The sequence below is a fragment of the Nicotiana tomentosiformis genome, chromosome 7 (genome assembly GCF_000390325.3).
Source record: "Nicotiana tomentosiformis chromosome 7, ASM39032v3, whole genome shotgun sequence".
Classification (NCBI taxonomy): Eukaryota; Viridiplantae; Streptophyta; class Magnoliopsida; order Solanales; family Solanaceae; genus Nicotiana; species Nicotiana tomentosiformis.
Genome location: NC_090818.1, coordinates 1,532,673 through 1,676,851, shown reverse-complemented (window position 1 = coordinate 1,676,851; position 144,179 = coordinate 1,532,673). Strand labels below are relative to the sequence as shown.

General features: G+C 37.5%; 7 protein-coding genes across 8 annotated transcripts; 6 read left to right on the top strand and 1 right to left on the bottom strand.

Moving 5' to 3' along the window:
• Nucleotides 1-14,851: 14,851 nt before the first annotated feature.
• LOC104121161 (phospholipid:diacylglycerol acyltransferase 1-like) lies at nucleotides 14,852-22,383 on the bottom strand. 2 transcript variants are annotated; one of them, XM_009633078.4, is made up of 7 exons: nucleotides 21,296-22,382; nucleotides 20,182-20,404; nucleotides 19,725-20,008; nucleotides 18,260-18,584; nucleotides 16,522-16,781; nucleotides 15,585-16,079; nucleotides 14,852-15,270 (listed from the first exon to the last, which is right to left on the bottom strand). In XM_009633078.4, exons 1-6 carry the CDS (start codon nucleotides 21,730-21,732, stop codon nucleotides 15,596-15,598), a joined length of 2,013 nt encoding a protein of 670 aa, XP_009631373.1. In that variant the 5' UTR covers nucleotides 21,733-22,382; the 3' UTR covers nucleotides 14,852-15,270; nucleotides 15,585-15,595. The 2 variants fall into 2 exon arrangements, with proteins under 2 accessions (XP_009631373.1, XP_009631381.1); XM_009633086.4 differs by lacking the exon at nucleotides 14,852-15,270 and adding an exon at nucleotides 15,281-15,438 and having other exon boundaries at nucleotides 21,296-22,383.
• A 50,291-nt stretch (nucleotides 22,384-72,674) lies between these two features.
• Nucleotides 72,675-73,919, top strand: LOC138895077 (uncharacterized). The gene has a single exon (XM_070179808.1). The coding sequence runs from the start codon at nucleotides 72,675-72,677 to the stop codon at nucleotides 73,917-73,919; it is 1,245 nt and encodes a 414-aa protein (XP_070035909.1).
• Nucleotides 73,920-76,818: 2,899 nt separating this feature from the next.
• Nucleotides 76,819-78,774, top strand: LOC138895076 (uncharacterized). Its single transcript, XM_070179807.1, has 2 exons — nucleotides 76,819-77,636; nucleotides 77,781-78,774. Exons 1-2 carry the CDS (start codon nucleotides 76,819-76,821, stop codon nucleotides 78,772-78,774), a joined length of 1,812 nt encoding a protein of 603 aa, XP_070035908.1.
• A 29,291-nt stretch (nucleotides 78,775-108,065) lies between these two features.
• Nucleotides 108,066-113,743, top strand: LOC104101006 (protein Brevis radix-like 4). The gene is made up of 5 exons (XM_009608410.4): nucleotides 108,066-108,199; nucleotides 108,471-108,859; nucleotides 112,105-112,240; nucleotides 112,347-112,732; nucleotides 113,480-113,743. Exons 1-5 carry the CDS (start codon nucleotides 108,077-108,079, stop codon nucleotides 113,559-113,561), a joined length of 1,116 nt encoding a protein of 371 aa, XP_009606705.1. The 5' UTR covers nucleotides 108,066-108,076; the 3' UTR covers nucleotides 113,562-113,743.
• Nucleotides 113,744-114,869: 1,126 nt separating this feature from the next.
• Nucleotides 114,870-121,564, top strand: LOC104101022 (omega-amidase, chloroplastic-like). Its single transcript, XM_009608427.4, has 10 exons — nucleotides 114,870-115,724; nucleotides 116,123-116,239; nucleotides 116,817-117,041; nucleotides 117,240-117,333; nucleotides 117,749-117,823; nucleotides 118,298-118,376; nucleotides 119,482-119,497; nucleotides 120,099-120,179; nucleotides 120,867-120,949; nucleotides 121,226-121,564. The coding sequence occupies exons 1-10, from the start codon at nucleotides 115,482-115,484 to the stop codon at nucleotides 121,311-121,313; spliced, it is 1,101 nt and encodes a 366-aa protein (XP_009606722.1). The 5' UTR covers nucleotides 114,870-115,481; the 3' UTR covers nucleotides 121,314-121,564.
• An 845-nt stretch (nucleotides 121,565-122,409) lies between these two features.
• Nucleotides 122,410-123,522, top strand: LOC104101031 (protein BIG GRAIN 1-like A). Its single transcript, XM_009608436.4, has one exon. The coding sequence runs from the start codon at nucleotides 122,410-122,412 to the stop codon at nucleotides 123,520-123,522; it is 1,113 nt and encodes a 370-aa protein (XP_009606731.1).
• Nucleotides 123,523-128,122: 4,600 nt separating this feature from the next.
• LOC108943280 (zinc finger BED domain-containing protein RICESLEEPER 2-like) lies at nucleotides 128,123-129,250 on the top strand. Its single transcript, XM_018767162.1, has 2 exons — nucleotides 128,123-128,609; nucleotides 128,772-129,250. The coding sequence occupies exons 1-2, from the start codon at nucleotides 128,123-128,125 to the stop codon at nucleotides 129,248-129,250; spliced, it is 966 nt and encodes a 321-aa protein (XP_018622678.1).
• Nucleotides 129,251-144,179: the final 14,929 nt, after the last annotated feature.

Sequence of the window (144,179 nt, the reverse complement as noted above, 5' to 3'; positions counted from 1 at the left end):
CAGTTGTGTGAGGGGTGAGATATTTTGTGGCTAGTCCAAGTACCCATGCGAATGGTCTAGAACTTGCCCCGAATGTGTTTCAAGGCGAAATCTTAAGTTGTGCTTGGCTTGAGAAGTGATTGTAGACTTTCCTTGACCCGCTTGAATTTTTTCATTGCCTACTAATGTTGTTATACCTAGTCAACCCATTTGAGCCTCAAGCCTGTCTCATTTGATAACCATGTTACAAGCCTTTACCTATTTTGTCATGACCCTTTCTTGGCACCCGAGCTTTCCTTAACACTCTTGTGAGATAATTAGCTAAAAATGTAAGTTTGGGGGAGAGACGAGGAGCTTGAAAGAGGTATCAAAGCACCAAAAAAAATGATGAGAAGGAAAGGCAAGAATAGGAAAGAAAAAAAAATTCAAAAGAAAGTGAATAAGTGGAGGAGTTAAAGGGATTCAAAGAAAAGTAATGATACAAAGCATGGAGAAATCAAAGAGGGAGAAAATGAATGTCATGATATAGAAAGAGTAATGTTAAGTCTCTCTAGTTCCCCAAGGAAAAGAAAGTGCCTCAAAGAATTGGCAAAACATGAGCCGGGAGTTAAAAAAAATGGAGTGCTTAAGAAAAGGTGAACCCACTCAACCATAGTGTATCCAACCTTGAAACAAAAACCTTCATTACATCCCGAAAAAGCCCTACGTGATTTCAAGTCGAGTGATCTTACATTAGTGGCGATCTACATGAGGGGCAAGCCTATGGTACTTGAAGCCGTACTTGCGACATTCTCTTGGGAGAGATGAGAGAACATTTCACAAATCTTTGGATTGTGTGCTAAAATTCTTAAGTGAGCTAGGCAAATGGAGAGTAGAAGAGGAGGAATTTGGGATCCAAAATGACCTACATGAAAGAGCGAGCTTCCTTGATGAATAAAGCCAGCTCTTGATGCTCAAGTGTCACATTAGAACTATATGTGCATAAAAATTTTAACTTGTCGCCTTGTTGATAATACATAAGTACTGTGGGTAATTGTTGGTCCCAATTGATGTGTGAATGGCTCACTTGTGATTGGTTAGAATGGCCCTTAACTTGTGGAGGTGGGAACTATTTTATTTACTTGAGGACAAGCAAAAACTTAAGTTTGGGAGAGTTGTTAAGTGGGGATTTTGACTGCTTATTAGCGCATTTTAGCTTTTGTTTTAGTCTAAAAGCATTTAATTGTGTTCCCAAAACCGATGAAATGTGCAAAAATTGCAGGAATGTTGGAAGTTAGACTCCCGAGATGAAATCCGACTCAACAATGAGTAATCAAAACACAAGGCAGCAAAAGGCACAAGAGCTTGCAAAGTGCGGACCGCAGAATTCCATCTGCGACCGCAAACAATGAAGAAAATCCCAACAGAATTCCTAGTAAACTGTGGACCGATCCCGACTATTTGTTGGGTTACTATTATTGCAATAGACTTTTTCATTTCCTTGTTTTGAGGTGTGATTTGGACGAGATCAGTGGTCAATCGTGAACCGACGAGATTCGGTCTTGTTCACAAAGTAGCAGAGGAGGGTGACAACCCTCCACAACGATGAGTGGATTTTCCCGAGGCACACCTCGTACCTCTTGTAAAAGTCTAGGACGGTCGGGTCTATTGGGCCCAATGTGAAGGGATAAGTGTAAACACTTAAGTACCCCTCCACATGGGTAGTGACGGCGTCCTCGAGCCCGGGGACTACTACGTTCTTGTCTTACCAATGGGGGAACGCCGACAAGAGAGGCTCGCGAGCCAATTCATTAGCAGCCACAATGGAGGAAGCTCTTTCGAGGGAAACCACCTCAGGGGCGACCGATTCAATACGAGCGGCCGGTTGAGAAGATGAAGAGGCAACTTGTTGAGGAACGATTTTCGATATTTTGGCCATTGTCATCTGGGGGAGTGTTTGAAAATTTGAGAAAAAAATGCAAAGTTTTGGAAAAAATGGATTTTGAAGATGAAGAACAAAGTGTGAAGATTTGAAGAAAATTAGGAAAAAGATCTGGAGATTGCTATGGAGATTGGAGAACAATGATGAAAATATGAAGGTTTGAAGAAGGTTTTGATAATGGCTGGAAAGCTCGAAGACAGCAGTTTAGTCAGAAAGTAAAAAAAAAGGACAAAGGAAAGAGGCTTTTATAGGGAAACAGCTGACGCTTCGCATTCGGAGGCAATCTGCCGGTGAGCGACACGTGTTCGAAGTTAGAACAATGCAATTGATGGGAAGTTTCGTCTCCCTCTTCGTAACGTACGAAGGAAGGAACTGGAGACATCTGTTGTTTCCCATAGTTTCGACAAGCCTAATCTTTGAGAAATGAGGGAACTATCTTTATACGGGTAAAACTGAGCCCACTGAATGACTCAATTTTTTGGTGAGTCAAACGGAGCTGGAATGTGACCATAATGAATCAGAGTCAGAGCGAGGAGCCCCTCGTATCGGGGCTCGGGCAAAACATCTGCCCTAGAAGATATCGGGGCCATATCCTCTAGGTCCGGTTTGAGGATTGAGACTTCGGAGAGCATTATCAAACAGCTGCACACGACAATAAAGGGCCACGATGTCCGTGCCCAACCAGATATGACGGTGTGAATCTCGGCCCGTATCAGTAGAAAATCAGTGATTAGTGAAACATAAGATTTTTACCTTTTTTAGAATTGTACTTAGGATAAAACTCCTCCACTATATAAAGGGGAAAGCTTATTATTCATTGGACACATTGTAACACGCATATCAAGGCGATTTATTTAAATTCTCTTTGTTGTTCAAAGTTCTTATTTCTATTATTAAGTTCTTCACAAGTACAAGCTTGGGATCGAGGGCAGGTTCCTCATCAAGCTACCACCCGATCTTGGAATCACCCCTATCATTGATTTGGCCATTTATTACGTCTTTCATTTGCTTAATTTAACATCATTAATCACTTGTATTGAATTTATCCATATATCCTTAAATCCACAAATAAATTCAATTGTTATCCATTTTTTTAAGGTAAGCAATACACCATATGATTTCCGGTATGAAATGCCCTATAAGTTATGAAAACTCTAACAGCATAAACCAAATATCGTATTAGTTATATTGAGATTAATTAGTAATGCAAGATTTTATGCTTGAACGCCCCACAAGATTTTATGCTTGAACGCCTCACCCTCAGACAGACGGACAGTCCGAGTGCACTATTTAGATATTGGAGGATATGCTTTGTGCGTGTGTGATAGATTTTGGGGGTGCTTGGGATCAGTTCTTGCCACTTGTGGAGTTTGCTTAGAATAACAGCTATCAATCGAGCATTCAGATGGCTCCATACGAGGCTTTATATGGGAGGTGGCACGGGTCTGCAATAGGTTGGTTTGAGCCGAGTGAGGCTAGGCTATTGGGTACAGACTTAGTTTAGGATGCGTTGGAAAAGGTTACATTGATTCAGGATCGACTTCGTACAGCCCAATCTAGATAGAAGCGTTATGCGGATCGGATTGCATTCATGGTTGGTGAGCGATCTTGCTCCGAGTTTTGCCTATAAAGTGTATTATGAGGTTCGGGAAGAAGGGCAAGTTGAGCCCTAGGTATATTGGGCCTTTTGAGATTCTTGAGAGAGTTGGAGAGGTGGCTTACAAACTAGCACTACCACCTAGTCTCTCTGCAGTTCATCCAGTGTTTAATGTTTCCATGCTCCGGAAGTATCACGGCGATCCGTCTCATGTGTTAGACTTCAGATCAGTCCAGTTGGACAAGGATCTATCTTATGTTGAGGAACCAGTGGCCATTTTGGACAGACAGGTTAGAAAGTTGAGATCGAAGAGCATTGCTTTCGTAAAAGTACAGTGGAGGTATCATCAAGTCGAGGAGGTGACTTGAGAGACCGAGCATGATATGTGCAGCTATTATCCTCATCTTTTCACCACTCCAGGTATGTCTCTATACCCGTTTGAGGACGAACGTTTGTTTAAGAGAGGGAGGATGTAATGACCCGGTCGGTTATTTTGAGAGTTGTAGCCCCATTCCCCCATTTACTGCTCATTCTGTACTTTATAATTGTATTATGACTTGCCGGGATAGTCAGTTCGAGTCCGGAGAGATTTCGGAATGAATTGAGACACTTAGTCTCAAGGTTGAAAACTTAAGTTGAAAAGGTTGGCCGGATATTGACTTATATGTAAACAACCCTAGAATAGAATTTCGATGATTTCAATAGCTTCGTATGGTGATTTTGGACTTAGGAGCATGGCTGGAAAATTATTTGGAAGTCCGTAGTTAAATTAGGCTTGAAATGGCAAAAATAGATATTTAAGTTTGGAAGTTTGACCGGGGAGTTGACTTTTTGATATCGGGGTCAGAATCTGATTCTGGAATTTGAATAGGTCTGTTATGTCATTTATGACTTGTGTGCAAAATTTGAGGTCAATCGGACGTGATTTGATAGGTTTCGACATTGAATATAGAAGTTGGAATTTCTTAGTTTCATTAGGCTTGAATTGAGGTATGATTCATGTTTTTAGCGTGGGTTGATGTGATTTGAGGCTTCGACTAACTTCGTATAATGTATTAGGACTTGTTGGTGTATTTGGTTGAGGTCCTAGGGGCCTTGGGCGAGTTTCGGATAGTTAACGGATCGATATTTGGACTTAGAACAAAGCTAGAAACTTTCTGCCATCTGATGAAATCGCACCTGCGGAATTTGGCTCCCAAGTGTGAGCTCGCAGAAGCGAGCGTGGGAGAGCAGAAGCGGAAAAGGGAGAATGGAGCAGTGGCCGCAGGTGCGGAGGAAAATTCCGTATCTGCGCGACTGCAAATACGGACTAAGGATCGTAGGTGCGCTTGGGACCGCAGAAGCGGATGCTTCATCACAGAAGCGATTCTGCAGAAGTGGACTCCTTGTCTGCAGAAGCGAAGGTTGTCACAGAAGCGAGAGATTTACCTCAAAAGCGGAACCGCGGATGTGGAACCTCTGTGCAGTGTACAAAAACAGAGGGTTCCGAGTTTTTGTCAATTTTGGTCATTTCCAACACGGTTGTGGAGCGATTTTCAGAGAGAATTTATGGAAAAACTTGAAGTAAGTCACTTGTGATCATTGGTAGTCAATAATATTGGATTATCATTGAGTATTTCAATTAGATTACATGTTTTTGAGGTGAAATTAGAGGATTTGGGCCTACGTATTTCAAAATAAGAATTTGAGATTTGGAGGTCGAGTTGATGTTGGAATTTAGTAAAATTGGTACAGTTGGACTCGTGGTTGAATGCGCGTTCATATTTTGTAACTTTTGTTGGGTTCTGAAACGTGGGACCCACAAGCGATTTTTGAGATAAATTGATTTTTATTGAAAAATCTATATTTTCATATGGAATTAATTCCTATAATTTGTATTGACTGAATCGAATTAATTGTGACTAGATTCGAGTCGATCGGAGTCGAAAAATTGAGGGAAATGCATTCTTATTGACTGATTGAGCTTGGCTGAAAGTAAGTGGCTTGTCTAACCCTGTGTGGGGGAAATCCCCTTAGGATTTGATACTGTTGTAACATTTTGTGATATGTGAGCGCCGTGTACGCGAGGTGACGAGTGCGTACACGGGCTAAATTTGGAAATATCGGTTCTTGCTGAGTAGTCTTCTTTTAAATTCTTTAACCGAGTTGCTTTAGTATATGTAGTGATCATGTTTAGTCTAGTATCACATGTATATGTGCCCTAACACTTACTTGCAATATGTGCAACATGCTTAGCTGAATTACTTGCTTATTTGATTTGATTTAAATCTTTAACTGTGATATTCTTGCTGTAAATTTGTTGTTTCCTTCAGATATCTGTTGCATATTAATTTTGGGACTACGAGGCGGTTCCTCGGGAGATCCCCATGTACTGCATATTTACTTTTGGGACTACGAGGCGGTTCTTCGGGAGATACCCCTGTATTGCATATTTACTTTTGGGACTACGAGGCAGTTCCTCGGGAGATCACCCTGTATTGCATATTTACTTTTGGGACTACGAGGCGGTTCCTCGGGAGATCCCCCTGTACTGCATATTTACTTTTGGGACTACGAGGCGGTTCCTCGGGAGACCCCCCTGCACTCCATTTTTACTTTTAGGAGTACGAGGCGGTACCTCGGGAGTGCCCCTATTGTTTACCTCTATTTGCTATGTTTTTCACTTCTCAGTCATTTCGTTATATTATTATATCTTTTGTCTTACTTTTCTATTATTTCCAGTAGGGCCTGACCTGACCTCGTCACTACTCTACCGAGGTTAGGCTTGGCACTTACTGGGTATCGCTGTGGTGTACTCATACTACGCTTCTACACATCTTTTTGTGCAGATCTAGGTACTTCTTACCAGCCTAGATATCAGTGAGCTACCTCTGTGCAGAGACTTCAAGGTACATCAGTGAGCTACCAATGGCCATTTTGGACAGACAGGTTAAAAAGTTGAGATCGAAGAGCATTGCTTTAGTAAAAGAACAGTAGAGGCATCATCAGGTCGATGAGGCGACTTGGGAGACCGAGCATGATATGCACAGCTGTTATCCTCATCTTTTCACCACTCCAGGTATGTCTCTATACCCGTTCGAGGACGAACGTTTGTTTAAGAGGTGGAGGATGTAACGATCCGGTCGGTTGTTTTGAGAGTTATAGCCCCATTCCTCCATTTACCGCTCATTATGTACTTTATAGTTGTATTTTGACTTGTCGGGGTAGTCAGTTCAAGTCTGGAGAGATTTCGGAATAAATTGAGACACTTAGTCTCAAGGTTGAAAACTTAAGTTGAAAACGTTGATCGGATATTGACTTATGTATAAATGACCCTGGAATAGAATTTTAATGATTTCAATAGCTTCGTATGGTGATTTTGGACTTAGGAGCGTGGCCGGAAAATTATTTGGAAGTCCGTAGTTAAATTATGCTTGAAAATGGGAAAAATAGAAATTTAAGTTTGGAAGTTTGACATGGCAAGTTGACTTTTTGATATCGGGGTTGGAATTCGATTCTAGAAATTTAAATAGGGACATTATGTCATTTATGACTTGTGTGCAAAATTTGAGGTCAATCAAACTTGATTTGATAGGTTTCGACATCGAATATAGAAGTTGGAATTTCTTTGTTTCATTAGGCTTGAATTGAGGTATAATTCATGTTTTTAGCATTGGTTGATATGATTTGAGGCTTCAACTAACTTCGTATGATGTTTTAGGACTTGTTGGTGTATTTGGTTGAGGTTCCAAGGGCCTCGGGTGAGTTTCGGATGGTTAACGGATCGAAATTTAGACTTAGAAAAAAGCTGGAAACTTTCTGCCATCTGATGCAATCGCACCTGCGGAATTTGGCTCGCAAGTGTGAGCTCGCAGAAGTGAGCGTGGGAGCGCAGAAGCAGAAAAGGGAGAATGGAGCAATGGCCGCAGGTGCGGAGGAAAATTCCGCATCTGCGCGACCGCAGATGCGGACGAAGGATCGCATGTGCACTTGGGACCGCAGAAGCGGATGCTTCATCGCAGAAGCGAGTCCGCAGAAGTGGACTCCTTGTCCGCAGAAGTGAAGGCTATCACAGAAGTGGGAGAATTATTGCAAAAGCGGAACCGCAGCTGCGGTTAAAAATTCCGCAGAAGCGGAACCTCTAGGCAGTGTACAAAATCAGAGGTTTCGAGTTTTTGTCATTTTTGGTCATTTCCAACACGGTTTTGGGGCGATTTTTAGAGAGAACTCATGGGTAAACTTGAGGTAAGTCACTTGTGATCATTGTTAGTCAATAATATTGGATTATCATTGAGTATTTCGATTAGATTACATGTTTTTGAGGTGAAACTAGAGGATTTGGGCCTAGGGATTTCAAAATAAGAATTTGAGATTTGGAGGTCGAGTTAATGTCGGAATTTAATAAAATTGGTATGGTTGGACTCGTGGTTGAATGGGCGTTCATATTTCATAACTTTTGTCGGGTTCTGAGATGTGGGCCCCACGACCGATTTTTGAGTTAAATTTCAGATTTTTATTGAAAAATCTATATTTTTATATGGAATTAATTCTTATAATGTGTATTGACTGAATCGAATTAATTGTGACTAGATTCGAGTCGATCGGAGTCAAAAAATTGAGGGAAAGGCATTCTTATTGACTGATTGAGCTTGGCTTGAGGTAAGTGGCTTGTCTAACCCTGTGTGGGGGAAATCCCCTTAGGATTTGATACTGTTGTAATATTTTGTGATATGTGAGCGCTATGTACGCGTGGTGATGAGTGCGTACATGGGCTAAATTTAGAAATATTGGTTCTTGCTGAGTAGTCTTTTTTAAATTCTTTAACTGAGTTGCTTTAGTATATGTAGTGATCATGTTTAGTCTAGTATCACATGTCTACGTGCCCTAACTCTTACTTGCAATATGTGCAACATGCTTAGCTCAATTACCTGCTTATTTGATTTGATTTAAATCTTTAACTTTGAGATTCTTGTTGTAAATTCGTTGTTTCCTTCGGATATCTGTTGCATATTTACTTTTGGGACTACGAGGCGGTTCCTTAGAAGATCCCCTTGTACTGCATATTTATTTTTGGGACTACGAGGCAGTTCCTCGGGAGATCCCCATGTACTGCATATTTACTTTTGGAACTACGAGGCGGTTCCTCGGGAGATCCCCCTGTACTGCATATTTACTTTTGGGACTACGAGGCGATTCCTCGGGAGATCCCCCTGCACTCCATTTTTACTTTTGGGAGTACGAGGCAGTACCTCGGGAGCGCCCCTGTTGTTTACCTCTATTTGCTGTGTTGTTCACTTCTCAGTCATTTCGTTATATTATTATATCCTCTGTCTTACTTTTCTATTATTTTCAGTAGGGCCTGACCTGATCTCGTCACTACTCTACCGAGGTTAGGCTTGGCACTTACTGGGTACCGATGTGGTGTACTCATACTACACTTCGACACCTCTTTTTGTGCAGATCCAGGTACTTCTTACTAGCCTAGATATCAGTGAGCTACTTGTGTGTGGAGACTTCAAGGTACATCTGCCAACGTCTGCAGACCTCGGAGTCCCCCTCTATACTTATCATGTTGTTTTCCTTATTTTAGTAGACTCTAATGTATAGAGACATTAGTATTTCTCTTAGAAGCCTGTGACTTGTTTGTATTGGATTTTGGGAGATTGTAGTTCTTTGACTTGCAGTTTTCATTTATTACAACTATTGAGGTTTGAGTTTCAGACTCTTATTATGTTATTCCGCAATTTGTTAGGCTTACCTAGTCTTAGAGACTAGGTGCCATCACGACATCCTACGGAGGGTGAATTGGGGTCGTGACAAAAGAGCTCCTTGCCATTGTGTTTGCAATTGAGAAGTTTCGCCCGTACTTGATGGGTGCAAAGGTTATTGTTCATACGGATCATGCGGCACTTCGCTATCTTATGAGCAAGAAAGATTTAAAAGCTCGGTTGATGCGATGGGTGCTATTGTTGTAAGAGTTTGATATTGACATCCAAGATCGAAAAGGGAGTGAAAATCAAGTGGCGGACCACTTGTCTCGATTGGATTAGGAGGGGAGGCCGCATGATGGCCTTAAAATCAATGACTCTTTCCCCGATGAGCAACTCTTGGTTATCTCTATGAAGGAGGTGTCATGGTTCGCGGATCTAGAAAACTTCCTTGTGTGTGGAATCATCCCAGATGAGTTCTCTTTAGATCAAAGGAAGAAGCTCAAACGGGACTGTCAAGATTATTATTGAGACGAGCCATACCTTTTTCTGAATTTACACGGATGGGATAATTAGAAGATGTGTACCGGGAGAAGAGCAAAGTGTTATTTTTGGGGCCTTCCATTCTTCGCCTTATGGTGGTCACCATGGCGGAGCAAGAACAGCGGCCAAAGTGCTAAGTTGTGGTTTCTATTGGCCCACTCTTTACAAAGATGCAAGTGATGTGGTGAAAAGATGTGATGAATGTTAACAGGGCGGTGGAATCTCGAAGAAGAATGAAATGCCTCTCAATACTATTTTGGAGATTGATATATTTGATGTGTGGGGTATTGACTTCATGGGTCCTTTTGTGAGTTCTTCTGGAAACACCTACATCTTGGTTGCGGTTTATTATGTGTCTAAATGGGTTGAGGCCATTGCTCTACACAACAATGAAGCGAGAAGTGTGGTGCCGTTCTTGAAGAAGAATATTTTCACAAGGTTTGGTACCCCGCGGGCTATCATAAGCGATAAGGGTCGCATTTTTGCAACAAGGCTTTTGATACTTTTCTTAGCAAGTATGGTGTCACTCATAAAGTTACGACTCCCTATCATCCACAAGCTAGCGGTCAAGTGGAAGTCTCTAACCGGGAGATAAAGAGTATCTTATCCAAAACAGTAAATGCTAACCGGACGGATTGGTCAAAGAAGCTTGACGATGCATTATGGGCTTATCGGACTGCTTTTAAGACACCTATCAGGATGTCCCCATACCGGTTGGGGACATCCAGCCGTTTTGTGTTATCAACCATTTTGTGCAATACCCAACTTAAGCTGTTATTAACCGTTTTGTGCAATACTCATTTGGTCTTGAAAAAGCTAAATTGGGCAAAATCACTCTCTGACCGAGAGGTATTGAGTGGGTAATTGAGAGTTGATAGCTATAATACACTCCGATCAACAAAACAGGTATTAAGATTTATATCCCATTAGGCTAACACCTAGGTGATGGTCATAGCCCTAGGCTTTTTACAAACTTGAAAAACAACAAAAATAATTATCTTAGTTTTATTTCTTAACTTTGCAATCTTAGTTTTAAAAATAAAAAAAGAAATAAAATCAATTTGTGGAAGTGTAAATTAAGATAGTTCAAACTCACGTACTAGAATATATACTCCAAACTCCCATATAAACTCCATGTGGATTCGATCCCGACTATTTGTTGGGTTACTATTATTGCAATCGACCGTTTTATATCCTTGTTTTGAGGTGTGATTTGGACGAGATCAGTGGTCAATCGTGAACCGACGAGATTCGGTCTTATTTACGAAGTAGTAGAGGAGGGTCATAACCGTCCACAACGATGGGTGGATTTGCCCGAGGCACACCTCGTACCTCTTGTAAAAGTTTAGGATGATCGGGTCTATTGGGCCCAGTGTGAAGGGATAAGTGTAAATACTTAAGTACCCCTCCACATGGGTAGTGACGACGTCCTCGATCCCGGGGACTACTACGTTCTTGCCTTCCCAATGGGGTAATGAACGCCGACAAGGGAGGCTCGGAGGCTGGTTCATTAGCAGCCATAATGGAGGAAGCCGTTTCGAGGGCAACCACCTCATGGGCGACCGATTCAGTACCAGCGGCCGGTTGAGAAGATGAAGAGGCAACTTGTTGAAGAACAGTTTTCGATGGTTTGGCCATTGTCATCTGGGGGAGTGTTTGAAAATTTGAGGAAAAAATGGAAAGTTTTGGAAAAAATGGATTTTGAAAATGAAGAACAAAGTGTGAAGATTTGAAGAAAATTAGGGCAGAGATCTAGAGATTGCTATGGAGATTGGAGAACAATGATAAAGATATGAAGGTTTGAAGAAGGTTTTGATAATGGCTGGAAAGCTCGAAAATAGCGGTTTGGTCGGAAAGTAAAAAAAGGACAAAGGAAGGAGGCTTTTATAGGAAAACAGCCGACGCTTCGCATTTGGAGGCAACCTGCCGGTGAGCGACACGTGTTCGAAGTCAGAACGACGCGATTGATGGGACGTTTCGGCTCCCTCGTCGTAACGTACGAAGGAAGGAACCGGAGTCATCTGTCGATTCCCATAGTTTCGGCAAGCCTAATCTTTGAGAAATGAGGGAACTATCTTTATATGGGTAAAACCGAGCCCACTGAATGACTCGATTTTTCGGTGAGTCAAACGGAGCTGGAATGTGATCATAATGAATTAGAGTCAGAGCGAGGAGCCCCTCGTATCGGGGCTCGGCAAAAACATTTGCCCTCGGAGATATCGGGGCCATATCCTCCAGGTCCGGTTTGAGGATTGAGACTTCGGAGAGCATTACCAAACAGTTGCACACGACTAACAAAGGGTCGCGATGTCTGCGCCCAACCGGATATAACGACGTGAATCTCGACCTGTATCGGTATAAAATCAGTGATTAGCGAAACAGAAGATTTTTACCTTTCTTAGAATTGTACTTGGGGTAAAACTCTTTCACTATATAAAGGGAAAAATTTATTATTCATTGGACACATTGTAACACACATATCAAGGCGATTTATTTTAATTCTCTTTGTTGTTCAAAGTTCTAATTTCTATTCTTAAGTTCTTCACAAGTACAAGCTTGGGATCGAGGGCAGGTTCCTCATCAAGCTACCACTCGAGCTTGGAATCACCCCTATTATTGATTTGGCCATTTATTACGTCTTTCATTTGCTTAATCTAACGTCATTAATCACTTGTATTGAATTAATTCATATATCCTTAAAACCACAAATAAATTCAATTGTTATCCTTTTTTTAAGGTAAACAATACACCATATGATTTCCGGTATTAAACGTCCCACAAGTTATGCAAACTTTAATAGCATAAACCAAATATCGTATTAGTTATATTGAGATTAATTAATTATGCAAGATTTTATGCTTGAACGCCTCACAATCCCGTATTTGATTGTTGATAAATGATGAGAAATGTTTAGGTTCAAACTTATCAAATCAAGCTTTAATTTAGAAACTTGAACTTTTTAAATTTATTTTGTTTAATAACTTTATAAAGTGTGCCTGCACTTACGTGACTCTTTCTTATCCATTTCGATAGACACAAGGAGAAATTGTTACCCTTAACAAGTTAACGTAAGATAGATTCATATAGATTATAATATTTCGAGTGAAAGGGAACCTTTTTTATATTTATATTACAGTAATTATAGTTTCCTATATAACTCATACTTAGGTTCGTAATGTTTATGTTTATTTGGTCGCAACAACGTGAATAAAAGAAGATAACTTGAAGTAGAATTCATTTTTAAATAGTTACTAGTTCTCTCTAAATAAACATAGGAATTAGGAACCTAAGTATGAGCATATAGGAAATTTGTTTAACCTATCGAACATTAAAAAGGAATTTTCATCATAAGATCTTGTGATAAAAGCCAAAAACTCAATTCCCTATTTAGAGATTACCCATCTAGAGACGAGTCCTAACATTTATCTTAATTGTATCCTTTAAAACACTGCACGTCAATGTAAATATATCAAAAATTGAAAAAATCCCCCCTCAATATATTAAACTTAGTTTTCTAAAGACTGGGAGAAACATCTGCCTCGCATTCGCACTAGTACTAGTTAATTAATATTCTCTCAGTTTTAAAAAGATGAACATATTTGATCGTGCATGGAGTTTAAAAAGGAACAAAAGACCTGTGGTCTAAAATAACTCATAGATATTTATATGATCATAAATTATCTCATTACGGATAAAACGAATAGTTTAATGCTATATTATTTTTAAATTTAAAAAGGAGTCACTATTTCTGAAACAGACTAAAAAGTAAACAGATACACTTTTTTTAAACGAAGGAGTAATAGTTAACTAAGTCATAGTAGAGAGAGAAGTAGTTAAGACTTGGGATTAATGCTCGACAAAAAACTTAAAACAATATAACAATTATTCACTCCGTTTCAATTGATGTGATGTAATTTGATTCGGCATAGAGTTTAAGAAATTTCTTTTTTTTTTAAACTTGTGATATTAAATATCGCTTAATATTTGTGTAGTCATAAAAGTTTATCATTAGAAATAAAATAAATAAAATTAAAATTTTAAACTTAAATTATATAAAAGTATGTCATTAATTCTCAAATAAGAAAGTTGACAAAGAAGGGCAGTTGGTAGGGGGTTGTCTGTATATCCACGCAATAGTAGGAGTAGTTGTGAAAAGAATCAAAATTCTGGGCAGAATTTTTAACGTAAGAACAGCAACATAGGCATCGGAAATCCGGTGATCTTTTTATGGCGGTTTTGAGGTGACTAAACGACAGCCAAATAAGGACAAATGTTATCCAAATCCCACTGTTTGTCGTTTTTGGCAAAAGTGATGAAGTAAACCTCACTATTTAAACCAATTAAAATGGAAGTGGAGTTACTTGTTAGGCATTTAAACAGTTGGGCATAGTAAATATGGGGTACTGCCACCTTTTGTTGGCGATTCTTTTTTCTTTAGTTCTATCAAGAGGTTCATTACCCACGTAAAAGTCAGACTAAATTCAGATTCGCGTAAGAAATCTTATATTAAAAGTAATGTTTCCTAACAAAGACAACTTCATATTAAGCGCTTGAATCGAAAACTTCTAATTAAACATACAGAGTAGTTACCACTCCATCACAACACTTGTTGGTAAGGCATAACGATTCAAACAAAATAAAAAGATCTATTTGCAAATTAATGAAATCCATTACATGTGCCTTTCTTAATAACGAGCTAAGCCAACATGAAATGAATTACTCGTTAAAAGGTTAATATTTGATTAAATTTGTTGAAGTCGAGTTCTTACAGTTACTTGGGGTTCGATTCAGAGTTGAAGAGATTTGCGGCAACAGAAAGCAACTTTCCGATTCGGCATAGAGAAATTAACACATAATTTAGCATTTTTAATGATACAAGAAACAATTTTGTGACTATACTTAGCATTTTTAATGATACAGGAAATAATTTTGTGACTTTACTAATATAACGGGTAAAATTAGATTATATGTATGAAATTAACCCCTTTTCCGTAAGTACTTCAAACGCATTTTTCAAAGACAGATGTCACTGACTAGGGAACTAGTGACTGGGAAGGGATCAAAGTTGATTGCATAAAAGTAAATAGAGGTATTTTCGGCTATCATCAGTTTTGTCTACCCAACTTGAATAGAAAAAAGATAAATTGACTGATTACATTCTTGATACATAAACCATATAATAGGACGGATAAATACTTCCTTATCTAAAAGCAAATCAACCAGTTCTTGGCTGCTTTCGAATGTGTGCACTAAGCTATGAAGGACATAATTAGGAATAATTACAGAAAAAATCAATGAATGTCCAAAATTCTAGGAACATGAAGTTCTGCAACCTAATGATAGTCAAATTCAAACATAGTGAACATGGCTGCAAACATGCATGCTCCGCGCAATATCTACAGTTCGAGGACACTGAAGTAAAGCAGCTTCAGGTTTCCCGGTTCTTCAAATACAACAGATTTTTCAGCAGGGAGACGAGAAGCCAGTTGTATTGCAGAGCAGCAGCAGCTCGCGAAAGCAATTGATTACGCACACATGAAATTCTGCGTACAAAAGCACCATCCTAAGTTGTATGGAGCTACCACCAATATAGTAGTAAATAACTATCTTAGCTGACATCGATTCATTCAGTTAAGAAAATGAAGCCTTCATGCGCCAAATATAGTATACTTCCAAGCTATAAAAATTGAAGTGCACGATTTTCATGCAACCTATAACCAGTGAAAGTCAAAAAGTGGGTCCTTTCATCAGCCCATTGTTCTATTCTTTTACGTTTTCTAATCATAACAACAAAAGAAGGAACTTGAAACCAAATAGCACCAGTCATATTGTAAGAAAGAGATGGCATAAATCTCACCATATGAAATGTTAAAGCTTCAGTTTAATCCTTTCAGACCACTTGAAGATATCCGAGTACACTTGATCTCCTCCCAAGTCTTCTCCAGTAGCCCCAGCAGCTATTCTGATGATATCTTCAATCAGTGCAAAATTTCCCATTATATCAACGTGAGCACCACTTTGCGTTCCCCTGCCCTCTAAAAGATTAGCTGGAGGGGCGTGATTGTACTCTCTTATAAATGTATGGATGCCTGATGGATTGAATCGGGTCTTTCCTCTCCACCCTTTCGCACACATGTAACCTGCACTTAAAATAGGTACCGTTTCATCCCCGTCAGTATGAAAGACACCACCTTTCAAGCAAGGACTTTCATTTCCACCCTCGGCCGAAGAATCTATCTGGAAAGGAATATAGCAATCTCCAGCAGGACTAAGTTTGTATACATATGCTCTTTCAGTTGGAATTCCAACTCCATACATTGAGAAGATTTCCATCCCTGGTGCATTGGGCAATCTGTAAATGGAACATAAGACTGAGAACTAGCTATAAATATGCCAAATAGATTGCTGTAACATACAATGAACTAACTCAAGAGAGATGGAAGAGCATCTTTTGCAACATGTTCTATGAACTACTACTTGCAAACACAGAAGCAAGCATTAATTGCCAAACTGGAACTTTGAGACGGAAACTGATAGTGAAAGTTGACAAGATGGAATCATATTTGCAAAAGAATGTTTGCAGCCCCTAGAACCCTGAAAATATTTCACCTTTATATCTACGTTATACAACAAAAATTGGTGAACCAAAGAGGTCTGAATCTCAGTTGTGTCCTTAATATATTTGCATACTCTATAGATGGGCTTCAAGTCAAGAAGATAAAGATCGGAGCTGGCCTAAGAGCACGGACATATCAGATCAAAGAATAAGTCTATAGAACAATTTAGAACCTTACTTTGTTTCCAGGGGATTTGACCAATATTTGTAGTGTTCATATTTTTTGTCATCCAGATCATCAGCAATTCCATATGAAAAATGAGCACTACCACGCTTCATCAACTTTGGTGCAACAAAATGAAGAAGATCCAAAACAGATCCAGCTGTATAAGCTTTGTAATCTGCCACAGCTTTGACACCTCCAATACCCATATCATGGTACTCAGTCCACACATCACGACAAGTTGAATTAGCATGACTTTTACCTTTGATAGCATCCTGAAGAGAACCGAACAATGGACAGGGCCAGTTAAAACTTATTTTCTTATTATCTTTGATCGCTTTTTGGTGCACCCATATAGCCCCTACTTGTGTAGAAGATTGGGCGTCTTTTGTAGAGAATCATGTTCTGATTTAAATTCTCTACTTTTTGTATACTTCTTGTATACGGGAGTTTTTCCTCCCTTTTGATTAATACAATTTACCTTATCAAAAAAAAAACTTATTTTCTTATTTCTAAGGAAACTTAAAACTGGAAAAGCAGAAATGACAGTCAGAATAGTTTGCTGATAACTACTGCATATGGAAGTTTAAACAAACTAGCCTAGAGCACATCTGTCTATTGGAAACAGCCTCTCTACCTTCACTAGGTAGGGGTAAGGTCTGCGTACACACTAACTTCCCCAAATCCCACATGTGGGGATATACTGGGTATGTTGTTGTTGTAATGTAGAGCACATCTGAAACATGATAAAATCAATTCATGGATAGTTGAATACATCAAATTTGGGATGAAATAACTGTTACTTCATGGCAATCTGCAATACCACGTATAACTCTAGACTCTTTAGAATGTGTTATACATGCCAAAACTACTTCACCCAGCAACAGGATTAGCCAAAGAAATATCACAAGTTTCCTGATATGCACAGTGACAGTAGATAGTCTTAACGAATGAAGAATTTGCAGTGTACAACTGTGCTTAACAGCACAGTTAATCTAACTAATGACTGCATAAGTGCTTATGTTTTTTAAAAAGCTGATCAAACGACCAATTTTGCATTATGACCTGTCTTTAAAGACAGTTACAGAAAAAGAAAACATCAAATGAAAGATCCACCTATGAGAGTACTTGCACGTTTTCAACATAATAAAAATTACAAGCTATCTTTCGACTCCAAAAGCTTGATAGAATCACCAACATAATTGAAACTACTACATAAATATGAAACTAGAATCACCAATAGACATTCCAACTAGAGGCTTATATGAAAGGAAGATTTTCTGTTATCACTCAATTTGTGTCTCGTATCACCATGCCTTTCCCATCCTCTACATTAGAAGATAGAGCGAAGGCTACATATGCACTGCATATGGAAAACTGACATATGAAAAAGATAAATATATATTCCAACTAGAGGCTTATATGAAAGAGAAGATTTTCTGTTCTTGCTCAATTTGTGTCTCATATCACCACGCCTTCCCATCCTCTACATTAGAAGATAGAGTAAAGGCTACATATGCACTGCATATGGAAAACTGACACACGAAAAAGATAAAGGTATATTTCACTCGTTTGTGACAGCCTGACAGGTACTTTTTAGTCGGCATATGAAAGTTTATGTCTTAGCATCTGATCCTACTGGTAGCTAATGGGTTATCATGTTATTTTGGAGCATGATAGTTTAAATAGTATTGTATTGGCAATATAAATCCTTGACAGTAGTTAGTGAAAATTTAAAATTCAAGAACATTACTCTGAAGTCAATCCTCTCGATCTCTGATGAGTGTAAATCAGCTACATGCTTCCCAAATGATATTATTCTTCCATACTTCACACGAGTAGCATTAACCGACTTTCTTCCCCTGTCACTCTCTGCTGTCTGGGTGCTGTTGTTCTTCGGCTTCTTTTCGTTACACTCATAGCCTTCTTCTGGGGACCAATCCAGCCCGCCCCAGATAGTGTCTCCGCCTTTTGGTATCATTGACATTGTTGAATCCCATGTACGAGTCATTCTCATTACATGCTGTAAAGTTTGAAAATTGAACATTTCACTTTCCAAAAAACTTGGGGCCATAGACCTGCAGAAGGGGCAAATTCTACTTCAGCCCAGGAATGCCTCTTGCAGATAAACAAAAGACCAGAAACTCCAAGTTAGGTGGCACATGAAATAAACTACTTCTGCATGCATGCATGTGAACAGTACATTCCCTTCACAAGAGTATGCAAATACACACATTACAGGAGATGAACTGATCGAGAAAAAGGCATCAGAATAGTTTCATAGAGGAAATTAACTAGTTGTTTTTAAAGGGTACAAAAAGATTAACTCTTATTTTTCTCTGTACTTTTAACACTAGGAGCATTATTGTGGTACATCTAACTCTAATCGGGCGAAGTCATGATATACAACCTCAGTTATTCAGAGGCGACTATCAATAAGAAGCAGTAGGAACAGAAGGCTAAAAACAGTGTCTAAAATTGATTTAGTATCTTCGTACTTAATGGAGCACAGATTCAATTTCCATCTCTCTCCATTTAAAACTGTAGAATGCAAAAGAAAAGGCAAAGAATTTCTTCATTCAAATCTAACAGATGCAATAGCACATTGTGAAAGACCAATAACATTCTCTTTTATGAAGCTATGACAGAAGACAACCACAAAATTGCTTAATCAGATGAAGGAAGAATTGAGAGAGAAACTAGTAGCACGAGGAAAAACCTAAAAAGAGAAACAGAGAGGTTGAAGTGATCTTTTGGCACGGTATCGTTTGTAGACCATTTTAGACATCTGAAGATATTGCCATATATTACTGTATAACAAAGCAAAGAGGCCTGCACAGAAATTCTCCCTTGAACTACATCATATGACTTTTATTCGTAGGTAAAAGTTTTACCTGATTGCAGGTACAACATTATCACCAACAGGGAAAGACAAAGATCCTTTCTGAACCAAAAATATAAAGATAAGCCACTTTTCTAGAAAGGGAGGAAAGGAGCCAAAACTACTAGGATCTTTGGCATTGGGAACTTGTTCATTATACGAGAATGCAAGTTATAAACAATTTATCTTACAAAGAACATCATCAAATTACATACAACTATCAGACATCTCACAAGAAGAAAGACAAAGGAGCGGTACATAACATATTTTAATAAAAACAAGACTTCATTTTTTTTTAATCAGCAAAAGTCAGACGATTCATTGAAGAGAAAGAAACCTGGCCGCAGCAATATCCTTGGCTTCAGCTGAGAATAATCCTGAGACTGCTTTTGGGACACCCAAAAAGGGGCCCCCAATGTTCATTACGGCTTTTATATGTTTAGCACACCAATCAGATCCACCTCCTCCACCCATTGGAGACGGTGCCTCCACCCATTTCATGAAATGCAAGAAGTATAAAACACCCATTGAGTGCGGAATTACAACCACCTTCTTTCCACCACTCGAAGCCACCATGAGTTCTATGTTACTTTTAATCCTGCTTAGAGTTTGATCTCGCACCTGTAGATTTTGAATAAAAAGATGTGTTATTAGATTGCAAGGGTAGCTGCTAGTTGGGATGATGGACATATCTCGTAATTCAGAACAGATGTTGGAAGGAAACATCCTCCAGCAAATTTTACATCAGAACAACAACAAAAAACGCACATATGCTGCAGTCGGAGTCACAGTACCTCAGTGTTCTGGAATGAGATTCTCCAATCATAGGCAGCCATATACATGTTCTTCTCCTCATATCCGATGCGAGCCAAATTGGCAATTAAAACGGCCCAAACGAAATAACCTGGAGCAAAGTAATCAGCTGCGACAAGTCCAGAGACAGGTCTAATCCTTATACCAGAAGGATCTAATCCAGTTTCATTATCAAGTGACATATGCTCCACCCAGCAAAGAGGTCTGTATTTTATTGGACAAAAGGAGAGCTTTTGTTATGTATTGTAAGCAAAAATTCAGAAGCAGAAGATTCAGTAATATCTCAATTGATCTTCATCGACTATTATGGTTCCAACACTGGAGAAATTTAAAGCCTGACCAATAATTAGTCAGTTGGCGTTAGATAACCCTGATTGGTTCACTCTAAAGCAAATTTCACTTCCAATCGACCAAACTAAGCAGTGAAATCACACTTTTTCATTAGCAAGACAAACAAAAGAAAAGATTTAAAGACAATAAGGATGCTTTATTTCCAAACTATGAATTACAAACTTGAGAACCTAACCACATACCTACTTTATTTGCCTCATTAGCCTACTCCACCTAAAGGCATTTGTTTGAAAATTGCCAAAAACAGAGTTTGCAAAAACTTTTCAGAAAGCTTAAAAAACTAAGTTTGCAGAGTCTGTTTTTGATAATTTTCTAACAAATGCCATATCTCCCACCAATCCAATATCCATTTTTTTTTTTTTTTGGTTGTTTTTTTAGTGAAAACTGAACAAAGAAAAAGGTAAAGGAGATACTGAATACTAATAGCCAACAATAGTTGTTAACTTCACAAGAAACTGTCAAGAAAATACTATTACTAGTAAAGAATGAATCTTTTAGGCTGGTAATTAGCCAATTTCATGATAAATCCTCACATTAAAGTAAAGAATGATTCTTTTCAGCTTTCAGAACCTTTCAATTAACGACTAAGAACACCTTTCTTACGTAATTTCCCTGAATAACATCAAAAGATCCTTTTCACTTACCCAATTTTGATGCACAAATAAACTCCACAACATCAAAAATAGCTAAAGCACACAAATTGGAATGACTAAAAAAAAACAAAAAAAGAGAAAAAGCTAGTACCTTTTGTACAATTCACCAAAAGTACCACCCCAAAGCCTCTTCCTAAACAAACCTTCAGCACACTGATGTCCTTCCCACAACTCAAGTCCACCAGTCACAATTCCCGGCACAAATACAACCGGATGTTTAGCTCTTAACCCTTCTTTAGCCAATTTAACTCCCGGCGGGTCCGGCAACGGCCCCGTTATCGCCTCCGTTACATACTGTGGGAACGACGCCGGCATTGCGTTGAAAAGGAACAATAACAACCACCATATCGAACATATACAACCTATAAACCAACAACATCCGTCCACACATCCACATCTCCTCCTTCTCCTTAACCTCCTTGAACCTAAATTATTCTCCTTATTCTTATCCTTAAATTCTTCGAACTCAGGCTCTGAATCCGAGGTTTTTTTGGGCTCTGTGCCCTTCCTACGCCTTAGAATCGACATGTATGTATTTTTTGCTATAAATACACGTAACAGGTACAGCTGAATTAATGAATACGAATATTCACTGTTTCAGATTTCTAATTATTTAATTCATGAACTGAATTTATATAATTGGTGTTTTTAATGACTGAAAGTGAAAGCTGCAGTTAACAGCAGCTTGAGATGAGAATCAGCTCATTTATTCACCTCTCAGCTAATCAAATCTGAAAACTCAAACCCTAGGGCCTAGCTCTGCAAAACATATATGGTCATATACATACAAATACACATGTATGTATATTGTCAGAGCAAATAATATTATTAAGAAAAAAAAACAGTTTCTATAAATACAAAAAGAAGAAGAAAAATACAGATTTGTATTCCCTCAAAATAGTTTTGTATGTATTGTGTATATATAGGTGGCGGAGGAGGTGGGGGTAGGGGTGGAGGTGGGGTGGGGGGAGTGATCGGAGCAGGAATCCCGGGGAGGGGATGGAAGCGGAGAAAACTATAGAAGGTGGAAGAGAGATGAGAGGTGGGGTCCGTGAGTGACACGTGGAGATTCTTAGGAGCTTCGTGATGTACTTTGTGATTGATTCTCAGCCGTTGATTGAATCGGTGGGGTCAATTTAAGGTTATTTGACGGTGGGGGATATGGTTTTTAATTATGGGAGAATGGCAAGAGGAGGGAGCACGTTAATTAATGAAATTGGGATATATATATATATATATATATTTACCACACCACATGATGCGTTTCTCCACGCTATTTTTATCTTTCCAAACTCCATAAATCAGCGGCACAATAGACAGCCCAAAAGCAACACAAAACAGTCCAATACAAGTCAAATAACGCTTCTGAGGACCAACCTCCCCACTCATTCCCGCTTCTGCACCAATTGCACCGCATCTGTGGAAGCGCAGGTGCAGAAAGGACCTCGCACCTGCGATATCTGCTTGCTTCCTACTTGACCTCTTCTACGGTCTCCTTCTCGCTTATTCGGGATCGTACCCAATTTGGCACCTATTTTTATAACGTAATGTTGTTCGGACTAAAGAATGCCGGTGCCATTTCTGTTCTGTGTAAAAATGTAAAGGACTTGTTACGAAAACTGAATGAATTGGTTAACAAAATAAGGAAAAGAAAGAACTTTCTTCTTAATTATCTATATTATATTAAAAGCACGAAAGCCCTTATCGAAATATCATTCGTCATAAATCAACTATAAGGCATAAATTGAGTAGTAAATAGGAGAACGGGGCTTTAATACTCAAAACGACCGGCCGAGTCGGGTCAAGGGATCCGGGACCAATCGGAAGGCGTGGGCTATAGCACACGAAAATATGGGAATCGGGCGGAATTCCAGTTTTTTTGCCGTAAAACGCAAAACAACTAGGAACGGTCAAGGCGGGGCGGTAACTATGGTTCCTTAGGTCGTATTTCATGGCCCGATGTTCGGGTCTTGGCCAACCAGTTCATGAGATTAGATGTTTCAGAGCCCAGTCAGGTTCTAACTTGTGTAGTTTCTCAATCTTCCTTATATGATCGCATTGTTATGAAAATAATTATAACGTAGATGTTTATTTATTACTCCGCTATAGATAATCTTCCTAAATAAGATTATCCGTTTGCTGCTCTATTGAAGTTTATCTACAAGCAGCTGATGCAAGCAGGTTGCAAGCAATTCAATAAAATAATTTGCAGTAACTTCTTATTAAACAGACAGGTTGCAAGTAACTCATGCAGACAGGTTACAAGCAGCTCAAGAAAAGCCTCGCAGCTGCTTCCTTTTTTCTATAAATAGCGGAGTTTTTAGTTTATTATGTACATAAGTTTGAAGTTGAATAAAAATATCAATCTCCCTCTGTACTTGTCTTCGATTTATTTACTTTACAGCCTTTATTTTATAACACGTTATCAGCACGAGACTCTGTCATTTTGAGCACTTATGTCGAATTTAATCTCTATTTCATCTTCCCATGTTGCGATATTGCGGATTTTGGCATTTCAAGCAATATATAATGAATTACCCATTGGGCTATGTCGGTTACTCTCGGTGCTTTGAATCCAGACATGTTAGAGCTGACGACACTGTTTCAGTTTGCGGAACCGATTGGGGTTAGAGCTGACGAGATTGTTAGATCAAGGATGGTATCTTTCATTTATGTGTTATCGCTAGATTTCCCTTTGTTAACAGTTGATGCTACCAGTATCTATTGATATTATGAGTTCTCATAACACACATGCTTCAGCTTTGGCTAATTTACGAGATCCAAGTTATCGTCCGCCGAATTTCTGACCTAGATCTTGGATCCATTAAGTGTTCATCTCCGATGTAAGGCGATACTCTTATGTCCGTGGTCAAAACTTATTTATTCCGAGCATCATAAGGGAGATTATATTCTTGAGGTGGTGAGTTTTTTTTCTTGGCAGTAGTGATGTAGATATCACTTACATATGGAACGGTCAAATTTGCGTAATTTAATTTGAGCCTTTTGCTTATATTTTAATATCTTTATCATCGCTTGCTTGGTTATATGTTACGTATACAGTGCCTATTTTGGTATTTGTTTTTATCCTTATTATCTTAATAAAGGATTACAAAGTGGATAACATTGTTAGATCCACTTAAACTCCAGCAGAGTTTGCAAGAAATATACAACCACCAGAAGTGGTTATATTTCGTATATCTCATTGTAACTAAATTTTATTAACCACCAGAAGTGGTATATGCCTATGACCACCAGAAATGATAATTTAGCCTTTATATGGTTATAATTAAAGATAAGTTATAGAAATATTCTCTATATTACATGCACGCCTCGATTTGCTCCTGAAGTAGTAAATATTTTAAAAGAGGTTGAAGCATCACAATTTGATGTGATTAATGCACGTTCAGATAATTATGTTCGATTTCCGAAAAGATGAGAATTTTTGATAAATATTAATCCATTCCCTGAAGTGAATGTGATAATATTAATAAAGTCGTAAATATGAACGCACTCTTGATGTAAATATATTACAATTCACCTCCAGAAGAATTAATATGATTGGGGAAATATATACTCAATATTTCGTATTTTAAATTTGCTCCTGAAGAAGTAACACAATTGAAATTTTCTCTTGAAGTAGGAAAATATTTCTTGTGCTTAAACAATTGTCTTTATATATTTTTTTATTTGATTATGATTTTCTCTCATGATACCAGAAGTGTCTGAGCAATATTTGATAGTACAAAATGTATCAAAAACTCCTGAAGAACTAAATGTTTGTCTAGAAGACACGTGACACCAGTAGTATCCAAATAATATTAGTTTGTGGATAATAAATTAAGGCTCTAGAAGAGCTTATATACAAATATGCCATTCATATTATATGATTATGGTCAAAACATATGTTGTAGTAAACCTGAAGTTTACTAATACAAATGGCTATCATATTGACACTACAAATGATTGGAAGATTGAAAATCTTCATGTTTCCACAATCATAGGGGTAAAATAATATATATGTGAGAAGTGACCCGCCTTATTCTTCAATTTGTACTATATCACGCATCACAGTAAACCAGAAGTTTACTAATGCAAAAACAGTCACAGTAAATCAGAAGTTTTACTGAGGCAAAAATAGCTACTGTAAACCAGAAATTTACTGATACAAAAGTAGCCACAGTAAATCAGAAGTTTACTGATGTAAAAGTTTATGCCATAGTAAACCAGAAGTTTACTTAGGGATAGCACATGCCATGATAAACTTGAAGTTTTCATTTGCCATTTTTAATGAACTATTTGAGAATTCAGATAAGCATATACTGAAGAACTAGAAGATTCTTCAAGAATTCTCTTGTGTTGCTTGTTCTCATAATAAATTGATTATACCAGCTAAAGTTGGGACTAAAATCCCTGAATTCTGGAATATATAAAAGGTAAATATCGGCCCATTCACCTATCATGTGAACCACTTATAGATGCATATATGAGATGGTTACATGTGTTTTTATTGTCAACCTGCAGCTTGGCATTTGAAATTGCATTTCTCAATTAAGAGCACAATTTTCAGATTATAAAATCAAGATAGTTCATTTTGATGATGCTGGTTTATATCCAAGCTAGTTTAACATTGAATACCTCCTATTAATGGCTAAACTATTGCTTATGAGAACAAAGCCCCATGTGTTGGTCTAAGATTTTCTAAATTGCATACAACAACACTTGTATGCATCAGACCAATAAAATATGATAAGTCTTCCCCCCACAATTGGTTTAGGATCAGAAACCAAATATTTTTACTATCTAATAACTTTTGATGTGTGGTATATGATTAATTTCTCTACCACAATGCACAAAGATTGATTTTCCAAAGAAGATTGGGGATATGTATTAGTTTTTCTAACATTTGGGGGATGGAATAAACAGCTGGAAAATATGCTATATGAATCGAATTATCATTAATATGATCCTCACTTAGAAGATAATTCTAGTCAAATGCCAGAAGCATTTGCTGATCCAAAATTAAATATCATATTTCAGCTACAAATGCTCCTATAAAAATTAAAGTCTCTAGAGGATAAAGTTTACTGCACGCATGAAGCGTAGTAAACCAGTCGGTTCCAAAGGTAACAAACCTTGAAAAGGATAGAAGCAAATAATCAAAATGATCACAATGAGGAGGAAATGAGCTCTAAAAGAGCCCACGACATAATATTTCATGAAACTCCAGAAGAAGTTCAGGTACCTAAAAATAAAGAAAGTGATAAGATCTCAACAAGTTATGTCACTTGCGAACCGATACAAAATGATCGTCGACGATATATTTGATATAATATGGTTCGCAATATTATAAAAGATTGTAAGAATCGGACCTGTAGTCCAGACACCTGAAGATGTCATGCCATCTAAATGCAATTCATAACCTATATGACTTATTTGATTAAGTCTATATGAAGATCCCTGAAGGATTTAAAATGCCTGAAGCATATAGTTCAAAGCATCGTGAAATGCATTCAATCAGAGTACAAAGATCTTTGTATGGTTTAAATCAATCTAGACACATGTGATATAATCGCCTCACTGAATTTATGAATGAAGGTTATGTAAATGATGGCATTTGTCCATGCATTTTTATAAAGAAAACAACATCATAGTTTCTTATACTTGTTGTTTATGTTAATGACATAAATCTTGTTGGAACTCCAGAAGAGCTCCAAAAGGTAATTGAATATCTTAAGAAAGAATTTGAGATGAAAGATCTTGGAAAGGAAAAACTTTGTCTTAGTCTGCAAATTGAATATTTAGCATACGAGATCTTTATTCATCAATCTGTCTATACAGAAAATATCTTAAAATGCTTTTACAATGGACAAAACGCACCCATTAAGTACACCAAATGGGTGTTCGATCACTTGAAGTGAATATGGACTCGTTCCGACCTCCAGAAGAGGATGAGGAACTCTTTGATCCTGAAACACTCTATCTCAGTGCAATTGGTGCACTTATGTATCTTGTTAATGCTACAAGGCCTGACATATCATTTTTTGTTAATTTACTAGCAAGATATAGCTCTTTTCCTACACGAAGACATTTGAATAGGATTAAGCATATTTTGTGATATTTAAAGGGAACTCTTGATATGGGTTTGTTTTATGCAAACAAAGGTAGTGCAGATCTTGTTGGTTATGCAGATGCAGATTATTTATTTGATCTCCATAAAGTTCGATCTCAAATATTGTACGTGTTTACATGTGGAGGTACTATCATATCATGACGCTCCACAAAGCAATCAATTGTTGCTACTTCTTCAAATCATGCTGAGATAATATCTATTCATGAAGCAAGTAGGTGTCACGACCCGAAATTTCTACCTTCAGACCGTGATGGCGCCTAATATTTCACTTGCTAGGCAAGCCAACGTTAGAATAACATTATCCATTTTTAAAACAATTTTAAGTTTATTAATAACAAGGAAGCAAATGCGGAAATAATTTTAAAATAATTCATAATAATAACGATGTCTAAATACCATCCCAGAATTGGTATCACAAGTGCACGAGCTTCTAGAATAAATACAAATAAAGGTTTGAATAATATAAAGCTGTCTAAAAATATACACACAGCTAAAGTACAATAGACGGGGACTTCAAAACTGCGGACGCCATGCAGTTATACCTCAAGTCTCCTCCGAGTAGCTGAAATCCGAGAAAAACTATGGTACGCCGCTGGGACCAACTTCAAAATCTGCACAAGAAGTGCAGAGTGTAGTATCAGTACAACCGACCCCATGTACTGGTAAGTGATGAGCCTAACCTCGATGAAGTAGTGACGAGGCTAAGGCGGTTCACTTACATTAACCTGTACGCAATATTAATAATAACAGCAAATAATAGAAATAAATCAGGTAACTCATTTATAATAATTGAAGCCAACTCATCAGTACTAATCCATTATTATTTCACCCAAATCTGTTGCAGCGTGCAACCCGCTCTCACAATATATTCACATTCAATTCTGTTGCACCGTACAACCCGCTCTCCCAATTTATTCCTTTTAATCAAGTCTGTCATATATTTATTTCAATCAAGTATATATATCGACTTTTAAATAAGTCTATTGCGGCGTGCAATCCGATCCCCCAATATTGACTTTTAAATAAGTCTGTTGCGGCGTGCAATCTGATCCCCCAATATGGACTTTTTAATAAGTCTGTTGCGGCATGCAACCCGATCCTCCAATATTGACTTTTAATAAATCTGTTGCGGCGTGCAACCCGATCCTCCAATATATTCATTATACTCAATCCTGTTGCGGCGTACAACCCGCTCCTCCAACATATTCATTTACCAATCAATTCTTATAGAAGAAATTCCCCAATAAATGCAACAATTAACATAAAATCATAAGACAACAAGTATACAATAATTATGATTTAATTATGAAGTAAACAATGACAAATAGCAATTTATTATGGAAATCAGGGAGCAAATAGGCAGCTTAATACTTAATATGCTAAATGTCAAATAACAATTAAGGCACATAATTCAAATAATATGTAACAATTAATGCAGGAATTCAAGAATTAATATTTGACAAAGAATAAGAGAGAAATAATTATTATAATATTTAATTTATGATTAAAAATAATTTATGATTTTTCAAGTAAGCAGGCAAATAATTAATTTGACGACGTATAGACACTCGTCACCTCGCCTATACGTCGTTCACATGCAATTCACATAACAAATAATTTAAGGGTTCTATTTCCTTAAGTCAAGGTTAACCCCGACACTTACCTCGCTTTGCAAATTCCAATCAATTATTCAACCACAGCTTTTCCTTTTAAATTTCCCTCTGAAAACTTCAAATCTATTCACAAACAATTCAATATATTCAATACTAATCATATGAATTAATTCCATATGAATTTACAATTTTTTCGGATAAAAATCCGAAATTCATTAAAATATTCGGCAGTGGGACCCACATCTCAAATCCCGGAAAAACTCACAAAATCCAAACACCCATTCCGATATGAGTTCAACCATACCAAATCTGTCCAATTCCGATATCAAATGGACCTTCAAATCTTAATTTTTTATTTTTGGAAAGTTTTACAAAAATTCTAATTTTTTCCATCTAAATCCAAAATAAATGATGAATATAGACATGGATTTGTGAAATACAATCACTATATGATAAAGAACACTTACCTAGTTCAAAGTCGTGAAAATCCCCCTTGAAATCGTCCAAATCCGAGACTCAACACTTAAAAATGAGTAAAAATGGCTAAGACCCGATTTTATGTATTCTGCCCAGCATTTTCGCATCTGCGGTGCCTGGGCTCGCACATGCGAGCTCGCATCTGCGAGAAAAATCTCTCATCTGCGAAAAGGGGCTGCTAGGCGAGGTTCCGCATCTGCGGACAAAATGTCGCACCTGCGACGTCTGCTTCTGCGCACAAAGGCCGCACCTGCGAAGGCCGCATCTGCGATGGATGTCTCGCTTCTGCGAGCTCGCACCTGCGGTCAAAATTCCGCAGGTGCGATTATACCAGAATCCAAATTTCAGATTTTTGCTTAAGTCCAATTCTTGTTCCGATTTCAATCCGTTTCACTCTCGGGGTACTCGGGACCCAGCTCGAATATACCAACAAGTCCCGTAACATAATACGGACTGACTCGGGGTCTAAAATCACATCAAACAATATTGAAATTACAATTCACACCCCGATTCGAACTTTAAGTTTTAAACTTTTAATTTGCAAATCTCGTGCCAAAATATATTAAATGAATCCGGAATGACTTCAAATTTGGCACACAAGTCATAAATGGCATAACAGAGCTGTTCAAATTTCCAGAATTGGATTCCGGCTCCGATATCAAAAAGTCAACCCCGTGGTCAAACTTGGAATATTTAGCCTTTAAATTGCTAGTTCCATTAAATGGTCATAACTTGAGCTAGGGACCTCCAAATTAAATTCCGGGCATACGCCCAATTCCCAAATCACGATATGGAGCTACCGAAATTTTCAAAATACTGATCCGGAGCTACTAGAATTTTCAAAACACTGATTCGGATCCGTTTGCTCAAAATATTGACCAAAGTCAACTTAGTTGAGTTTTAAAGCTCTATTTCCCATTTTAATCTATTTTTCACATGAAAACTTTTCGAAAAAATTTACGGACTGCGCACGCAAGTCGAGGAATGATAAATGGTGCTTTTCGAGGTCTTAGAACAGAGAATTACTTATTAAATTTAAAGATGACATTTTGGGTCATCACATTCTCCACCTCTAAAACAAACGTTCGTCCTCGAACGGAGTTAGAAAAAGTACCTGAGCTGGAGAAAAGGTGTGGATATTTACTCCGCAAGTCCGACTCAGACTCCCGGGTAGATGCCTCTACCGGCTGACCTCTCCATTGCAACCGAACTGAAGGATAACTCTTTGACCTAAACTGTCGGACCTGCCGGGCTAGAATAGCCATCGGCTCCTTCTCTTAAGTCAAATCTTTGTCCAATTGGACTGAGCTGAAATCTAACACATGGGACGGATCACCATGATATTTTCGGAGCATAGACACATGGAACACCGGATGAACAGCTGATAAACTAGGTGGTAATGCAAGCCTGTAGGCTACTTCACCCACCCCTTCAAGAATTTTAAAGGGTCTGATATACCTAGGGCTCAACTTGTCCTTCTTTCCGAACCTCATTACACCTTTCATAGGTGAAACCCGGAGCAATATTCGTTCTCCAACCATGAATGCAATATCACGAACTTTACGGTCGGCATAACTCTTTTGCCTAGACTGAGTTGTGCGAAGTCGATCCTGAATAATCTTGACCTTATCCAAGGCATCCTCTACCAAATCGGTACCCAACAACCGAGCCTCTCCCGGTTCAAACCAACCAACTGGTGATCGGTATTGCCTTCCATATAATGCCTCATATGGAACCATCTGAATACTCGACTAGTAGCTATTATTATAAGCAAACTGCGCAAGTGGAAAGAATTGATCCCAAGAACCTCTAAAGTCTATAACACAAGCGCGGAGCATATCTTCCAATATCTGAATAGTGCGCTCTGACTGTCCATCTATCTGTGGATGAAATGATGTACTCAATTCTACATGCGTGCCTAACTCACGATGTACAACCCTCCAGAAATGTGAGGTAAACTGCATACCTCGATCTGAAATAATAGACACGGGCACACCGTAAAGGCGGACAATCTCATGAATATAAATTTCAGGTAACCTTTCTGAAGAATAGGTAACTGCCACTGGAATGAAATGGGCTGACTTGGTCAACCTGTCCACAATGACCCAAACTGCGTCAAATTTTCTCTGAGTCCATGGGAGCCCAAAAACAAAATCCATAGTGATACGCTCCCACTTCCACTCAGGAATTTCTAACTTCTGAAGCAAACCACCAGGTCTCTGATGCTCGTACTTAACTTGCTGACAATTCATACACCGAGCTACATGTGCAACTATATCCTTTTTCATTCTCCTCCACCAATAATGTTGCCTCAAATCTTGATACATTTTAGCGGTACCTGGATGAATAGAATACCTGGAACTGTGTGCTTCTTTGAGAATTAATTCACGAAGCCTATCCACATTAGGCACACAAATACGGCCCTGCATTCGTAGAACTCCATCTTCCCCCACAGCAACCTGTTTAGCATCATCGTGCCGCACCGTGTCCTTAAGGACAAGTAAATGAGGATCATCATACTGCCTCTCTCTGATGCGCTCATATAAAGAAGACCGAGCGACTGTACAAGCTAGAACCCGACTGGGTTCTGAAACATCTAACCTCACGAACTGATTAGCCAAAGTCTGAACATCTACAGCTAATGGCCTCTCACCAACCGGAATATACGCAAGACTGCCCATACTCACAGCCTTTCTACTCAAAGCATCGGCCACCACATTGGCCTTTCCGGGGTGATACAAAATGGTGATATCATAGTCTTTCAACAACTCCAACCATCTTCTCTGCCTCAAATTAAGATCTTTTTGTTTGAACAGATACTGAAGGCTACGATGATCAGTTAATACCTCACACGAGACACCGTAGAGGTAATGCCTCCAAATCTTCAGCGCATGAACAATGGATGCCAATTCTAAGTCATGAAAAGGATAATTCTTCTCGTGAACTTTCAACTGCCGCGACGCATATGCAATTACCTTGACATTTTGCATTAATACTGCACCAAGCCCAATGTGAGATGCGTCACAATATACCGTATACGATCCTGAACCTGTGGGTAATACCAATACTGGCACCGTAATCAAAGCGGTCTTGAGCTTCTGAAAGCTCAACTCACACTCATCTGACCATTTGAATGGAACACCCTTCTAGGTTAGTCTGGTCAATGTGCTTGCTATAGATGAAAATCCTTCCACGAACCGACGATAATAACCTGCCAAACCCAGGAAACTCCGGATCTCTGTAACCGAAGTAGGTCTAGGCCAATTCTGAACAGCCTCAATCTTCTTAGGATCCACCTTTATGCCTTTTGCCGATACAACATGTCCCAAAAAGGCAACTAAGTCTAACCAAAACTCACATTTTGAAAATTTGGCATATAACTGATTATTCTTCAAGGTGTGAAGCACACTTCAAAGATGCTGCTCATGCTCCTCTTGACTACTGGAGTAAATCAAGATATCATCAATGAATACAACCACAAAATAATCCAAATAAGGCTTGAACACTCGATTCATCAAATCCATAAATGCTGCTGGAGCATTTGTTAACCCAAATGACATCACTAGGAACTCGTAATGCCCATACCGAGTCCGAAAAGCTGTCTTAGGGACATCAGATGCCCCAATCTTCAACAGATGGTAACCAGATCTCAAATCAATTTTCGAAAATACCTTGGCACCCTGAAGCTAATCAAATAAGTCATCAATTCTTGGCAGCAGATATTTGTTTTTGATAGTGGCCTTGTTCAACTGCCGATAATCTATACACATCCGCATAGAGCCATCTTTCTTCTTTACAAATAATACTGGTGCACCCCAGGGCGAGACACTGGATCTAATGAATCCCTGATCAAGCAAGTCTTGTATCTGCTCTTTCAATTCTTTCAACTCTAACGGGGCCATACGGTATAGTCGAATAGAAATGGGCTGAGTGCCCGGAGCCAAATCAATACAGAAGTCAATATCTCTGTCGGGTGGCATCCCCGGCAAATCTGCAGGAAATACTTCTGGAAATTCACGAACAACTGGTACTGAGTCCATAGAAGGGACATCCGCACTGGGATCGCGAATATAAGCCAAATAGGCTAGACACCCTTTCTCTACCATACACCGAGCTTTCATATAAGAAATAACCCTGCTGGCAGAATGGCCAGAAGTTCCTTTCCACTCTAACCGAGGTAACCTCGACATAGCTAGGGTCACTGTCTTGGCATGACTGTCCAATATAGCATGGTAAGGAGACAGCCAATCCATACCCAAGATGACATCAAAATCTACCATATCAAGAAGTAGAAGATCCACACTAGTCTCAAGATTACCAATAGTAACCACACACGAACGATAGACATGATCTACTACAACAGAGTCTCCCACCGGTGTAGATACACACACAGAAGCACTCAGAGAATCACAAGGCACACCCAAATATGAAGCAAAATAGGAGGACACATAGGAATAAGTAGATCTTGGATCAAATAGAACTGAAGCATCTCTATGGCAAACTGGAATAATACCTGTGATCACAGCATCAGATGACTCGGTCTCAGGCCTAGCTGGAAAAGCATAAAATCGGGGTTGGGCCCCACCACTCTGAACTACATCTCTGGGACGGCCTCTAACTGGCTGGCCTCCACCTCTAACGGTCTGACCTCCACCTCTAATGGCCTGACCTCCACCTCTAATGGCCTAACTTCCACCTCTAACTTCCTGACCCCTACCTCTGGCTGGCTGAGCAGGCGGTGAAGCAACCGGTGCCGGTATGCTGGCATGAGAATCTTGGCGAGATCTGTTACTCGCCAATCTAGGGCAATACCTCCTAATGTGATCAATGTTCCTACACTCATAACACACATCCTGATGCCGTGGCTGCTGAAGCTGAAGCTGACCCAGATGGGACGGATAACCAATGTAGTAACTCTGGAGTGGTGGTGCACTGATAGAAGCAGAATGTGCACTGAATACTGGCTGCCCAGAGTAAGGCATAATAGGACTGTGACTCCCTTAAGCACCGGGAGATACATGAAGTGCTGAATGAAATAGTTTGGGAGGATGACCCCTACCAAAATTACCCCGGCCTCCAGACGAGGCACCACTGTAACCACCAAACTGACGAGACCTTTTATCGGACCTCTGCCTTCTTTCCTGTGCAAGAACCATCTCGATCCTCCTTGCGACATTAGCAGCCGCCTGAAAAGAAATCTCACTTTCGGTCTCCTTGGCCATCTGAAGTCTGATAGGGTGAGTGAGTCCCTTAATGAACCTCCTCACTCTCTCTCCCTCCGTAGGTAGTAAAAGGAGAGCATGACGGGCCAAATCCACAAAACGGGACTCATACTGAGTAACAGTCATACTGCCCTATTATAGACGCTCGAATTGCTTGCGGAATTCCTCTCTCAGTGTGATAGGGAGGAACTTCTCCAGAAATAGCTGAGAGAAATGCTCCCAGGTAAGTGCAGGTGATCCGACTGGTCGGGTCAATGTGTAATCTCTCTACCACCTCTTGGCAGAACCCGTCATCTGGAATACCGCAAAATCAACTCCATTGGTCTCAACTATACCCATGTTTCGCAGCACCTCATGGCATCGTTCAAGATAATCCCATGGGTCCTCAGAAGGTGTACCACTGAAGTGAACTGGAAAGAGCTTAGTGAACTTATCCAGTCTCAATAAGGCCTCAAAAGACATAGCGGGCCTATCACCGGTCTGTGTTGTAACAACTGGCTGAACTACCCCAATTGGCGAGGCTGCTGGAGCCTGATTCTGGGGAGCCATCTGCTCCAGAGCGGGAGTAGTGGGAGTTTGTGCTCCTCCCCCAGCCTGTGAGACGGCTGGTACCACTGGAAATGTACCATTCTGAGCCACGCCCTCCATAAAACTTACCAAATGGACTAGAGCATCCTGAAGTACTGGAGTGGCTATGAATCCTTCCGGGACCTAAACTAGTCCAACTGGTACATTCTAAACTGGGACCTCATCCTGAAAGTCTACCTGAGATTCTACAACAGGTGCAGCTGCTCGAGCTCTGGACTGAGCTCTACCTCGGCCTCTAGCACGACCTCGGCCTCGACCTCGACCTCTACCCCTGGCTATAGTTGCCACCGGGGGTTCTGGTCCCTGTCCATCGGTAGAGGTATTACGTGTTCTCACCATCTGCGAGAGAATAAGAGTAGAATGGTTCAATCATCGATGATAGAATAAAATCGCACGACAGAATAAGAAATAAGTGATATTGTTCCTAAACTTCGTAGCCTCTGAGAGATAAGTACAGACGTCTCCGTACCGATCCTTCAGACTCTACTAAGCTTGCTCGTGACTCATGAGACCAATGTAACCTAGTGCTCTGATACCAACTTTCACGACCCGAAATTCCCACCTTCGGACCGTGATGGCGCCTAATATTTCACTTGCTAGGAAAGCCAACGTTAGAATAACATTATCTATTTTTTTTTAAAAATTAAGTTTATTAATAACAAGGAAGCAAATGCGGAAGCAATTTTGAAATAATCCATAATAATAACGATATCTAAATACCATCCCAGAATTGGTGTCACAAGTGCACGAACTTCTAGAATAAATACAAATAAAGGTCTAAATACTATAAACCTGTATGAAAATAAACACACAGCTAAAGTACAATAGACGGGGACTTCAAAACTGCGGACGCCATGCAGTTATACCTCAAGTCTCCTCCGAGTAGCTGAAATTCGAGCAAAACTATGGTACACCGCTGGGACCAACTCCAAAATCTGCACAAGAAGTGCAGAGTGTAGTATCATTACAACCGACCCCATGTACTGGTAAGTGCTGAGCCTAACCTCGACGAAGTAGTGACGAGGCTAAGGCGGTTCACTTACATTTACCTGTACGCAATATTAATAACAACAACAAATAATAGAAATAAATCAGGTAACTCATTTATAATAATTGAAGCCAACTCAGCAGTCCTAATCCATTATTATTTTACCCAAATTTATTGCAGCGTGCAACCCGCTCTCACAATATATTCACATTCAATTCTGTTGCAGCGTGCAACCCGCTCTCCCAATATATTCCTTTTAATCAAGTCTGTCATATATTTATTTCAATCAAGTATATATATAGACTTTTAAATAACTCTGTTGCGGCGTGCAATCCGATCCCCCAATATTGACTTTTAAATAAGTCTATTACGGCGTGCAATCCGATCCCCCAATATTGACTTTTAAATAAGTCTATTGCGGCGTGAAATTCGATCCCCCACTATGGAATTTTTAATAAATCTGTTGTGGCGTGCAACCCGATCCTCCAATATTGACTTTTAATAAGTCTGTTGTGGCGTGCAACCCGATCCTCCAATATATCCATTATAATCAATCCTGTTGCGGCGTGCAACCCGCTCCTCCAACATATTCATTTACCAATCAATTCTTATAGAAGAAATTCCCTAATAAACGTAACAATTAACATAAAATCATAAGACAACAAGTATATAATAATTATGATTTAATTATGAAGCAAACAATGACAAATAGCAATATATTATAAAAATCAGGGAGCAAATAGGCAATTTAATATTTAATATGCTAAATGTCAAATAACAATTAAGGCACATAATTCAAATAACATGTAACAATTAATGCAGAAATTCAAGAATTAATATTTGACAAAGAATAAGAGAGAAACAATTACTATAATATTTAATTTATGATTAAAAATAATTTATGATTTTTCAAGTAAGTGGGCAAACAATTAATTTGACGACGTATAGACACTCGTCACCTCGCCTATACGTCGTTCATATGCAATTCACATAACAAATAATTTAAGGGTTCTATTTTCTCAAGTCAAGGTTAACCCCGACGCTTACCTCGCTTTGCAAATTCCAATCAATTATTCATCCACAAATTTTTCTTTTAAATTTGCCTCTGAAAGCTTCAAATCTATTAACAAACAATTCAATATATTCAATACTAATCATAGGAATTAATTCCATATGAATTTGTAATTTTTCCAGATAAAAATACGAAATTTATTAAAATATTCGGCAATGAGACCCACATCTCAAATCCCGGAAAAACTCGCGAAATTCGAACACCCGTCCCGATACGAGTTCAACCATACTAAATTTGTCCAATTCCGATATCAAATGGACCTTTAAATCTTAACTTTTCGTTTTTGAAAAGTTTTACAAAAATTTTAATTTCTTCCATCTAAATCCAAAATAAATGATGAATATAGACATGGATTTGTGAAATACAATCACTATATGATAAAGAACACTTACCTAGTTCAAAGTCGTGAAAATCCCCCTTGAAATCGCCCAAATTCGGGACTCAAAACTTAAAAATGAGTAAAAATGGCTAAGACCCGATTTTATGTATTCTGCCCAGCATTTTCGCATCTGCAGTGCTTGGGCTCGCACATGCGAGCTCGCATCTGCGAGAAAAATCTCGCATCTGCGAAAAAGGGCTGTCAGGCGAGGTTCCGCATCTGCGGACAAAATATCGCACCTGCGACGTCCGCTTCTGCGTACAAGGGTCCCACCTGCGAAGGCCGCATCTGCGATGGATGTCTCGCTTCTGCGAGCACGCACCTACAGTCAAAATTCCGCAGGTGCGATTACACTAGAACCCAAATTTCAGATTTTTGCTTAAGTCCAATTCTTGTTCCGATTTCAATCCGTTTCACTCTCGGGGTACTCGGGACCCCGCTCGAATATACCAACAAGTCCCGTAACATAATACGGACTGACTCGGGGTCTAAAATCACATCAAACAACACTGAAATTACAATTCACACCCCGATTCGAACTTTGAGTTTTAAACTTTTAATTTACAAATCTCGTGCCAAAACATATTAAATGAATCCGGAATGACTTCAAATTTGGCACACAAGTCATAAATGATATAACGGAGCTGTTCAAATTTCCAGAATCGGATTGCGACTCCGATATCAAAAAGTCAATCCCGTGGTCAAACTTGGAATATTTAGCCTTTAAATTGCTAGTTCCGTTAAATGGTCATAACTTGAGTTAGAGACCTCCAAATTAAATTTCGGGCATACGCTCAAGTCCAAAATCACGATACAGAGCTACCGAAATTTTCAAAATACTGATCCGGATCCGTTTGCTCAAAATATTGACCAAAGTCAACTTAGTTAAGTTTTAAAGCTCTATTTCTCATTTTAATCCATTTTTCACATGAAAACTTTCCGAAAAATTTTACGTACTGCGCACGCAAGTAGAGGAATGATAAATGGTGCTTTTCGAGGTCTTAGAACATAGAATTACTTATTAAATTTAAAGATGACATTTTGAGTCATCACAGTAGGGAATGTGTATGGTTGAGATTAGTGATTTATTTTATTCAAGAAAAATATGGTTTGGAATGTGATAAAAGATCCATAATTTTATACGAAGACAATGCTGCATGCATAGCCCAATTAAAGGGAGGATTTATAAAAGGAGATAGAACGAATCACATTTCACCAAAATTATTCTACACACATGATTTTCAGAAAAATGGTGACATCAATGTGCAACAAACAACTGACAATCCAACAGATTTGTTCACTAAATCTTTGCCAACTTCAACTTTTGAGAAAATAGTATACAAGATTGGAATGCAGAGACTCAAATATTTGGAACAAGGTTTGCATCAGGGGGAGTAAAATGCGCGCCGTACTCTTTTTTCCTTACTAATATTTTTTCCATGGGGATTTTCTTATAAGGTTTTTAATGAGGCAGCTAGAATTGCGTATTATTAAATATGTGTACTCTTTTTCCTTCACTAAGATTTTTCCTACTGGATTTTTCCTAGTAATGTTTTAACGAGGCACAATATCTTTTAATGAATATTTAGGGGGGGAGTGTTATGAAAATAATTATAATGTGGATGTCCATTTATTATTCCACTATAGATAATCTTGCTGAAGAAGATTATCCGTTTGGTACTCTATTGAAATTTATCTACAAGTAGCTGATGTAGGCAGGTTGCAAGTAACTCAATAAAATAATTTACAGCAGCTTCTTATTAAACAGGCAGGTTGCAAGTAGCTCATGCAGACAGCTTACAAGCAGCTCACGAAAAGCCTCGCAGCTGCTTCCTTTCTTCTATAAATAGAGGAGTTTTCAGTTCATTATGTACATAAGTTTGAAGTTGAATAAAAATATCAATCTCCCTCTATACTTGTCTTCGATTTATTTACTTTACAGTCTTTATTTTATAACATAACTTTAGTACTAGTAGACTAGTAATATCTTTTTTTTCTTCATTCCTTTTATTGTTTGCCACAAACTATTTTTGATGGATGGCATTTCAAATATTGGTGTAAGGAAGATATGGAGCACAATCTCTATGATTATAATAACAATAAACCCGTTAAGATCTGGGAAAGATAGTATAAATGCAGCCTTACCTTTACCTTAAAAAGATAGAGAGATTATTTCCGATAAACTCTTAGGCTCAAGGAAAGATAAGTAACAACATTAAGATAATAAAAAAATTGAAACTAAAGAAACAACAAATAGTAATAAAAACCTAAGAATAAGAAATATAAGACTAACAATCACATTATTAGTATGAAAAAGACAAACGCTCGACAACTTATTAGCCTTCTACTTTAATTCTTGACATGCACACTTTTCCGATCAAAGGTTATATCCTTGGTAAGCTGAAACTTCATCATATTCTGCCTAACCACCTCTCCCCAATACTTCTTTGGCCTACGTCTACCTTTCTTATGTCCCACCATGGCCAACATCTCACACCTCCTTACCGGTAGGGACGAAGGTAGTATAGTAGTTGGGGTTCGAGCGAATTCAGTAGTTTTTGTTTAAATCCCATATTTGTATTAGAAAATCCATTAAGTATATAAAAATATTCAATTGCTAACCCAATAACTAAAACAAGTTTGGATTCGGTGACGAGATCAGAACTCATAACCTTCAAATTATGGTTCCACCTCTGATTACCGGGGCATCTGTGACTCTCCTCTTTACATGTCTGAATCATTGTAGCCTCGCTTCCCTCGTCTTATCCTCCACAAGAGTCACTCCCACTATGGAAAGGTTGGAACTGTGTGCTAAAATAGTTTAAGTTAAAATAATAATCTTTGACTACGATGTTGAATTTGATTTAATTATTTATATAATTTGTGCAACGATTACTTATTTTTTATACTGCTAATCAAATACTATATATTTTCTATACAAAATCTTATACTTAGATTAATTACTCCAAACCACGACCACACACCCTAGTTTTTCTTTAGTTTTAATTTAATGTTTTTTTTGGTGGGTCATTTTCTCATTTGTTTAATATGGTTGGCTTGGAAATTTGGAATCTTTGTATGAGTTCCAGGCTTCCAGCCAAAAGCGGTTGTGGGCCTTGACACTTTCCACTTGGACTTTTCTGCCTTCTTTCCTGAATTTCATTGTTGCTATTTATAAAGAAAATAAATTACTTAACTTATTTCTTATAAAATTAATAAGATATCGACTTAAAAAAAATACAAAACCTCATGTACATACACAATTGCATTCTCATATTAAAGTTTGTTTTACTAGTTGACGTGTTGAGACGTCGAGGTTATTAGTTCACTAATATTGTAGCATCGGCTAAGCGTTTGGAAACAATTGTTTTCCTTTCCTTGTTGAGTAAGGTTGATGGAGGGGGTTTTTATCGAATCCCTTCGTTAAAAATGACATGGTATGTATAAGGTTAATTTTTTCCTCATTATATATATAATGACACTGTGTATATATGGTTAATGTTTTCCTCATATATATATGAGATGTTAAATCTTTTTAATTTTTTTGCGTGTTAATATCCAAAAATACTTTTCATATACCAATTATATACTTCTAATACTAGTAATATAATGTGAACAAATTGAAATATTTAATAGATACATGAAAATACCATTTACATTAATGGAATATTTTATTTGTATTTTAGTAATATACATATAACAAAAACTACCAATTTAAAATCACTTTTTAAAAAACATTACAATATTCTACGTATGCAAAAAGAATCGAGATTCTTGGCCGATGACTAGTTTGTTTATTTCGTCCTGCTCCTTTGGGGGTTTCGGTTTTTGTGGATTTGTTCCACAAAATTGGTCCCTTAATCTGTGGGACAGTTTAATTCTTAAACTTGTTTCTATTACACGTAAAGTTTTGGAATAAACAAAAAAAATATTAGTTATGTCATATGTGAATAATTTTAAATAAAGGGACTACCGTGTAAAAAATAGATAAAAACTAGTATACAACTATGCTATGCCAAACAAAAACTCGACACCACAACCACTTCTTTTGTCTATGAGACTCTCTCCGAGCCCTGATAACTCGTGGCACTCGACTAGTAGTCTCATCAGCCACGGACTTGCCCTTCAAGGCGGTTGTAGCCTTCGGAGGCATCGTTAAAAATATAACATATCGTTAAGAAAATGAATCCTTATATCGCACGATCTAAGATAAGAAAGGAGGATAACATCCTATATGTCCAGTAGCCTCCTGTTTATAAATGTGGTGCACAACACACTCATAAACAAGACTCTACTGGACACGGTCTGTAGACAACCCTAGGACAGAACTGCTCTGATACCACTTTTGTCACGACCCAAATCGATGGGCCATGACGAGTGCCCGGGTCCTACCTGTCGAATACCCCTAAGCATGCGTCTAAGATATAAACATGAATTAAGGGTAGGTTATGAATAACACCTGTCAATAAACTGCTGAATCACGTGAATAACGTACGTGAGGAAAAAACATGTCCAAAAGACATATATACATATACATGTGGAATACGGTAGGGCGAGCCGATAAGGCCACATACTATCCAACTATACATGACTGTCTACAGACCTCTAATAGAGTGTACATCTATATAAAGGACGGGACTGGGCCGCATCATACCCATATATGTATACAAACATATCGTACAAAAACCTAAAAGCTGCTCTAGATTAAATGGAGCACGCCAACTCTCGCTGAGTAAGGATCCTAAGAAGGAAAACTGTCAACCTGTCTACCTGCACCTGCGGGCATGAAGCGCAGGCCCCAGGAAATAGGGGCGTTAGTACGAATAATGTAATGAGTATGTAAGGCATGAAAATCAGTATAAAAGGCGTAAAAGAAATATGGAATACAAGAATCCACATGTAAGTCTAAATAACTTTGTGAATCCTGAAATATTATAAAGTCGTGCATGTGCGTATAAATGTCATATCATGCATAGGTATATGTGTACATAACATCATCAAGCCTCTGAGGGCATCCCATCATATCAAATCATCAACGTATACCAACTGATCAGGTGATGGTGCGTATATAACGTCGTAACCTTTTCTCATATCCCATATACATATAATATACGTGTATATAACGACATCTGGTCATAGGTCAATGTACATGTATAAATGAATGAAATGTATAAGAAGTAAGTTAATAAAATTTATCGGAATGTCATAAGATCAATATGTCTTCGGATAAACTTTATCAATTACGCATTTTCTGAGACCCATGAACAGAAGATATAATAATAAGACACATGGGAGATCAAGAACATAGGCGCCCCTAGTGCTTCTATGAATAGAGGCATTTATAAAAGTTGTGCGTTTGCTCGTTTCGTTTGTATCGTATGAATCATGCCAAATGGAAAGAAGGGATAGACTTAACATACCTGAGTCGATTCTCTTGACAATCCTTCTAACACACGTCAATCGCGACAAAACACGTAACGACGAGATCGAAGTAAGAAAAAATCCGTATGATATTCTTAAGAAATGTTATACCGGTCTCCCTTAGAATTGCAAATCACGTTATTGTTACATTATGTAGTCTCGTATGAATTTTGTTGTAGCTTCATCCATTACTTTGTTGAATCTCTCATCTATCTCCTTTTAATGAATTAGGGAGGTTTCTTATTATAGTGGTTGTGGGCCTCACTTGATAAAGATTAATTTGCCAACATCCCCCAAATAATGCCACCTAACCAAAGAGTCACCATTAGGTTTTTGATCCATATTTTTACTTGCTGCCACGTGGGGATAGTGATTCCACCAAATATTTATCCACAAATTTCTTATTAATTTGTTAACTTCCCACTCAAAGTAATAATTATCTAATTACCCACATAATTAAGAATTATCTTAAATTACTTAAAATACTAATCACCTTTAACACACTTTATATACCTTACTATCATGGTCATGTGGTACATTGTATGGCACTAGTCTATAAATACGGGGTATTATAGCTTGAACCATATTTTATCCCAAATTGTCAAACTTCAACGAAACTCATTCTTTGATTTGTTTACCCTCTAATCTTCACGGTACACACTTATCACTTGTTACAAATAACATAAATACTTATAACCTCAAAAATAATCTCATTCCCGAGCTTACGTCAATTAACTTACGGCGAAACTTTAACGTTCGAAATGCGGGATGTAACATCCTTCCCCCCTTAGAAATATTCCTCCTCGAATGTTTAACTCTTCGGGATCTATATAAGTTTTTTGACAGAGTCGCCTTTATAACAGTACTACTACCAACCCTTTCTGTAGAAAACTCTATAATTCAATTCCACATAGGGCCCCAATCATCAATAACGACAATAGCCTCACACGACCAATGACAATAACTAACACAAAAATCCATACACGAACCTTAAGGCTGTGATGTCTCAGTCGGATCCTCCTCTGGAAGAGGAAACAAGTGAGGAGACTAGACTTCTTGTCTTCTTCGGCTTCCCAAATCATTTCTTCCACATTATTGTTTCTCCAAAGTACTTTCACTGAAGCTTTGTCTTTAGTCCCCAATCTCCGAACTTGTCTATCTAGTATAGCAATGGGAGCTTCCTCGTATGATAACTGCTATGTGACCGGAACATCATCAACTGGCACGATTCTAGAAGGATCTTCGATATATTTACGGAGCATAGACACATGAAAGACTAGATGTACATACTCTAAGTCAGAAGGCAAGTCTAACTCATATGCTACCTGGCCTATCTTGTGTATGATCTTATATGGTCCAATGTACCAAGGGCTAAGTTTTCCTTTCTTACCGAATCTCATAATGCCCTTCATCGGTGATACCTTTTGGAATACCCAGTTGTCAACCTGAAACTCCAAGTCTCGTCGTCGATTATCCACATAAGACTTCTGATGACTTTGAGATGCTAATAGCCTTTCCTGTATAAGCTTAATCTTCTCGATTGCATGTTGTACTAGCTCTGGTCCTACTAACTTAGTTTCCTTAACATCGAACCATCCGATAGGCGACCTACACTTCTGTCCATAAAGAGCTTCGTATGGAGCCATCTGAATGCTGGAATGATAGTTATTATTATACGCGAACTCAATAAGCGGCAGATGATCATCCTAGCTACCCCTGAAGTCTATCTCATAGGCCCATAATATATCCTCAAGTGTCTGAATAGTACGCTCAACATGTCCGTCTGTTTGGGGATGAAATGTTGTACTAAGACTTACCTGAGTTCCCAATCCTTTTTGGAAGGACCTCCAGAAATTGGTTGTAAACTGAGCTCCTCTATCTGAAATAATAGATATAGGGACACCATGAAGTCATACTATCTCTTTAATGTAAAGCCTTGCATAATCCTCTGCGGAATATGTAGTCCTAACAAGCAGAAAATGTGCTGATTTTGTAAGTCTATCAACAATCACCCATATAAAATCGAACTTACGCTGGGTATGAGGTAAGCCTATGATGAAATCCATATTAATTACTTCCTATTTCCAAGTCGTAATCTCTATAGCCTGCAATAATCCACCGGGTTTTTGATGCTCAATCTTAACCTGCTGGCAGTTAGGGCACTGAGCAACAAACTCCCCTATATCCTTTTTCATTTGGTCCCACCAATATATTTTCCTGATATCATGATACATCTTTGTTGCTCCTGGATGGACAGAACAATGAAAATAGTGAGTCTCTCCCATAACTTGCCGGCGCAACCCTGCAACATTAGGGACACATAATCGTCCTCGATATCTAAGGACTCTGTCTCCTGTAATTTTAAATGGTGTCTTCTCCTTCTGAGGGGTTATATACCTGTAATGAGCTAACACAGGATTCTCGTACTGGCGTTCCTTCACTTCAGTTACTAAAGAGGATGTTGTCATCCTAAATAGTAACTCCGGTATCACCTGAGTCAAGTAATCGAATTCCAAGACTAGCTAGATAATAAATCTCATGGGCTATCCCCCTTTTCTTTGGCTGTAAATATGATAGGCTACCCATAGATCTACGGCTGAGGGCATCGGCTACTACATTCGCCTTCCCTGGATGGTATAAAATATCAACGTCATAGTCTTTTAGTAGCTCCAACCATCTCCTTTGACGTAAATTCAATTCCTTTTGCTTGAAGATATACTGAAGGCTTTTATGATCTGTATAAATATCAACATGAATGTCATACAAATAGTGCCTCTACATCTTTAGTGCATGAATCAATGCGGTTAACTCTAAATCGTAGGTCGGGTAATTTGTCTCGTGCTTTCTTAGTTGTTTAGAAGCATAAGCTACAACCTTACCATGCTGCATAAGTACACAACCCAATCCAACACCCAAAGCGTCACAATAGATAGCATAACCATCGATTCCCTCTGGGAGTGTTAGAACCGGTGCTGAAGTTAATTTGTCTTTCAATGCCTGGAAACTCCGCTCACAAGCATCAGTTCGTTGAAACTTAGCTCCCTTCTGAGTCAACTTTGTCAATGGTGCTGAAAGAGAAGAAAATCCCTCTACGAATCTCCTGTAATAACCTGCCAAACCGAGAAAGCTACGAACTTCCGTCGGTGTCGTAGGTCTAGGCCAAGTCTTTACTGCCTCAATCTTTTCTGCATCAACCCGGATACCTTCACCTGAAATAATATGCCCAAGGAAAGCTACATAATTCAACCAGAATTCACAATTAGAGAATTTTGCATACAACTTCCCTTTATTGTAGAACTCTGAGCACAATACGCAAATGCTCAGTCTCTGAATGAGAATACACCAATATATCATCAATAAATACAATCACGAACAGATTTAGAAAGGGTCTAAACACACGGTTCATCAAATCCATGAATACTGTTGGGGCATTGGTCAAACCGAATGACATAACACGAAACTCAAAGTGCCCGTATCTGGTCCTGAATACTGTCTTCGGAATATCTTTCTCCTGAACCCTTACCTGATGGTACCCGGACCTCAAGTCTATCTTCGAGAAACACTTGGCACCTTGCAACTGATCAAATAAATCATCAATCCTCGGGAGAGGTTACTTATTCTTGATTGTCACCATATTCAATTGTCTATAATTAATATACATCCGCAAGGAACCATCTTTCTTCCTCACAAATAACACATGTGCTCCCCATGGTGATGTACTAGGTCTGATAAAGCCTTTTTCAAGTAAGTCCCTTAGTTGTTCCTTCAACTCTCTCATCTCTGCAGGTGCCATTCTATAAGGAGGAATGGATATTGGTTGAGTATATGGTAATAGGTCAATAGAAAACTCAATTTCTCGCTATAGCAGAAGATCTGGAAGCTCATCGAGAAAAACATCGGGAAACTCATTAACCAAAGGGATAGATTGAATGGTTGGTGTCTCTACTTTCACATCATGTACCCAAACTAAGTGATAAATATAGCCCTTTCTAATCATCTTCCCTACCTTGAGATAGGAAATAAACCTACCTCTCGGCGATGTCGTATTACCTTTCCACTCCAAAATAGGCTCCCCTGGAAACTGGAATCGAACCATCTTTGATCTACAATCAACGTTGGCATAACAAGAAGCTAACCAATCCATACCTAGTATAACATCAAATTCTACCATATATAACTCAATTAGGTCTGCTACTGTAAATTGACTATGAACTACTACTAGACAATCTCTATATACTCGCCTAGCTATCACTGGATCCCCAACAGGTGTGGACAACTCAAAAGGTTTAACCAACTCAAGTTCTATTCCAAACTTACTAGCAACCAATGAAGTAACATATGATAAGGTGGAACCTGGGTCAATCAATGCATATACATCATATAAGGAGACTAATAATATACATGTAACAACATCAGGTGACGACTCCTGATCATGTCGACCTGCTAATGCATAAATGCAATTATGAGGACCGCTCGAGCAAGATGCTCCACCTGTGCCTCTACCACGACCGATTGGTGCTTGTGAACCTTGTCCAGGGGGGCATACTGATGATGACGAACCAACTACATATCCCACTGGCTGAACTATGCTTGCACCACTTCTCATCGGACAATCTCTCATAACGTGGCCTGGATAACCACAAGTATAACAAATACCCAACCCCATACGACACTGCCCGACATGCTGCTTAACACACTGAGCACATTGTGGCAAGGGAGGCCTCATCTGACTTGACTCACCCCTATACTAAGAACTTAAGGCCCTGGAATTCTGACTAGGCCTTGAATATGTGGAATGATCAAATCTCCTACAGGCAAACTGATGGGGTGCGCTAGCCGATGGCTAGGCTAGATACCTCGGGTATTGTTGTCTCTAACCACCTCGAAACTCACCAGAAGGACCCAAAGATCTCGCTATCTTACTCTGGCCCCTATCATACTCACGATCGGCCTTTTGCTTCTGCTTACGCTCCTCTACACCCTGAGCGTATGCCTGAATACAAGAAATATCCATGCCTGGCTGAAGTAAGACTGACATATAGTCGTTAAGCAGGTACGGCTCCAACCCCATCACAAACCGATGAACCCGATCCTCCATCTTAGCTACAATAGTGGGAGCACACCTAGCCAAACAATCAAACTGAAGGTTGTACTCCTGAACACTCATATTACCCTACCGAAGGGTCAAGAACCTATCAACTCTGGCCTGTCTAAGCTCTAGTGGCAGATAATGACGAAGAAAAGCCTTTGTAAACTCATGCCATACCACTAGAGAGGAATCCTCACCTCTAGACAACTCCCAAGACTCGTACCAATTAACTGCAATATCCTGAAGTCTATAGGAGGCTAGCTCAACTGACTTAGTCGCAGTGGCCTTCATTACCCTCAAAGTCCTCTGCATCCTATCGATAAATACATGAGGGTCCTCATTTGGATCTGCTCCAGTGAATACCGGAGGGTCCAAATTAATGAAATCACGAACCCTCGCACTGATGGCCCCATCTGAATGACCAATACATACTTCCTGACGCCGAGATTGTACGGCTACTAATCGAGTCAATAGCTGAATAACATCTCTCATCTCCTGACCCGGTGCATCTGGCTGAGGAGCTGGGTGTACAGGGGCGGGCGCTGGAGCTGGTGCCCCTCGGAGCTCCTCTGGAGAGGGCGGGGTATGTGAAGTCTAAGATGGAATCTCACTATGAGACTCTCCCCGATCCCTGGTAACTCGTGGCACTCGACTAGAAGTCTCATCAGCCACAGACTTGCCCTTCTGGGCGGCTGTAGCCTTCGGAGGCATCGCTAAAAATATAACATATCGTTAGGAAAATGAATCCTTATATCGCACGATCTAAGATAATAAAGTAGGATAACATCCTATATGTCCTGTAGCCTCATGTTTATAAATATGGTGCACAATACACACATAAACAAGACTCTACTGGACACGGTCTGTAGACAACCCTAGGACAGAACTGCTCTGATACCACTTTTGTCACGACCCAAATCGATGGGCCATGACGAGTTGCCCGGGTCCTACCCGTCGAATACTCCTAAGCATGCGTCTAAGATATGAACATGAATTAAGGGTAGGTCATGAATAACACCTGTCAATAAACTGTTGAATCACGTGAATAACATACGTGAGGAAAACATGTCCAAAAGACATATATACATATACATGTGTAATACGGTAGGGCCAGATGACAAGGCCACATACTATCCGACTATACATGACTGTCTACAGACCTCTAATAGAGTGTACATCTGTATAAAGGGGGCTGGGCCCCATCATACCTATATATGTATACAAATATATCGTACCAAAACCTAAAAATAGCTACGGATCAAATGAAGCACGCCAACTCTCGCTGAGCAAGGATCCTAAGAAGGGAAACTGTTAGCCTGTCTACCTGCACCTGCGGGAATGAAACGTAGGCCCCAGAAAATAGGGGCATCATTACGAATAATGTACTGAGTATGCAAGGCATGAAAATAAGTATAAAAGACATAAAAGAAACATGGAGTAAAGGAATACGCCTGTAAGTCTAAATAACTTTGTGAATCCTAAAATATTATAAAGTCATGCATGTGCGTATAAATGTCGTATCATGCATCGGTATATGTGTAAATAATATTATCAAGCCTCTGAAGGCATCCCATCATATCATCTCGGCCTTTGTGGGCGAAATCATCAACGTATACCAACTGATCAGGTGGTGGTACGTATATAACGCCGTAACCTTTTCCCAAATCCCATATACATATAATATACGCGTATATAACGTCATATGGTCATGGTTCAATATACATGTATAAATGAATGAAATGCATAAGAAGTAAGTTAATAAAATTTCTCGGAATGTCATAAGATCAATATGTCTTCGGATAAACTTTATCAATTATGCATTTTCTGAGACCCATGAACAGAAGATATAATAATAAGACACATGGGAGATCAAGAACATAGGCACCCCTAGTGCTTCTATGAATAGAGGAATTTATGAAAGTTGTGCATTTGCTCGTTTCGTTTGTATCGTATGGATCATGCCAAATGGAAAGAAGGGATAGCCTTAACATACCTGTGTCGATTCTCTTGACAATCCTTCTATCACCCGTCAATCGCGACAAAACACGTAACGACGAGATCAAAGTAAGGAAAAATCCGTATAATATTCTTGAAAAAGTTTATACGGGTCTCCCTTAGAATTGCAAATCACGTTGCTATTACATTATATAGTCTCGTATGAATTTTGTTGTAGCTTGATCCGTTACTTTGTTGAAGCTCTCATCCATCCCCCTTTAATGGATTAGGGAGGTTTCTTATTATAGTGGTTGTGGGCCCCACTTGATAAAGATTAATTTGCCAACATCCCCCAAATAATGCCACCTAGCCAAAGAGTCACCATTAGGTTTTTGATCCATATTTTCACTTGCTGCCACGTAGGGGTAGTGATTCCACCAAATATTTATCCATAAATTTCTAATTAATTTGTTAAATTCCCACTCAAAGTAATAATAAATCAATTACCCACATAATTAAGAATTATCTCAAATTACTTAAAATACTAATCATCTTTAACACACTTTATATATCTTAAATACGAATGATTGTTTTAAGAGGGGGAGGATGTAACGACCCGGCCGGTCGTTTTGAGAGTAATAGCCCCGATCCCCTATTAACTGCTTTCCCAAATCTTTTTATGCTATTGTGACTTGCCGGGATGATTGGTTTTGAGTTTCAGAGTGTTTTGGGACACTTAGTCCCTAAATGATAGCTTAAGCCTTAGGATTTGGACCGAAGTCGGAACTGTGTGAAGATGACTCCGGAATGGAATTTCATCGATCCCATTAGCTCCGTTAGGTGATTTTGGGTTTAGGAGCGTGTCTGGATTGTGTTTTGGAGGTTCGTAGCTCATTTAGGCTTGAAATGGCGAAAGTCAAATTTTTGGAGTTTTGGGCCGGTAGTGGAATTTTTGATATCGGGGTCAATTTCTGATTTCGGAAGTTGGAGTAGGTCCATAATATTGATTATGACTTGTGCGCAAAATTTGAGGTCAATCGGACGTGATTTGATAGGTTTCGGCATCTGTTATAGAATTTTGAAGTTTCAAGTTCTTAAAGTTTGAATTGGAGGGTGATTCGTGATTTTAGCATTGTTTTATGGGATTTGAGAGCTGGGCTAAGTTCGTATGGTGTTTTAGGATTGGTTGGTATGTTTGGTCGAGGTCCCGGGGGCCTCGGGTGTGTTTCGGATGCTCAACGAGTCATCTTTGGACTTAGAGAAGTGGCAGATTTCTGGTGTTTTATTGCAGAAAAATCTTTCATCGCGTTCGTGAGAGGTGCTTCGCAATCGCGTAGAGCATCTGGGAAAGGAAGCAAAGTTGTTCTTCGCATTCACGATGTTGTTCCCACATTTGCGTAGGTGTGGGACCTTAAGCCTACGCGTTCGCGATGTGGTCCCCTCGTTCGTGTAGAGGAACGGGGCAGAAGAAGCTTCAGGAATTAAGCCTACGCGTTCGCGAAGAGGTTCCTGCGTTCGCGAAGGGTCCTTCAATGGAAGGTACGCGTTCGTGAGAAGTCCCCTCACATTCGCGAAGGAGGAAGTTTGGGCAAGTGGAAGATTGTTCATCACGTTCGCGAACATGATGTCGCATTCGCGAAGAAGAACGCACCTGGGCAGAATTTAAGGTTCAAAAACGAGGGTTGAGTTCATAAGACAAAATTTTGATTGAGAGCTCGGTAGAATACGAAATTTGGAAAGATTTTCGGAGGAAGTTTTTGGGTAATGATTCCTAACTCCTTTATGGTTATATTCCACTAATCTATGGTTGATTTCATCGTTAAATTTCGAAATTTGGGTGAATAATGAGAAAGATTCTTAGGCCGAATTTTGGGGTTTTGATCGAGATTTTGGTATCGGATTTGAGCAATTTTGGTACGAGTAAACTCGTGAGTGAATGAGTGTTCGTATTTTGTGACTTTTACCCGATTTCGAGATGTGGGCCCGGGGGTGACGTTTTGGGCGTTTTTCCTAATTTCATGTTTTAACTTCAAATTAATTAGCTAAATTAGTTACTCGTAGTTATATTTACATTATGAAATTTATTTGAATAGATTCGGGCCATTTGGAGTCGGATACTCGTGGCAAGAACGTGTTATCGAGGTGATTTGAGCGGTGCGAGGTAAGTGGCTTACCTAACCTTGTGTTGGGGACTTCCCTCTTAGGATATCTTGATATTATTTGGTGTGTAGGCACCGTGTACGTGAGGTGACGAGTACGTACACGGGCTATTATTGCAAAAAATCATGTTTATCCTTTTTAAATCATAAATTGCTTCTCTTATTAAATTGTACTAATATGTTTAATTGTGTAGTTTAGACTAAAAAGCATGCTTACGTATTTTAACTGCCTATTTGACATTCTGTGCGCCATGCTTAGTTAAATTCCTATTTTCTTGTCTGTGTTCAGTATAAACTGTATAACTCGATGCCATACCTGCCATTTCATTTTGCGTTGCATATTTACTTTGGTACTACAAACGTATTTCGGGAGATACTCCAGTACTGCATATTTACTTTCGGACTACGGACGTATTTCGGGAGATCCCCCAGCACTGCATATTTACTTTGGGACTACAGACGTATTCCGGGAGATCCCTCAGCACTGCATATTTACTTTGGGACTACAGACGTATTCCGAGAGATCCTTCAGCACTGCATATTTACTTTGGGACTACGGACGTATTTTCGGAGATCCCCAAGCACTGCATATTTACTTTAGGACTACAGACGTATTCTGGGAGATCCCCCATGTACTGCATATTCATTCGGAACTATGGGACGGTATCCCGGGAGATTCCCCATTGTGTTTACTTTGCTCTGAGCCGAGGGCTCCCTTAACTGTTAAATTTTCGAAAATCTCTTTAACTGTGTCACCATAAATTTTACTTATATCTTTTACTGTTTAATTTATTATATTTACTCCGGTAGGGCCTTGACCTGACCTCGTCACTACTCGACCGAGGTTATGCTTGGCACTTACTGGGTACCATTGTGGTGTACTCATGCCCTTCCCTGCACATGTTTTCGTGTGCAGATCCAGGTGCGAGCTATCAGCCTCGGGGTTAGTACGTGATGCTGATTCTAGGAGACTTCAAGGTACTTCTGCTTGCGTCCGCAGATCTTTGGAGTCCCCTTCGACTCCCTTGCATAGAAACTTTCTTTATTATCTTCAGACTTTTGTATAGATCTACATAGATTATAGCAGCTTGTGACTTAGTGATATTCCGGGTCTTGGGAAATTATTTTGTATATGCCGAGTGGTACTACTCTTGGCTATTTATAATATGTTGTTTATCTTTAAAATATTGTATTTCTTTATATTTTTTGCAATATTAGGCTTACCTAGTCGTAAAGACTAGGTGCCATCACGACACCTTACGGAGGGATAATTTGGGTCGTGACAAGTTGGTTTCAGAGCTCTAGGTTCATAGGAGTCGCGAGTCACAAGCCGGTTTATTAGAGTCTTCGGGAGGCTATGTAATTGTTAAGAACAATCATATTTCTTTGATTTCCTTGTCGTGCGAGTTATTGACACAAAAAAAAATTCTAAGATTCTATTATATTCTTTCACACAGATGGCGAGGACCCGCAATGGGAGGACCAACAATTAGGCACTCGAGCTCCCTGCCAGAGCCGCCAGAGGCCGGGGTCGGGGTAGAGGACGACCACGCGGTGCAGCCCGAGCACCTGCGAGAGCTGCGTCAGAGGAGCCCCCAGCAGCTCCAACTGGAGGGCCAGCACCGGAGATCCTTATTGCTACTCTAGCCCTCCAGGAGACTTTAGCTCAGTTCTTGAGCATGTTCAACACTCTGGCTTAGGCTGGACTATTTCCGATAGCTCCCGCTACATCTCAGGCCAGGGGAGGGGCACAGACTCCCGCAGCCCGCACTCCTGAGCAGAGGGTCCAGGTTGATCAGGCCCTAGAGTATATTCCTATGCCCCCAGTGGCTCCGGTTCAGCATGAGATCAGGGTAGCTGCTTCTGAGGCAGAGCAGCTCAGACTTGAGAGGTACAAGAAGTACCACCCACCTACTTTCAGCGGACTAGCTTCAGATGATGCTCTGGGTTTTCTTGAGGAGTGTCATCGTATTCTCCGCACTATGGGCATTGTGGAGACGAGTGGGGTTTCTTTCACCACTTTCCAGCTGAAGGGAGCAGCATATCAGTGGTGGCGTGCCTATGAGCTGAGTAGTCTGGACGAGGCAGCCTCACTCACTTGGACTCAGTTTTCAGAGATGTTCTTGCGTTAGTATGTTCTTCAGAGCCTCAGGGATGCTTGGCGCGCAGAGTTTGAGCAGTTGCGTCAGGGTGCTATGACTGTGTCGGAGTATGTAGTCCGTTTCAGTGAGTTAGCTCGCCATGCGCCGGCTCTGGTTGCTACAGTCAGAGAGAGGGTTCGTCGCTTCACTGAGGTACTCCACCCCAGTATTCGGACCAGTATGGCCAGGGAGTTGGAGATGGACATCACTTATCAGCAGGCAGTGAGCATTGCCAGGAGAGTGGAGGGCATGTTTGCCCGGGACAGAGAGGAGAGAGAGGCCAAGAGGTCTCGAGAGACTGGTCATTATTTAGGAGCTCGTGCACCAGCAGCACGCTATGGTAGGGGTTTTGTGAGTCGCCCTGTTCATTCAGCTCTTCCAGCAGCCAGCGGTGTTCCAGCTCCTCCTAGACCTCAAGAGCCCTATTATGCACCGCCAGTATCCAGTATGCCTCCTACTCGAGGTGCTATTACCGGCCAGTCCAGCAGGCCAGGTCCGAGTCAGTCTCAGCCGCCGCGTCCTCCGAGAGGTTGTTTTGAGTGTGGTGACACTCGTCACCTGGTTAGAGATTGCCCCAGAGCCAGGAGGGGTGCACCTCCACAGACTTATCAGCCTCCACGTGCTCCACCGGGTCCTCCGGCCATTCTTCCAGCACCAGCTGCCACCCCACCTCCTCAGCCAGCTCGAGGTGGAGGTCGGGGAGGTCGAGGTCGCCCTAGAGGGGAGGCCAGGCCAGGTACTATGCCCTTCCAGCCCGTTCAGAGGTCGTTGCTTCAGATTCAGTCATCACAGGTATTGTCCCTGTCTGTCATAGGGATGCATCAGTATTATTTGACCCAGGCTCTACGTATTCATATGTGTCTTCTTATTTTGCTCCACATTTGGGGATATCTCGGGATTCTTTGAGTTCCCCTGTTTATGTATCTACTCCTGTGGGAGATTCTCTCATTGTGGACCACGTATATCGATCGTGTTTGATTGCTCTTAGTGGTTTTGAGACCAGAGCCGATTTATTATTACTCAGTATGGTAGATTTTGATGTTATCTTGGGCATGGACTGGTTGTCACCTCATTATGCTATTCTTGATTGTCACGCTAAGACCGTGACGCTGGCTATGCCAGGTTTGCCGAGATTATAGTGGAGAGGTACCTTAGAGTATACTCCCCGCAGAGTTATTTCATTTATTAAGGCTCAGCGAATGGTTGAGAAGGGGTGTGATGCGTATTTGGCCTATGTGAGAGACGTCAGAATTGATACCCCTACAGTCGAGTCAGTTCCAGTAGTGAGGGACTTTCCATATGTGTTTCCAGCTGATCTTCCGGGTATGCCGCCCGATAGAGATATTGATTTCGGCATTGATTTGTTGCCGGGCACTCAGCCCATTTCTATTCCTTCCTACCGTATGGCTCCTCCTGATTTGAAGGAGTTGAAGGAGCAGTTGCAGGAGTTGCTTGATAAGGGTTTCATCAGGCCCAGTGTATCACCTTGGGGTGCTCCGATCTTATTTGTGAAGAAGAAGGATGGTTCTATGCGTATGTGTATTGATTATCGGCAGGTGAATAAGGTTACAGTGAAGAACATGTATCATTTGCCTCACTCTGATGATTTATTTGATCAGTTACAGGGTGCCAGGGTGTTTTCCAAGATTGACTTGCGTTCTAGCTATCATCAGTTGAAGATTCGGGAGCCGGATATCCCGAAAACTTCTTTCAGGACCAGATATGGTCACTATGAGTTTCTTGTCATGTCATTTGGGCTGACCAATGCCCCATCAACCTTTATGCATTTGATGCACAGTGTATTCCGGCCTTATCTTGATTCCTTCGTCATTGTGTTTATTGACGACATCCTGGTATATTCCCGGTCTCGGGAAGATCATGAAAAGCACCTGATGACCGTGCTTCAGACTTTGAGGGAGAAGAGGTTGTATGAAAAATTTTCTAAGTGTGAATTCTGGCTTGATTCAGTGGCATTCTTGGGCCACATAGTGTCTTGTGATGGGATCAAGGTAGATCCGAAGAAGGTGGAGGCAGTGCAGAGTTGGCCTAGACCGTCATCAGCTATGGAGATCCGCAGTTTCCTTGGTTTGGCGGGGTATTACCGTCGCTTTGTGGAGGAATTTTCATCCATTGCAGCACCTATGACCAGGCTGACCCAGAAGGGTGCTCCGTTCAGGTGGACCGAGGAGTGTGAGCAGAGCTTTCAGAAGCTCAAGACAGCTTTGACTACAGCCCCAGTATTAGTATTGCCTACAGGTTCGTGGTCCTACACTGTCTATTGTGATGCCTCGAGGATTGGCCTTGGAGCGGTATTGATGCAGGACGGTACGGTGATTGCCTACGTGTCTAGACAGTTGAAGGTGCGTGAGAAGAATTATCCAGTTCATGATCTCGAGTTAGCAGCTATTGTTCACGCCCTGAAGATCTGGCGTCATTATTTGTACGGTGTTCCCTATGAGATTTACACTGATCACCGAAATTTGTAGTACTTGTCCAGGCAGAAGGACCTTAATTTGCGTCAGCGGAGGTGGTTGGAGCTACTTAAAGACTATGATATCACTATATTATACCACCCGGGGAAGGCCAATGTAGTGGACGACACCTTGAGTCGCCAGGCAGAGAGTTTGGGGAGTTTGGCATATCTTCTAGTAGCTGAGAGGCCCTTAGCCTTGGATGTTCAGGCCTTAGCCAGTCAGTTCGTGAGATTGGATATTTCAGAGCCTAGCCGGGTATTAGCTTGTGTGGTTGCTCGGTCTTCTCTTTATGACCGTATCAGGGAGCGCCAGTATGATGATCCTCATCTTCTAGTTCTTCAGGACAGGGTTCGGCGAGGTGATGCCAGAGATGTGACTATTGGTGATGACGGTGTGATGAGGATGCAGGGCCGGATCTGTGTGCCCAATGTAGATGGGCTTCGGGAGTTGATTCTCGAGGAGGCCCACAGCTCGCGGTACTCCATTCATCCCGGTGCCGCGAAGATGTACCAGGATTTGAGACAACACTACTGGTGGAGGAGGATGAAGAAGGATATAGTTGGGTTTGTGGCCAAGTGTCTCAACTGTCAGCAAGTCAAATATGAGCACCAGAGGCCGGGTGGATTACTTCAGAGGTTAGAGATCCCAGAGTGGAAGTGGGAGCGGATCACCATGGACTTTGTAGTTGGACTTCCACGGACTTTGAGAAGGTTCGATGCTATTTGGGTGATCGTGGATCGGCTGACCAAGTCAGCTCATTTTATTCCAGTGTTGACCACTTATTCTTCTGAGAGGTTGGCTGAGATTTATATCAGAGAGATTGTCCGCCTTCATGGTATTCCAGTATCCATCATTTCAGACAGAGGTACACAGTTCACATCCCGGTTTTGGAGAGCCGTACAGCAGGAGTTGGGTACTAGGGTGGAGCTGAGCACAACCTTTCACCCTCAGACGGACGGGCAGTCCGAGCGCACAATTCAGATTCTTGAGGATATGCTCCGTGCCTGTGTGATGGAGTTCGGAGGGTCATGGGACCGATACTTGCCACTTGCAGAGTTCGCTTACAACAACAGTTACCAGTCCAGCATTCAGATGGCACCGTATGAGGCTTTGTATGGTAGGCGATGCCGGTCCCTAGTGGGATGGTTTGAGCCGGGCGAGGCCCGATTTTTGGGTACAGATTTGGTCCAGGATGCCCTGGATAAGGTGAAGGTGATTCAGGAGAGACTTCGCACATCCCAGTCCAGGCAGAACAGTTATGCATACCGTAAGGTTTGTGATTTGGCATTTATGGTTGGTGAGCGGGTCTTGCTTCGGGTATCGCCTATGAAGGGTGTCATGAGGTTCGGGAAGAAGGGCAAGCTGAGCCCGAGGTTCATTGGTCCTTTTGAGATATTGCGGCGAGTTGGGGAGGTTGCTTATGAGCTTGCCTTGCCTCCCAGCCTAGCAGGAGTTCACCCGGTATTCCACGTGTCTATGCTCCGGAAGTATCACGGTGATCCGACTCATGTATTGGATTTCAGCTCAGTCCAGTTGGACAAAGATCTATCTTATGTTGAGGAGCTAGTAGCCATTTTGGACAGGCAGGTCAGAAAGCTCAGGTCAAAGAATATTGCTTCAGTAAAGGTCCAGTGGAGGGGTCAGCCGGTCGAGGAGGCGACTTGGGAGACCGAGCAGGATATGCGCAGCCAGTACCCTCATCTTTTCACAGTTTCAGGTATGTCTTTATACTCGTTCGAGGACGAATGATTGTTTTAAGAGGGGGAGGATGTAATGACCTGGCCGGTCGTTTTGAGAGTAATAGCCTCGATCCCCTATTAACTGCTTTTCCCAAATCCTTTTCTGCTATTGTGACTTGTCGGGATGATTGGTTTTGAGTTTCGGAGTGTTTTGGGACACTTAGTCCCTAAATGAGAGCTTAAGCCTTAGAATTTGGACCGTAGTCGGAACTGTGTGAAGACGACTCCGGAATGGAATTCTGTCGGTTCTGTTAGCTCCGTTAGCTGATTTTGGATTTAGAAGCGTGTCCGAATTGTGTTTTGGAGGTTCGTAGCTCATTTGGGTTTGAAATGGCGAAAGTCGAATTTTTGGAGTTTTGGGACGGTAGTGGAATTTTTGATATCAAGGTCTCAGAAGTTGGAGTAGGTCCGTAATATTGATTATGACTTGTGCACAAAATTTGAGGTCAATCGGACATGATTTGATAGGTTTTGGCATCGATTGTAGAATTTTGAAGTTTCAAGTTCTTTAAGTTTGAATTGGAGGGTGATTCGTGATTTTAGCATTGTTTGATGGGATTTGAGAGCTCGACTAAGTTCGTATGGTGTTTTAGGATTGGTTGGTATGTTTGGTCGAGATCTCGGGAGTGTTTCGGATGCTCAACGAGTCATCTTTGGACTTAGAGAAGTGGCAGATTTCTGGTGTTTTATTGCAGAAAAATCCTTCATCGCGTTCGTGAGAGGTGCCTCGCAATCGCGTAGAGCATCTGGGAAAGGCAGCAAAGTTGTTCTTCGCGTTCGCGATGTTGTTCCCGCATTCGCGAAGGTGTGGGACCTTAAGCCTACGCGTTTGCGATATGGTCCTCGCGTTCGCGTAGAGGAACGGGGTAGAGGAATCTTCGGGCATTAAGCCTACGCGTTCGCGAAGAGGTTCTTGCGTTCGCTAAGGGTCCGTCAGAGGAAGGTACGCGTTCGCGAGAAGTCCCCTCGCGTTCGCGAAGGATAAATTTTGGGCCAGTGGAAGATTGTTCATCGCGTTCGCGATCGTGATGTCGCGTTCGCGAAGAAGAACGCACCTGGGCAGAATTTAAGGTTAAAAAACGACGGTTGAGTTCATAACACAAAATTTTGATTGAGAGCTCGGTAGAAGGCGAAATTTGGAGAGATTTTCGGAGGAAGTTTTTGGGTAATGATTCCTAACTCCTTTATGGTTATATTTCACTAATCTATGGTTGATTTCATCGTTTAATTTTGGATTTTGGGTGAAAAATTAAGAAAGATTCTTAGGCCGAATTTTGGGGTTTTGATCGAGATTTTGGTATCGGATTTGAGCAATTTTGGTACGAGTAAACTCGTGAGTGAATGAGTGTTCGTATTTTGTGACTTTTACTCGATTTCGAGACGTGGGCCCGGGGGTGACGTTTTGGGCATTTTTCCTAATTTCACGCTTTAGCTTCGAATTAATTAGCTAAATTAGTTACTCGTAGTTATATTTACATTATGCAATTTATTTGAATAGATTCGGGCCATTTGGAGTCGGATACTCGTGGCAAGAACGTGTTATCGAGGTGATTTGAGCGGTTCGAGGTAAGTGGCTTGCCTAACCTTGTGTTGGGGACTTCCTCCTTAGGATATCTTGATATTATTTGGTGTGTAGGCACCGTGTACGTGAGGTGACGAGTACGTACACGGGCTATTATTGCAAAAAATCATGTTTATCCTTTTTAAATCATAAATTGCTTCTCTTATTAAATTGTACTAATATGTTTAATTGTGTAGTTTAGACTAAAAAGCATGCTTACGTATTTTAACTGCCTATTTGACATTCTGTGCGCCATGCTTAGTTAAATTCCTATTTTCTTGTCTGTGTTCAGTATAAACTGTATAACTCGATGCCATACCTGCCATTTCATTTTGCGTTGCATATTTACTTTGGTACTACAAACGTATTTCGGGAGATACTCCAGCACTGCATATTTACTTTGGGACTACGGACGTATTCCGGGAGATCCCCCAGCACTGCATATTTAGTTTGGGACTACGGACGTATTCCGGGAGATCCCCCATGTACTGCATATTCATTCGAAACTACGGGACGGTATCTCGAGAGATTCCCCATTGTGTTTACTTTGTTCTGAGCCGAGGGCTCCCTTAACTGTTAAATTTTCGAAAATCTCTTTAACTGTGTTACCATAAATTTTACCTATATCTTTTACTATTTAATTTATTATATTTACTCCGATAGGGCCTTGACCTGACCTCGTCACTACTCGATCGAGGTTAGGCTTGGCACTTAGTGGGTACCATTGTGGTGTACTCATGCCCTTCCCTGCACATGTTTTCGTGTGCAGATCCAGGTGCGAGCTATCAGCCTCGGGGTTAGTACGTGCTGCTGATTCTAGGAGACTTCAAGGTACTTCTGCTTGCGTCCGCAAATCTTCGGAGCCCCCTTCTACTCCTTCGCCTAGAGACTTTCTTTATTATCTTCAGACTTTTGTATAGAGCTACATAGATTATAGTAGCTTGTGACTTAGTGATATTTCAGGTCTTGGAAAATTATTTTGTATATGCCGAGTGGTACTACTCTTGGCTATTTATAATATGTTGTTTATCTTTAAAATATTGTGTTTCTTTATATTTTTTGCAATATTAGATTTACCTAGTCGTAAAGACTAGGTGCCATCATGACACCTTACGGAGGGATAATGTAGGTGGTGACACGAGCCTTTACCATACAATTTTGAAAGCACCTCGAGCATCAAGAATGCTATTCCAGTATATACTACAAGTATTTGGCAATTTGTTTGTCAGTAATATATTTAATACAACTTTAGTTTGTTATGCAGACACCCAAACAATTATTCTAGAGGAAAAAGGTATCACAACGCTCCAAAAACAACACCAGAAAATAGCAGGAAAACAACTTGCGATAGGTTCATAATAATTCATTTAAAACAAAGTACCAAGCGATATAGGTTAGTACCACCCTCATTACCATCACTACCTTAGTTTTTCGCAACACCAATATAACCATATCTGTAAATTTATTATTATAAGAACTAAACCATCCATATTATATTGCCATATCAGAAAGACACATGCAACACGAAAAAGAAAAAGAATAGACTCGTATGAAGTGGATTTCTTTTAATTTTTGTTTTCATCTGGAATGTGAGCAAAACACATGAACCGTACAAAGTGATGAGAGTGAGAGAGATTAGCAAGAAAAAAGTGTGATGGCTAAAATTTAAAATATATTGCAAAAAAGATTGCAATATATTAGGACGCCTGAATAAGAAGAGCTGCGTATTACCTTCCCATTGATTAGGCAAGACCGTTTTTATATTAAATGTTGCAACGGTTCCAGAATTTTTTGGAACAAACATGACCTTTGACCTTTGAGAACAAATTGTAATTAGAAAACATAAATGAGAAACAATGGGAAGAAATTCAAAAAAATCAGGAAAAAAATAAATATGAAAGCTGGCTATACAAGGATGTCATATCAATTGGCCAATTTCCAACTTTATACTATATAGATATAGATTTATCTATAAAAAAAAAACAATACCTTTTATAACTAAAATCAGACTTTCACATTAAAAAATAAAACAAAAATTACATAAAATCTTCTAAAGACAAATGATTATGTGATTTTTCTTCTATTATTAAAGGACCTAAGATTCAAACTCAAAATGAGAAGTCTCACAAAGAAGTAGAAAGAGACAATGACTGTTCCCTGGTAAGTCACAAAAAAGTGTAATTTCACCCTCTATCCCTCCCCCTCCTCCCCGCTCCATATCAATAACCATCCGGGAAAGATAATCCTATAAATATTACCAAGTATTATTAACTTTACCAGTATTTCTTTTTTCATATATATTCATAACCATTCGCAGAAGACCAACATCATATGAATACCAAAAAAAGCAAGTGCACACTAAACCCAGGAAAAAAATTGGGATTCTGTTGTATGATAATCTATCAAACACAAAAGAACAAAATTAATCGAAACCATCAGTAATAGCAATATCTTAACTACATATAATTATACATCCTAATTTTAAATTTTAAATTAAATAGCAAAAATCTCTACGAAAGATTCTACACTACCGGACAAATTGAAAGGGATGAAATAAATGTATGACATTTGAAAATGATTAAAATTGGGAGATGTGGATATGCTTTTAGATCCTCTTCAGAACTGTTTTTCTTTTCTTCTTCTTTTTTTTAAAACTTTTTTTTTTTGGGTGATGAGACTTTTGGGCTTTATAGTTGATATTGATATTTGATAGAAAAATGTATGTGAGTGTCACGATCCCAAATTTCCTCCGTAGGATGTTGTGATGGCACCTACTCTCTAAGACTAAGTAAGCCTAGTAATGCGGAATAAAAATAGAAATCTGAAACTTTACATAATTATAACTCCCAAAACCTGGTAAAAATAAGTCACAAGCTTCTAAGGATTTATCCTCAATGTCTCTATATAACAGAGTCTAAGAAAATAAGGAAGCAACATAACAATAATAGAAGGGGACTCCGGAGTCTGCGGACGCTGGCAGATATACCTCGAAGTCTCCGTGCACAGGTACTCACTAATGTCTGGACTGGTAAGAAGTACATAGATCTGCACAAAATAAATGTGCAGAAGCATAGTATGAGTACACCACAACGGTACCCAGTAAGTGCCAAGCCTAACCTCGGTAGAGTGGTAACGAGGTCAGGTCAGGTCCTACTGAAAAATAATAATAAATGGCATGGTAAAATATTTTACAATATAATAAAATAAAATGACAATGGAAATGAATCAAGTAGTAGGTCACCATTTAATTACACAAATAATGGCAAATAATACCTCGTGAAATAAAACAGAATTTCTTTTCAACTTTAAGAAAAATCACAACAAAAACAAAGGCAACTACAACCATAAATCAATATCAACAAGGGAACTCCCGAGATACCGCCTCGTAGTCCCAAGTCAAAATAAATTCACAATATCTCATTTTTCTTATCTCACCGCGGGAGCCTTCACAATTTATTTTAAAGAAATCATTTTTTTTTTTGAAATAGCATCCCGCGTTTTAGCCATCCTTTTCACACCGCATGACTTGTAGTAGTTTTCCTACTAGCCACGCGTATCAAGCCACTCTTATCTCACCGCATGCGTTTCAATACCCAGACCTTATACCACCGCATGCGTATCAATATCACAATATGTACCTCAAGTGCTCAAATAATTTAACTTGCCAAAATAATTCAACAATAATATTTTTCCACAATAAAGAGCTCACGGCTCATGCCAAAATAAATCATCAATAATATTTTTCCACAATAAAGAGCTCACGGCTCCATCACAATGAGTACGAAAATCTTATAAAAAAATGTCAAATACTACACATCAATAATATTTAATTTAAAGAAAATCAACCTTCAAATAATGCACAGAATAAAAAAAACCAAGTTCCAACTAAACAGGTAAAACAATTAGCAGGAAAAAGGTCAAGCAAATTTAAAGTATAAACATTTAAATCAATGATGAAGAATATAACAAGGTAAAATTATTTAATTGATATGCAACAACGATCTACACAATTTAAAGACATAATCTTTCACATTTAGCTTGTGTACACACTCATTACCTCGTGTACATGACTTTCAACACATTTCAATACCAATCCTAGGGGAAATTTCTCTCACGCTGTGAACACTTAATTTTTTACCACATCCCAAATTTTATACTACTTTAGTATAAATATTTCTTTTAGGTCTAATCTTGATATTTTAAACTTTTATCTTACTCTTAATAGGTTTTATCTAAGAAAAATAAAAATTACAAAAAACAAATTTCATATACGCTATGGTATTGTTTTTAGTGTCATTAGATTGTATGTAAATATTTTATTTTTCTTATATATATATTTGTTAGTTTAGAGTTAGTTAATTAATATTTTTATCTTAGAGTGCCACGAGCCTCATCTTATGTGCCACGAAAGAGCCTCGTTGCATTTTAGTTCTAACATAGGGTATGACATTCCCTAGTAGCATCCTAGAGTGCCACGAGCCTCATCTTATTGCCAAACACAGGGTACTACATCCCCTGGTCATATTTTAGTACCAACATAGGGTACGACATTCCCTAATAGCATCTCAGAGAGCCACGAGCCTCATCTAATTGCCAAACACAGGGTACTACATCCCCTGGTTATATTTTAGTGCCAACATAGGGTACGACATTCCCTAGTAGCATCTTAGAGTGCCACGAGCCTCATCTTATTGCTAACACAAGGTACTACATCCCTTGGCTACATTACTTATTGCCAACATAGGGTACGACATTCCCTAGTAGCATCTCAAAGCGCCACAAACCTCATTTTATTGCCAACATAGGGTACGACATTCCCTATTAGCATCTCAGAGTACCATGAGCCTCATCTTATTGTCAACACTGGGTACAACATTCCCTGGTTGCCTTCCTTCTTGTTAACATAGGGTACGACATCCCTATTATTATAAAAAAAAAAAAAGACAATAAGAAGATACCCATTTTGTTTTTCAATTCTTTATTCAGCAATAGCAAAGATAGTTTAATGTATTTTCTATAACTTACAAAATACTTCCTAGTGCAAACTGAGGCAGAAAAGTTTTGTTCATTTTGTCTATTTCTGATGGCTTGCAGGTTTTTCTACAAAGTACGGATTGTATGTGCAAAAATAAGATTCCAGCTCTCGCTAGAGAAAGTGAAATGTTTGATCTCAATACCAGCCGAACCATCTTTGACATAACGCATGCAGAAACATAGAGTCTCAAGATCCATCTTCTCATCATAGGATCAAGAAACAAGTTGCGAGAATATTTCATGATTTGTTACATCGAGAGCTTGAAGTTCAGTCTAAAGTCAATGGGGGAAGCAAGTCAAGAATCAAGACAAGACTTCAAATAGCATTAAGATAGGTATTTTGTAACTTTTAGATTTCAAGAGTATGTAATTTTCTTTTCATTTTGATGTAATAGTTGGAACGGCGGATCGGAACCTCGATGGAACTTCACTCGACTCCCCCTCTAAGCATAATCCATCACTCTTCTTCCACTTGAACTACACGTGACTTGATTCCCTTATAACTCCGGATATGTAGGCTGCCTAAAACCAAGGCTCGGTCACATACCTTTCTTTTATCTTCTTGTCTTTTTTAAATAATAGTGAGGTCAAAAATCAGTCACATTGTTCATTTTCTTTGCCTGAAAACTCTTCATGTTTCCAAGCAAAGAAGAGCATGCTGTGAATACCTAATTTTTGACCACATCCCAAATTTTATTCTACTTTAGTGTAAATATTTCTTTTAGGTCTAATCTTGATATTTTAAACTTTTATCTTACTCTTAATAGGTTTTATCTAAGAAAAATAAAAATTACAAAAAACAAATTTCATATACGCTATGGTATTGTTTTAGTGTCATTAGATTGTATGTAAATATTTCATTTTTCTTATATATATATATTTGTTAGTCTAGAGTTAGTTAATTAATATTTTTGTCTTAGTATTTTTATTGAATTTTACTTCTAAAAGAAAAAAAAACTAAAATTTGAAAAATTTGAAGCATCCGTAACTTTTCCAAAGTTGGGTAACAAATTTTATCTCAAAAAAAAAAAAAAGATTTCAATCATTCCATGATCCCCACTCCCACACGACACAATGCACACATAGTGCAGTACTCACATTTTTTCTCCACAACTCACACATTGTAATATATAATACATTCATGTTTTAGCATTGAGGGAGGAAAAAAAAAAGGGGAGGAGGATTGACTTTTAGCATTTTCGAGGAGGAAAGAAACGGGCTTCTTTGGGAGAATGCTAAAAAGCAACCTGATAAGGAAAAAAATCCAGCAGTTAAGAGAAAACGACACTTTTCTTCTTTTAGAGCAAAACGTAGGCTTGAAGAGATAGTTATTCGGTGGAGTTGCTCCGTTTGGAGTCGGAGATTCAGATTTTAAGTTCGCGAACTCAAACGAGAAGATTATAGTTGTTACCTTTCCTCTTTGAAAGTTTCATAAAAGGTAACAATTAAGTTCTTCTGCTAGTTTAATGTAACGTATTATTGAATATATGATGTTAGTTCATGAAATTTAATTGTTCCTTTACTTTCCTTTATATTTTAAGTGATGTCTGTTTCTTCTTCTCTTCTTATTGTTAATGTATGTATGCTTTGCAATTTATATTTTTTTATGTTCCTAACTTTTAAATTTTAATTCGAATCTATTATCTTGCCATAATTTTCATGAAAATTTTAAATCATAGTTAAATTAAAAAAAAACGTTTAAAGTGGGTCAAGACAATACTTCTTGGGTTAAGTCCTAGTTAATATGTGAGTCCATTCATACCAGTTCTAGTTATTGTCTTTATTTTGGTAATTCTTTGCAAATCTGTTATGTCCTTATTCTTTATTTAGGATTAAAACTTTTTTCCCTTCTCCCTCGAACTAGCATCCTGGTAACTAAGTTAGTGATAAGTTTGGTGTAATTTAGTTTTACTTACTTTGAGTAGTTTTAGAATTGGCTCATATAATTTATGGTAGGCAGATTACTTGGATGTGGTTAGGATCCCATTAGTTCAAAAAAAAATAAAGTTAGTATAAAGTTACATGTTCGTACAATTGAATCTTAACGCAAGCATCATTCTAGTTCATTTATTTATATTTTAATATGGTGTTTAATTAAATAACTCAAATTCCATGTAGCAGTACCCAAAAGCATAAATCCAAAATATTCTGATAATTCTTTGGTTTTTTTAATTGTGTTAAGATTTTTTTTAATTAAGTAAAATATTTTCATTAGTTTGGTTCTACCACATGGTTAAATATTTTTTCTTAATTATGTTTACATTTTAAAACTACAAAATACATGTTATATTTAGTCATTCATTTTGTTTTAGATAATATAGTTATTAATATGTGCTTGAGATTTAGTTGGATTGTGTTTTCATCATTTGAATTTATTCTTGGTTGGATATAATGTCTGCATTGCCAAAGGGTTCATATTTAATTAGATAAGAAGTGATAACACTGGGATCTTTAGTTCATTTATATAACTTTATTGTGTTATTAATCTTTGAGCATGTCATTTTATTTCATGTTAATTTGCCCTGTGTTGGAATCAATATAGCTCATTAGTAAGTGGAACAATAAGGGGAATAAATCTGAGTTTAGAGTTAACTAAAAAAGTGAGACTAAATGTTACTTCGGGCTTATTCCATCAGTTAAACAAGTAGAAGCGCAAATAATTGTGAGGGAGCTAAATGAGCCATAAACTAATTCAAGATTCGTTCCAATAAGTAAATAAAATAAAATAAAATATAGAAATAAATATCTCAGATCTAAAAAGATAAATAAATGAAATACTTTGAATATGCTAGTATGCTTTAGGCACGTGTTAATCAATTGAATCATCGTGATTATGTATACGTTCGCGTGACATAATTACGATTCCCAAAACTAATACCAAGGTATGTGTTCACGCAACTTTGGGCGAAACAATCTTAAAAATAATAAAGTGTTATTAATTGTGTACACGTACGCGTGACATGATTCATGACACACCAAACAAAACGAATACACGTACGCATGATTCGTTTTGAGATAATTCAATAATTACAAATAATCAAGTAATTAAAAGCGGTAAGAGGAAAAATGCATGTGGGTTCTAAAAGTACGTAATTAAACAAACAAACTAAGCCAGGTATGATTAAAAGCGACCGTGCTAAAATCACGGAACCAGGGAATGCCTAACACCTTCTCCCTGGTTAACAAAATTCCTTACTCGGTCTTCTGGTTTTCGCGGACTTTAAAACAGAATCAAATTTCCTCGATTTGGGATTTAATGTAAACCGGTGACTTGGGACACCATATAATTATAAATAATTCCATTTCGATTAATATCACTTTAATTGGAAAAACTCCCCTTCTTTCCTTTGGCACCATTTCCCCTGGAATGTGACAGCTCTGGCGACTCTGCTGGGGAACAGAACCCAGAATCTCTGGTTCAGGGTTCAGAATTCGAGCTTGTAATGTGATATATACTTGGCTTTATTGATTTGATGTTATTACTGTATTTTTGGGTCTAATGTGCTAATTACCGCTTTGATATTATTTGAACTGTATTAAATTGTCTTCTTACGCCTTCCTTCTGAGTCTTCTGAATTTATGGTGCACACGTGCGTGTGGCCAAATTTTCGGTTAGAATTCATACCAATTAGAACGAGGCTGGGTCAGTAATTAGGCCGGGTAGACTTTCGTGCTCCCGGTACATTGCTCTCATCTCGGCTCGAGTTGTCCGCTTGGGTAAGCCATGTCTAGAACATACCCCCTGGTTCAAACCTAGAATAACATAGCCTCATGCCGTATCCCTAGTAGGTACATTTATTTGCATCACGTGCATTTGACTTTAAGGACTCAACACATGGGTTGGGTCCGTTTAGGACAGATGTACCCGAAATTACAAGACCATCCTGATGCATCTTATGTGCTACTTGTGCATTATGTTTGATTTGGTTTGTGCATGTTGACCGGTTTCTAAAATAAATATAAAAATATTGAGGGAAAACCAGAAAGAAAAAAATATGAGGGAGAAAATGTAATGACCCAACCGGTCATTTTTAACTTTTAGAACCCCGTTCCCTAAAATAAAACTTCTTATAGGTGCTTGTAATGATTTATGACTTGCGTGGATGGTTGGTTCGGGATTTGGAAGTGTTTGGGGTGAAACTAGAATACTTGGTTCCTTAAGATTGGCCTTAAAGTGCTAAGTTTGACTTCGGTCAACTTTTTGTGAAAACGACCCCGGAATAGAATTTTGATGATTCCAACAGTTCCGTATGGTGATTTTGGACTTAGGAGCGTGTTCGGAATTTTATTTGGAAGTCCAAGAACTTAAGTTTGGAAGTTTGACCGATGAGTTGACTTTTTGATAGCGGAGTCGGAATCTAGTTCCGAAAATTTTCATAGCTCCGTTATGTAACTTATGACTCGTGTGTAAAATTTGAGGTCAATTGGAGTTGATTTGATAGGTTCCGGCATTGAATGTAGAAGTTGAAAACTCTTAGTTTCATTAAGCTTGAATTGGGGTATGATTCATGGTTTTAGCATTGTTTGATGTGATTTAGAGGTTCGACTAAGTTCGTATGATGTTTTAGGACTTGTTGGTATATTTGGTTGAGGTCTCGAGGGCCTCGGATGAGTTTCGGATGGTTAACGGATCAAAAATTTGAGTAAAAAGGCTGCTGCAATTTTTCCTCTTTTATTGGACATTCTGGGCTGTGATCGAGCCCAGATATCGAGCCCAGGTATCAAGCCCAGATATTGAGCCCACGATCGAGCCCTGAGTCAAAGCCAGGGACGAGACTCAGTATCGAAGCCTCGATCGAAGGCAAGGCTCGAGGGCATGATCTAAGGCAAGGCTCGAGGGCATGATCGAAGGTAAGGCTCGAGGGAATGATCGAAGGTAAGGCTCGAGGACTAGGATCGAGACCCAAGCTCGATGCCCTGAGCGAAGGCCCAACCTCGATGCCCTGAGCGAAGGCACAACCTCGATGCCCTGATCGAAGGCACATGTTCGATGCCCTGATCGAGGCCATGACCGAGGTCCAGGCTCGAGCCTGTGATCGAAGCCGCGGTCGAAGCCGCAGTCGAGGCCCAGTTCCGAAGGCTGCTGGGCAATTTTATAAAAAGAGAACATTCGTCCCATTTGCCATTTTTGGCGAACTTGAGCTTGAGTAGAGGCGACTTTTGACAGATTTTCAAGGGAAAAACATTGGGGTAAGTAAGTCTAACTCGGATTTGGTCTACATATACAAGTGTATTATTGTTTTTCACAATTTAATTAGTGTTTTGAGATTTGGAAAAGTTTAGAAATCTCATAGAAACAAAATTTTGAGATTTCGGTATCGATTCGGAGTCGGATTTGAGTGAAACTGGTATAGTTGGATTCGTAATTGAATGGGTTGTCGGATTTCATAACTTTCGCCGGATTTCGAGATGTGGGCCCCGCGAGCAAATTTTTAATTAATTTCATTTTTATTAAAAATGTAGTATTTCCTTATAGAATTTATTTCCTATAATTTTAGTGATTGTATCGAATTATTTTGGCTAGATTCGAGCCAGACAGAGTTGGATAATCGTGAAAAAGGTAAAATTGTGGATTAAATTGGAGCAAGACGAGGTAAGTCTCTTGTCTAACCTTGTGAGGGGGGGTGTGTGGGGGCTATGTACGCACGTGGTGACGAGAGTCCGTGCGTAGCTACTATTAATGCTAAAGTCCGGGTAGTTTAGGACACAGAGCATGCCTTACTTGTGTAAATTGTATTCTTTGATTTATTTATATTAATTGATATCTATATGAATATATTGTGAATTGTTAGATAAAGATATTAAAGGATGAAAATCTCATAGGCTTGATTGTCTGATTTAATCAATTAATTGTTAAAAGAAATTGTTCTCGTCCCAAATTCATCTTATAATAAATACACTCTCCTTCCGGAGGCACATCAGAAAATGTCCTCCATTCTTGTGGAGCGGGCCGAACGCCTTGGCAGGATAGATGCATCTATGGATCGCGCCGCACGTCCCTCGGTAGTGTACACGACACTCTGGATCGGGCCATACGTCCTCGGCAGAAATTGTACTTAATAATAATAATTACACGATACTTTAATAATTTATTTCAACTTGTGAAGCTAAGTAATAAATTGGAAAATCCTTGGAATTTAATGAATTATTATTCTTGCTTGTTTAGGAATTAATTGTTACTCTTGTAAATGAGATTTAATTGATAAATTAGAATTTATTTAAATTGAAGAAATTTAATTAATATATTGAGAATTGTTATATTTGAAGAAATTTGATTATTTCTGCTGATTAAACAAATTATTGTAAATTCTGTAAACCATGCTGATTTAAATATTCTAGTTATATTTCAGTTATTATTATTGACCCATAGTGAGTGTCAAAGTCGGCAATCTCGTCTCTACCACTTCGAGATTAGGCTTGATACTTACTGGGTACACGTTGTTTACGTACTCATACTACACTTGCTGTACTTTTTGTGCAGGATCTGAGACAGGTACTAGTGAAGGACCTATCATCACATATCCATGTCATCCCGAGGCATCGTGGTGAGCTGCCTTTCAGAGCCGTTCTGCAACTACCAATGTCTCTTCTTATATTTATATTCTGTCTATTTCATTTCAGACAGTATTTGGAGTTTTGTATAATCTACTAGATGCTCATGCACTTGTGATACCGGGTCTTGGCACACACATTAGAAGAAGTTGGTATTTTATTATTTTCTTGGAATAAAAGTTTAATCAATGTACGTTTGACTTATTAGTTGGCTTGCCTAGATATAGTGTTGGGCGCCATCACGACCTATAGGTGAAATTGGATCGTGACAGAAAATTTACCCGATTTTCGAAAATCTCAGTATTTACCCAAAAAATGCCTGAATGTTTCAAAATAAAAAGTGTCATCCTATTACTGAAATATTTACTATCTGATTCTTACCGGATGTGAGATACGTAGGCAACCTTCATAGGGTTCGGCCCCATTTTTATAAAATAACTTTAAAAAAAAATGTGTCTAGTGGTTCTTTTAATCAAAAAACAAATAAGTAGACCCAGCTTCGGTTAATCCCAAATCGTTCCTGTCAGAATAGCCTTAGAACATCTTCAAAATTGTTGAAGGGCTGTTCTCGCAAGAATAGACGTGTCTGTCAATTAGGAATCACTTTTACCATAATGCCCTTCCCCCAGCCCTAAAGCTATCCTTGAAAGTAAGAAGGGTCCATAGTTGCAAAAATTACCACCCTTTCTTCGGTCACAATTGCAAAAATAGCCCCCCTTCTCGTTGATTTTTCTTAAAATTGAGTTATTTACAAAAGATTGTTTGCAAAAGGAGTGCATTGGTTCTGTCTCTTGAGACTAGTGTCAACCCTAACCTTAACCACCCACAGGTACAAAATGAGCACTGTCTAGAACACACCATTCACAGTTGTAGACGAGGCTCCACTTCAGCTTCAGATGTGGTGGTATGATTTAGGAGAAGATGGTCAGAAATGGGTCACCAAGCACCTGGGAGCCCTCACAGATATTATAAAAATTAAACCACGGGACGATTTGATTGAGGCACTAGTGACTTTTTGGGACCCTGTTCACAATGTCTTTCGCTTCTTCGATTTTGAGTTAACTCCCACTTTAGAAGAGATAGCTGGATATTCCGGGTTTGGCAGGGATTTGAGAAACCAGGAGCTCATATTCCCGAGGGCTCTTTCTGTACACCGATTCTTTGATCTTCTGAACATCAGTAAGCAAATTAGAAAGACCAACGTAGTCGAAGGGTGTTGTTCTTTCTACTTCCTGTACTCTAGGTTCGAGCAGCCAAATGGGTTGGAAATGCATGAAAAGGGCCTTAACAACAAGCAGAACAAAGACACATGGCAGATTCATCGTCGCTTCGCCTTCATAGTGGCATTTCTGGGAATTATGGTCTTTCCAAACGAGGAGCAGACAATTGATACCCGCATAGCCAGGGTTGTACATGTCCTCACTACCAAAGAACATCACACTCTTGCCCCGATCATTCTATCAGACATTTATCGGGCGTTGACTTTGTGCAAGTCTGGGGCAAAATTCTTTGAAGGGTGCAATATTTTGTTACAAATGTGGTTGATTGAGCATCTCCGACATCTCCCCAAGTTCATGAGCTATGGTCCAAGCAAGGATAATTTCATTGAGAGTTACGAAGAAAGAGTAAAAGATAACAACTCTCCAGAAGGGGTGGAAGCCTGGATATCCCACCTAAGATCTTTAAATGCAAGTCAAATTGAGTGGACTTTGGGATGGCTCCCGGTAAGAGAGGTGATACACATGTCGGCCCTAAAAAGTTATTTGCTGTTGTTTGGTTTGAGAAGTGTCCAGCCGTATGCGCCACACAGAGTTCTAAGACAGCTAGGAAGGTACCAAGTAGTACCTAAGGATGAATATTTGAGTGTGCAAGTGATTGAGCTACACCCCGAAGCTTTAATCCAGCAAATTTGGAATGGTTGTCGCTACTTGAAAGATGATACTCAGGTGCCAGATCCTGCGAGAGGTGAGGTAGATCCGGGTTTTGCTATATGGTTTGGGAAGAGGTCTCGCGTGGATGATGTGCCAGAGCCCAAAAGGCCCACAAAAGGCCGCATGTTCAAGCCTTTGATGATAAAATCCAAGAACGGTTGGCTTGGGGTGAACGGGAAAAAGGATACAAAACAACTATTCATGCCTTAGAGGAAAGGCTGAGAAACCTCAATTTTGAGAAAGACTTGTAAGAACAAGAAGCCGAAGGGGAAAAGAAGAGTCTGATCCGCAGAAATGAAGCCCTTCGTGCTCAACTTCAACAGATGAAGAAAGCCTCTGAAGTGCCAGTGAGAAGTTGGATAGACCAGAAAACTATTGCCAATCTGATGGAAAAGGTGCAAGATTATGATTCCCTCTTGACAAAGACTGAAAAGGCGTTGGACAAAGCCAAGGAAAAGATCATACAGTTAAATGAGAAGGCCGAATCAAGTAAGGATCGCCAAGTAACAAAATTTGAAGAAGAGAGGGCTCAATTCGAGAGAGAGAGAGAGAGAGAGAGAGAAGGCCCATTGGGTACGTTCAGAAGCTCAGCTCCATGCACAGTTGGAAGAAATGAGAAGGTACAATAGAGAATACCAGCATGCAGATTTTGATAGGGAGATGGCTCAGGCGAGACTCAAGCATGCTAGACTTCGGGCTCAGTTGGAATCAGCCTTAGATCATGAGGGCCATATAAGGGAGATAGCCACCGCTCGCCAGCAGCAGTTACAAGATCGAGATCAGAATTTCCAGTACTTCAAAGAGCAAGTCCATAATTTGGCTGTTTATACCGCTCAAAGTTATGTGAACTGCCAAGGGATGGATTATGAGAAGTTTTTGGAGCATGCACCTATTTTTGCCCGTCATCTTGCAGCAAAGTTAGAAAGGATGTACCATACATTAGGGGGTCAACCAAGGCAAGCCCCACCATGAGCAAATGTTCCAGTGTTTGAAAGCAAGAAAATTGTGGAGTTGAAATATAGTCGTAGTTATTAGAACTTTTCATGTAGTAGTGTTTTAGTTTGAGTCATTGTTGAATCTTTAAAATCGCTGTCTTTTAGTCTTGTCAGAGTCTGGTAAGTCATTTTCAATGTAATGTCCTTTCTGTTATTGTATTATTTCATTTTGTTAAAAATAAAATACTATTATTGTTTTCCCCTAAACTACGTAATGGTCTGATTCATGCGGCGTCATGATACGTAGGCAATCCTCATCGGATGCGATCATAACTATAATTAATCTTAAAAAAATGAAAAAAAAGGCGTTAAATTCAAGATGAAAATAAACTAATAAATCAATAAGCCGGGATGAAGCATAAAGCCTTCCAAGATCATTTTAGAAATGAAAATGGCATTAGGTGCATGACATATAATGTGTGATTAATATCTGCAAAATGCCTAACTCTAACACGTTTGTTGTTTGTCATTTTAAAAGATAAAGTAAAATAGAGGTGGTTGGTTTGTGGTTTAAACTGGCGACTCACCCTTACAACACGAGATCAAAAGGAAAAAGTAGAATGGCAAACAACAGTGAGAATGAGTCAGATAATGATGATGTCCATGGACAATTAGTTGAACAAGGTTCAGGACTGGTTGAAGAAGTAAGAGTGTTGAAGCAACAATTGGCAGAGATGTACCAAGCCTGGGTGAATGGACAAGTACCGCCCTCACTATCCGTAGGGCCTTCGGATAATCTTCATAATGTGTCAGTTGCCACTCAAGTGCCTATCTCCATAACAAGTAACCCATTGTACCAACCTGGATTCAGTCCGAGCATTAACCTTCCCACTATCCCCAGTACCTCCATTCCACGTCCTCCAATCGCACCCCTCAAAAATGACCCACCTACTATACCCACTGTCCATACTTTCATTGTCCCTCAACCGACTCTTGCTCAAAAGTCCAATAATGATCCACAACCGGATGCTCATGATGCCCAACATTACTCTCCAGAACTGACTTTCAAGGTTCCAGATTCATACAAATATACTCCTCATAACGTGTTCCCAATTGAGATTGAAAAGCCCGAAAAGAATATGGAACAAGAGGAAATGACCAGAAAAATGAAGAGCTTGGAACAAACCATGAGAAACATACAGGGTTTGGGGGGGCACAAGAGTGTTTTGTTTAACGATCTATGCATGTTTTCCCATGTTCATTTGCCACCCGGCTTTAAGACCCCCAAGTTTGACAAGTATGATGGGCATGGTGATCCCGTTGACCATTTGAAGAGGTATTGTAACCAATTAAGGGGAGCGGGAGGCAAAGAAGAATTGCTCATGACTTATTTTGGGAAAGTTTGACAGGAATTGCTTCAGAGTGGTTCATAGATCAAGACATCTCTCACTGGCATGTTTGGAATGACATGGCTCAAGATTTTGTCCAATAGTTTCAGTACAATATTGATATAGTGCCAGACCGCTCCTCTCTCGTCAACATAAAGAAGAAACCAACATAAAGCACCAATGAAAGAGGCAGAAATGATTGACTATTTTCTCCAAGCTCAGGATCCTAATTACCTCCATTACACGTTGACCGCCATTGGTAAACCTTTCGCTGAGGCGATTAAGATTGGTGAAATAGTTGAGAATGGCATGAAGTCAAGCAAAATTGTGAGTCAGGAAGCCCTTAAGGTGACCACACAAGCAATTCAAAGCGGGTCAAGCAGTTTCGGAAATCGGAAAAACGAGGAGGAAGGATCCATGATGGCATCTGGGTTCGGGGGAGTTCAAAGAGGAATAGCTCCTTCTTACGTGCAATTCCAACAAGGATAATCCAATTCTCCTCAACATTATTATCCGCCTCAAGGTCCCCGATACTCAGTTCCCCTGCAATAATACATAGTGTTTAATGCTCAGGCTTATGCTAGGCCTCCTAATCACCAACAATGGCAAGCACCGATTCCACAAGGCTCCCATCAACTCCGGCCGAATTTTCAGGCACCATATAATCCTAGTCCCCGACAAGAATATGTGAGAGAACAGGAGCCAAAGAAAGAGTTCACCCCAATTGGAGAATCGTATACAAGCCTATTTCAAAAGTTGATGCAGTTGAAGTTGATTGAACCTATTATGCCGCATTATGTGAATCCAAATTCAAAAGGTTTTGACTCAAATGCAAAATGTGAGTATCACTCTAACACCCAAGGTCATAGTACCGAAAATTGTTGGACATTAAAGAAAGCCATTGAAAATTTGATTGAAGCAAAGGCAATTGTGGTAACAAACAATGGGGATACTCCTAATATCACAAATAATCCGCTCCCAACTCATGATAATACACATTTTATTGGGATGATTTGTGATGATCGGGATTATAAGCAGTCTGGCAAGACAGAGATGGTTGTTAGAACTATAGGGCCAGAACCAAAAGTGATAGTGAGCCCGCCGCAATTGGCACCGTTGATTGTGAAAGGTGCGAGTTCTAGTTTGAACTTGGCAGGTTCTGAAAAAACGATTCTCTATGTTCCTGGAAGCACAAAAAAGGTTGAGGTTCAATTGGGTGGGCCAAAACTTTACATCCATGGGGGCATTCAAAAGATCATTCCGAATAATGGTTTGAGGAATATAACAGAGCCAGTCGTGATCCGACCTGTTGCCCAACTCCTAGTGACAAACACAAAAGCTATTCCCTGGAATTATAACAAAACTGTCATGACATACAAAGGAAAAAAGATAGTTAAAGAAATAGGTAAAATGTGGGGCTTGACCCGCTCTGGAAGGTGTTATTCACCAGAGGAATTAAGAAAGGCTAAGCAAGCCAGGGAAAGTCACTTGCCAGTGAAAGAACCCGTTGCAGAAAAAGAAGCGGAGGAGTTCCTTAAGAAGATGAAAATGCAAGACTACTCAATCATTGACCAACTAAGGAAAACTCCTGCTCAGATATCTTTGTTATCTCTGCTTTTGCATTCAGAAGAGCATCGTCGTGTGTTGATCAAAACTCTGAACGAGGCATATGTCTCAGAAAAAACAACGGTGAATCAGCTAGAAAAAATGGCTGAAAGATTCTTTGAAGTAAATAGAATTACTTTCAGCGATGATGATTTGCCTAAGGAAGGGGCTGGACACAATAGAGCTTTGCATCTTATGGTCAAATGTGAAGGGCACTACGTAAAAGGAGTCATGATTGACGGAGGCTCAAGTGTAGATGTGTGTCCTATTTCTACTCTACTACAGCTGAACATTGACACTAACAGAATTCGAACCAGTAATGTCAGCATCAGAGCTTTTGATGGTTCAAAAAGAGACACTATTGGGGAAATCGAACTCACCATGACAATCAGCCCGGTTGATTTTAACTTTCTCTTTCAAGTGTTAGATATGGAAACTTCCTATAGTTTTCTTTTGGGAAGGCCGTGGATCCATATGGCCAGAGCTGTACCATCCACCCTACATCAAATGGTCAAATTCGAGTGTGATGGGCAAGAAATTATTGTTCATGGGGAGGACGACTCATCCGTCTATAAAGACCCATCCATTCCATATATCGAAGCCAAGGAAGGATGTGAATCCATCATATATCAAGCATTTGAGGTGATTGAGGTGGACCAAGTGGAAGAAGGAAAACCAATTTTGCATCCCCGTCTTTCAGCCACATCTATGATGGTAGCTTCGCTGATGTTGAGGAACGGCTATAAACCAGGAAAAGGATTGGGATCCTCTCTGCAAGGAATTGTGAACCCCATTGCTCCCTTTTCGAAGAAAAATACCTTTGGCTTGGGCTTTAAACCAACATCAGCTAACATAGAAAGAGCCAAGGCCCGCAAAAAGAATGGTTGGAATCTTTCCAAACCAATCCCTCACATTGCCTACTCTTTTGTCAAGCCACAATTTGAAGAAGTCCAAAATCCTTCTACTCAGGATGACATTGACGGAGTTTGCCAGGGTCTCAAGGAGATGTACTATGAGATCAATATGGTTCAAGTTGGGGAGGGCCCTAGCCGTGCAAGTGTTCAACTGATTAGTCCAGATACCTCGCTCAGCAACTGGGAAGCAACTCCTCTTCCCATCGGGAAGGAGTCTTGGTAGCCTGTTTTGTTGTTTTTTCTGTATTTGGATTATTTTAAGGGTTGTAATCCAGATATTTTAGTTTAATTGCTTTGCTGTGATGTTAACCCTTCTATCCTTTCAAATTCAATGAAATGAAGTTCCATTTTCGTAGTAAAATTCTATCTTTTTATTTCCCTAATTTTTGTTAATTTCTTATCATTTTCAGTTTCGATAATGCTGGCTTTAAAAACATGACATGCACGCGGAATTCATGCCCAGATCTTAAAAAGCCGTCCAATCTCGAAATAATGAATCAAGAAGTTGAGTATGACGAAGATAAGGCTTTTAGAGAAATAAAAATGGAATTGGATCAATTTGAGAATAAGCATAAGCCTAACTTAAATGAAACTGAGGCAATTAACCTGGGAAGTCCTGAAGAAACCAGAGAAACAAAAATAAGCATTCATATTGAACAAAAGACGAGAGATGCCATAATTCAAGTTTTGTTCGAGTATAGAGATGTATTTGCTTGGTCGTATGATGACATGCCGGGTTTGAGTGCCGATCTAGTGGTCCATAAACTTCCCACACATCCTAATTTTCCACCAATCCAGCAAAAACAAAGGAAGTTTAAGACAGATATGAGTGATAAGATTAAAGAAGAAATCACGAAGCAACTAAGTGCAAATGTGATCAGGGTCGTCTGATACACTACATGGTTATCAAATGTTGTGTCAGTGCCAAAGAAGGATGGAAAAATCAGAGTTTGTGTTGACTATAGGGATTTAAACAAAGCAAGTCCAAAGGAAAACTTTCCCTTACCCAACATTCATATCCTTGTTGATAATTGTGCTAAACATGAAATCCAATCTTTTTGGATTGTTATGCCGGATATCACCAAATTCTGATGTATAAAGAAGATGCAGAAAAGACCGCCTTCACAACTCCATAGGGAACTTATTGTTATAGGGTCATGCTATTCGATTTGAAGAATGTAGGGGTAACTTACATGAGAGCCATGACTACCATATTCCATGACATGATGCATAAAGAGATTGAAGTGTATGTTGATTATGTGATTATTAAGTCGAGAACACAAGCTTACCATGTGCAAGACTTGAAAAAGTTCTTTGAAAGGCTACGAAGGTACAATCTCAAACTCAATCCAGCCAAATGTGCATTTGGAGTTCCTTCTGGGAAGCTTTTGGGTTTTATAGTTAGTCGAAGAGGCATTGAGTTAGATCCCTCCAAGATAAAGACCATTCGAGAGATGCCTCCCCCGAAGAACAAAACAAAAGTCATGAGTTTACTCGGGAGGTTGAATTACATTAGCAGGTTCATCTCGCAGCTTACAACCACATGTGAGCCTATTTTTAAGTTGTTGAAAAAGAACACCGCTATCAAGTGGACAGATGAGTGCCAAGAAGCTTTTGATAAGATCAAGGAATATTTGTCAAATCCCCCTGTTTTGGTCCCGTCGAAACCTGATAGGCCTCTGTTTTTATATCTGTCAGTAATAGATAGTTCCTTTGATTGTGTTCTGGGTCAACATGATGCCACATGCAAAAGGGAACAAGCAATATATTATTTGAGCAAAAAGTTCACCACTTATGAGGCCAAAGACACTCTTTTGGAAAGGACATGTTGCGCCTTAACCTGGGTCGCCCATAAGCTTAGGCATTATCTTTTGGCCTATACAACTTACCTCATATCCCGAATGTATCCCCTAAAGTACATCTTTCAGAAGCCGATGCCAACAGGAAAATTGGCAAAGTGGCAAATCTTGCTCACAGAGTTTGATATTGTTTATGTCACTCGCACTGCCATGAAGGCACAAGCTTTGGCTGATCGTCTGGCAGAAAACCCGGTTGATTATAAGTATGAATCTTTGAACACATGTTTCCCAGATGAAGAGGTTAATTTAGTTGAAGAAGTAGTCCAAGATGATAGTCAAATTTGGAAACTATACTTTGATGGGGCTGTCAACATCAAAGGCATAGGGATTGGGACAATTCTGGTATCACCTACTGGGCAACATTACCCTGCTACGACGCGACTTCATTTTTTCTGTACAAACAACACAGCTGAATATGAAGCTTGCATCATTGGTCTGAACATGGCAATAAATCTAAATGTGCATGAACTGTTGGTGATGGGAGATTCAGATTTGCTTATTCGGCAGGCTCAAGGTGATTGGGAGACTCGAAACATCAAGCTCATTTCATATAGACAATGTGTGGAAGATCTTAGCAAAAGGTTCAAGTCCATCGAATTCAGGTACATTCCCAGGTTTCACAATGAATTAGCTGATGCCTTGGCCACCCTAGCCTCAATGCTTCCATATCCGGGTAATACTCACATTGACCCATTAGAAATTCAAATTCGGTATCAACATGGTTATTGCAATACAATTGAAGCAGAACCAGATGGTGAACCATGGTATCGTGATATTAAACAGTTTCTGAAAATAAGAGAATATCTGGAACATGCTAATAGGGATCAAAAGAGAACTATTAGGCGACTCTCTAATGGTTTCTTTTTTAGTGGGGAAATCCTATACAAAAGAACTCTGGATTTGAATTTGTTGAGATGTGTGGATGCCAAAGAAGCTGAAATGATTATGAATGGGGTACATTCGGGAGTTTGTGGTCCGCACATGAATGGATATGTTCTAGCAAAGAAAATCTTTCATGCAGGATATTATTGGCTTACTATGGAATGAGATTGCTTTCGTTTTGTTCGCAAGTGCCACCAGTGTCAGATTCACAGTGATTTGATTCACTCGCCACCTTCAGAGTTGTATCCTATGTCGGCTCCTTGGCCTTTTATTGCTTAGGGAATGGACGTCATTGGCCCAATCGAGCCAAAAGCTTTAAATGGGCACAGATTCATCTTGGTTGCAATTGATTACTTCACCAAATGGGTGGAAACTATTACATTGAAAGCAGTTACCAAGAAAACAGTAGTAGACTTTGTTCACTCCAACATCATCTGTCGTTTCGGTATTCTAAAAACCATTATTACAGATAATGCTGCTAATTTGAATAGTCATCTGATGAAGGAGGTATGTGAACAATTTAAAATTGAGTATCGCAATTCTACTCCTTGTCGTCCCAAAGCTAATGGAGCTATTGAAGCTGCGAATAAGAACATCAAGAAAATTCTTAGGAAGATGATCCAAGGGTGTAGACAATGGCACGAGAAACTGCCTTTTACTCTTTTGGGATACCGGACAACTGTCCGTACATCAGTTGGCGCAACGCCCTACTTATTGGTTTATGGAACTGAAGCGGTCATACCTGCTGAAATTGAGATTCCCTCTCTCCGAATCATTGTTGAAGCAGGGATTGAGGACACTGAATGGGTGAAGTCCCGATTGGAATAGTTGAATTTGATTGATGAAAAGCGTTTGGCGGCAGTTTGTTTTGGTCAGTTATAACAACAAAGAATGGCACACGCTTACAATAGGAAAGTGCGCCCAAGACAATTCGAGGTAGGACAACTTATTTTGAAACGTATCTTTCCGTACCAGGAAGAAGCAAAAGGAAAGTTCGCCCTAAATTGGCAAGGTCCTTACCTCGTCAAGAAAGTATTGTCAAAAGGAGCTCTACACTTGGCAGATATAGAAGGAAAGGTGACTGATATATCCGTCAACACAGATGCGGTCAAGAGATACTATGTATGTCATGGCTATGTTGGGGCATTCTTATATTTAGCATTTTCAGGTTGGGATGACGAAAGGCTATCATTCTCGCTACCCAAACACTGGTCAACCCTAGTTATCCCTTTGAAGCCTTGTTTATATTTATTTGTTTTCCCTTGTTTTGGAACCAATGTACTTAAAAAAAAAAAGAAGAAAAAAGGAAAAAAAAAAGGAAAGAATCTCTTTAAAAAAAATCATCAAAACAAGTTCATGTTAATTGAACTACGTCTGACCTGATTCCGAAAGGATACGTAGGCAGCCTCACTCTGGGGTTCAGTCACACCAAAACAAAAATCCACATTTCCCCAGTATGCAAAGAAGCTGGGGCATGGTTTTATTTTATTTTCGATGGTTGGTCCATCAAAATGGTTCCAAAAGTTGTAATTCAGTTGAATAGTTCTTTTTACCTTTCCCTGCTAAGACCTTCTAATCAACTCTCTAGAATGCTAAGTCAGTATACTACGGAGATGCCTCAACCATTGTAAAAAGAGAAAAATAAATGAGAGAGTCTTATTGGTGAAAACCCTCATGGCCACTATAAGGCAATGGTGAGTTGAGAGAAAGACAAATGAGAGAGGTCAATTGGTGAAAACCCACAAAGGGCATCATTGATCGATTTAGGTCTTCATATATCTTGGCACAAGCATGGTTAAGACAAAGAACTCAGTTTCAAAGTGAAGTTTACAACAGATTTGGAGAATTAGACGGTTCAAACGGATCGGGCATCCAGTCCAAAATGCATGTCATGTTCATTGAAGTCAGCATATTCCTCCAGATAAGTCCTTTCTTATTTTTCTTTTCCCCTGAAAGGGACACTTCTTGATTAAGTTGTAATACCTGTTAGTTCACTTTCTTGTTTTCTTTCGCATTACTTTCTTGAGTCCCTTTTAGTCTAATTTTGTCAAAGCAAAGCAAAGAAAAGGCCACAAAATTGGTTACTGTTTCCCTGTTATGTAAAGCAAAGATTGCTCGGCATAAACTATATGGGCAAAAGTTTAAAGCCATCTGTGATTTTTCTTGTCGAGAAAAAGGCTTGAAGGGATGAACAATGCTTCAAGGTTCAATAAAAGTTACTCAGTTAAAAGTTGTTTTGGAAGCAAGGTTGTTTGCATCATAAACACAAGTGGTGATAAGCGCAAAATAGTCAGGTTTTGATCTTGAGAAAAAAGATCTTCAGAAAGTAAAGACAGAATCTCCCGGCAATTTGTACGACCATTGACAGAGTCAGTTTTTATAATAAGTGTAATGGACGCAAGGTCAAGTCGCCCAAGAAATCAAGGCCACAAACTGACCACCATTTCAAAACTAACAAATTTTTCTTTGTTTAAAACAGGAACAGAACAATTTTAGGAAACAGTTCGTGAAAAGACGAACACCACCAAATGAAGTTATCAAATCCTTAGTTTTCTTCCAATATACATGTAATCATGTTATTCTTGGTTTTATTATAGGGAATCAATACCCTATCTTCAACACAAGGCACTACATCCCCTAGTTGCATTTTAGTGCCAACATAGGGTACGACATTCCCTAGTAGCATCCTAGAGTGCCACGAGCCTCATCTTATTGACAAACATAGGGTACTACATCCCCTAGTTGCATTTTAGTGCCAACATAGGGTATGAAATTTCCTAGTAGCATCTCAGAGAACCACGAGCCTCATCTTATTGCCAAACACAGGGTACTACATCCCCTGGTTGCATTTTAGTGCTAACATAGGGTATGACATTCCCTAGTAGCATCCTAGAGTGCCACGAGCCTCATCTTATTGCCAAACATAGGGTACTACATCCCCTGGTCATATTTTAGTAACAACATAGGGTACGACATTCCCTAGTAGTATCTCAGAGAGCCATGAGCCTCATCTTATTGCCAAACACAGGGTACTACATCCCCTGGTTACATTTTAGTGCCAACATAGGGTACGACATTCCCTAGTAGCATCTTAGAGTGCCACGAGCCTCATCTTATTGCTAACACAAGGTACTACATCCCTTGGCTGCATTACTTATTGCCAACATAGGGTACGACATTCCCTAGTAGCATCTCAAAGCGCCACAAACCTCATTTTATTGCCAACATAGGGTACGACATTCCCTAGTAGCATCTCAGAGTACCACGAGCCTCATCTTATTGTCAATACTGGGTACGACATTCCCTGGTTGCCTTCCTTCTTGTTAACATAGGGTACGACATCCCTATTATTAAAAAAAAAAGATAATAAGAAGATACCCGTTTTGTTTTTCAATTCTTTATTCAGCAATAGCAAAGATAGTTTAATGTGTTTTCTATAACTTACAAAATACTTCCTAGTGCAAACTGGGGCAGAAAGGTTTTGTTCGTTTTGTCTGTTTCTGATGGCTTGCAGGTTTTTCTGCAAAGTACGGATTGTATATGCAAAAATAAGATTCCAGCTCTCGCTAGAGAAAGTGGAATGTTTGATCTCAATACCAGCCGAACCATCTTTGACATAACGCATGCAGAGACATAGAGTCTCAAGATCCATCTTCTCATCATAGGATCAAGAAACAAGTTGCGAGAATATTTCATGATTTGTTACATCGAGAGCTTGAAGTTCAGTCTAAAGTCAATGGGGGAAGCAAGTCAAGAATCAAGACAAGACTTCAAATGGCATTAAGATAGGTATTTTGTAACTTTTAGATTTCAAGAGTATGTAATTTTCTTTTCATTTTGATGTAATAGTTGGAACTGCGGATCGGAACCTCGATGGAACTTCACTCGACTCCCCCTCTAAGCATACTCCATCACGCTTCTTCCACTTGAACTACACGTGACTTGATTCCCTTATAACTCCGAATATGTAGGCTGCCTAAAACCAAGGCTCGGTCACATACCTTTCTTTTATCTTCTTGTCCTTTTTAAATAATAGTGAGGTCAAAAATCAGTCACATTGTTCATTTTCTTTGCCTGAAAACTCTTCATGTTTCCAAGCAAAGAAGAGCATGCTGTGAATACCTAATTTTTGACCACATCCCAAATTTTATACTACTTTAGTGTAAATATTTCTTTTAGGTCTAATCTTGATATTTTAAACTTTTATCTTACTCTTAATAGGTTTTATCTAAGAAAAATAAAAATTACAAAAAACAAATTTCATATACGCTATGGTATTGTTTTAGTGTCATTAGATTGTATGTAAATATTTTATTTTTCTTATATATATATTTGTTAGTCTAGAGTTAGTTAATTAATATTTTTGTCTTAGTATTTTTATTGAATTTTACTTCTAAAAGAAAAAAAAAACTAAAAATTGAAAAATTTGAAGCATCCATAACTTTTCCAAAGTTGGGTAACAAATTTTATCTCAAAAAAAAAAAAAAAGATTTCAATCATTCCATGATCCCCACTCCCACACGACACAATGCACACACAGTGCATTACTCGTATTTTCTCTCCACAACTCACACATTGTAATATATAATACATTCATGTTTTAGCATTGAGGGAGGGAAAAAAAAAGAAGAGGAGGGGGATTAACTTTTAGCATTTTCGAGGAGGAAAGAAATGGGCTTCTTTGGGAGAATACTAAAAAGCAACCTGATAAGGAAAAAAATCCAGCAGTTAAGAGAAAATGATACTTTTCTTCTTTTAGAGCAAAAAGTGGGCTTGAAGAGATAGTTATTCGGTGGAGTTCCTCCGTTTGGAGTCGGAGATCGAAGCATCGTTTCAGATTTTAAGTTCGCGAACTCAAACGAGTAGATTATAGTTGTTACCTTTGCTCTTTGAAAGTTTCATAAAATGTAACAATTAAGTTCTTTTGCGAGTTTAATGTAACGTATTATTGAATATATGATGTTAGTTCATGAAGTTTAATTGTTCCTTTACTTTCCTTTGTATTTTAAGTGATGTCTGTTTCTTCTTCTCTTCTTATTGTTAATGTATGTATGCTTTGCAATTTATATTTTTGTATGTTCCTAACTTTTAATTTTTAATTCGAATCTATTATCTTGCCATAATTTTCATGAAAATTTTAACTGATAGTTAAATTTTAAAAAAAAACGTTTAAAGTGGGTCAAGACAATACTTCTTGGGTTAAGTCCTAGTTAATGTGTGAGTTCATTCATACCAGGTCTAGTTATTGTCTTTATTTTGGTAATTCTTTGCAAATCTGTTATGTCCTTATTCTTTATTTAGGATTAAAACTTTTTTCTCTTCTCCCGCGAACTAGCATCCTGGTAACTAAGTTAGTGATAAGTTTGGTGTAATTTAGTTTTACTTACTCTGAGTAGTTTTAGAATTGGCTCATATAATTTATGGTAGGTAGATTACTTAGATGTGGTTAGGATCCCATTAGTTCAAAAAAGAATAAAGGTAGTATAAAGTTACATGTTCGTACAATTGAATTTTAACGCAAGAATCATTCTAGTTCATTTATTTATATTTTAATATGGTGTTTAATTAAATAACTCAAATTCCATGTAGCAGTACCCAAAAGCATAAATCCAAAATATTCTGATAATTCTTTGGTTTTTATAATTGTGTTAAGATTTTTTTTAGTTAGGTAAAATATTTTCATTAGTTTGGTTCTACCACATGGTTAAATATTTTTTCTTAATTATGTTTACATTTTAAAACTTCAAAATACATGTTATATTTAGTCATTCATTTTTTTTAGATAATATAGTTATTAATATGTGCTTGAGATTTTGTTGGATTGTGTTTTCATCATTTGAATTTATTCTTTGTTGGATATAATGTCTGCATTGCCAAATGGTTCATATTTAATTAGATAAGAAGTGATAACACTGGGATTTTTAGTTCATTTAATCTTTAAGCATGTCTTTTTATTTCATGTTAATTTGCCTTGTGTTGGAATCAATATAGCTCATTAGTAAGTGGAACAATAAGGGGAATAAATCTGAGTTTAGAGTTAGCTAAAAAAGTGAGCCTAAATGTTACTTCGGGCTTATTCCATCAGTTAAACAGGTAGAAGCGCAAATAATTGTGAAGGAGCGAAATGAGACATGAACTAATTCAAGATTCGTTCCAATAAGTAAAATAAAAATAAAATATAGAAATAAATATCTCAGATCTAAAAAGATAAATAAATGAAATACTTTGAATATGCTAGTATGCTTTAGGCACGTGTTAATCAATTGAATCATCGTGATTATGTATACGTTCGCGTGACATAATTACGATTCCCAAAACTAATACCAAGGTATGTGTTCGCGCAACTTTGGGCGAAACAATCTTAAAAATAATAAAGTGTTATTAATTGTATACACGTACGCGTGACATGATTAATGACACACCAAATAAAACGAATACACGTACGCGTGATTCGTTTCGAGATAATTCAATAATTACAAATAATCAAGTAATTAAAAGCGGTAAGAGGTAAAATGCACGTAGGTTCTAAAAGTACATAATTAAACAAACAAACTAAGCCAGATATGATTAAAAGCGACCGTGCTAAAACCACAAAACCAGGGAATGCCTAACACATTCTCCCTGGTTAACAGAATTCCTTACTCGGTCTTCTGGTTTTCGCGGACTTTAAAACAGAATCAAATTTCCTCGATTTGGAATTTAATGTAAACCGGTGACTTGGAACACCATATAATTATCCCAAGTGGCGACTCTGAAAATTGAATAAATAATCCCATTTCGATTAATGTCACTTTAATTGGAAAAACTCCCTTTCTTTCCTTTGGCACCATTCCCCCTCGAAAAAGGAGGTGTGACACACGCAAGGTTAGACAAGTCACTTACTTCGACTTGCTCCAATTTAACCAAATAATATGCCTTTTCCTCGATTTTTTGATTCCGGTCGATTCGTATCCACTCATAATTAATTCGATACAGTCAACAAAAATTATAGAATCAATTCCATAAGAAAATACTATATTTTACAATAAAATCCGAAATTAACTCAAAAATGGCCCGTATGGCCCACATCTCGAAATCCGGCGAAAGTTACGAAATACGAATGCGCATTCAACCACAAGTCAAACCATACCATTTTTACTAAAATCCGATATCAACTTGACCTCCAAATCTCAAATTCTCATTTTGAAATTCCTAGGCCCAAATCCTCTAATTTCACCTCAAAAATATGTAATCTATTCAAAATATTCAATGATAATCCAATATAATTGACTAACAATGATCACATGTGACCTACCTCAAGATTTTCCGTGATTTCTCGTTCAAAAATCGCCTCACCCGCTTTTAAAAATGTCAAAAATGACAAAAATTCTCGGACCCTTCTATTTTGTATACTGCCCAGTGCTTTCTCACCTGCGGACAAAATTCTCGCACCTGCGATCCCGCATTTGCGGTGAAACACCGCATCTGCAAAAATTAGTCAGCCCAGCTGCCTTCGCATCTACGAGCCTTGGACCGCATTTGCGCCTTCGCAGGTGCGGAAAATACCATCGCACCTGCGCCCTTCCTCACGCTTCTGCGCAACATGAGATGCATCTGCGGCATCGCACCTGCGGCCAATTTCTCGCAGGTGCGATTACATCAGAAGACAGAAATTTTTCTAGATTTCTTCTAAGTACGAATTTGATCCATTAACCATCCGAAACTCACCCGAGACTTTCGGGACCTTAACCAAATATACCAATATATCCTAAAATATTATACGAACTTGCTCGCGCGATCAAGTTGTCCAAATAACACCTAAAACTATGAATCAAACCTCAAATCAAAGGAAATTTCCAAGAAAACTTTAAAACTTATATTTTCACAACCGGACATCCGAATCACGTCAAATCAACTCCGTTTCTCACCAAATTCGGCAGACAAGTCACTAATATTATAGTGGATCTATACCGGGCTTCGAAACCAAAATACGGACCCGGTGTTAATAAATCCAACATCAGTAAATTCTTAAAAATCTTTTAAACTTTTAATTGTTCATCAAAACTCCATATCTCGGGCTAGGGATCTCGAAATTTGATTCTGGGCATACGCCCAAGTCTCAAATCATGATACGGACCTACCGGAACTGTCAAAATACTGATCTGAGTCCGTTTTGCTCAAAATATTGACCAAAGTCAACTCAGTTGAGTTTTTAAAGCTCTAATTCACATTTTAATCCATTTCTCACATAAGAACTTTTCGAAAAATTTTACGGACTACGCGCGCAAATTGAGAAAATGATAAATAGTATTTTACGAGATCTTAAAACACAAAATTAATTATTAAATTTAAAGATAACATTTTTGGTCACCAAGTGAGGCTTCTGAAGTTCCACCAGAAAGAAACGATTCTTTATTTATGAGGCGTTTCAATTTTGAATGGGTGGAAACAGTTGTTTACTTGATAATGAATTGAGACATTTATACATTAAATTGGACATAAAGAATAAGAGAAGAAAAGGCAATATATATATATATATATATATATATATATATATATATATATATATATATATATATATATATATATATATATATATATATAGATAGAGAGAGAGAGAGAGAGAGAGAGAGCAGGGAATGAAAATTTTGATGTGACACCTCTCTTTATCAAGGAAATGCATTTATCTATTTTCTCGATTTTTTTCATATTTGATGTCTAAAAAAACTGTAGAGAATTAAAAATATTTTATTTATGTTATTCCTCATTATTAGCATTTATTACTTAACCCGAAACGTTGCAAATGAACGTTATCAACCATGCTGCAAAATAATGGGTGCTAAGAAACGTTGCTAAAGGGTTGTATCTGAGCCTTCTAATTCTTAATTTCTTATTTAAAGTTGCTTTTTATCTGCTTTTCCTTGCTCATGTTAACTGTCAAGAGGAAGAAAGAAGGCCCGATAGAGAAGGCCAGGTATTCTAATCATGAATTAATTATCTTTAATGTTCTTTGTTGGATAAATCAATCAAGTAAAGGGTGTAGATTTACTTTTACATTTGATTTCGAATTGATCTGGGTTGGCTTCTGTAATTTCAAACCATACATGAACGGCATTGGAGAAAGTTTGGTGCTTCTATCGTTGAATGAAGCACACTACTTCCATGCGTAGCCAGAAAGTTCTTTTCTTTTCCAGAGTAATATGCAGAGTAAGTTTCATTTCTTCCTCGTATATATCATAATAAACTCAATTAATTAATTAACCCTACAAACGATATACACCAAATGCTACAAATTAAACTGTTATTTTTTAATTACATGTTAGTTGAACGAGTGAATAAAATTACACCAAATTAAACTCTTAACCCGAGCCTGAAATTGATATATTTATTTCCTCGTCTATATAATCAAATTAGAGGAATCACTAATAGATTGTGATAGAAGGCAAAACTATATTATTACAAGTGATTCAAATTTACATTATCATCTAATGCCTAAAAGTGAATAGTATAAAAGAATCGACATTCTAATTACCTAAATTTTAGTACGCTTTATCTCTTGGTATATGTATGCTAAGAATATATATCGTTTTTCATATAGATAATTTGATTTGCCAATGTAACTCTTTTTTCTTGGGTATTGCGGTGGGGTAATTATGGATACTATTTATGGAAGAGGTCATAGTCGAAAATGTGAAGGAAGTGATATGTTTTCGAATCCCTTGATGTCGCCGGTTAATACTCCAAAAGAAAATAAAAGGAAGATGTTGATGAACAAGTATATCCTGATGAATTCAGTCTGGCACTTTTAGTTTTGCAGTCTTTAATAATTGCATTATAATATGCAGAATTTGTTGCTTAAATATATAGTTTGATTTGCCAGCCAAGTAATTATTGGTAAGTCTACAATTATTATTTTTATTGTTGACAAAAATTACAACAAAATACAATATATTTGGATTTGTTTTTCACCATTTTTTCTATGTATCTTATATATGTATATGTCTTGCCAAATATGTTTGTTTCTTTTTGTTGGTATTCTCCGTGTGTTTGGAAATTTTTTTGAGATTAACAAGAACTTTTTTAATGTCAATATTTGAACTAATTCTTTATTTTTAATATTAGATCGCCGAAAGCGCGGATAGAAGATGACTTGACACCTCTCTTATACTAGGATTATCATTTATCATCTTTTTTTTCATTTTTTTTTCTTGTCCAAAAATCTATATTCCTTTCAAAGGACTTTTTCTATTAATACAATTAATTAATACACTTAATATTTATTCTATTATAATTTCTAATGTACGTTACTCTTTTGGAGCAATTACCCAATGTATAACACTCTTTATAACCTATTATTATTATTATAACTTTTAAAAATATAATCATCTTTTTAGTGAAAACAAATATATGGCACCAACGAGCCCTTTCCTTATTTTCATTCAATTTGTTTAATAATATTTATTAATTATCCTATTTATTACATCTCATTATGTTCGAAGAGTTACTAAAAACCCTCCGTATCCCTCCATATTTGTTTGTTTTCTCTGTTAAATAACATGCTCTTTAGCTCCCTTGTGACTAAATTGTTGTAGCTTTCACCTCCTCTATATATAATCTCACACTTTCATTGTTTTATGTAACCCTTACAAATCTTGATCATAGTCCATATAATGTGAACAACATGAAGACTCTCACTCTCCACTCTTGACTAACATGCCAGGACGATTATTTTTTCCCTTTTCAATTTTGCCTTTTCACTTCTTTTTCTGTCAAATGTCTTTCTTAATTTCTTCTCTCTTGGTACATCACATGTTATCAACTAAGCATGCCAATTATAATTCGGCAGTATTTTGTTGCTTTTTTTTTTTATTTCTTGACTTTCATTTTGTTGGTTGAAGAATGAGTTTATTGTACCCGACAGAAGTAGTTATTTCTCAACATGCTTATTTTTATATTAGCTTGTATGTTTGCATGGTGTCACGACCCAAAATCCCACCACATGCGTCGTGATGGCACCTAATCTCTAAGACTAGGTAAGCCGATTTCCATTACATTTCAAAGCCATATTTTTAAAAAATAAGTAATCAAAACTAACAACGGAACAAATATGAATATACAATCTCCCAAGACTGGTAGTATTGAGTCACAAACTCTAACTGAATACATGAAATGATCACGAGGACCGAATATGCAATACTGTTTGATTAAAAATTAACAGTACAATGAAATGAAAAGATTTCAAGAGACTGCGACGACTAAGCAGCTCTACCTTGAATCCTTACGATCCCGCTTTACTCTGTCCAAGTCCGATATCTCCAATACCTGGCTCTGCACAAAAATATGCAGAAGTGTAGTATGAGTACACCACGGTCGGTACCCAGTAAGTATCAAGACTAACCTCAATGGAGTAGAGACGAGGTACAGTCAAGACACTCACTAGTCAAATAATCTGTGCAATATAGCAAACAAAAATAATAGAAAACAAATAACAATAAGGACAACACCAATCAACTAGTGATTTAAACAGCAAGGCAACATGGACATCATAAATATTACTCAAACGAATAATAAATACAGGTACAAGCAATTAATCAAGTCCTTCAAAATATACATCTTTTATCTATAAGTTTTTCAATAAAAGTCTCTAGAATATAATCCTTTTCAATAAATATATTTCAAATATACTTCCTTCAAATAAATATCTTTCCATTATAATTCTTTCAAATAAATATCTTCTAAATATAATTCTTTCCAATAAATATCTTTCGAATATAATTCTTTCAACTAAATATCTTTCAAATATAATTCTTTCAAGTAAATATCTTTCAAATATAATTCTTTCAAGTAAATATCTTTATAATATAATTCTTTCGAATAAAAGTCACCATGTGACGCCTCATTTAACTTTCTTGGCGTGAGAAATAGATTCAACATATCACATCAAATGGCACGGCAATACCTTCGTGTACTTATCTCATTCTCACCCATATATATATATATATATATATATATATATATATATATATATATATATATATATATATATATATATATATATATATATATATATATATATAGATAGATAGATAGATAGATAGATAGATAGATAGATAGATCAAATCAATTGGCACGGCAATACCCTTCGTGCATTTATATCTTTCTCACCGTACATACATATAACAGTACCAACTAAGTGGGAGAAGTGCCAATAACAATAAAAAAAATAAAGTAGAGGCACACAGGAAGCAACAACGACTCCAAGTCACATAGAAAACATAGGTTCACAATAACATCTCAAGATAAAGGCATGAATGTATACACAACAAAACGATATCACAATATAATGTATGTCTCTCGTCCTCTCCTGCACGGAAATACTCTTCATGCCATGAGTATATGATAATATAAAAATATTTACACGGCATCACCCTTCGTGCTTTTACTCTCATCCTCACCTGATAATATAAATGAAACGGCACGGCATCACCCTTCGTGCTTTACACTCTCAATGGCACGGCATCACCCTTCGTGCTTTACACTCTCAAATGGCACGACATCACCCTTCGTGCTTTACACTCTCAAATGGTGTCACGACTCAAAATTTCTCACCGACGGGACCGTGATGGCGCCTAACATTTTACTTGCTAGGCAAGCCAACGTTAGAAAAATCGTTAAACCAATTTCTTATTTCCATTCAGTAAATAACAATAATTAACTAAGATGAAATATAATAAGTGCGAAATATCATAAAACTATATTAATTACTACCACCCGGATCTGAAGTCACAATTCACGAGCATTCTAGAATTTACTACAAGTATTAGTCTGAAAGAAATACAACTATCTGAATGAAATAAAATAGTAGGACATAAAAGATAGACGGGGACTTCAAGGTCTGTGAACGCCGACAGATCTACCTTGAGTCTCCGGACAGCGGACCAGTAGCAAATCTCGATCAACCTGAGCTGGTATCATAATTTGCACAGAAAGTGCAGAGTGCAACATCGGTACAACCGACCCCATGTACCGGTAAGTGTTGAGCCTAACCTCGGCGAATTAGTGACGAAGTTAGGACAAGACACCCACATATAACCTGAACTGTATAATCATGCTAGTGGCAACAACAGTAAATAAAGAAATAACGCAGAAATAATGAAAGGGGAACATACGGTGAGGGAATACAACATAAAGAGTGAGAGTAATGAAAAGACAGAATTAAACCGGAAATCCTTAAACAAATTGAGCAATTAAGACGGCAAGGAAAACTGTACGACATCACCCTTCGTGCTTTTACTCTCAACCTCACCAAATAACAAATAAGACTGTACGGCATCACCCTTCGTGTTTTTACTCTTTTCCTCACAATATAAATAATTCATACACGGCATCACCCTTCGTGCTTTACACTCTTCCTCACAATATAAATAAATATCATGCACGACATCACCCTTCGTGTTTTATACTCTTCCTCACAATATAAATAAATTATGCACGGCATTACCCTTCGTTCTTTACACTCTTCCTCACAATTCACAGAATCAATAATAACGGATAGAGAGAAGTTTCACAAGAAATCAATATTTCATCAATAATTACTTTCATAATTTAACATCTCGACCTCGAATCAATATTCACAATTTTATCGACTTTAGTGGATTCGGATACAAGTCTCCCAACATTTCAACAAAAACAATAAGCATGGATGACAAGATTTAAGACTACAAATTGCAAGAAATGGAATTTCACTCGCATGCTATGACTCGACCACAACGTATAGATGCTCGTCACCTCAACTATACATCGTATTCAACAACAAAACACGTAGCAAATACTCACACAATACCTATTCCCTCAAGCCAAAGTTAGACACAACACTTACCTCGCTCCGAAGGCCACTTAATTCTCAATTACAGCTTTTCCTTTAGAATTCACCTCCAAACCACTCGTATCTATTCAAAATGACTCAATAATATCAATATTGCTAAAGGAATCAATTATATTTCATAAATTAAATTTTCCAAAATTTCCTCCAAAAAGTCGAAAAATTGACTCTGGGCCCGCTTGGTCAAAACTCTAGGTTCGGACCAAAATCTTTTTACCCATTCACCCCCGAGCACGAATATGTAATTAGTTTTGGAATTCGACCCCAAATTGAGGTCTAAATACCCAAATTCCCGAAATCCCTAGTTTCTACCTTAACCCCTAATTCTACCATGAAAACTCTAGATTTTAGGTTGAAAATTCGAGAAATGTAATAGGTAATTGAAAGAAAATGGTTTAGTTGGGGAAGAAATAACTCTTGAAAAATCGCCTCTCATCGTTTGGTTTTTGAGAAAAATGAGTTTTTGGCTAAAATCCCCTTTTTGGGTTTTGTTAAGTGCTGAGCGACAGTGTTCATCGCATTCGCGAGAGAACTGTCGCATTCGTGAAGTGTATGGGCCGCCAAACCTTCGCGTTCGCGAGACAGTGCTCGCGTTCCCGAGACAGTGCTCGCGTTCGCGTAGGCTACCCTTCCCTGGTCTTCGCATTCGCGAGTCATCGTTCGCGTTCGCGATGAAGAAAAAAGTTGTATGCCCTCCCCAGTGCCAAACACTATGCGTTTGCGATGGGCTTGTCGCGTTCGCGAAGGGTAACGCCCCATCGCTTCGCGTTCGCGACCAAGCATTCGTGTTCGCGAAGAAGAAATCCTCACCTGCCCAGTTTACTCTTCGCGTTCACAAGAGTACCTTCGCGAACGCGAAGAAGGACATGCCAGAACACCTGCTGCAGCAAACTACCAGATTTCCAAAGTCCAAAACATCCCGTGGCCTATTCGAAACTCACCCGAGCCCTCGGGGCTCCAAACCAAACATGCACACAAGTCTAAAAACATCATACGGACCTGCTTGCGCGATCAAATCGCCAAAATAACACCTAGAACTCCGAATTTAGTACCAAATCGAATGAAAGTATCAAGAACACTTTAAAATTACTATTTTCTCAACCGAAGGTCCGAATCACGTCAAATCAACTCCGTTTCTCACCAAATTTCTCAGACAGATCTTAAATATCATAATGAACATGTACCGGGCTCCGAAACCAAAATACGGATCCGGTACTAACAATGCCAAACATCAATCAATTCTTAAAAATAATTAATTTTCAAACTTTTAATTTTTATCAAAAATTCATAACTTGAGCTAGGGACCTCCGAATTCGAGTTCGGGCATACACCCAGGTCCCATAATTCGATACGGACCCACCGGGACTATCAAAATACGGATCCGGACCCGTTTACCAAAAATATTGACCGAAGTCAACTAAAATTAACTTTTAAGATAAAAATTCTTATTTTCATTAGTTTTCAACGTAAAAGCTTTCCGGAAACCTGTCCGGACTGTGCACGCAAATCGAAAAGGGTAAAAATGAGATTTTTAAGGCTTAAGAGCGCAGATTCGAGTTCTAAAATATAAGATGACCTTTTGGGTCATCATAATCTCCACTTTTAAAATAACCGTTCATCCTCGAACGGACATAGAAAAGTACCTAGGCTGGTAAAAAGGTGGGGATATCTACTCCGCATATCGGACTCGGACTCCCAAATGGATGCCTCAATAGGCTGACCCCTCCACTGTACTCGAACTGAAGGGTAACTCTTTGATCTCAATTGGCGAACTTGCCGGGCTAGAATTGCCACTGGCTCCTCCTCGTAAGTCAAATCCTTGTCCAACTGGACAGAGCTGAAATCTAACACATGGGACGGATCACTGTGATACTTTCGAAGCATGGACACATGGAATACCAGATGAACAACTGCTAAACTAGGTGGCAACACAAGCCTGTAAGCCACCTCTCCCACTCTCTCCAGAATCTCAAAAGGTCTGATATACTTAGGTCTCAACTTGCCCTTCTTTCCGAACCTCATTACACCCTTCATGGGTGATACCCGAAGTAACACTCTCTCTCCGACCATGAATGTAACGTAACGAACTCTACGATCGGCATAACTCTTCTGCCTGGACTGAGCTGTGCGAAGTCGATCCTGAATAATCTTGACCTTATCCAAGGTATCCTGTACTAAGGCTGTGTCCAATAACCGAGCCTCTCCTGGCTCGAACCACCCAATTGGCGACCGACACCGCCTACCATATAATGCCTCATAGGGAGCCATCTGAATGCTCGACTGGTAGCTATTGTTGTAGGCGAACTCTACAAGGGGCAAGAACTGATCACACGATCCTCCGAAGTCTATAACACAAGCGTGGAGCATATCCTCCAAGATCTGAATAGTACGCTCGGACTGCCTGTCCGTCCGAGGATGAAATGTTGTGCTCAATTCAACCCGCGTACCCAACTCACGCTGAACTGCCCTCCAAAAGTGCGAGGTTAACTGCGTACCTCGATCGGAAATGATAGACACGGGCACAACGTGAAGATGGACGATCTCCCGAATATAAATCTCGGCTAACCACTCCGAGGAATAGGTAACTGTCACAGGAATGAAATGCGCTGACTTAGTCAGCATGTCCACAATAACCCAAACTATATCGAACTTCCTTTGAGTCCGTGGGAGTCCAACAACAAAATCTATAGTGATACGCTCCCACTTCAACTCATGAATATCCAACCTCTGAAGTAAATCACTAGGTCTCTAATGCTCACACTTTACCTGTTGGCAATTTAGGCACCGAGCTACATAGACAACTATGTCCTTCTTCATTCGCCTCCACCAATAATGCTGCCTCAAGTCCTGATACATCTTGGCGACGCCCGTATGAATAGAATACCGGGAACTGTGGGACTCCTCAAGGATCAACTCACGAAGTCCATCCACATTAGGCACACAGATACGACCCTGCATCCTCAAAACTCCGTCATCTCCAACAGTAACCTGCTTGGCACCACCGTGCCGCACTGTGTCTCTAAGGACAAGTAAATGAGGATCGTCATCCTGCCGATCTCTGATGCGCTCAAACAAAAAAGACCGAGCAACTGTACAAGCTAGAACACGGCTGGGCTCAGAAACATCCAACCTCACGAACTAGTTGGCCAAGGCCTGAACATCCAATGCAAGCGGTCACTCACCCACTGGAATATATGCAAGGCTACCCATACTAGCTGATTTTCTACTCAAAGCATCAGCCACCACATTGGCCTTCCCAGGATGATACAATATGGTGATATCATAGTCTTTCAATAGCTCCAACTACCCTCTCTGCCTAAAATTGAGTTCCTTCTGCTTGAACAAATACTGCAAGCTCCGATGATCAGTGAATACCTCACATGGCACGCCGTAAAGATAGTGCCTCCAAATCTTCAGCGCGTGAACAATGGCTGCCAGTTCTAGATCATGAACAGGGTAATTCTTCTCGTGAACCTTCAGCTGCCGTGAAGCAAATGCAATAACCTTGCCACCCTGCATTAATACCGCTCCCAGGCCAATGCTCCACACAACGTATATAAAACCTCAAAACAATCAACATAGGTGAAAAATACTCAACATAGGGCAACGCCTTCATTAATCCAAATTCTTGATAATTATATTAACTCCTCAATTTAAACTTATTTAATAAACATTTGCAGATAAGGATTCCATCATGAATTTAATTCCAAGAAAAATATCAAATCAATAAATACACGGAATTCACATAAAATCCAAATAACAATAACACCAAATTATTATATAAAATACAAACTTGACAAATTAGGAATGAGGCATGATAATTCAAGGATTTACTAATGCCAACAATTATTCAATTTAATACATAAAAATACCTAAAATTTTAAACTAATAAAATTTGCACATATAAGCCCGAGTACGTACTCGTTACCTCAAACGTACACGGCTTCCAACCACAAAATTTTCACATAAGACTCAATGCCTAAGAGGTAATTCCCCCACTCAAGGTTAGGCAAGTTTGAAGTTATGCCGATATTACGAAATCTCCTTCTTTCTTGAATTGACCTCCGGAAAGCTCAAATCTATCCAAATTAATTGTACAACTATATTAAAATTCATTGGAAATAATTCCGGATAATAATATGCCGACCTAAAAATTTATTCCAAAAAGTCAACAAAAGTCAACGCAGGGCTCGCCTCTCGGAACCTGACATAATTTTCATGAAATCCGAACACCCATTTCGATACGAGTTCAACCATACCAATTTTATCAAATTCCGATAACAACTCGACCTCCAAATCTTAATTTTTTTTTTGTGGAAGATTTAGCCAAAATCTTGAATTCTTCCATTAAAATTCGAATTAAACGATAAATATAATCATAGATTCATGAAATATAAATACTTTAGAACACTTACCCAAATCCATACAGTGGAAATCATCTCAAAAATCGTTTCAATCCGAGCTCCATAGCTCCAAATATGTTTAAAAATGGCTGAAACCTCGAAATATAGCTACTACCCAGGTATTTACTCTTCGCGATTGCGAAAAATGCTTAGAGATCGTGAAGCACAACTTTTCTCAGCCCAAAATTTGCCTTTCGCGATCGCGGACAATGCTTTGCGATCGCGAAAAACAAGTGCCCAGCACTTCCTGACAGCCTCTAGTATAATGATCGTAACCTTTTGTAAAAAACTCCAAATTGAAAATGGTTTAACTTTATGAAACCTAGACACCAAGGGCTATAACTTTCATTTGTTAGTTATCTTCCAATTCCCTATAGATTTCTAGATATAAGTTTCCAAAGTCAGCCCCGTGTAATAGAGATTTCCAAACTCTTCCCAGACAGCCTATAATATTTCCACCATAACATTTTGTACAAAACTACAAATGACAAATAGTTTACCTTTCTGAAAACTAGACACAAAGAGCTACAACTTTCATTTTTGGATCATCTCTAAATTCCTTATAGATTGCGAGATATAAGCTTCCAAAATCGAGTCAGTGCAACAGAGATTTCCGCTACGCGATCGCGATTCACAGTGTCCAAACAACAAAATTGCTCTTCGCGATCGCGACCGTTTGTCCGCGATCGCGATGCATACCTCTGTGGCCAAAAACCAGCAACTAAAAATGACCTAAAAATGGTCTGAAACCACCCCGAAACTCACCCGAATCACTCGGGACCCCGTCCGAACATACCAGCAAGTCTCAAAACATATTACGGACTTAGTCGAAACCTCAAATCACATCAAACAATGCTAAAACCACGAATCATACCCAATTCAAGCTTAATGAAACTAAAAAATTTCAACTTCTACATTCGACACCGAAACCTATAAAATCAAATCCGATTGACCTCAAATTTTGCACACAAGTCATAAATGACATAACGGACCTATAAAAAAATTTAGAATTGGATTCCGACCCCGATATCAAAAAGTCAACTCCCCGGTTAAACTTCCAACTTAAACTTCATATTTTCGCCATTTCAAGTCTAATTTAACTACGAGCTTCTAAATAATTTTCCGGACACACTCCTAAGTCCAAAATCACCATACGAAACTATTAGAATAATTAAAACTCTATTCCGAGGTCGTTTACTCAAAAGTCCAACTCTGGTCAACTCTTTTCATTTAAGTTTCAAAAATGAGAATTGTTCTTTCAATTTAATCCCGTATCTTTCGAAAATCAAACTCGACCACACCCGCGGGGCATAATACATATTACGAAGTTGCTCGAGACCTTAAGTCATTGAACGTGGCGTAAATTTTTAAAACGATAAGTCGGATCGTTACACCTGGAGACACGAGGACAACAGCTCAAACAGACATGCATTTGGCTGATAACATGAAAATGTTCATCCCGTTTTTGTAGCTAGACATTTACTAGATTTTTAACCTATCTCTCTTCAAAAAAGTCAAATTATGAAAAACTTGTACCAATCTTCGGAACATGATACTATATTATCACGAGAGTTAAGTTCATAAATTTGACACTCCTCTAAGACCAAATAGTATTTTTTTCATTTACCTTTTTGCTTTTTTATCCATGTGCTTGGTCCTTTTTTCCTTTCTATTGTCTTTATATTGTTGTAGCTGTAATATAGAAGGAAATGTAAAGTTGTGAATAAAATAAATATTTGTGGCGGACGCGAACAACAAAGGGCTGTTGTAGTAAATGAATAATTATCTCCTTCCTATTTACAAATTGGTTGTATCTCTTCAAACAAGTTTTTCTGACTCCATTTTCTTGACTTTTGTTGGTTTAATTCATATACTTTCTTCTTTTTCTAAATTCTAATCGTATGTTCTTTATATCCCTAAAAGATCTTGTGGCCTTTATAATATGAATACTTTACCGCCAAATAGAAATAAAAACATGAAAACTTAACTAGTTTCTTAGTTGCCAGATTGCATTGCACTTAGTAAAGCACCGTGAATCTATTGCTCGTGCAAAAGCTCCATGAGATTGTTATTCCTCCTTTTTTTTAAAAACTAATTAAGTGAAAATGTATATAGATCCAGCTGAAAGAAGGCAGTCTTTAGAAACAACAGGTTGGGAAAGCAAGAGAACACCTCGCGTTTTCTTATCTTCTTCCCGCCCTAGAAGTAGCACAAAAAGAAGTCTCAAATATATTTACCAACAAAGTTATGATAAACTATTGCGCAAAAATAAATTTTTCTTTCTTCTCTCTTTTTTTTTTTTGAAGAGTTACTTTCTCTATTTATAAGACGAGTGACTAAAATGTCGACATATATGAAAAATATGAAAAATGTATTATATGTTTTGTAGGGAATTAAAAGAAATTAGACATTTGTCACCATAAAGATGGGAGCAAATTTTTTTTTTTTTTTTTTTTTTTTTATAGTAACCTTAGGATAGAGGGAAGAAGATATAAAAAATAAAGAGGAAGTAATAAAGGTACTAGCAGATAGCATTAGGAAAGAAGGAGAAAAGGAAAAGGAAAAGGAAATAAAGAATAACATAGTGAGGAAGTCGGTAACAAGGGTTGTTTAGACTTTAGATGATGATAAAATAAGAGGGATTAACAGCTTGTTTGGATGGTTGTTACCCATTGTATTGTATCGTATTGTTACTTTAAATACAATGTTTGTTTTTATTGTTACTTAAATTTTATTGTATTGTATCGTTAAATCCGTCGTTACATAACGACGAAATGTGTCACTTTATGTAACGACCGATTTAGTGTGGTCGCGTCGTTATCTTGTCTTTTTATCTCAATCTCACCCTTCATTATTATTAAATTATTTTATTTTATCATTTACCCTACTTTTTTATATAGTAATTTTATCCTGTATCATAATTTTTCTTTATAATATTGCAAGTTTATTCTTCATATTGCTGGTGTGTGATATCATAAAACGGTGACAAACGACACAATCTATCCAAATATTATATTTATCAAACGATACAGTACAATACAATATAATATGATATGATACATTATGAAACGATACGTAACAACCATCCAAACAAGCTATAAGGAAAAAAGAAAAGGGGTCGGATATAAAAACTTATTTTTTCCTCTTTTAACCTTCCCTCACAAATAGAATACATTTATTTTTTTCTTACAAATTCTTTTTTTCATTTCAAAACTTTTTGACAATAAAATATAGATTACTAAGCTCTAATTTCCGCTAAAAATGTTTTAAATTTCATTTTATCGGTATATATAGTTAATTGTTTATTCATGTATTCGGTTTTTTTGTCTTTTATATATTAACTAAATATATAAATTTATTGGTATTTTATTTATAACCACGCAAAGCGCGAAAAAATTCCCTAGTTTGCTTAAAAAATAAGCATTTTACTTTTCTCATTCAAATGAAAGATTAAACATGTAAAGAAAAATGGTACGAGTGACAAACTTTTTAGAAATAAATTAAAAAAAATAAAATAAACCAATCAAGAAGGATGAAAAATATCAAAAAGTTAAAGAAATATAATTGATATGACCAAATGAGAAGAAACTTTAGCAAAATGGACGGGGCAGGCATTAAGAGAAAGTATGAAGGGACTAGCTGAGGTAGGGTGAGCTATGCGAGTGAAACATTCTGTCCTCTTTTTTTCTTTTTCTTCTTTGGTTAAAATCATTTTGTATCCAAAACTAGTACTCCATTATCATATTCCAAAATAGCACCAAATACAATTCTCATACCGTATTTTACGCTAGGGGTATACAAAAAACCGATAAATCGCACTAAATCGATAATTCGAGTCAAACCGAAAAAAAACCCTATGTGGTTTGGTTTGATTTGACTTGGTATTGGAAAATAAAACCCGACCATAATTATTTTGGTTTGGTTTTAACTAAAAAAAGTCAAACCGAAACCAACCCAACCCGATAGTACATTTATATAATTTTTAAAAATATTTTATACATATAAATATTTATTGTAATGTAATGTATAAATATTTCTTAAACATTTTCACAGTTTCATCTTTTAACGTATTATTTCAAGTTTAGACTTAACATTCTTGAATGGTAAATAATTTTATAGTCCATAAATGTAGTAACTCAAACAAAGTTCAAATCAATACTAATGCTAACAAAAGAAATTTAATTCAATATTAGGAATGACGAAAGTGTTGGATAATTATTTTAGTTTTACACTGATTTATAATGAAAATGCATAACTTAGTTTAGCTTTTTCTTTAGTGCTTAGTTATGTAATTAATATTAGTTCTTATTAGCTATACTTATTCTAGCATGATCTATATAGTATTTTTAGATTATGTTAATTTTTATTATGGCTTATTAATTAGCAATATTTATTTTATGTAATTTTATTATTTTATCTTTGTTATTGAATATTTTAGTATAATGCTATGACTTATCTCATAGTATTGTGTTAGTTTCTTGGAAAATACATTATATAATTATATTTTACTATGACTTAAGAAATATTTGGAGCACAAGTTACATATTTAATGCTATGAAACTTTACCAGAAAAAATTCCGAAAACCCGAAAAAATCCGAAAAGCCCGAGAAAAATCGAGATTGAGAAACCCGACTTTGTTGGTTTGTTTTGGTTTATAAATTTAAAAATTCAACACCATTGGTTTGGTTTGATAACTGAAAAATCTGAACCAACCCGACCTTTGTACACCCATATTTTACACCTTGTTCTACTAACATGGATCACTTACTTTTACGCCTAACAAATACTGGGAATTAAAAATAATTTATCAGATAAAGAAACATTCCATAAAGTTTTTTTTTTTTGCAGGACAATCCTTCTTGATTCGGTTTAGGAAGGGCCGCACCTAAGGGGTATAATGTCGATAGTCTATTCTAATGCAAGCATTAGTAACTGCTTTCATGACTCGAACCCATAACTTATAGGTAACACCTAAGGCTCCCCTTTCCTTCTTAATTCGGTCGGAAACAAGAAATCCTTTCCTATCTAAATCTTACTCATTCCATTGAGGGTGAGTAATGGATTAGGCTTTTTTCAGGCTATGGGTTGGATAATATCGGGAGAAGTGCACAACTAGCCACTAATTAGAGATATTTTTACTCTTTAACCACTGTTTAAAATGTATTTACTCTTTAGCTGGCGCTTAATAAATTTTTACCTGCCCTGATAAAAATACCCTTGTGCGAGACATGGATCCTGTGTAAATATTAAGGACATAATATCCTTAACTTTATAAATATTGTGTAAATATTAAGGACAAAATGTCTTGTATTTGCACCTTCCGTTGTTAAACTTTAGGACATCATGTCCTTCACTTCATATGTGCAGTGTAAATGTTAAGGACATAGGGTGTGTTTGGTATGAAAAAAAATATTTTCCGGAAAATATTTTCCAATTTTTCCATGTTTGGTTGGTTTAAATGTTTTGGAAAACATTTTCCTTATGAATTCATTTTCCTCCAATTGGAAGAAAATGTTTTCCTTATCAAGAGAAAGGAAAACATTTTCCAAAACTCCTTCTCAACCTTCCCCACCCTCACCCACGCACCCCACACCCTCACACCCACCCACCTAACCCCACCTCCTCTCTCCAAAAATATTTTTTTTCCGTCACCACCCACCTTACACCCCCTGCATACTTTTTTTTTTGTAAATTCAAATTTATTTTTTTTTCGTTTTTCTGTATCAACCACCCCCACTCCATTGCCCCCCACCCCGCACAAAAAAAGTTTTTTTTACTCTTTTTTTGTAATTTTTAAATTTCTATTTTTTTTTTCCTGCTCCTCCCACCCCACTGCCCCCACCCCGCACAAAAAAAAGTTTTTTTTTTACTTTTTTTTTGTAATTTTAAATTTCTGTTTTTTCGTTTTTCTGCCCCCCAGGAAAAACCCCGGAAAAAAAATATTTTTATATATTTTCAGTTTTAGTTTTTTCATCTTTCGATTTACAGGTTTAAAATTTTATAAGTTCCAAAGTTATGAGTTTGGAGGTTTGTGTGTTTGGAAGTTTACGGGTTTAGAAATTATAAAGTTTACGAGTTCGAAATTTTGCGATTTCGAAAATTTAGCGGTTCAGAAGCTTATGAAATTTGTGGGTTCGAAAGGTTGTTGGTTCAAAAGTTTATGACTTCATGTTTATTGTATCTAAATTATTTATGAATACTCTTGAGAAGTTATTTTCCTTAATTTGCGTACCAAATACCGGAAAATGAATAAGATTACTACTTGTTTTCCAAGAAAACATTTTCTTGAAAAATATTTTCCATTATACCAAACACACCCATAATGTCCTTAACTTGTATTTGCAGCTTCTGTTGTTAAACTTTAGGACCTCGTGTCCTTAACTTCATATGTGCAGTGTAAATGTTAAGGACATAGTGTCTTTAACTTTATGAGTGTTGTGTAAATATTAAGGACATGGTGTCCTTAATTTCATGAATGTTGTATAAATATTAAGGACAAACTGTCCTGTATTTGCACCTTCCGTTGTTAAACTTTAGGATATCATGTCCTTAACTTCATATGTGTCGTGTAAATATTAATGACATGGCGTTCTTAACTTCACGTGTGCAGTGTAAATGATAAGGACATCATGTCCTTAATATTTACATAACAGTCATGAAGAAAGGGTAAAAAATTCTTTTCGTATTAATTTTAATAGAGTAATGGCTATTTTTACTCATCATTAAAAATACTGGATAAAAATTAAATATCATGTTAAAAAGTAGCTATCCAACGCCATTTCTAGGATAATATCAATGATGAAGATCGCATGGCTCAATGTATTCGAGTCCCTTAGGCTTGGCCCATATCTGGTAGTAGAAAGCCCACCATTAGATACTCGTCCAATTCCAAATTTCAAGGGAAATTACCAATTATGTCAGTTCAGTTCATAAGTAAGATATCAAAATTTTCCTTTCGAGTGGGTGTTGTTGGAATAGATTAGATACATCTCAAGGAGTTTAAATCTCTGTTTTGGGATGATTGGGTAGAGTTTTGAATTGGTTTGGATTGAAAATTCAAAGAAAAAGATGAACATGGAAAAAGAGGATATGTGTATCATATTATGTATTATTTATGTATCACATATGTATCATATTTGTATCAAGTATGTATCAGTCTATCAGATGTATATCCATGTACACGTGTGTGTGAGATATACATATGTCGCATACGAATTTTTTGAACTCAATTTTAACTACGAATTTTAATACCAATTATCCCTGTGCATTGCAAATAGTCAATATTTACCCTCCTTATACGTTCGGTCTAAATCTACCCTTCCTTGTTAGTAAAGTAATCTAAATATCCCCTAAATCTAAATCTACCTTCTCTCAATTTGCATGTAAATTAAAACCTTTTAAGTTGACAAAAAAAGTAAGTTTTTTCTAGTATGAGCAGCCGGATATTACAAAGCTCGAATTACTTTGATCTCATATGTTGCTTGGCAATTAAACACATTTCCTTAAGACCTTCAGGAAAAGATTATCAAATGAATTGTTGGAAAATGCCCGTGAATAGAGTCTTTTATATATATATATATATATATATATATATATATATGTCAATTAGAAAATATGGTCTTATATATAGAAGAAGGAAACAAAATTAGGAAGTATTACATGATCTTCTTGGATGGAAAAAGAATACATGTCACAACTCACAGTACAAACCACTAGAGGGGTTCTAATTTATCTTTGCACAACAAGAAGGTAATGTACTAATGTATAAGTTTGAAAATCATAATGGGCTATGTTTTTGTTCTTTTTTTATAAATATTTTGCCTTTTCCTTTTTATCTCTTAGCTTTGAAAGTATTTTTCTACTTTCGCCCGGCAGATGATAACACCGATCCCTAGGTTCTACAATCTTTTTTGAACTCAAAATGATGATATAATATTTGCCTAATAAAGGAACCCAAGAAAATGAAAGAGAAAAAGAAAAAGAAGTAGAAAAAGAGAAAGTAAAAGCAAATATAGCCAAAGTAGCCATTGTTTCTCTTCCCTTAATTTCAAGCTCCTTAGCTTCCTCACCAAAGTACCCATTCTTTCTCTTCCCTTAATTTCTGAAAACTTCTGTAATATCCGTGTGTAGTATTTGTACTCAAAATTTTCTTTCTTTTTTTTTTCTCTTCTTTTTTTTGAATAAATGATTTTGTTGACTGTAGTTTGAGGCTGTCTTTAATTAATGAACTACAGGAATCTCTGTGATGGCGCAATTTAAGGGAAGGCATTAAAAGTGCGCCTTACCCCCTCTGCTTCTTTTTCCTTATTACCCCACTTCCTCTTATTCAATACTTCTTCAGAGTTCAGTCTCCACCTTCTCTTTTACCTTTGTCTTAATCCAATTTCTTCAATTCATTCAAATATTCATATTTTCGTATTGCATTTGTTAATTCCTTTGTTTTCGAATTTGTAGTTGCTTTTCAATTTCAAAGTGAAAGAATTTGATTATATATATATATATAGCGAGAGATTGAGAAAATGCTTACGTGCATAGCTCGTTCGAAACAACCGAGCGATGATTCGCGTGATCATCAACCTGAGAAATTCAATTCAAATTCAGCTTCGGCCAATAAACAAGCCGTTAAAACACTCACTTCTCAGGTACATTTCTCATCTATTCACCATTTTATGATTAATAGCGGAGCCAAAAAACTTATACGAGAAGATTCAAAAAATTACTAAAATGTATTTGCAGAGTCTAATTTTTCGATGAAGCGGATTCAATTGAATACTCATACCTATATTTAGCTCACCTTGTATCGCCGATTGTTTGTATAGGAATTTCAGTGAAGTAAATATATAGGAGTATTCTACATTTGTGTATACATATTCGAAAATTGGACTAGATTTTATTTGTCAATTTGTGGTGTAGATTAAGGACATGGCATTGAAAGCATCAGGAGCATATAAGCAGTGTAGTCCATGTACAACTCAGCCGACGACTCTGCGGAAGAACGGAAGCCAAAACGAGTCGTCGGACTCGGCGTCGTTGGATAAATTCCGGTGGTCTTACAAGAGAACAGGGAGTTCGAGTTCGAGCTCGACGGCTGGGAGAAAGGAGCTGGAGGCGAGGCTGAAGGGAATATCGAGCGGAGAAGTTACGCCGGTGTCGGCGTCGGCGAGCGGCCGGCGAGTTGAACCGGTCGTGTTCGTTGAAGAAAGCGAGCCGAAAGAGTGGGTGGCGCAAGTTGAACCGGGTGTGCTCATCACTTTCGTTTCGTTACCACGTGGCGGCAATGATCTCAAGCGGATTCGATTCAGGTAATCTTTTCGGAATTCTTTTTTTTACTCTACTATAGTAATAGTAATTATAAGAAAATTTGTCTTAATTGTTTTATTTTTGTTATTATTATATTTGTTGTATTTATTCATGAGTGGTGAACCATTACTAGGTACTTAATTCGATTTATTTTTGTTGGACCATTGTTTATTTTTTTCTTTTAATGGACCAACAACTTTATTGCCGTCTATATCTTATAGGCTAGAATCTAGATGGACTGTTTGGTGGAATTTATTCACATTAGGGAAGTACTTCTAAATTTGCCTTTTAGATTTTTTTTTTAGAGACGAACCCTTTTGTCCCTTTTCCCTTCCCGGAGCTGAGTTTCAAAGATAAACAATCTTTTTATCTTTTCATGATAGTGTCCAAGTATACACTACTATCTCATATCTTTACTTGTGTGATTCGACGGTTGTTGTTTGGGATACTTAGCGGCGGTTTGGCCATAATTTTTTTATCACTTTTTTTTTTAAAATTAGTGTTTGACTATAAAATCTTCAATTTTTACTTAGATGACAACAATAACATATCCAGTAATATCCCAAATCGTGAGATCTAATTATACACTACCCTCTCAATTTTTACTTGAAGATGAATTTCAGAATTTTTCGAAAATTTAAAAAACTTCAAAAAAACTATTTTTCAAAATTTTTCACTTCAAATCACTCACAAAAATTCAAAAACAACCCAAAATTGTATTCATGTCCAAACACACCTCTAATTTTCAAAAATATCATTTTCACATTTTTTTTCCTTCACTTTGTTTCAGAAATTTAACAATTCTTATGTCCAAATGCCCACTTAATGACAGTATTATTTATTTCACCTAACTATCTTTATCATAATATTTAATTCTAAAATTAAGTGGAGAACGAATTGAGAATCACCATGATTATATCATCCAATAGTGAGTCGTCACAGTGGCGCTAATTAACGGTTCTTTCCCACTTCAGTATGTGGCTAATAAATGAATGCGAGTATTGTCAATAATGGCAACAGTTTATGGTCAAGGTGACATCAAAAAGCAATTGATTTGTGTTTCAGACAGTCCATGCAAAAAGTTTTACGTGTGATTATTACCAAAAGAAAGCGTGCTAAAAGTAAATTTTGAATCTCCACCCAAATATCACCTTTTTTAACCTCTGTTCATACGGAGAAATTAGCAGGTGCTAATGGTAATTATGCCCATGATCATGAAAAAACAGGACAAAAGAAAATAAGATTCCTTTTAAAGTCTAAAAAGGAAAAAAAAATAAAATCAATCAGCCCTTTGGTGGGCCTATTTTGATTATGTTGGCAAAAACCTTTTACTAATGTTGTCCTTTTGTCGGGAGTTGCCACTCCCTTTCATTTTCAAACTTGATCATGCGAAGTTCTTCGATTTTGTCTTCTTGTAAGTATTTGAGTGCCAAAGTTTTGTCTGTCAATAGCCTAGAACAATTAGCATTCACACTTACTCTGTCACTCCAAAATTGGAGTGATTCTGAAATTTGGCTTCTAATGGAGGAACAAGACTGTTGAGCTATCACTTTCTCGTTCTGATCTAGATCACAATGTCAATAGTGACAGCCATTTTGGGCGTGGAAAATAACTAGCAACTGAGTCTATGTTAAGGTTGTAATGCTCGAAAGTGGGAGCCAAGACTTTTGGGGTGCATTGAATAATGTAGGCCTCACCTTTGTAGTGGCAAATGTAGCTTATTAGCTTCGTATTAGACCAAACCCATTAGTTTTTTATACGAGATATGAATATGCATGTTACTAAAATCTTTACAAATATTAAATTCTGAATTCACAATTCTAAAAATACTATAAGTGTGTCTGGTATGAATAAAATATTTTTTCTATTAATAAGAAGGAGAACATTTTTCAATTTTTTTTTTTAACTTTTCCCATCTTATTACACACCCCGCCCCCAACCCCTACCCATAGTATTTGCCTAAATTATATAATTTTCAAAAAAATATTTTTTTCTCACTAATCAAACAATAGAAAATAATCTCTAGAAAAAGTTTTCTATTCACCGACCAAATGTGAGAAAATAAGTAATAAAACCATTAATTTTTCAAAAAAATATGTTCCTTCGTATCAAACTCCCTAAGTTCAATGTTAGACTTCAAAGGCTGATTAGATCAAGTTCAAATACTAAATACGCCTATGTACGTTAGTGCAATCCGCGGATCACAAGATTTGTGACAAGAGTCATCAACCTTCCTAATTATCATAAATAATATATATGTAAAATACGATTGCAATTAATCATTGTTGAACAGTATTTCTTCATAATCTGTTCAATGGCCTGTGAGTCACTATCCATCCCCGTGAAATAGATTTAATCATTTTCTAGGTTGGTGAAGGATAGGATGTCCTCTAAGCAAAGTCAAAGGTAATGCATTTAATTTTATCCATGCATTAAAGCCAGTTTTTGAGTTATTGGTCCCCTTAAATTATGCAAGGGAATCCTTTTTGTCTAAAAGCTTGTATGAGTGGTAGGCCATGAAAGAGGACACTTACTCCATAACATAATCTACTAATTAAATTACTTGCTATGATATGTTTAGGTTTTGACCACCAAAACTATTGCTGATCTCGTTTACTTTCTTTTGTTCCCACTTCTCCATTTCTACCTTCTTACTATGACCATACTTTTACCTAAAATAGAAAAATTATACCTAAAACCTTAAGCTGGTAACATAGCAGATGCTCTGGAGATGCATTGCATAAACCAAATAGCAATCAATGACCTAATTTCATGTTAAATGAAAGGCCAAGCTACCTCATATATAACAACGACAATAAGAAACCCACTGAAATCCAAGTGGGGTCTGGGAAGGGTAGTGTGTATGCAAACCTTACCCCTACCTTATGAAGATACAGAATTTGTTTCTGGTAGACCCTCGGTACAGGAGCAGTTAGGGAAGCAATAAACAAACAATAACATCAACAAGGTAATAGGCCACCGGAAGCAAATGAGACAGTATGTAATTACAAAGATATAGAAATACGAAAATACAACAATAGTGCCAATACTATCGGTAAGAATGATGTAATAACAAGGAACTACCTCATATATGTTCACTTCTTAATAACGTAGTTCAAATGTTCAATGAAAATAATAGGAAAAGAGGTTATATATGGGTTATTAAGACAAATTAATTGCACGTTCCAAATTATTTTCTCGATAAATGCATCCAAATTTCTGAGTCGTGTTTATTCTGTTACAACAGTCGAGAAATGTTTAATAAATACCAAGCTCAGAGGTGGTGGGCAGAGAATTGTGAGAAGGTAATGGAGCTTTATAATGTCCAGAGGTTGAATCGCCAAGCTTTCCCCCTGCCAACACCTCCAAGATCTGAAGACGGGGTACACATAATTCCTATTTTATGTTGTTTATATGTGCTAAATATTTGTTTCGTTTTTATTACTCTTTTCCGTTTATCATGAATATCAATTTTCTATTCTTTCATAGAGTTCAAAAATTGAATCCATCGAAGACAGTCCTGTGACACCCCCGCTCACTAAAGAACGACTGCCCCATACTTTGTACCGTCCAATGTATTCATCTTCAGATTCTCTTGAACAACATTCGACGCATTCTCGCTATAATTATGACTCTTGTGGTGTCGCCTCAACTCCGAAACTCTCAAGCATCAGTGGAGCAAAGACAGAGATATCATCTATGGATGCCTCTATTAGGACTAGCACATCAAGAGATGTGGATCGCTCTGGAGAGCTATCTATCAGCAATGCCAGTGATCTTGAAACTGAATGGGTTGAGCAAGATGAGCCTGGAGTCTACATCACAATACAAGCGCTACCAAATGGCAGAAGAGAACTCAAACGAGTCAGATTCAGGTTAGCTTCATCTCACCACTTCATACTGATGGTTAGTGAACTAAAACAGGCATATTTGCTTGCAATAGCACAAATATTTCATCTTCTTAAATGACCTAAGTATGATGTGAGAGGCGACGGGGCCTACTCGGCAGGCCTACTTATGCAGGTGGACCTCTACATAAACTGTCAAAATTATTGCCTCAAAATGTTCTCATTGCAGTTGCACTACTACTGTCCATTTTAATAATAAGTACTAGAAGAGCATTCTCACTAAAGTTGTCATCATAGCATGCTTGACGAAGTGTTAATTTGTGTATATGTATTTCACATACATGTTTAGTTTCTTACACATTGTTATATTTTTTGTTAGTAAGCAAAAAAAAGAGAGGCAATCCCAGTGTACAAAGTATCCCGCGTTCACACAGGGTCGGGGAAGAACCGCATCCCCAAGGTGTGATGTACACAACCTATCCTAATGTAAGCATTAGTGGCGGCTTCCACAGCTCGACCCGTGACCTTTAGGTCACACATGGACAATTTTACCGTTGCTCCAAGACTCTCCTTATAATAAGAAGAAAAACAATATAAAGAGAGAACGCACTTATATGCAATGAGAATGTGTGACCACACTACATATTTTCCTGTATATATTTTCTCAAGGACATGGTCCCAAAGCTACTGCAGATATATTTTCCTCTCTTCATTTATTCTTTATGTATGATTTTTCTGATTGAGGCTGATATAAGCTTATGCACGTCAACGCAGCCGAGAAAAATTTGGAGAAGTGCATGCCAGGTTATGGTGGGAAGAAAATCGTGCGAGGATACACAAGCAATACCTGGGATAGGAGTGCTTGCAAATATTGCTAAATTTCCCTTTTGGTTGCCAATTTAAGGAGATGTTGCCTACTTGGGTGTTGCACTTCGTTGGCAACGCCCAAAGTATATTCATTATATATATGTGAGAGGCAACATACGGAGAAGAATCTAAGTTTTGTTACCTTTGTGAACAACCATCTTGGTTGTTGGACACCATGTTCTTTCTTTCTTCCTCTTTTTTTCTTTGTTTTATTTCCTTCGTCTATATTATGGTGGGTTAAAAGGGGATGGCAAAGAAACTAAAATCTTTCTTTTGGGTATAAGATTTTAAGGGTTGAGAATTTTGATGTTGATTGAAAAAAAGAAGAGATTTTGATGTTGGATATATATGCAAAAATATTTATATACAAGGGGAAAATATCTTTTTTGTGTTCAAGCTTAACTTTGTTCGACGTTCTAGATATATGGCCAATACATCTAGGAAACGAATGTGTAAAATCTTTTCTTCTTTTTTTGTTTAAATTTTTTGGTTGCTGAATACATAGGCCGAATACATCAATGAATTTTTGAACATGGCACAAATTTTGCATTTCGACAGTTCAACTTTAAGTCTGACCTATTGAATAACCAATTATACGTAAATGTAACTTTCTTTTGTCTTGGCAAACTAAACCAAGAAAACGATATGTTAGCAAAATAAAGAAGAGCCAAAGTAAATGGTCAAGATCTGACCAAAAAAAAGAAGATAAAAATACGAGAAAGGAGGAGGAGGGCGGAGCCGTGGAGGATGAGGAGGTAGCAACGATTTTGGTTTTCATATTAATGGTCCAAATTCACTTCAGTTTGGGGCAAGTGCACAAATAGCCAATTTATGGACCCCCATTTAAGGCATAGCCGAAATTTATAAGCTCAACTATTTCTATTTCGAAAATAATTTTTGATATACATGATCGAAGTTGAATTCTGTCTTTTTCAATCGATGTCTTCTTTTCAAATCTTCATTCTCGGTTTCAATGCCTTCGGAACTTATTCAGCACCGGTCACATATTTATATACGGTGACAACTATTTGCTGACTTATACTTTACTTGTCTTTACTTCTATGTATCAACTCATCGAGCATACACCTATCGTTTATCAATTTTACCTCATACATGTATCAGAAGTTTGGCTTGCCAAGGCTAAACTTCTGATATATACGCCTAAAGCTTTGCTTGTCAATGCTAAAGTTTCGATATATGCACCTGAAGTTTGGCTTTCTAAGGCTAAACTTCCTACATATGTGCTTGAAGTTTGGCATTACCAAGCCAAACTGTGAAATATTTGGTTTGTCAAGGCTAAATTTCATACTAAACTTTTCTAAAGTTTGAACTTCTAATCTTCATCTCTGCCAATATTTTCAAGCTCTTTCAACAACACTCTGCATAATTTAAGCTTAATTTTTATATTCAAAATTTAAGACCCCCTTCTTAAGGCTTTCAACAACCCTGATTCGTCAATGAGTTCAACCTTTTCTAATAACATCCACTTGATTTAAACTCAATATTCATATTCAAAATTTAACACCCACTTCTTTAAGCTTACAACAATATTGATCTGCTAATGCTTTTCCTACTACACCCACTTTACTTAAACTCACTTTTAATATTCGAAATTTAAGACTCACTTGCTTTATAATAGGTTCGAACACAATATTATACAATACTAAAAAAACAAATTTAGGAGCAATTTTGTCTAAAGCTTGCCTATACTAACTACTAATTCCAATAATTTTTCTTTTTTGAAAAAAGTGGCTATAGGTTAAATGGAGCTTCCAAATATTATTTTCGAAAAATTAAGGGATCTCATTGCCATTTTCCCAAAGAAAAGGGGCTCAAGAAAATAAAACTGGACTTCCTCACAAATCGTACAAGTAAACCCAGGCGCTAGCACAGAAACAGAGCTCTGAAAATGAAAGCCACTGGAATCTCAACTTGCTACCGTAACCTCATTCCCACTACCAATTCCTCTCTCTCTTTCAAATTTCGCTTAGATTCTGCATTTCCGTTTATTCATCACAGCAATTTCGTCAATAAGAGAAACTTCTCGAAGTTTTCTCGTTCCCTCGTTTCAGCTACAATGGAAGCTTCGTTCAAGGCTGAGGAAGCTAGGGTTCCTGCCGCACTTCCCTTGCCTACTCCTCCTGTCACCAAGGCAACTTTCACTCACTTTTTATTATCCTTTTGCATATATTAATCTATTCAATTGAAGTTGAAGTTGCGAAATGCGGGTTTTTTTTGAACAGTTATATATTAGGCTACAAAATTTTGTCCAATTTTATCGTCTTCAAAGGTGTTACCTTATGTGTTTGAATTGGTTCAGTAATACAAAATGATCATACTGATTATTAATATTTTCACGGGTATAATTACATTTGTGAATCTTTTTTACTACGATATGTTTACAGTCAAATGGGGAGATATTTTGAAAGCTCATAAAGTTTTAAAATTTTGAACTTTTTTTCTTGTTTATGGACTGCCTTTTTAACTTGAGCAATAATTTGCGGTTTAGAGCTGCATTATGATGTCATAGTTTGCTTTTTCGTGCATCAGTTCAAGATTGCTCTTTGTCAATTATCTGTAACTAGCGACAAGGAGAGAAACATTGCTCATGCTAAGCAGGCAATAGAAGATGCTGCAGGCAAGGGTGCTCAGCTTATTCTTCTCCCTGTAAGTTTCTTTTTATTTTCTAAAAATAGTCGTTGAACTAGCTCAACGCGGTCATCTCTCTAGACTCGAGTAAGGCGGAGTAGTGGAGAGACAGATTCTGTTGCCAGTAGGGTATCTGCATTTTTATCTTTTATTACCGGCAAGTTTCATCACTATGACTTACATGGTTTATTGAAGGCTTTTTGATATCAGAATTCCACGAATAGTGGGCCTTAAGTTCATTTCTGAACTAAATCATGGTATTAAGTGTTTCACAAAATCTGAAAGCATAAGAAATAGAATCTTTCTCCGTTATCAAAATGTTTCACATAACTATTTCCTTGTTCTTAATTTGCTTTCCTCAGTTATGATTATGAAGATAGTCTTTATTTTCTGTCCTGCATTTCTTTGTATTTGATTGCAGTGAGAGAGTTCTAAGATCTTTCTTTGAAATTGTTCAACTCATGATGCTTAATGCCCTATGCTGTCTTACTACTGTTTACATTCAACGGTTTGCTCCATTAGTATCTCTTTTTACGCTTCTCCTCCTGTTTCAAACTAAGTATTGAATTAACACAATTGCTTCCTACTATGACAGGAAATATGGAATAGTCCATATTCCAACGATAGTTTTCCAGTATATGCGGAGGACATTGATGCTGGTGGAGATGCGTCTCCTTCAACTAGGATGTTATCTGAAATTTCTCGGAGTCTAAAGATTACAATTATTGGTGGCTCTATACCTGAACGCACCGGTGATAAATTATATAACACTTGTTGTGTCTTTGGCACAGATGGAAAGCTTATGGCCAAACATAGGAAGGTCTGCACATTTTCCCTCTCATTTGGCAAGAGTTGTAAGAAAAACACATTAAGAAGAAAAATGATTATGACACAAGCGTTTGCAATCCAAAAGTGTTCATCGTATCCACTTCTCATAAATTTATTTAATTGTTTGTTTGGAATTATTGAGCCTTCCGTAGTGGTTTAACTAATTCAATCAGAAAGCAATATTTTGCAGATACATCTCTTTGACATTGACATTCCAGGAAAGATGACTTTCAAAGAATCAAAGACTCTTACAGCTGGAGCGAGACCTACTATTGTAGACACAGGTTAGACAAGCTTTCTAGTTTCTACCGAATTAAAGTATACATTGTTAACCTATTCAGTTTGGTATAAACTTTGGAGCTACAAGTTGGTTATGCCCTTTTGACTAGTTCAAATAAAAAGTTTATGAGGTATTCTGACATAAGAGGAAACTTGCAACTTTTTTCTAAGTCTGATGGTGAGTGTCAATCTATTAATCAGCACCTGTTGTTTTATTCTTTTGTATTGGTGTCTGCTTTTTGAAGATATCTTGTTCGCTGCAGCTCTTCACTAGGAATGATGCACATCATATTGCCAACATTTTCGCGTTTCCTGAATTTAGTTGATGCAAATGTTTGCAATGTTTCTGTGGTTTTATACCAAAGTATTTGCTACCGTTGAGTAGAGCTAGCAGAAGTAACTAGTGAATTTCATACACAGAGGTTGGACGTATTGGTATTGGTATATGCTACGACATCCGCTTCCAAGAACTGGCAGCTATCTATGCTGCAAGAGGTATTAGTTATCTGCTTCTCAATTTGTGTACTAGCATTATTTAACTTTCCCATCTTCTCCCTATGCAAGGAAGTTATTCTGCTTTGTTATGTAATGTTCGTCCAGAAGACCTATCCTTTCTGTCTTCTCCTATTCTACTGAACTTTGTAGACCTCCAAGTTAAGTTCTTCACTTCTGATCTCCGATCAAATTAGTTCTCCACTTCTAAGACATTGGATGATTGTACGTTTTTTTTTATCGGAATGTAAGCATTGACAAGTTAAAGACAGTTGAAATACACTGCAGAATATGTGGTTCATAATAGTCTCTACATAAAATGGGCATTACCCAGACCACAATTTCGTTGTTAACATAGGAATTGCATTCCTGCTCATCAAGATTTTGCAAATGGAAGTAAATGGGCTACTTACGTCTGGTTTAACATGCCACTATGAGCTCAATTTTTATCAACTACTGTTTTTTCCTATATGTTAGGTGCTCATCTGCTCTGTTATCCTGGCGCTTTTAACATGACCACTGGTCCACTGCATTGGGAGTTGTTGCAACGGGCAAGGTAGTGGCGAACTTAGAACTACATATTTTTCTGATCAGTACATATGTAACTAACCATTAGTCTATCATGTGATAAAGGCTGAATCCTTAGAAGATATGCTAGCGTGTTATTAGGGATGCTTTGGTTCCTTGATATCATTTGCTGCAAAGAATCATAGGCGCTATCTTTGGTTCCTTTATATTATGTGTCACAAAATAGCATTGGGGCTATCTTTGTGATCTTCTCTTTTGATGTTGAAATCTTCTTGAATTGTAAAAAGGAGTTGTCAAATGTTGAGTTTCATCTTAGTTTCTGGCATTCTGTGTAGCAACTAAATGTGCAAACACTAGCTGATATTCTTAACAAATGAAATCAGAATGGATAGTTATCATCTCACATGCTGTATAGCTTGTTTGTTAAATGTCTTAGTGCAGAGATATTGAAAACAAATCACAACCTATAAAACCTATCTTTGATTGCCCCAATAGTGGAGTAAACAAGGGCATCTTGTGAGTTAAGATTGTACTTTGAACCTTTCAACAAATTGTTAGTGATAGTTACTGTTCACCATGTGCTCTACTCTATTGACTTTATCTTGGAAACATTTATAGCAAACGCTATTATTATTCTTGTATTAGGCCAAGTTTTTCTTTTTTCATTTTTTGGTTTAACCGTCTTGCATTAGGCTAAGTTATTACTGCTAAGTTGTGGAAATTGATGGATGGTTTTTCTGTTTCCAACTCCATATGACTTTATGTTGGGATTTATTAGTATCGTTTTATTTCTCTTCCAATCTTATTTTTTGTTTCTGCAACTTTTTTTTTTGATCAGTTGTTTCTATCACTCCTTAAGTTTTACTTTTAAAATGCTAACTAGTCCTTGTAGGTTTCAGTTTGGAAACTAGTCAACTCTTTTAAGAGCACAATAAATTCGTTGAGTTATATGGAGGGACTAGATCCGTTAAATGCTTTGGTTCCTTCGTGATGCATTGAATTTTGGAGACACTCTGATGCTTCCTTTTCGTTCGTTTACATATGTAGTCAAGTTTTGATGAAGTCTATAGAATAATTCGACCTTAAATACACAAAGAGAATAACTAGTAACATCTATGTTGCTTGACCTGCAGGGCTGCAGATTGCCAGGTACACTGCTGATACCAGTATGCTCCACATTTTAATCTTATTACTTTTGCGGGATTGGTCATTGAAAGTTTTAGTTGCAAAGTTTCTTGAAACCTCTTTGATGTTTATGTATGCGCTGCTGTGATTGGAAAATTTCAAGAGGTCAATACCAAAACAACTGCACTGCTTTATGTGATGTTAAAGAATCTGCTGTTTTTTAGTCTCTGTGGCGGGAAACATGTAAATTCTTAGCCATGTAATCCATAACGGATTTCATGGATGATTTCTGTAATGCTTAAATTTCTAAAACAGAAGACACTATGATTTTCGTGTGAGAAGCGGGGTGCTTCTTTGATGTGAAAATGCTTTATCTTTTTCCTCTTTCTTGTCATTTCTAGTTGACTGAGAATTTTAAGTTTCTAGTTAACAGTAGGATCAACTCATGTCATAGTATTACTCTGCTTCTTATAAGCATCAATTCAAATGTAGAACTTTTGTTTCTGTCCCTACAGAAGTTAAACTTCTGAGTTGAGCACTATTTTCTTCTGAGTCTCATTGTTAGCTGATTGTGTTTATTATTCCAAAGATCTGGTCTTATTTCTTCTGCACATATTTCTATCAGTTGTATGTAGCAACTTGTTCACCTGCCAGAGACAGTGGTTCTAGTTATGTAGCTTGGGGACACTCCACTCTTGTTGGACCGGTGAGTATTTGACGTCTGAGGTGCCTTGTTTCAAAGATCTTAGTTAACATTTTCCTCATGTGACTTTTCAAGAAGAAATGAAAAAGTTTTAAAAGCTTTTGCTAACGAGCAGATGAATGGTGGAAAAAAGAATTTTATATAAGAAACAATCATGTTTTGTAAATGTGGCTTCAACTCTAACTTATGCTGGTTACAGTGAGTATTTGACGTCTGAGGAGCCTTGTTTCAAAGATCTTAGTTAACATTTTCCTCATGTGACTTTTCAAGAAGAAATGAAAAAGTTTTAAAAGCTTTTGCTAACGAGCAGATGAATGGTGGAAAAAAGAATTTTATATAAGAAACAATCATGTTTTGTAAATGTGGCTTCAACTCTAACTTATGCTGGTTACAGTGAGTATTTGACGTCTGAGGAGCCTTGTTTCAAAGATCTTAGTTATCATTTTCCTCATGTGACTTTTCAAGAAGAAATGGAAAAGTTTTAAAAGCTGTTGCTAACGAGCAGATGAATGGTGGAAAAGAGAATTTTATATAAGAAACAATCATGTTTTGTAAATGTGGCTTCAACTGTAACTTATGCTGGTTAACCCCCCCCCCCTTCCCCCACCCCACACACACACACACACACACACAAAAAAAAAAAAAAAAAGAAGAAAATGAAAAGCATACTAAAGAAACTAAACCTGGCAGTTTGGAGAAGTACTTGTGACAACAGAACATGAGGAGACTACACTAATAGCAGAGATTGATTATTCAGTAATTGAGCAGAGAAGGTGAGTTTCTCCTGTACCTACAGATCAGTTTTAGACCAACTATGTATTCACACTTGATATGTTCAGTTGTTTCTGTGTGTTGCTTCCCTGCATTTTATGTCAAAATTAGTCATCCTAAATGATCTTTTAATGGTTAATGGTCCGTCCCTTTTCTTGGATGGAGGCGTCAATATGTCCACTTCGGCATATACTGTTCGTGCTTAAAGCTTATCTAGAAGTCCTGATTATCTTCTTCTGGCCCATTTATTTACTCAAAACTCCTATTTCAATATGCAGAATATACCTTCCATTTCAAAAACAAAGGCGAGGGGATTTGTACCAGTTAGTTGATGTTGACAGATTGCACTCCACGGGGGCCAACTGAGGTGCACTCCCTACTGCACGCGAGTGAAATAATCTTGAATTGATCATCGACAAAAGTGATCCATTGAGTGGCTAAAATGGCATGGTTGCATAGTGGTGCTTGCAATGATCTCTGCTCGATTATATGGCTTCTCTTCTGAAGTCATTACTTGTCTCTAAATCACTCCCCTTAGATTTTGCCTGGAATGATACACTCAAATGTGATGTGGCTGAAACTGCAATAAGTGCAATAAATGTCCATTTTGTTTTTGATTTCTTTTCTGGTTCTTTTTTTTGTTGTTGTTGTATAATCAAGAAATCCCCCGTGCGTTAGCTGATCCAGCCCTAGTTGGCGCAATTGTTTGCAACTCAGGTGAGCACGGGCTGGCCCCTCTACCCTCCCACTTAGATACCATGCTTTAGTCTTTTTTGTTCTTTTCTATTTGGTTCAGTTAGAATTTTGATCAACTGCATGATCAATGGATCTGCTAGAGTTTTGAAACATGAGATAGTCTCTCTCTTTTCCCCTTTTTCTCCTGTCAAATCTACTACTGCAAAATGTCAAACATGACTTCCACCAAAGGTATTTTTGACATTATTTTTACTACTACGGAGTACTTTTCCGCAAAGTTTCTTTTGTCATTGGTCTTTAATCTCCTTTAAAGAATTTGTAAAAACAAAACGTGTGCTATCTCATGATACTGCTGGTAGAATTTGAAGTATGCTCATTTATACTCCACCCCTGCACTTTGGAGGTACAAGTGCTTCTGAAATAATAATAATACCCTCTGTACAAGAAGTATTTGAATATTGAGTAATCAATTACTGTACTCTTTTTGTTGGTTATAAATTTAATATAATAATTTGAAGTAGACAACGACAGTAAAGGAAACTGACCAGCACTTACTTAGCCATTCTGGCAGAATCACACGCACGCGCGCGCGCTAAGTTTCCTTCTTTTTATATAAATGCATTCTACTTCCTAGTCAGTTACATCAACCACAAGTCCCTACCTTTCCCTTTCATATTCTTGTCTCTGTTTATTTCTCATTTTGCTTGTTCGTTTCATTCATATTTCTCACTGGGTTAAACTCAGTTTTGTACTCTTTATAGAGAAAATGTCTTCTTGGGAAAAACCTATAATAAGAAAGGAAAGGCTTCAGCAAAGGCGAAAAACGCCATCGTTTTCTTCCTCTTTGCTCGAAGCCATTTACCAATCCATTGATGAATCCAAAGAAGAAGAAGAAAAACGTCAAGAAGAAAACCATGTTCCGAATAAAAGGAACAATACTGTGGAATCTGAACAAGAAATTACTAGTCTTCGACGAGCAATCTTGATCGAGAAATGGATGGAAAGTTACAAGTATACTCAAAGCTCAGGACACTTTAGTTCCGATTCAAGTTCATCAACTGACTCAAGCATGTTTTCATCCTCAGAAACTGAGTCAGCTTCAAGATCTACCTCTAAGTCAGCACTTTTTCAGACATTGCCAAAACCAACAAGACAAGTTCGTGAAATACTTGTTCGATCAGAAAAGGTTGTTACATTGTCTGCAGAGACAACTCCAAAATGTGAAGGAGGAAGGTTTATGAGAACAAAAACAAGAGCCTTGAAAATTTATGGTGACTTGAAAAAGGTGAAACAACCTATTTCACCAGGTGGGAAAATAGCAAACTTCTTGAATTCGATATTCAATTCAAGAAATATGAAGAAAAACCACCACCACCACCACCACCACAACCAACAAGGTATGGAAGATTGGAGTTCGGTGAGGAAATCAAGATCTGTGAATGACTTAAGTAGTACTGTGACATGTTCATTGGCTTCAAGTTCTTCTTGCTTAAACAAAAGTAGCCCTTCTTCGACGAGAGGTAAATCGAAAAGATCAGTTAGATTTTGCCCTGTTAGTGTAATTGTTGATGAAGATTGTCAACCTTGTGGACACAAGAGTATATACAAGAATGAGGAACCAAGAAATTGGCATGTTCCTAAAGTAGGGAGCTTCAGAAACTTCGAGGGAAAACACATAAACAAGAATCAATACAGAGGATTTTACGAAAGTGAAGAGGAAGAAGATGATGATGGTAGGAGTTGTGCAAGTTCTGATTTGTTTGAACTTGAGAATATTGGCATGATTAGTCATGTTCATGCAACTAGAAATGAGTTGCCTGTGTATGGAACTACTAGTTTGAAAATGAATCAAGCAATTGCTAGGGGTTTAGTTATGTGAGGTAATATTTCATTAGATCATCAATGTAAACACTTAAAAATGAGTGATTTGTCTTCTTGTACTAGGTTTTTCTCCAAGATTAATTTGTATCATATTTCAGATTACTCTGCCTTATTTTCTTACTTTTCCAACTATGGTTCAGAACTATGGCTTTACTAACATAAAATGCTAATTGATATGGTAATGAAGGGCACACAAACTAACAGCAAGAGGCAAATCTAAAATTGGGTTTTGAATGAGTAGTCGTTGGGGTCATTTGGTATGATGGATAAGCAAAAATTATCCTGAGATACAAATTTAGTACCGTTTTATCCCTTGTTTGGTCAGGGACCATTATTAAAAATAGTATCGGGATAATTTATAGCTTCTAGAGGGTGGAATGTTAATCACAGGATAAGTTATCCCAGGATAAATCAGTAAAATTGATAATTTTAGGATTAATACAACATATCAAACAGTCAATAAGAAACAATACGGGGTCGTTTGAACTCGCAGAACTCGCTCTAGATCCACTCCGGCATTATTATCTAACCGAGAGTAGTTTGATATCGAGTCTTAGCCCTATCATTAGATTTTGAGCATTCTAAATGAGTGCAATCTTAGTACTATATGTTAAAATTTTAATTTTTTAATATAAATTTACATACTTCGAGCTGAAAGTGATGTGTTTAGTTTGAACTCACGGAACTCGCTCTAAATTCACCTTTGCCTACAGTATCGTGCGTACACACTAGTCTATGAAACTCTATGGTTCTAAAGAATAGTTCCAAATGGAGTCTTAGCCCTATCATTAGATTTTGAGCATTAAATCCACCAGATTAGCTTACTTTCAGTAGAAACTAACCTTGATATGCAAATTAACTGTTAAATCAAAATCATTAAGAGAACATGTCCTAATTAAGCTCGTCTGAAGGTGATTATTAAGTTCCTTACTGTAAAATGTCTCACGAGATGTAATGATTGTGATTAGGATATGTATCTTTAAGTTGAAGAAAAATGATTTCTTTTCTTCACTTTTTGAGATGTTACACTTGGGCATTACTGTATTAATTAGGCCAGGGTACCCCAAAATATTATTAATTTAATCTTACCTTGAGCATATGTCACTGTTTTGAAATGATTAAAAATGTTTGAATTGCCAAAATGTCACATTTTCACAGTGTGTTTACAACTTTTGGATTCCCTCAAGAAATAGAAGAGAAGTCCAAAAGTGACATCTTTCAAAGAAAGAGCAAGAAAGATCCTTGATAACAAAGTAGAAAGTATTTTATGATGTTGTCGTCTTTAGAATTTTTGGGAGATGAGTAGGTGTGGAAAATTGAGTCGTTAATAAGAGCACACCAAATATGATCAAGTGGAAAATTATTTTATAAACAAGCATATATTGATGATATCAAATAGATAGATAAGTTAAGGGATTAGGTTCAACAGAGTTTGTTACATTGAACTGATCCAAGATAACGCTGTCAATATCAATTATTGCCAACAAAAATAGTGTAATAAGAACAAGAATAAATAGATTATATTCACAAAAATGTAGAGCAGTTAGGTGGTATTGGTAGCTGTTAAGGTATGTCTGTTTATGCCCAACAACAAGAGAAAGAAGAAAGAAACTGTTGTCGCTAGTCCTAGAGAAGCAAATCACACGAAAAATTAATAAAAATGAATGATCGTACAAAAATTCAGAATTTGAAGTTTATAATTCATACTGTAATTTTAAATTAATAGTGTACAATAATTATTGAATTTACTCTCAAATATTTATAGATATTTAATTAATTTTTACATAAACAAGTCCTTGAAAAAACTACTAATTTCAAGTGAAAGTATATGCTACATCAAGAATCCGCCCGTGTGTATGGGTTAAGTCAAACCCTTTTTTAATATGGGATATAAATATAATAGAAATTATTAAAATTGGAAATCATGCGAAATTCTAGTTTTATGCTCCTAAAATGTCAAAAAATGAGTAACAGTCACGGAGAAACGATGACTATTGTTCATTAGTTTGTTTTTGATGGTCCGAATTTTTTTCAGGCGAATCGGGTCCGGTCGCCCGGATGCATGCAGATGGTGTGGCTATAGCACACGAAAATCTAGGAATCAGGATAAATTCTAGTTGTATGGCCCTAAATCACCAAAAAAGAGAAACATTCATGGCGAAGCGATGCTTATTGTACCTTAGATCGTTTTTTATGGTCCGGCAAAATTTTAGGCGATTTGGGTTCAGTCGCATGGATGCATCCAGATCGCTTGTATAGCACACAAAAATTTAGGAATCAGGTGAAATTCCAATTTTATGACCCTAGAATACCAAAAAATGAGGAACGACTTTTAATAAATATTTTATTTTAAAAATTTTAAAATTAATTTTATTAAATTTAATTCTGAATCCGTATAGTGGTTATGAAAGAGGTCCCACAGAGGAATTTGAGAAGTCAAAATAGAGCACAGGATCAAGCATTATGGCGCACATGCAAAATTAGAACTTTTGCAAGCAAAGTTAAAAAGTAGATCTTCAAAACTTTTGCTTTTTTCAATATCCCACCACTCTCACACCAATTTGCCTCAATTCGTCCTTTTTAAGTATTGGGGGTAGTTCACCTTTTTGAAAAAATATAATTATGGGTGGCATGTCACTGTTTTCTCACTTGTTTCTCTCTTATGAGTAGAGATGGATTCACATTTAATAAAATCAATAAGTTGGAGTGAGTATCATATTATCACTTATGGTCCGCAATGTAATAATGGCTACTGATCCATTCAATTGCCAAGTCAGGAATTTTCTTAAAAAGTGTTTAACACACACACACATATATAAAAGTGATATTTGATTTGTATACACAATTAATATATGTCTTTAGGAAGTTCGTTGACAAGGTTAATTAGCTGATACAGTCAAACCTCTTTATAATAAACTCGTTTGTTTAGATATTTTTTTATTGCTATAGTGAAATGTTGTTATAGAGGACATATATTATAACATAACAAAATCGATTTCGAAAAAACTTGACTTTTATAGTGAATGATTGTTATATAGAACTGTTATAAAGAGGTCTAACCGTAGTTTTATAACTTTGCGATGGTAATTCATAGTGTTCTGCGTTAAGGAGTTGTTAAAGTTCAACTCTCCCCTTCTCAAAAAGTAATGTATTTGTTTTCAAGATCTTAAAGGGAAACAAATTTTAAGAAAAAATGTGGATCAAATATAGGGGTGTTCAAAATCGAACCGAAACCGAAAATCGAATCGCAAAAGTGGCTTAATGACTTATTGGTATTAGGTTAATGACTTAACGGCTTATTGGGGGCGGATTATTAAATTTTCTTAACGGATAATCCGTTAACCCGTTAAGATATATATATATATATATATATATATATATATATATATATATATATATATATATATAAATTTATCCATATGTATTTTAAATAATAAAAATCCCTTCTTCCACTGCCATTACTCTATTAAACATTTAGACATTAGAAACCCTAACATCTAAAAGTCTTAATTTCATCTAGCAGCCAGAGCAGTAGACTTGCTGTCTTCCTCTCGAGTCTCGCCGACTCGCCGTCTCTCCTCTCCCTCTTGCCATAGCCAGAGCAGCAGATGGTAAGTTTCATTTCTTATTGATGTCTTCAGAATATTCGGTCCTCACTGTTGTTTACACTTTTAAAATCAGACAGTATCTCAAAGTATTTAGCCATTTCACAGATCTCCAATCACTGAGATTTCTTCTGAAATTGACATTCCAACTGTTGCCTTCTCTGCCTTGTGCTATTTTGAGATCGATTTTAATAGTTTCTGTTTAAATATCCGTTAAGGAACTTGTTATTTTCATTCCTTTTCTTTTCTTGTTGCAGTGACTCATAGCATGGATGAAAATATACAAAATGATAAGGTGATGGGTGAAAGTGGGGCTTCTAATTCAAATGCAATAAGTCAAGCTGAAACATCGAAGTCAAATATAACCAAAAAAAGGAAAAAAAAAAGTCTGTTGTATGGGATCATTTTACAGAAATTATTACTTCCGAAGGGAGTACAAAAGCAAAATATGACTAGTGCTTTATTGAGTATTGTTTTAAGACCAAAGACGGTACGTCGACACTTCTTTCTCATATGTTTAAGTGTCCTAAATGCCCTGCTATTGTTGATAAAAAATAATCAAATTTAGGCTTTCAATCTGTTTCGGGGGAGGGGGAGGGGTAGTCAGGGTGACGTAGCTGTTGTTACTTGAAAATTTGATCAAGAAGAGTGTAGGAAGGCATTATGTCGTATAGTAATAGTTGATGAGCTTTCTTTCAACTTTGCTGAGAAAGAAAGTTTTAGATACTTTATGAAAGTAGCGCAACCTTATTTTCGGATCCCTTCCCATAGTACTCTAACTAGAGATTGTTTTGATATTTTAAATGAAGAAAAGTAAAAGTTGAAGAGGTCTTTTATAGAAACGAAACAAAGAGTATATATTACCACTGACACGTGGACTTCTATACAAAGAATCAATTACATGTGTATCACTGCCTATTGGATTGATAGTGAATGGAATATGCATAAGAGAGCAATTATTTTTGTCCTATTGTTAGTCATAAAGGCGAAGATATGGCAAATGGTATTGGTAGGTGCTTACGTGAGTGGGGGATAAATAAGATCTTCACTATCACAGTTGATAATGCAAGCTCAAATGATGTGACAGTAAAAGAATTATCTAAGCAATTAACAAAAATGGGAACTAATTTGATGAACGGTAATCACCTTCACGTGAGATGTATGGCTCACATCATGAATCTTGTAGTCCGGGATGGTTTAAAAGAATCTTCAGTGTCTATTGAACGTGTTAGGCATGCAGTGAGATATGTTAGGCAGTCTCCTGCGAGGTTGAAGAGATTTCAAGAATGTTTTGATGATGAACAACTCAATTGTAAAAAAAAACGTTTATGCTTGGATGTACCAACTAGGTGGAATTCCACCTACTTGATGTTGCACAAGGCTATTGAATTTGAAAGTGCATTTTCACATTATGCTTCTAGTGAAATTGGCCTGAGACATTATCTTGAGCATTCTTATATTGAAGTTGGAATTCCTGCAGGTGAACTTTTGAGTAGTAATTGAGAGAATGTAAAAAGAATTACAAAGTTTCTTGAAATTTTCTATCTTCTTACTTTAAAAATATCTGGATCACGTTATGTTACATCGAATATTCATTTTCTTGAAATTTGTGCGGTTGCTATTTATTTGAAGCAATTGACAGCAAATGAAGATACAGTTTTAAGTGAAATGGCAAAGAAGATGAAAGAAAATTTTGATAAGTATTGGGGTGATCGAGGGAAAATGAGCAAGATAATTTTCATCTCATGTATTTTGGATCCACGTTACAAGCTTGAATCAGTTGGCTATGCACTTGTAAAGATGTTTGCTGAAGATCCGGGGGCAACTATACAAGCAGAAGTGGAGAAGTACATGACTTCATTATTAAGTGAGTATGTAAAGTCCAGCTCAAAAGGTGTCGTGCTTGCTTCATCTTCAGATTGTTCTTCATTGGACACTTCTACTTTCGGGCTTTCCGACAGTCAAGTAAGCACCCAAAATACAGGACTTTTAGAATCACTCATGCAAGATATAAAAAAATATAAAAGTGGGAGTGGAGGTGTGGATACTAGAACAGTGTTAGATAAATATTTTGGTGAAGAAACTGAGGATGACACTAAAGAATTTGATGTTCTTCTCTAGTAAAAATTAAACTCAGCTAGATTTCTTGTTCTTGCGGAGATGGCTAGTGATGTATTAGCTGTTCCGATTTCAAGTGTAGCATCCATGTGCATTTAGTACGGGGGGACGTCTTCTTGATTCATTTAGGAGTTCATTAACTCCTAAATTGGTGCAAGCTCTAGTGTGTCTTCAAGATTGGCTTCGAAATAAAAAATTAAAACAACCTGTTAGTATTGAGGAAGATCTTGATAAAATCGAGCAGCTTGAACAATGTAATAATATTGTTACTATATTTGTTGTATATAAGTGTTGTGGATATGCTTATATTTATCGCACAACTCCTAATTTTAATTTTTTTTCTTCAGATTTAGCCAGCGATGGAAAAGACCCTTCCGTAATTGACGTGCAGTATTAATATATCTGGTAAGAATTTGAATTATAATATAGTGTTAATAAATCTGTTAATATATTTATCGCACGACTCATGTTTGTGCATAATTTAATTCTGTTACAAGAAATCTTTTTCTAAAGTATCTTTGTGTATGTGCTAGAGCTTTTTGGCAGTTATCTGTTGGTGAAGTAGAGAGCCTGTCACCCAGTCCCGTCAGTGGAGATGCTTCAGTGATAAAGAAAAGGTGTGCTTGGGTGACCCCAACTACTGGTATGTCCACTTCTATAATGTTGCAATTTCATTTGATGAATATGTCTTCTTACAGTATTTTTGATAAGGCAAAGGCACTGCTAAGTGTCTTACATAATTATTTTTTTCTTAAGTTTCTTATATAATCGTGGGATAGCATTCCTGACACTGTTGTTCTTGGTTCATCTATAAGTCCTTCTAGTTAATTTTGGTTTCTGTAAATTTGATTTAGACTTAATGAAAGATACTATGTTGGTCATTAGCATATTGTTGACTTAAGGCAAAATACCAATAGCCTCAAAAAGTTTCTTCTTTATTATTTCCTACATTAGTTGCATAATTATAATGAGGAATTCTTTACTGCACTGTAATCATTAGTCCTTCTAGTAGCAGAAAATGGAAATATGTAGGTCTTTGCTAGAATATGAATATTCATCTTTAAATGTACTACTGAAGTATGTAAAAGTGTCAATGGGCTTGGATCTCATTGTTTTATTGGGACAAAAAAATAATGGAATAAATAGTTCAGTCGCCATTCAAAACTGGGCTAGTTCTGCATTCAGCTGAGTTCAGGAGACTCAGTCGACTTTTGGGTATTAGCAAACTCATTGATCTCATTTTGAAAAGCCGTGTGCCCTCAAGCTGTCATATTTCAAGCCTGCTACCATCTGAGTTTTATAGTGTTAGGCTGTTGGATGTTAGCAGTTTGTTATATATTGAATGTTATTAATAATGTAAATGGTTCTACCATTGTAGAGTGATTCCAAACACTCTTATGCTGCTGTTTGAACTTTGAAGCTGCAGAAATTGGAGCATTGTTAGGCGTTAGCTGCAACAGTTGTATTTTGGATATCTCCAATTGTTCTAGATTTTATGTCTAAATTTCCATTTTATCTATAGTTGTGGACTCATTTTGACTAGGGGCATTCAAAACCGAACTGAAACCGAAAATCGAACCGCAAAAGTGGCTTAATGGCTTATTGGTATCGGGTTAACGACTTAACGGATGGGGAACAGATTGAAATTTTTTTATTAACGGCTTATCGGTTTGGGGGTAGATTATTCAATTTTCTTAACGGATAATCCGTTAACCCATTAAGAATATAATTTAATATGTATATTAAATAATAAAAATTCCTTCTTCCACTTCCAGTACTCTATTAAACACTTAGACATTAGAAACCCTAATATCTAAAAGTCTTAATTTCACTCAGCGGTCAGAGAAGCAGACTCACTGTCTCCCTCTCGAGTCTCATCGACTCGCCTCTCAATCTCGCCGACTCGCCTCTTCCTCTCGTCGACTCGCCTCTGCCTCTTGCCGACTCGCCGACTCGACTCTCTCTCTCGCCATAGCTAGAGCAACAGATGGTAAGTTTCTTTTCTTGTTGATGTCTTTAGAATATTCGGTCCTCACTGTTGTTTACACCTTTAAAATCAGAGAGCATCTCAAAGTATTCAGCCATTTCACAGATCTCCAATCACTGAGATTTCTTCTGAAATTGACATTCCAACTGTTGCCTTCTCTGCCTTGTGCTATTTTGAGATCGATTTTGACAGTTTCTGTTTAAATATCCGTTAAGAAACTTGTTATTTTCATTCCTTTTCTTTTCTTGTTGCAGTGACTCATAGCATGGCTGAAAATATACAAAGTTATAAGGTGATGGGTGAAAGTGGGGCTTCTAATTCAAATGCAATAAGTCAAGCTGAAACAATAGAGTCAAATATAACCAAAAAAGAAAAAATAAGGTATGTTGTGTGGGATCATTTTACAGAAATTATTACTTCCGAAGGGAGTACAAAAGCAAAATGTGACTATTGCTTTATTGAGTATTGTTTTAAGACCAAAGACGGTACGTCGACACTTCTTTCTTATATGTTTAAGTGTCCTAAACGCCCTCTATTGTTGATAAGAAATAATTAAATTTAGGCTTTCAATCTGTTCCGGGGGTAGTCAGGGTGACATAGCTGTTGTTACTTGAAAATTTGATCAAGAAGAGTGTAAGAAGGCATTATGTCGTATGGTAATAGTTAATGAGTTTCCTTTCAGATTTGTTGAGAAAGAAGGTTTTAGAGACTTTATGAAAGTAGTTATTATATATGGATAGTAAATTGGTGATTAATAAGCATATGTAAATATTTGTATAAAGTTTTGTACTCTTTGTTATCTCTGTGTATGGATTAATCAGGTACTAGCAAATAGTGATTTAAGCATGTGTAAATTAAATATATTTACAGCTTTGGATCTTTTTTATATATTATATATTGACGATAATTGATTTGATCTTTATGGAAATGGTATGTGCGTCATGTGCAATTGCAATCGTTGCTCCAATATCTGTAGTCTAAACTGAAAGCAGCGTCAACAGGCACTAGCAAATTTCTCTAGTGTTTGGAGGTGTCAATTTTGGTGTAACAACTAACAGGCTGTAACATGAAGGACCAAAATAGTCCTCTGTAATACAGATTGAACTAGACCGATGAACCGCCCGATAATAGCTAAACTGATACCAATCCACCCGATATCTTATCGGGTGGCTAGCAGATTAATACATTTAAAAGCCGATAACTGATAAGACGAACCGTTAAGAGTAAATAACTGCCCGATCCGCCCGATAAGCAGCCCTAATCAGATATGCATCTTAATTACGAATTAGTACTTGAATGTTTTATTTCATTATGGGAACATATCACTCTTACTAAAATTTTCGATGCAGAAGTACACATCTTCTAGTAGCTTGAAGATCAATAATCTTAGGAGTTAGGACCCATTTGTTCATAGATTTATTTTTCTTTTTTTTGATTTAATTTTTAAAAACATATTTGTTCATGAAATTTTATAAGTTTTTGGAGATTTTTCGAAAATAAGTTTTTCAAAAACTAATTTTTTCAAAATTTTGGAAAAATATTTTCCCCACTCACACAACTACAATATATTTTCAAGTGAAATGTATGTCCAAATATAATTTCAAATTTCAAATACCATTTTTTTTAACTTAACTCCAAATACTAGTATTTTTTTCTAAAAATTATAATTTTTATGTCGAAACACCTACTTAGTTAATGCTAGACCAAACATCTTCTATTTATAAAGATCAGTATAGATTGACGCAATTAACAAAAGAAGACATTTTATTGAGGTAGAACGAGTATTGAGTACCAACAGCCACCCACCATTGTGACGTCCCTTTCACTGTCGTCGGACAACTCACCGATATCATGTCTGGAGGTGACACTACAAGGCCAAGGCCTAGCCTACAATTTCACCCTGGGGAACCAATCGGTCACCCTAATCGTTCAAAACCCTGTGCATCTGGCGAGGTTAATGGTGGAGGCCCTAAACAAGGCCTTGGCAGCCTTTGGCCCAAGCCTCTGGCAGGCAATGACTCTCAACGGAAACATGCAACCCAATCTTGACCTAACAATGATCAATACCTTAATCTCTTAAGCTTTCTAATCAATCCCCTTCTTCCCAGACCCAGTAGCGGAGGACCCAACAACGTCTCCACTGTTTGTGACTATCGAGCCCTAATCCCAACAAACTCCATCGTCTTCTGTACCAGTCGATAAGAACCAGGTGCCGCCCCTAGGAAACATTACAAGAGAGATCAACAAAGCCCTAGAGCTCCTGAAAAGGAAAAGCCCTTTTGAAGTGGAGGGAACATCATATGGCCCTCTACGCACAGACTCCCTCTTACTGGACTCAGTCAGAGCAATCGAGTTCAATATGGAAAGCAGCGAGGTTCTTGTGCTCCTGTGTCCCAGGGCCCTGACCAAATGTGGACTAAGCCTAGTCTCCCACAACAGTCAAGGTGTGACCAAACCACTCCTCAATCTGACTCGAGTATTGAGTATGAAGAGCAGGAACCAAAAAGAATCAATGACGCCTCCCTAAGTCATGAAGAAGGCCCACAGACACCAGTCCCTCACACGCCAACCACCCGTAATGAATTACATCATATGGAATGTTAGGAGTGGAAATAACGTGGAGTTCAGGAGACACTGCCTTGACATGGTGCAACTCTACAAACCAGCAATGTTGGTTTTGTTTGAAACAAAGATGGCTGACCATAAGAAATTGACTGAGGATTTGTATTTTGACATGCTCATCCAGTCTCCGGCAGTGGGGTTGTCAGGTGGGATTGTTATGATGTGGAAAGAGGATTGCGTCAAAGTTGATGAGGTATCTACTACCCCTCAAGGCATCCATGCCATAGTGAAGGTACTCCCATCCCATACTCCCTGGTTATTTTCAGCCATTTATGCTAGCACCATATTAGCTGATAGAAAATTGTTATGGGAGTTACTATCTCTAAAAATAATATTGGGAACATGTTTGAAGTCTTAAAAAGCTAGGGATAAGTTTGGGGGTAACCCTATTAACTCAAACCACAACAACCTATTTTGGAACTGGCTCAATGAATGCAAGTTAGTTGACTTAAGATACAAAGGCAATAAGTACACTTGGACAAATAAAAGATACAAAAATAGGAGTAGTCTAATCTTAGAAAGGATAGATAGATGCTTTGCTAGTGATTGTTGGATTTCTCAGTACCCTGAGGCTAGTGTTAACCATCTTCCTAGGACCCACTCAGACCACTACCCTATACAAATATTGCTAAAAGGGGATACTATCACGAACTCTAATAGGCTCTTCAGCTTTGAATCAATGTGGACTAGCCACCCTTCCTTTCCTAGCATCATCAATGAGGCCTTCACCCCTAACTCCTCTCTAATCCAAAACACCTTCAAAAACCTAGTGACCTAGTGGAACAGGCATACCTTTGGTAACAACTTCCACAAAAAAAGAAGGATCTTGGCTAGAATTACTGGAATCCAAAAATCCCCCAATTACCAATTTAGCAATTTCATGCTGAATCTAGAAAGTAGCCTAACTAGAGAACTTGACTCCATCCTTAAGAATGAGGAAGACTTCTGTAAACTCAAGTCAAGGGTCAGTTGGCTAACTGAAGGTGATGCCAATACCAGGTTGTTTCATACCTCTACCCTCACTAGGAGAATGAGGAACATGATCTTGTCCCTCAAAGAGGACAGTGGGAACTGGCTCTATGACCAAGGGGACATTAAGACCTACATAATGCACTTCTTCAAGAGCCTTTACACTTTCTCCCACACTCAAGCACCCATTCTCACTATCAGTCATCTGGACATGACCTACACTCTCTCAAATTGTCAAAAAGATAGCTTAGAAAAGCCTTTAGAGGATAGATAAATCAAACTGGCTATCTTCTCCTTTAAACTTTTTAAGTCTCCTGGCCCTGACGGGCTTCACCTATTCTCTTACCAAAGGTACTAGAGCATTGTGGGAAAATCAGTAGTTGACTTCTGCAAGTCATGTTTTGACACACACTCCATGGATGAGACTATGAACCAAACTCTTTTTTGTCTCATCCCCAAGTGTCCTCAATCCACTATGCTCAAAAATTTCAGACCAATAGGGATTTGTAACACCATCTACAAGACTATCACAAGGATCATTGTCAATATAATCAAGCCTCTTCTCCCGGCCATAATTGGCCCTAGCTAGGCCAGTTTCTTATCTAATAGAATAGTCTCAGACAATGCCATCATTGTCCAAGAATACATCTCCCACTTTGGAAAAATAAAAAAGAACCAGGCTCACATGATTCTCAAAATCAACTTAGAGAAAGCCTTTGACAGGCTGGAGTGGTCCTTCATTAGAGACACTCTACGAGCCTTCAACTTTCCACCTTGCTAACTAAATTAATCTTATCCTACATTAGCTCATCAAACATCTCCATCCTAGTTAATGGTGGCAAAATCGACACCTTCAAGCCTTCTAGGGAAATCAGGCAAGGGGACCCAATTTCCCCTTACCTGTTGCTTCCAATTAGTATCAGTAGGTCTGGCCCAAAGATTTGTCATCTCTTCATTACTGATGACCTTACATTATTTGCAAAGGCAAACATCAGAATCAATAACACAATCTACTATATCCTGCAGTCCTTCAACGAGGCTTCTGGGCAAAAAATCAATCTAACTAAGTCCAGGGTTCTCTTTTCCTCTAACATAAAGCCTGACACTATGGAGAACCTTACAAATACCCTTTCAATCCAAGCTACTACATATTTTGGCAAGTATCTTGGGTTCCCAATGTTACATAAGAGACCCACCAATAGTGACTTCTAGTTCATACTAGACAATATGCAATCCAAGCTAGCTAGCTGAAAAACAAATTACCTAAATATGACTGGTAGAATCATTCTGTCCAAAGACTCCATCAACAACATCCCAAGCCATGTGATGCAATACATCAAATTGCCCACCAAGACTACCAACCAAATTGATAAAATTCAAAGGAATTTTATCTGGGATACTACTGAAAATAAGAAAAAAATGTACTTGGTTAACTAGGACAAAGTCACTGGGCAGAAATCACATGGTAGGTTGGGTCTGCAGAAAGTTGATTACAAGAATAAAGCCTCACATGCTGGTCTAGCCTGGAAGATTTACCATAACAGTTTCAGTTTATGGGCTACAGTTCTTATCTCTAAGCACTGTAACTAGAATCATACCTCCAAGGAGCTCAAATCACCAATCTGGCAATCTATACTCAAAGGCTGGAATACATGCAACAAGGCTAGTAGATCGGTTATCCACAAAGGGAACATGGTGAGCTTCATCAATGATGCCTGGATCCCAAACCACCCAGCCATTAGGGACATGATTGAGGGCCCACTCACCCTAAATGACATGGCTACCAAAGTGGACATTATCTATAGTTCAGGGAACTGGGATACCTCACCCATCTCTATAAACATTCTCCAAAATATCACTAACTTAATCAAATTAACCTTCATCCCTACTAACTCTGCCAAGGAAGGCATGCTAATTTGGGGGCTGACTCCAAACAGGTCTTTTACTACCAAACCACCCTACACCTTTCCTAGCAACAACAATAAGACTCTGATGAATGAGGAAGAAGGTAACTTGGATTTGGATATTAAAAGTCCCCAACAAGATAAAAAAAAAAACTTCATCTGGCTGCTTGCGCAGGACAGGCTCCCACTGGAGCTTTCCTGCACAAAATTGGAGTTAATTGTAACCCTGAATGCTGTTTTGCTCAACCATACCTGAAACCAGTGACCACATCTTTTTCGAATGCCTCAATGCAACCCAATTCTGGCATGAACTAATATCCAAAGGAACTATTGAAAGCTAGCAGTTGAATCCTATATTCTCAACACAACTTTGGCCAACCACTTGGAGTAAGCTAAAAAAGTTGTCCTTTAACAATGTTATCCCTTGGGAAAACATCCTTCCCTTCTGCTTCTGGCATATCTGGCTAGCTAGAAATCATAATTTCTTCAATAATAAGAAAGATAACATCTCGGCTAACAACACCATTGCCAAGTCAACTGAGTACTATACTTTGGCACAAAAAGGTGTGACCAGGAAGCCATTCCATACTAGAGTTAAATGGGAGCCCTCATTGGGGGGGGGGGGGAGGGGGAGGGTACTATAAACTCAACACGGATGGGGCAGCCAAGGGCAACCCAGGCATTGGAAAAATTGGTGGAGTATTTCAGAATCATAATGGGGACTGGATTATGGGGTATATGGAGAACATACCACGCACCACTAACACTATGGCAGAATTAAAAGCTTTGGTAAAAGGCCTCTAAATCGCTAAACAAAATGGATGGGTTCCGCTAGAAATAGCTACAAATTCGGCTGAGGTAATAAAAATGCTACTCACCGGCAATATAACTTATGATCCTATGATTTGTGAATAGAGATTATTGATCCAAAGGATAGACAGGGTGGTGGTGAGACACAGTTACAGAGAACGGAATATAGTGGCTGATGCACTGGCAAAGGAAGCAGCAAATTTAATATTTTTGGGAAGAACTATCACGCTAGCAGTTCCTACGATATTTGCAAATAATGTATTTTGTGTAGACATCCTAGGAGCGGAAGTAGTTAGAAAACTTTTGGCATGTAATATGGATACACTCAACAAAACATGTCTGTTTAGGGAATTGCAGTACCCCATCTAACCAGTACTGTGCAATGTAGTTTCTATATATATATATATAATTTTCCGTTGACCAAAAAAAAAAAAAGGTAATTATTACGCTTTACTTTTTGCTTCTTGACTTGTTCCTCATCCTATTACCTTTAGAAAGGTTTTCTATTTACATCTCGATTCAATTACTGTGCCGTAAAATATGAAATATTTATCTGTACCGATATTTACAATTAAGCCAATAAATATAAGAAATAGATCGTTCATGTACATATTTATTACAGTATTAATTATCATTTTAATCGTTAACCTGTAAGGTTGATTACTTGATTTTGGTGTAAACATCAAATTTGGTTAAATATTTACATGTATATTTTTAGTGCACCTGATTTCAAACACAAATAACTAACCCGTTATAGCTAGCTATTAGCTACCCTTATTTTTCTGTCTTCCATAAATACTTTGTGTTCTTCTTCATCAGTTAAGAGAACTATCCCAAAAGCGTATCAATGTTGTTGCTTATGTTTGTTTTAAAAGTTTTGAGGATCACATGGCAAAAAACCAAGTGTTTAAACATTGGGATTTAGCTATCCTAAATAATTATAAACTTGTCGGATTAACTCCCAGCTAATATGTGTTAAGCTTATGTGGTCATGTTCAACACCAACCTAGCACCGTCTCCTGCATATAACCTAAAGAAATATTAGTAATTTTGTTGCTATTTTCAAATAATGGAAAATTTGTTAAGGAAATGTAGTCCATATAATGAAAACATGTTATGCCAGTCCATATAATTCATATTATTTAGTGTTAGATCCAATAGGTATATAGTGACGGAGTCGGGAATTGAACCAAGATGAGAAGGAACAACTTATTTAAATAATAGGATACGATAAATTTTAGATAAAACAATAGTGTTCACATTTTGAAGGGATAGATAAACCCCCTTAGCCTTAAAAGTCACACTACTAGAAATTCGTATTTTTTGACGAATATTTTGATCAAACGGCTATCTTTTTAAATGAAAAAAATTTCCCAATGGCATGATTAAATTTCAGTTAATTCCTAAAACTTCTTGGGATTGATTTGAATTATTAGAACTTTAAAAGTGTACTGTGAAGATATTGTAAAGATTAGGAGTGTACATGGACCGGGTTGATTCGATTTTTATTAAAATCAAACCAAAGTAACTATATCGATTTGGATTTGTTCGATTTTGTCGGATTTTTTGGATTTTCCGGGTTGTTTTGTCACATGAATAATATGCCAATCTTACTTTATTAAATTTTTTATAAGTAAATATATGTTTAATAAAAATTTAAAAAATTGACGAACATATGATCTATTAAAATATTCTTTTGAGAGAATTTTCTTAGTAGCACACGATCTATTTTTTTGTTGTTCGACAATAACTTTTCGTTGATGTACAATTTCAAGGTTAACCGGATTTAATAATTATATATAAAAATCAATATGATGCCTAAATAATGATATGTTCTATTTAATTTTCAATTATCGAAATATCACTTCAAATTCGAAAAAGATATAAGAATTTAATTGATCTTGACGTATGACTATGGAAGAACAAAGAGATTGACGCATTTCAATAACACTTGATAAGAAAGTGATCATACAACACATTATTTAAAGTTAATAAAAATAGAACACTTCATATTCTATTAAATATTACATCACATAAGAGAATCCCAAATATTTTTAGATATTTTTTTAAAGAAAATTCTATATAAAGTCTTAAAAGTATATATAAAAATTATATATTTATATGTCGGTTTGGTTCGTTTTTTTTACTCAATACCAAACCAAATCACATCAATTTTTTTAATCGATTTGGTTTGACTTTTCGGTTTGGTGCAGTTTTTCGGGTCGGTTTATACATTCCTAGTGAAGATAAAATCCTTAACATACATTCTTGACTTGTGCATGTTTCTGATTTACGGCAGGTAAAATTTTCAAACTGGATTAAAATGGGGAAAATTTTGCGAAGCAAGGTAAAATGTGAATGATACTGGTAACTATAGGGACCAAGATACGAACAATCATTGTAATTATTTTACTGAGGATATAAAGTGGGGGTTGAAATGACAGATGTTTATATCTAACTCACACAATAATTAACAATCAAGTGCACATATAATATGGAGTCATTTTCACCATTATGTTAATCCCCCCCCCTCCCCCCTTAAATTACCCCACCCTCCAGAGGAAAAAAAGAAGTTAAAATTGGAAGAAGAACATTAAAAAAAAAGTGATAAAGAATAAAGGTTTTGGTTACACCAACTTGTTTAATTAGGTGCCGTAACTGCGTAACATGTGGAATATATGGTTTCTAAAATCAAGAAAAGTACACACACACACACTTTTACCTTTCAAAGTAGTAGATTGTTTCTCTCTGGCCTCTTCGCTCAAAAATAATTGATAATAACGGATTGAAAAAAAATATTAAATTAAAGAGGAGCATTGAAGTAGCGGTAAAATTATCTTTATGTGACCTATAGGAAAATGCGAAGTCAGAATTTGAAGTTTATGAATTCTGAACTTATCATCGAACTCATAACACGTCGTAGTTACTCGTTTCACAATTAAATAGTTATACATATTTAATAACTTTTTTTCAAAACAAACCCGTAAGTAATACTCTACCTTCGTCGCTGCCTATATGTTATGAGTTCGAACCGTGAAAGGAATCACTAATACATGCATTATGATAAATTATCTATATCATATTTTTTAGGATGCGATCCTTCCTCGAACTCTGCGTGAAAATATAATACCTCGGCTATCCTTTTTAATAGTTTGAAAAACAATTAAAAATTTAAAAAGAAAAGAAAAGGAAGTAGTAAGAAGGAATAAATGCATGGGGTGGGGCTTGCACGTGAGCAATCGAGTTGGAGAAATTAAAGCAGGTGCAGCAATATATAGCATGCCTCCAAAAAGACAAGAGAGAGCTGCTGCTCTTCGGAGACAGAACCGCACGAGCACCACTTGGCTTGTCTCTATTTGTACTAACCACAGTCCACAGGAGGTTCCCCACGTGCGCTCGTGTGTAAATTACTGTACAACTATATTAATCTTCACTCCCTTTTTGTCCGAATAATTACACGTTCGAGTCGCAAAAACAGTCACAAATGCTTACATCCGAATAGATTATCTACATTATATCGTTTTGGTAGAAGCGAATTCAAAATTTAAAGTTAATTAATTTTTACAATGATCTCAAATTAATATACAATAGTTTATGAGTTCATAATATAATATTTATAAATATTTAATCGGAAAATGTCCAAATATGCCCTTGTACTATACGAAATTGAGCACATTTACCCTTCGTTAATACTTTAGCTCAAATATGTCCTTACCGTCACATAGTTGGTCCATATATGCTCTTAGAGTTACACAGTTGGCCCATATATGCCCTTTTCGAAACGGAATCAACCCAAACTAATTAGCTCTTTCGTTAATTGTATTAAAGTGTATTACAAACATTATTTCCTTTTTATTAGTACTTTTTTCTGTACCTTTCTCTTTTCTTTCTTCATTTTTCTTTTCTTCTCTTTTTTTTCCTTTTTTTTTTCTCCCTTATCCGATTTCCTCCATTACTGATGTCTTCTCCATTTTCGTCACCAATTAAACTTGACAAAACTCATAAATTCCAATTACTAAGAAAATTCTCCCATAAGAATATTTTTATAGATCATATGTTTGTCAATTTTTTAATTGTTACTGAACATATATTTAGTTCTAAAAATTTTAACAAAGTAAGATTGAAATAATATTTATGTAACAAAAAATCCGAAAAATCCAACAAAACCGAACAATCCAAACCGATATAATTGATTTGGTTTGGTTTTGATAAAAACCGAACCAACCCGTTCCATGTACACCCCTAATTTACATAGTTAATTAAAAAATAAAAAATGTCCAGCTGAAAAAAGATGAAAAAAGACTAACAACTAAAATTGATAACACTACAACTTAAATTCTGGCTTTTAATCATTAAATTATCTTTCCGAAAATAATTTAAATATTTTGGTCTTTTGAGTATTGTTAAAGGTTGAGATATTTTTATTATGCTAAAATTTAAACCATAATTTTTTGAACAATTTAATTTCGTTTATTTAGAGGACCGGTGAAATTGGAACTTGATTATCTTATGAGAGAATTTTCTTAGTTATTGGAATTCATAAGTTTTGTCAAGTGAAATTGGTGACGAAAATGGAGAAGACATCAGTAATGGAGGAAACGGATAAGGGAGAAAGAAAAAGGAAAAAAAAAGAGAAGAAAAGAAAAAAGAAGAAAGAAAAGAGAAAGGTAAAGAAAAAAGTACTAATAAAAATAAAATAGTGTTTGTAATACATTTTAATACTATTAACGAAAGAGTTAATTAGTTTGGGTGAATTCCGTTTCGAAAAGGGCATATATGGGCCAACTGTGTAACTCTAAGGGCATATATATGGATCAACTATGTGACGGTAAGGGCATATTTGAGCTAAAGTATTAACGAATGGCAAATGTGCTCAATTTCGTATAGTATAAGAGCATATTTGAACCTTTGCCCATATTTAATTAATTTCTTAGTATATATATACAAGATATGAACATAAGTTATTGGCTTATGGTGATATGAACCCGGTTTTCATGCTCTAGATGTGGCCCTGTGCTTAGGGTGCGGCCGATGCATTATACATCGACTGCCTTTTTTCTTTTTTTCTGCTTTATTTCGCAGAAACAAATTACTACACAGCTAACGCAGCTTTCACAATGCAAATTCCCACAAAGAGAGAAAAAAAAAAAGAAGGGTGGTTTTCCTAACGAAGCTCTTTGTCATTGCCAAAAGGCTGCTCTACTAAAATAGTTAAACAAAGTTCAGTACGTCATTTTTTACAAAGTATGATAAAGATTGCTCGACTATTACATTGTTAAAAATTGGTGCGAGTGCACCCACTTTATTACTTGGTTCAAATTATATTTACACAAATAGAGAGACAGAGAAAGTTAAAAAAATTCTAACATACATATTTTTGCGTCGTCTACATCTATTGTAAACAACGAATAAGCTGCAGTGGTACAATGCGTTAAATAAGGTAAAGCACTCGCTTTAGAAATTAGGTTTTTGTAATTACAAATGTTCTAGTTAATACACAGGAACAAATGCTACACTTATGCTATATTTGAAACAAAAGGCCGATTGAAAAAGGTGCAAGTGTAGTACTAGAGAGTAGTTGTCATTATGGTGTTCGACAATTCAAAAGAGAAATAAAAAAGAACACATTTCACTATATGTTTGAAAGAGAATCCGAAAGAAATTGCTATAAAAAAATGAGTTTAAGTTTTTTATATACTCATAGTGTAAAAAATATATAGAATAAGACATGTTTAAGATAAGTATAAGTCATTTTTGGAATAGAGATGTTGAAAAGCTAGTAGTATCTCAAAAGGAAATGTTCATTATTTGTTTGAATTTTTTTTTTTTGAAATATTACTTTTACACTTACTTATTATTTAGTAAATTATTTAATCTTATATTTAATGGAGTCAAACTAATCGTTAATTAACTAGATATTGGGACAACACCTATATATACTTAGTACTTTGCTGAATTAAGGGTTCCGACTCTCCTTTTTATTTTTCTTCCTTGAAAGCTGAATTTCTTTCTTGAATGTTTTACTAGTTCTGTTCTCAATTTATAATCGGACAAACTTATTGAATCCTGAGAAATACACCTAATTTTATTCTTCACTATGTGGCTGAAATATCCTCAAGGACAACGTCCTTGACACGCCTCAAGCTTTGCTAAATATTCCTATTCTCTATAATTAATTTTTCCAAACAGAGATTAATTAGTAAAGATAGTAATCAATATGCTATATAATTTAAACTACACTATAACGTAAAAAGGAATTAAAACTAGTAATACATATATCTTTAAATCCAAGAAATGTTGCTTTATCAAGGAGACACGAAAGGATAGCTTATCCCAAGTGTAATTCCCGCTTCATGGACTCCTCTTGGGTAGAAATATTCCAAATTCTTTCAGCCCATTTTGGCGTAAGTTATGTGAAAGATTGGTTACATCGAAGGAGGAGGTAGAAATGACACTAGGTAGCCATTCTAAAGGATTATTATTAAGGAATTAGTCAGCACATCCTGAATTTTAATTTTTGAGTTTTAAATTTTTCTGGACAAAAATATCTTGAATTTAAGATTTTTAGTTTAATATTTCGGGATAAAATAAGTACTGACTAATTTCTAAATAGCGTCCACTAAAATGGTTATATGTGCAC

Excerpts from the sequence above, each read along its gene's own strand:
- LOC104121161 (XM_009633086.4), bottom strand. The coding sequence starts at position 21,732 with ATGTCGATTCTAAGGCGTAGGAAGGGCACAGAGCCCAAAAAAACCTCG. Across the intron at positions 20,009-20,181 it reads TCTCATTCCAGAACACTGAG|GTGCGAGATCAAACTCTAAG; the intron begins GTACTGTGACTC and ends CAAAATCTACAG. Across the intron at positions 18,585-19,724 it reads AAGGATATTGCTGCGGCCAG|GTCTATGGCCCCAAGTTTTT; the intron begins GTTTCTTTCTCT and ends CCCCTTCTGCAG.
- LOC138895077 (XM_070179808.1), top strand. The coding sequence starts at position 72,675 with ATGTGGTGGTATGATTTAGGAGAAGATGGTCAGAAATGGGTCACCAAG.
- LOC138895076 (XM_070179807.1), top strand. The coding sequence starts at position 76,819 with ATGCCGCATTATGTGAATCCAAATTCAAAAGGTTTTGACTCAAATGCA. Across the intron at positions 77,637-77,780 it reads ACTCCTGCTCAGATATCTTT|CGATGATGATTTGCCTAAGG; the intron begins GTTATCTCTGCT and ends AATTACTTTCAG.
- LOC104101006 (XM_009608410.4), top strand. The coding sequence starts at position 108,077 with ATGCTTACGTGCATAGCTCGTTCGAAACAACCGAGCGATGATTCGCGT. Across the intron at positions 108,200-108,470 it reads TTAAAACACTCACTTCTCAG|ATTAAGGACATGGCATTGAA; the intron begins GTACATTTCTCA and ends TTTGTGGTGTAG. Across the intron at positions 108,860-112,104 it reads CTCAAGCGGATTCGATTCAG|TCGAGAAATGTTTAATAAAT; the intron begins GTAATCTTTTCG and ends CTGTTACAACAG.
- LOC104101022 (XM_009608427.4), top strand. The coding sequence starts at position 115,482 with ATGAAAGCCACTGGAATCTCAACTTGCTACCGTAACCTCATTCCCACT. Across the intron at positions 115,725-116,122 it reads CTACTCCTCCTGTCACCAAG|TTCAAGATTGCTCTTTGTCA; the intron begins GCAACTTTCACT and ends TTCGTGCATCAG. Across the intron at positions 116,240-116,816 it reads CTCAGCTTATTCTTCTCCCT|GAAATATGGAATAGTCCATA; the intron begins GTAAGTTTCTTT and ends CTACTATGACAG.
- LOC104101031 (XM_009608436.4), top strand. The coding sequence starts at position 122,410 with ATGTCTTCTTGGGAAAAACCTATAATAAGAAAGGAAAGGCTTCAGCAA.
- LOC108943280 (XM_018767162.1), top strand. The coding sequence starts at position 128,123 with ATGGCAAATGGTATTGGTAGGTGCTTACGTGAGTGGGGGATAAATAAG. Across the intron at positions 128,610-128,771 it reads TGAAGTTGGAATTCCTGCAG|CAAATGAAGATACAGTTTTA; the intron begins GTGAACTTTTGA and ends AGCAATTGACAG.